The 144,179-nt window shown below is 37.4% G+C and overlaps 3 protein-coding genes and 1 pseudogene across 3 annotated transcripts; 1 reads left to right on the plus strand and 3 right to left on the minus strand.

Moving 5' to 3' along the window:
• Positions 1–2,082: 2,082 nt before the first annotated feature.
• On the minus strand, positions 2,083–3,515 carry LOC148844258 (E3 ubiquitin-protein ligase UPL5-like; annotated as a pseudogene).
• Positions 3,516–19,632: 16,117 nt separating this feature from the next.
• Positions 19,633–21,590, plus strand: LOC148844259 (uncharacterized). The gene is made up of 3 exons (XM_088956700.1): positions 19,633–19,804; positions 20,432–20,700; positions 20,853–21,590. Exons 1-3 carry the CDS (start codon positions 19,633–19,635, stop codon positions 21,588–21,590), a joined length of 1,179 nt encoding a protein of 392 aa, XP_088812826.1.
• A 23,415-nt stretch (positions 21,591–45,005) lies between these two features.
• EMB2444 (RNA-binding (RRM/RBD/RNP motifs) family protein) lies at positions 45,006–108,206 on the minus strand. The gene is made up of 12 exons (XM_088957809.1): positions 107,946–108,206; positions 107,801–107,821; positions 100,685–100,790; positions 100,393–100,541; positions 89,043–89,091; positions 66,816–66,904; positions 58,569–58,625; positions 50,137–50,199; positions 49,994–50,059; positions 46,340–46,426; positions 46,027–46,120; positions 45,006–45,846 (listed from the first exon to the last, which is right to left on the minus strand). The coding sequence occupies exons 4-12, from the start codon at positions 100,495–100,497 to the stop codon at positions 45,317–45,319; spliced, it is 1,140 nt and encodes a 379-aa protein (XP_088813935.1). The 5' UTR covers positions 100,498–100,541; positions 100,685–100,790; positions 107,801–107,821; positions 107,946–108,206; the 3' UTR covers positions 45,006–45,316.
• A 25,445-nt stretch (positions 108,207–133,651) lies between these two features.
• LOC148844261 (uncharacterized) lies at positions 133,652–135,442 on the minus strand. The gene is made up of 2 exons (XM_088956537.1): positions 134,873–135,442; positions 133,652–134,568 (listed from the first exon to the last, which is right to left on the minus strand). Exons 1-2 carry the CDS (start codon positions 135,437–135,439, stop codon positions 133,684–133,686), a joined length of 1,452 nt encoding a protein of 483 aa, XP_088812663.1. The 5' UTR covers positions 135,440–135,442; the 3' UTR covers positions 133,652–133,683.
• Between the last annotated feature and the right edge of the window lie 8,737 nt (positions 135,443–144,179).

Here is a 144,179-nt window from a genome sequence, read left to right on the forward strand (position 1 = left end):
CTATTTTAATAAAAAAAAGGACAAATGTATTGGTTGGTTTAGTATTTGGTTATGATAACAATGTAAATATCTAAGAGTTTTAATTTCAAAAGAAATAACATAATATATCAATTATTTTGCCATAAAATTTTCTTTTCAAGAGTTCAACCATTGTTTTGTTTTTTTTTTTTCATTATGTGGAGATATGCATATATTAAATATTTGAACTCCTGTCATTCAAATTGTTCAATGTGAGTTCAGTTTTAACAATTCTAAATGGGAAAAAATGTACCATATTCATAGCATTTCTCACAAAAAAACGAGTTTCCTAAAATTCAAAAAAATAGTATATTTTCACATTTAATTTCATAGATATAGTCTATGTGTGATTTCTATATAGTTCTTCAACTAGAAATTGTGATTTGCAAAATTTTGATATTTCATGTATGAATCTTTTTATTGGCCATATTGTAAAAATGACTTAATTTTATTTGTTTAATCAAGTACATTGTTAGGATTTAGTTCAGAAACTTTTTTTTGCATAACCTCTTTTCTATTTTTGGCAAAAATAATTGATTCACTATGAAAGAGTAATTATTATTGCTTATTCAAGTTTAGTAAATGATCAAATATACTAGATGTCTCCTATAAGCATCATCTTCTCATTTTTCCAAAGCACGACATAAAAATACATTTTCCAAGGTTATTGTAAAAATTTTTACAATTATCTCATGTTAGATTTGGTAAAGTGATACATACAATAGAAGATAGACAAATCAAATGCAACTCCAATTAATTCAGAAATGATAAACCTTGTAATTTTACTACATAACCTCAGTACTTAGAAAAAAAGAAGGGGATAAATTAACCTCGATAAACAAAAATATCATAATTATTAATTCCCCCAAGTTACAAAGTCCAATATAATTCATGATTAAATGAATTAAAAGGGAAAAAATATATTTAACTTAGAGTGGTTCTTTAGTTAGCTTCTAGTATGATGCACATGATGGTGATACAACTAATAATTCATGAAATCTATATTAGGTAATAAGTCATTATCACATATCTTTTTCAACTTGTCTTTATCTTTATAACCAAACTTTAAATGGCATTGGTTGGAACCTATATAAATAGATAATACATTATCAATATAAATAAAAACATTGGAAATGTTATTATCAATAGATAGACAACATAAAACCATTGTGCCACATCTTAGAGGTACCTTCATTGTCATGAAACATATTTCAAAGCATACAAAGCATCAGATGCTTAAGGCTAAGAACATATAAAGCATCAAACAAAATAAGATTTATCCTATAAGGATTTTTATAGGCCTCACTCTTAAAACTTTACAATGTAAATTATTTTCCATAAATAATTTGTGCTACCCTAGGTCCATGTCTTTAAAAGTCAAAGAAGACCTCTTTTGATCTTATAAAATGTTGGGATGACTGGAATCAACAAACTATGTCCTTGGTGTTAGTATTAGGCTTTCATTTTTTGCAAGAGCATTGATATTTGGTGTGTCTCGGATTAACACAATTGAAACATATCACTTTATTTTTTTTCCTTTATTAAACCATGTATTCTTTACAGAACATTTATCATTTTCTTTTAGAAATTGGGGATTGGTTTTGCCACCTAATTTTGTTGGTTTAGTAATTAAGGCTTAAGAGTTATTCTTTCTATTCCTTCTCTCAACCTTTACAACAAGTAACATAGGTAAATTCCACATAGTAATGGTTTGTTCAGATTGGTTAAGGGCTACAACTACTTTTTCTCAAGATTTGGGAAAACTACGCAAAATAGTGAACACTTGAACTTTATAAGGAATTGAAATTCATGCAACATCTAATTTTTAGGTATTATAGTCATTTTATTGATGCTTTCAATAATAGGGTTTCTTCTTTCAAAACAAAATCATAGAAATTTTCAAGGGTAAATTTCTTAAACTACCTTTATGGTTTATCTAATTTACTAATTCTACCCCTTATTGTCTCTGACAATTGACTAAATATACCCTTATCGGTTAAACATGAATGAAAAAGATAAAATACCTGTTATGCCCCTATGCAAAATTACATTTTTATCCCTATTTTAAATTAACTCAATCCGTCTCACACACTTGCCCCATGTATCGAAAGAGAAGAGAGGAGCTGCCATCTCCATCGCCATCGCCACCAACGGCGATCGCTGCAAATACCACCTTAACCTCATGACAGAGAAAAGTTTTTCTTCAGCGCGCGAGGATAAAGTTTAGAAATGCTGTTCAGTTCCTTCGGAATAGCAAGATAAGTTGACCACACAGGTCTACAGCTTTCGATTTTCCCTGTTCCATCAGAAACCAAAAACCCTCCCACTTTCTCGTGGCACTGATCAATTTTCCCAAGCAAATCAATGAAAGTAACATGCAATAATTCAATCTCGTCCAAACGCTTACGAATGGAATCCTCTTCACTGATCTGGTCCTCAATTGCTCTCCGCAAGGGTAGTAAGAAAGCACAAAATTCACAGACATTATTAACAGACATCCCGATGGACTGGGATGAGTTGATACTAGTCTACAAAGGGGTAGAAGTCTCGGATTACAGCCGATGCCTCCGTGTGATCAAAGTACTCGGACCCATGTACAACTCCAACATTTTCCAATAAAAAAAGCTAGAGTATTTCGACATGATACATATAGAGGATCATCATGGGCGGTATTTATTACTAAGCAATTTACAGAATTCCAACACTTTGGGAGCGCAGTGGGACTGTATAGATTTTGGTAAGAACTCAATATTGGGAGTAAGAAAGAGCCGAATAGACTCTTCCACGTATTCATTGTTTCCTTTGAGCGGCGAAAGGAAGAGCATGACAAGAGCTGTTGGGGCACCGGAAGACACAAGAACTCCTTCACGCGGGATTTAACGTTTCGAGAGGAACGGATTGAATCACCTTGACACAGGCGACAAATAGAAGAAACCAAATCGTTGATTACCTGCCAAGTTCGAGGATGCTCAGTGCTCCTCATACGCCCAACCAACTGAAGCCCGCGTCGTTCTGGATGGAAACACTCGGCCAGCGACTGTTCCCACTGGAGCTGCTACCCTCGGCAGATCAACCTTTGCTCGGTCGTTGGAATACCAGTTATTTTTCTAATTTGTTCATGGACAGATTCGACAGAGTCCTCTGAACTCACATGTATGACAGTCGTATTTCCCCCCGAAATCATCCTGACGAAAAATTGCAACCTCGAAGAAGAACCTTCCATTTCTCCCACACTCGAACTACTACTGCAAGGCTCCAACAGAGCATGGGAAACCCCATTTCCAGCATCACCGGAACCATCGTTCCCCTTGAGGCTATGACTTAATATGCTTTCATCCACTCCAGACGAATAAACGGTATCGATTTCATCTTTCTTCATCCTCGCCGATACTAAATCAGAGGTCGTCACAGGGCCTATAATCGTCTAGTTTCCTCTTGGAAGAAATCCGATCGAGGCGTTGATTGATGTAACCAATTAGAGTTTCTCTGGAATACATGGCAGTGGGAACCAGAAGCCGCCGTAGTTTTAAACCACGGAGAGGGAGATACCCATGCAGTTGTACTCTGAACCCTGCAGTCTGTATATGTGATGTATCCAGCCGACTATCCGGAATCCGGAGAATGGAAGAAGTCAGTGGCAAGTAATAGAGTCAGAGAACTTCAAGATATTGAAAGAAATCGAAAAATCGGGTTTTTATAATCGTAGAACATGATAGAGAAATGTGTTCATATTTCATTTCGCAACCTGCATTTCCCCATCGGCGGGGGATCTCACACGCTAACTTGTTGAAGAATACTGACCAAACGACTGTCCCTCCTGATAGTGTAGATGTGCATTTTTTCTTCATGTGGGAGAGTCAAGTCAAATGGGAGGCATTTACGACCTGCTAAGGGTAAAACGGGTATTCTGTAATAATAAACGAATCACGTGAAGTCATGTGTATACGTGTTTTAACGTAGAGTTAATAAGGAACATTTAATTCATTTTCAGTAAGGATAGAATTAATCAATTAACTGAACCATAAAGTAATTTAAAAAATTTATTTATTTTTCAATAAGTAGTTGAATTTAAGATTATATGACCTTTCCCTAGGTTTCAACGATAGCATCAAACAAGGTTTTATCATATTTATGTTCTTTAAATAACATTTCAATGTTTGTTTTCATAAATATTAAAATAGTAGAATGAACTAATTTATTATCATTTTCATACTTGTTTTATCTTCTAATTTCAGCAAGAGTAGAATTTTCTCTCGCAAATAATAGACACATGATAATTTATACGTAATCTAAATCATTCTATGCAAGTATCTGCCTAGTTCTTTTCTAGATTGGATAATTAGGCCAAATAATGGATTTAAACCTCCCTATGGTGATTTTCTATTACTATTAGAATATTCCCACTTTTGATAGTATTTTGTGCTTAAAGTATGGTTTTTAAAATCTACCCTATGATCGAATCAGTCAGGGGTCTAATTACTAGGTTGAACAGTTCGATTGTTCAAACTGAAAGCCTGGTCCGTTCTAACAAAAAATTCAAAAAAAAAATAAAAAGCGGTTAAAATCATTCGAACGATTAATCACCCGGTTCAACAGTTCATCGATCAAAATCAATGGTTTTAGAAAAAAATTTAGTTTTTGGATAAAACAAAACTCATCAAGTGACCGGTTCCCAGTTTTTCCGATCCGACCATCTAGTCCATTCCGGTTTTGAAAACCATGGCTTAAAGTGTAGTTTCAGATTCATCCCATTTCTCGTCCAATCATCAACTAACAACATGAAAACAAAATAAGAAAAAAGTGAATGAATTTGTGTCTTTAATGAGTGTGGCTTAAACAAATGATAACAAGGGGAGGCCTACTAAATCAGGTATGCTAAATTGAACCTTAGGACTCCAAATCCCCAATGTTCTGCGATCCAGAAAGGATGCCATAAATCGTTCAGCTGTATATTTGTTTTCAACAATCAAAATCGAGAATATAAGGTGTGGAAGGCTTTATATGAGCTATGCTACTTCTTAGATTTTCTTTGGTGGGTTGGATTCACAAAAGGGAAGAAATTTTGAAAAACAAATGTTGATTTGAACCAATATGTTACTGCCTCTTTCTAGATTTGTTAGGATTTGAACCAATAGTAGCAGGGCTTTCTCTTATTGTGGCTGACGTTAGCAAGCGTTAGTGGGTTGGGCCACCTAGCCCTACGTGGGTTGGGCCAAGCTAACCCATATCACTTGCCCCCCACTCCCGAGACCGAGGTGAGGCCTTGACTTTTGCCCGTAATGAGGGTAGTCATCAAAGTGAGGCTTTGGCTTCGGTCATTGGGAGTAGTGGTCATTATGCCTTCGGAATCATCAGCCGAGGGATGCCCTGCACTGGTGTTGTCTTCGTTGTTCACACCGTCACTCTTCGGTTCGGAAGCGTAAGCGATGTGGATGCCTCAGCCTGGCGGGGGTGTCTTGTATCCCATACGGGTAGGTCACGTTAGCGGGGCTACTGTGCAGGGGACAGTCGTCCCAAGAGTCTTGTGTTTGCTGGGTTGAACGGTCCATCCGGTGGTCCGTGGCGAGTGGGCCATTCAGTTTGCTCGACGGGTTACCGCGGGCGGTCTTTGCATTTCACCCAACATGGTTTTCGCCTTCCAAGGGCATGCGCTACAAGGTGCGATGAGACTGGTTCGCAGGAGCGAGGGACTCCCGCATCCATTGGATTTACATCGATCTGAACTATTGCTTTAGGCATCGTTTCGTCTTCCGAGGGTCTGCGCTAAGGGGCTCCCGCATCCATTTGGATCTGTGTTGATCTGAACTATTTCTTTGAGCATCATTTCATCTTCCAAGGGCCTGCACTAGGTGGTGCATCGCAGTTGGATGGTGGGAGCGGATTGATTTCAGCCGTCGGATTTAGATAAATCTAGGCCGTTCATTTTTCTTTAAATAGGGGCCTCGGCAGTGCTTTTCTTCTCCATTTGGACTTAGATTCCCTTGTTCTCGAGTGAACACAGCTTCCTAACTCCCAATTCTCCAGAACTTTTTTGCTTCATTCCTTCTTCGGGAGATTTCACCCTCTTTTAGGTAATCTTAACATGTTGTTCTCAAACTCTGGTCCCGAGTGCCATGAACTCCGGAAAATCTCGGGAGGGAGCTCTCTTGCAACCCCCTTTCCTTTGTCTTCTCTAGGTTCTTTAGCTGTAGTTCCCCATTGACCAGAAGTGGCCATTTTAAGAGAGAGGTTAACCTCGGGGGGTGCCGAGGGCAATCATCAGGGAAATGACTCTCCCCATGAAAGCATCACCTTGGCGTCGTCGAGGGAGCCTAAGGGTTCTCCAATCTCTAAGGGTGATGCCGTGGAACTCGTCGCCGAACCAGTAGGGGGGAGTGTTGCCCGAAGGGTGGCTGATGTTGGTATCCCATGTTCGGAGTTTGACAGCTCCTTGGACGTGTGCCAGGTCAAATCCCTGGCAAAGAGGTTCCATATACCCCGGTCTTATAGCCTGAGGGTCCATGATGTGGGCGATAGGCCATGGACTCCCAAGGAGGGGGAAATCTGTATCTACCAACATTTTTTAGAGTCTAGCCTTAGGTTTACCCTCCCAGCCTTAATCTCTGAACTGCTGAAGTGGTACAACATCACTATCAGCTAGCTCATACCTAATACCCTCAGGACCATCGTGGCGATGATGGTGTGGCCTCGATTTAGGGGCATGGAGTTGACGTTGAGACTATTCTAAGCCAATTTCATGCTGAGGAAGCATGCTTCCGAGGCCAACATGTACTACTTCCACTCGGGGAGAGGGAAGCCAGTGCACAACCCCTCTTCCATTCATAGGTGGAAGGAAAAGTTCTTCTACGTCTCCTGCCCTGAGGGCTGTCGCTTCAGGTCCGACGGGAGGGAGGCCCACGTCATCGTCAAAAGATGTACCCAACCGCTCCAAAACAAAGAGGTTGCAGCAATGGCTCATCTACTTGTGATGCGGACATTCTAGGTGAAGCCATTGGTGGAGGAGGAGGTCCCCTTAGTCTTCGCTGGGATTAGTCTTTTTATTTTTTATTTTCGCTAATCGGTTTTGTGGCAGGCCTATCTGCACTTTGTCAGTTTGGGAGACCGAACAAGGCTGGCCATGGGTCGCATCGATAGGGCCGAGAAGGAGAAGAAGGCCGCGGAGGAGAAGCTCCAGAAGGCAACTGCCTCCACCGAGGAGAAGCACTAGAAATTCTGCAAGGCTCTTCTGGACGAACAATCGCTTCGGGACCACCTCAAAGCTTAGCTAAAGGAGGCGCGACAAGGGCTCTTCAGAGCAAATGGAGTAGCTAGAGAGCATCATCACGGAAGCGGAGATACGAGCTGTTAAGGCTAAGGTGAAAGTAGGGCTTTGGTAGAGGAATCAAAGAAGGCAGCGGCCGAGGTAGTGGAGGCATACAAGAAGTCTTCCGACTACTTGGATGCATTGGCGGAGTATGATTCATCATCTTACCTTGACGGTATTGAAGATACCAAGAAGGCACTCCTACTGGTGCTACCGGATTTTGATGTCAAGAACTACAAGTGATCCCCGACACTCCTATCGAGGCTCCCCAAACCGAAGACGTTGTTCCCCCTCCTACCAATGATGAGGCGCAGGCATAGATTTCCCCCCTTCTTTTTTTTTGTTCTATTGTTGTAATACTTGCCATCTGTTTTGTTGTTGTTTTTTCTTTTTGAATACAATACAAAATTTTGTAAAGGCTGTACAAGATCAAAATTGAATAGTGAATGAAGCAAATGAAGCCATTTTTTGTGTATACTATGTTTTGTGTATGTTGTCTCTTTCCGTTTTTTTTTTTCTCTTTTTTTTTTTGTATGAGAGGTTTTTGCCCCTCTGAAAGGTTGAAACCATGATACATGAGGCACACACGATTCAGCCATAGCATTCATTTATTTACACGCTCATCTTAGCCTGTCAAGGTATTGCGAGCCAAGGCGGGGCTCGCCTGGCTTCCAAATTTTGTGGTATCCTAGGCGAGGCTGAAGAGACTTAGCACTTGGCTGATGTTTAGGGTCAAAGTATACCATCGAGGTACATGGGTGGATGAATAGCCATGGCAAAGTAGCACCATCGGGGTGCATCTCCCCTAACTCGTTCTTACCAACTATTTTCTAGAGGGAGTCCAAGGCATCCCATCGGCAAAGCCGAAGGCTTTGTCTCGTTATTTTCTTTGTGCTAAGTGCAGATAGCCGAGGAGGTCACCACGCTCCGAGGTGACAAGGTGATGAGGTGTAGTTAGTGGGTCTTCCACATTCTTTTCTTTTTCCTTTTGTTGATGTGCTAACTACTTTCCTTTGTTGTTTCATAGAAGTGCTAATGGACGTCAAGGAACGCTTGTTGGTGAAGGCCCGGGCAAAGCAAGCTGGGAAGAAGGCTGATGGACAGATGCCGAAGAGGCCCGGCGACGAAGCTACCCCCTTGCCACAGGGAAGGGGGGATTCACAAGTACCTACCAAGGGGAAGTAGATGGTGGTGTCACCGAAGAGGATGGTGGAGGTGCTAAAGATGCCCACCACCGGGGGAGAAGTGCTGAAGAAGCCCACCATAAGAGAAAAGGCACCAAAGAGGCCCATGGAGGGGCCCGAGGCGGGAAAGAAGAGGCCCGCTGCAGATGCGTCGAGGGAGGAGCCCCTGCGGAAGCTTGCCAACACAGATAGGCAGGCTGAGGAGGTGGTGCGGAGGTCCGCACCTGGGGAGTGCCCATCCGGGCATTCGTCTGCCCCTTCATCAGTACAAGGTGCCTCTGAGAGCACCATAGGGGACTCCATTTGTGATGAGGGGGTCAGCAAGGAGCCGGTCAGTGGATCCATCATGCCGAGGGATCTCTACCGCCTTCTGCAAAGCGACCCCAAGTCTATTTACGATGAGGGTCTGTACACTTGGCCAAGGAAAGACTTTCTTCAATATTTCATCATGTATATGTTTCTTTTTATTTTTTATTTTCGCTAATCGGTTTTGTGACAGGCCTGTCTGCACTTCGTCGGTTTGGGAGACTGAACAAGGCTGGCCATGGGTCGCACCGACAAGGCCGAGAAGGAGAAGAAGGCCACGGAGGAGAAGCTCCAGAAGGTAACCACCGCCACCGAGGAGAAGCACTAGAAGTTCTACAAGGCTCTTCTAGACGAACAATCGCTTTGGGACCGCCTCGAAGCTCATCTGAAGGAGGCGCGACAAGGGCTCTCCAAAGAGCAAGTGGAGCAGGTGCGGCTGGAGAACGTCATCATGGAAGTGGAGAGACGAGCTGCCGAGGCCTAAAAGAGAGCTACCAAGGTCGAGGTGAAAGCTTCTGAAGCCCAAAGAAGGCAGCGACCGAGGTAGTGGAGGCGCACAAGAAGTCTTTCGACTACTTGGATGCGTTGGTGGAGTATGCTTCATCATCTTACCTCAACGGTATTGAAGATACCAAGAAGGCACTCCTACTGGTGCTGTCGGATTTTGATGTCGAGGAACTGCAAGTGATCCCCGACGCTCCTACCAAGTCTCCCCAAACCAAAGATGCCATCCCCCTCCTTCCAATGACAAGGCGTAGGTGAAGATTTTCGCCCTACTTTTTTTTTGTTCTATTGTTGTAATACTTGCCATCTGTTTTGTTGTTGTTTTAATACAATACAAAATTTTGTAAAGGTTGTATTAGAATTGAATAGTGAATGAAGTGAGTGAAGCCATTTTTTTGTATACTGTGTTTTGTATATGTTGTCTCTTTCCTTTCTTTTTTTTTTATCTTTTTTTTTTCTTTTTTTTTGTGTGAGAGGTCCTTGCCCCTCCGAAAGGTTGAAACCATAATACACGAGGCACACACGATTCAGCCGTAGCATTCGTTTATATGCATGCTCATCTCAGCTTATCAGGGTATTGGGAGCCAAGGCGGAGTCATACACTCGAGGCAGGGCTCGCCTGGCTTTCAAATCCCGCGCTATCCCAGGTGAGGCCGAAGAGACCTGACAGTTGGCCGAGGTCTAGAATCGAAGTATACCACCAAGGTACTTGGGTGGATGAAGAGCCACGGCGGAGTACGCCATTGGAGTGCAACTCCCCTGACTCGTTCTTACCAAGGGCTCTATCTCGTTATTTTCTTTGTGCTAAGTGCAGATAGCTGAGGGGGTCACCACGCTCTGAGGAGACAAGATGATGAGGTGAAGTGAAGAGGAACTTTGCTTTATTCATTCATTACTTTCATAAAAAAATTACATTCATCTGTAGTACATCCAGAGGTTCTCTAAGTTCCACGTCCGAGGAACGACTCTTCCATCCAAGTTTTCCAACCGAAATGTGCTGGGGCCGAGAGCTTGCTTAATCTGGTAGGGGTCTTCCCTATTGGGGCCCAGCTTCCCTACTCCAAGTTCGGGAACCACGACCTTCATGAGAACAAGGTATCCCTCTCTGTAGTGCCTTTATTTCACTCTAGAGTTGTAGTAGCGGGTTACTCGCTACTGATAGGCAGTCATCCTAAATTGGTATACCATTGGGTCTGAAGCGTTGGTTGGCCAATCGCCGTTGGGATCATTGCTTCCGTGTCGTAGGTTAGACCGAAGGGGGTTTCTCCCATCGTTGTCTGAGGTGTGGTTCGGTACGTCCAAAGGATGTTGTGTAGTTCGTCTGCCCACATGCCCTTAGCTCTATCCAGCCTAGTCTTTAGCCCATCTAAGATGGTTCTATTCGTGACCTCGGCCAGGTCGTTCGTCTGGGGGTACCCTACCAAGGTGTATTGTTGCTTGATGCCGAGGGAAGTGCACCATTCTTGGAATTTAGCGTCATTGAACTGCTTTCCGTTGTCCGTGACCAGCATGTGGGGGAGGCCGAAGCGGCAAATGATGTTCTTCCAAAAGAAGTTCTGAATTGCCCGTGCAGTGATACTAGCTAGGGGTTCAACCTTCACTCATTTAGTAAAGTAATCCATAGCAACGACGAGGTACTTCTTGCCTCCCGTTGCCTGAGGGAAGGAGCCGAGGAGGTCCATCCCCCACTTGGCAAAGGGCTAGGGGTTGCTAAGGTCCGAGAGAGTGAGTGGTGACTAGTTGATGGTAGAGGTTGGCATGTCTTTGACACTGGTCAGATGTACCCTTGCCTTAATGTTTTCTGGGCTAGGGTCTGACCGCCGAGGTGATTGCCACAGATGCCTTCGTGAATTTCACAGAGCATGTACTCACCCTCATCCCTGCGGAGGCATTGGAGGAAAGGCATGGTGAAGAACCTCCTATACAACTTTACTTCTAGCAAGGTGTAGTGTGCTGCCTATCATCAGAATTTTCGGGCTTCATTCCTGTCATCGAGTAACCTCTCCGTCAGTAGGAAGTCAGTGATAGGATCCATCCAAAACAGTTTGGCCTTCATGGGTAGGATTTGGATGTCCTCTATGGAGGGCCGGAATACTCTTTCCATGTGCATAGTGCGACCGAGGACCACATCCGAGGTGTTTGCCAATTTGGAGAGGGTGTCAGCTTGGGAGTTCTCAGCTCATGGGACTTGTTGCACAGAGAAGCGTTGGAAGTGGCGACAAACTTTTGAACTTTGGCGAGGTTCTTAGCCATGCTTTGCTCTTTGAACCCATGCTCTCCGTTGATTTGATTCACCACCAACTGCGAGTCGCTGAGGACTTTGATGTTATAGGACTCAAGGTCTCGGGCAAGCTGCACCCTTGCCAAGAGGGCATCGTACTCGGCTTCATTGTTGAATGCAGGAAACAAAAATCTCAGTGCATACTCTATGACAACATTGTCGGGGGTGAGGAGAATGAGGCCCATGCCACTCCCCTTGGCATTGGACGAACCGTCGACAAAGAATCTCCACGCAGGGGGGACCCCCTTGGCCAGTCGTGCTTCTTCTGGTTCATCTTCGCGAGGCCGGCCGAGGGGCCCGCTGAAGGGGCTTTCTGCTACGAAGTCAACTAAGGCCTGTGCTTTGATCGCGTGCCTCAGCTAGTATTGTATGTCAAACATCGATAGTTCTATTTCCCACTTAACCAGGCGTCCTTAAATCTCTGGCTTGGTGAGGACGGCCCTAAGGGGTTGATTTATTAGGACCACTATGGAGTGGGCTTGGAAATACAGCCTGAGCTTTCTAGCCGAGGTGACGAGGGCTTAAGCTAGCTTTTCCACATTAGGGTACCGGGTCTCAGCATTGATGAGGACCTTGCCGACATAGTATATGGATCTCTGAACTCTGTCATCTTTCACCAAGACCGAGCTTACGGCCTCGTCTTTGGCTATAGGTACAAATACAGGGTTTCCCCTGATACTGACCGAGTGAGGAGTGGGAGTTAGGTGAGGAACTTAAGCTTGTCGAAGGCATGCTGGCACTCCTCCATCCACTAGAAATCTTTTAGCTTCTTGATCGTGCAAAAGAAGGGAAGGCGGCAGCTACCAACTTCGACATAAAATGGTTGAAGGCGGCTATTCTACCGGTGAGCCTCTGAGTCTCCTTTACTGACCAAGGGGGTGACATGTCTAGTATGGTCTGTACCTTGCTTGGGTTGGCTTCAATGCCCCTTTGAGTGATGGCAAAGCCTAAGAATTTCCCTGAGGTAACCCCGAAGGCACACTTGCTCGGGTTGAGCTCATGTTGAATTTACGTAGAGTATCAAAGGTCTTGGCCATGTCCGAGGTGTGCGTTTTGGCCTTCAGGCTCATCACCACCATGTTGTCCACGTAGGCTTCAACATTTCTCCCCATATGATTCTTGAAAATCTTGTTGAAAAGGCACTGGTAAGTGGCCCCTACATTCTTAAGGTCGAATGACATTACCTTGTAGCAATACATGTTGTGCTCGGTGATGAAAGATGTTTTCTCCTCGTCATTGCGGTGCATCTGGATCTGGCTTTACCCTGAGAAGGCATCTATGAAGCTAAGTAGTTCATACCCTACAGTGGCGTCGATGAGGTAGTTTATCCTCTGCAAAGGAAAACTGTCCTTCGGATAGGCTCGGTTAAGGTCTGTGAAGTCAATATAGATCCGCCATTTTCCATTAGTTTTCCTTACGAAAACCACATTAGACAGCTAGTTGGGGTAATGTACCTCACGGATGAAGCAGCGTCGAGTAGCTTATCAACCTCCTCTCCTATAGCCTTCTATCATTCCGGTGCAAAGTTCTTCTTTTGCTGAACTAGCTTAGAACTCATGTCCACGCTCAACCTTTGAGTAATGACCGAAGGGTCAATTTTAGGCATGTTAGTGGCAGACCAAGTAAAGACGTCAGCGTTACTTCTGAGGAAACTTACTAGTTCAAATAGGCACTCAGGGGGGAGGTTGGACCCAACGCGGACTGTACTTTATGGGGCTAACTCATCCAAGAGAACCGAGACAAGGTCCTCGGCTTGTTGGTTCTTCCTGGGGTTCGAGGCCTTCTAGTGATAAGGCCCCCTTATTCTTTCCTTTTAGCGTTGCCACGTAGCCTTGGCGGGAGATTTGTTGGTTCCCACGAACGACTCCAACATGGGAAACTTAAGGGCCAGGTGATAAGAGAAGATGGCTGCCCCTAGTGCATGAAAGGTTGGTCTTCCCATTATCGCGTTGTAGGGAGAGACGACCTTCACCACTAGGAATTCATGCATCCAAGTCACCTCGTGTGACACTGTCCTTACTGTGATGGGTAGGGTAATCTTTCCTTCTGGTCTGGTGATGCTGCCGGAGAAGCCGATAAGGGGAGCGTCAACTGGCTAGAGTCGCTCTGGCACGAGCGTCATTCTCTCATAGGTTTCGTAAAAAATGATGTCGGCTGACAAGCTGCTATCCACCAAGATCTTTTTTACCATAAACTTGGAGATGATGGCTGCGACCATGAGGACATTGTCGTAGGGGACAATAACCCCCTTTAAGTCCTCGTCGGTGAAGACGAGGGCATGTGGACAACTTGACCTCTGTAGAGCATCCGGGTACTACTACTTCTTCGGGGTAGGCTCCTGGATGTTGAGTTGCCTGGCGTAGGCTTTTCGAGCTGAAGCCGAGGCTCCACCTGATGCAATGCCCTTGACGATGATGTTGATGATGCCTGCCACTTGTTGGTTCTGCCACTGCTGTTGCTGGGATGACAAGGCGCCAGCCTCTCCTTCGATGAATTGCTTGAGGTGCCCTCGGTGAATGAGGGACTCTATTTCATTCTTTAGATTGTAGTAGTCCTCGGTGTCATACCCGGTGCCGCGGTGGTACTTGCAGTACTTCATAAGTTTTCCCCTCTTAAGGTTCCGCTTCAACTTCATTGGCCACTTCATGAACTTCTCTTCCCCTATCTACATCAATATCTAGGTGCGGGTGGAGTTGAGTGATGTGTAGTCCTTGTAAGCCAAAGCTAAAGATGGTAGCTTCTTGTTCTTCGGGGGGACCATCATGGCGCTCAGCTATCCTTTCTTGGTTGTCCATAGCCGAAGCTTTTTTGGCCGCAATGTATTTCTGGGCCTTTTTGATGAATTTGAGTTTAGTCTTCAGTGGGGTCTTGGCAACCGAGCACTTGAGAGCCGAGCAGGGGTGGAGTCCGTTGATGGCTGCGTGCATGGAGATTATAGGGTCGAGGTCTCGAACTTCGAGCTCTTCTTTGTTGAACCGGTCGATGTAAGACCATAGGATTTCACCCGTCTCTTGTTTGAGCGACATCAAAGAGACTACGCTTTTTTGGCATCGTCTACTGCTGATGAAGCAGGCGAGGAACAGGGTTGTAAATTTCTCCCATGAGATGATTGATCGAGGAGGAAGGCTGGAGAACCAACGATGAGTGGCCCCCTGAAGGTAGCTTGGAAGGTCCACGTCAAGGCGTCGAAATAGCCGTACAATATCATGAGCATTCTAAAACCCTCCATGTGGTCATCGGGGTCAGTGTTTCCATTATACGTCTCCAGTGTGGGAGCCTTGAAGTGTGGGGGGAGAGGCTCCGAGATGATTTCCTGGGTGAATGAGTCCATGCGACCGGCGGAGTTGCCATGACTGGTTGAGGCATCGGCTTGGCTCTCCTTAACCTGGCGGAGCTCGTCCTTGATAGCCCCAATCTCGGCTCTCAACTCGGCAAGCCCTGGGTTAGCACGGGCATGGGCCCTGTTCCTATCTTCTCGGATCCAATGGGTGTCAGCTCAAACTCACGAATACTTTAAGGTAGGGTCACGCGCTCCATTGTGAGCATGATGGTCATTTAGAACGTCCCTAAGGTCTGAGATAGGAGGTGGAGTGGGATGGCATTGGCTCTCGCCTCAGGAGCGAACTCCAGGGCGGCCGAACTGCTCTCCATCGTCCTGGGGGCCTCCCCCCAACGATGACGATGGTGCTGCTCCAAAGATTGATGATTATCTTCGGATTGAGCAGACACACTCTCCCTTCAGCTAGGAGGACGAACATTCCTTTGAGGTGAGTTCGGGAGGCGGTTATTGCCCAATTCTGATGGTTCACCAGTAGATTACCATGGCCGAGGTGTAGTACCTTGATGTTCTCGTGTCAGACTTGATCCTCTGACACCCTAGCGGGGCAATCGCCTTGAGAGGGACCTCTTGCTCGGGGGCAAATTTCTTCCATTCATTGGGTGAGGCGGTCCAAACGATCGAGGACGGCCTGAAACTATTCGTAGGTAACCAGGTTCGGATTGTTCTTGGCTCTCCCCACCATGATTTCCGAGCTTAAAGAGGGTTTGGATCTAGAGTGTTATTATCGTTTATCGCGGAGTGGGGGTCGTCTTAGCAACCACGTTCCCACAGATGGTGCCAATTGTTTTCGCGCAGTTTGGCTTTGGACAACAAGGTAAAATCACTCTTCAGGTTTCGAGCAATAGCCGAAGACCTCGGGACCTTGGAAGAGGTTGATTGAAGCCGAGAACAGCTAGCCAAGGTAAAGTACTCCTTCCGAGGACTACGGAAGCTGAGGACTGCTAGTCGAGGCGAGGTCCCTAGTGACCTGAGATACTGCAAGACAGGGAGGTCCTAGTGACCTAAGGCAGAGGCTCCAACGCTCAAGTAAGTATGAGGTGTGAAGCAGAGGAGAGTGCGAAAGTGCTCTAGGAGAGAGTCATCGAATGCACCAAATCTCCATGAATTAATGTTAGGTAGTCAATGTAGGTGCAGGAAGTAAATGAGTGAGTAATGTTGGAGTTACTCCGTTCCAACCCCTTTTAGGTGAAGACGAACGCCTCAGATGAGAGCCGTATGAGATTAGACTACAGTCCCTGGTGGTACACCAGATAGTTATGTGATTGGCTCCGTAAGAAGGCAACAGGGCTTCCTCCCACTATGACAGATGTTAGCAGGTGTTACTGGGTTGGACCTCCTAGCCCTACTTGGGCTAGGCCAAGCTAACCCACATCAATACTCATTCAGGAGTAGGGCTGTAATTGGGGTGGGTTTAGCAAAATCCAGAAAGACCTTGGATTCAAATTGGAATCCTAACGGACATTGATTGGGTTTGAATTTAATCTAACTGCTTTGATTTTTTTAAATAAAAAATAAAAAATTTAATTACTTTTCAGCATATAATAAATTAATGTAAATATGCATATTAAATTTATTACATTTATTAATTTATATATTATATAATATATAAAAATATTTTTATAATTTTAACTATAAGTATATAAAACTTATATATTAAAATCAATAAATATTATAATATAATTAAATTTTAATATTAATTGGATCAAATTGGACCACTAATTTTCAGATATCATTGATAAGCTTATTTAGGAGTCTAATGTTAGAGAGTCTCCCACCAACTTCGAGAGCAGTTGTTAAGCCATATCACTTGAACCTAGTATGCCCATTGGACCAATGGACAAGTGTCAAACAAGGTAGAATTTCAACATGGCTAATGGTTGCTTAACAGCGTCTACGACAAATTTCATAAAGATAAATATATGCATTCAATATAAGGGAACCAATTTACTAATTAGGGAAGAATAAGAAAATCCAATATAAGGGAAAAATACAAAATTGGCTTCTTTACTTTTCCACTAAATGCAATGGAATTGTGTGAATATCTGGGTGTACTAATATCAGAAAAGAGACTGTTTTACATACTTACCCCTATGAATTCATGAGATTTTTCTGGGTAGATGAAGAGAGAAAAAAAAGAAAGGTAAAAATGGAATTAAAATATTCCAGCATTGGCCCACCAAGTAAAGAGAATCAACAGCAGTGTTGTGAAAGAGAGGTTGGGTTTTATGTAAGAATAAAAAGCATGGGCATTTTTATCAAATTGTGAGGTCATTTTTGGATGACATGATTATATAACACATCCCAGCTGATACAGATTTGAGCCACTAAGAACAATCTTTAAAAATTAAAATTAAGAATCTTCAGATCTAAAAGTATAAGAGTAGGGGGAGAAAATGCTGTTAATTTAGCATTTTGAGTAAGAGTTTTTTTCGTGAAGTTGGCTTTTTTGGGCTTGGGCTTGTTGCTTATTCCAGTCCGTGGGGTGAGTTGAGTCTCAATTGGGGCCTGGTTCGGTTGTAGGTTCTGTGGCGTTGTTGTGATTCAATCAGCTACTGATCTGTGTTTATGTGGCGTTTCCCGTTTTCTCTTGGGTCCCTTGGATTATTCTTCGTATATATGTTCTTTTTCTTTTCTTTCATCTTTTAAAACATTTTATTTTTATTACTAAAAACAATAGGGGTTTTTTACCGTTCTGTCCACCTCTGAAATTAATCTTAACTCCATCGTACAGTTGGGAATAGCTGCCAGTTTGGAACTGATGCTAATTGACAGACGGGTATGGGGCATTTTGGTCAATAAAATTAAATCTATGGCCAACAGAACTCGATTGGGAATCAGCTGGAATGGATTTTCATTCCCAAGGGAGGAAATGGGAATGACCCATTCCGATTCTAAACCCCATTGTTACGAATCAAACGGATCTTTAATTTTTAACTTTCAATTATATTTGGATTGAAAGACCTCACTGCCGATATGAATTCTTAGGATCCGAACATGGAGTTAATTGAACAGCTGGTTTATTTTTTTAATAAATAAAAATAATTTATTAAAGAGAAAAAGAGAACCATTACAACATAGTCCAAGAGGGAGGGGCCTGGGAACCTGGACCAGAAGCTACATAACGCAACTCAAAACAATGACTAAAATCAACAAATCAACGTGAGACGATCTTATTAGAAGTTTAGAACAACCCATAAATAAAGACGACGTTGAAAAAACTGAGCAACGATAACAATTCTGTTTTCCTGAGCAATCTATCTCCCAAATGCAAAACCCCCGCATCTAGGCAGGCCAAACTCAGGAGAAACAGCCTCTGTTCAAGTGTGAAGCTATCTCGACACCCGACCTTTCCCTCCCCAACCTCTGCCTCTACTTGTCTTTGCATTTCTCAAATCCGCCCTCATTGAGACGTCTATGTAAAAATCTACCAATCTCAGCTTTCTGCTGCCGGGGTCCGTCGAACTTGAGCTCATCGTCCACTTCTTCTCTTCAAGTGAAAATTTGTTCTCCAACTCCTCGTCTCGAAGACTGTTTTCTTTCTCCCTCTCCCTCCCTTTTCCTACCTTTTCCTCACCTCTCACAAAAGAAAAGGCCGCATCATTTTGCTACTTGAACCTCTCGATCTACCAGTCTCTCCACAAAATTCAAGTCTTCCGAGCATCCGCCTGGAGCTTGCTCCTGATCCTGCTCTCTATGACTGGATAGTTGTTTCTGTATTGCAAAAACTCGTCCTTTCAGAGTGAGATCCATGTATACTTTTATTTGGATTCACTTTTATCATGTTAAAGTGGAATATCTTTATTATTTAACCGGTGGCTGAACCTGTTCTCACCCAGGGTAAACTATTCGTTGCATCTTTTCTAAGAAGCAAATATAATTTTACTCCTAATATTTATCTTTTACCCCATTTCATGAATAATATATATAAATTTAATAATATAAATTTTAATAAATATCAGTAAGATTTAATTTGGATATTTGTATACCTTGTATTTGTGTTTATTGTAAATTTTTTATTTTATCTTAAAGAAAGAATAGTATTATCAATATTAATCAATATTCGCTTTTGATATATGATTATGATTTTTTCGGAGAAGTCTTTTTTTTTCAAGGTGACTAATAAGAAGTCCATTTTCTTTTTATTTTTCTGTTTTTCTTGTTAAAGTAAAATACCATGTTTAAAGGAGACAAGTTAAGTCTCCTATCCACGGTGGATAACAAATCCACATCACCCATGTTTTTGCACAGACTATCCTAGCTGTAGGTGGATAACAAACTGAACTTCTCACCAGACTATCCTCGCTGTAGGTGTAACCATTTTCAAAACCTAGCAAGCAGCGAATTTATCCCTTACCCCACTCAGAACTCAGAAGCATCACAATGTCTTTTCCTTCTCATGCAACATTGAAGTATGAGGTTTCACATGCCACCAGACTTTCAGACTTGTATATATATCTGCTAGACCTCTCTGTGGAGGCAACCCCATCTCTAATTTATTCTCTTTCTGTTCTCTTTCTCCTCTTCTTTGTAGCTAGCCAGCCTCCTTTTGTTTCACCCATTTCAATGGAAACATGACTGATCTGATTTGGGTTTCGATAGATCAGAAGACAACCTCAATTCTTCATTTCTTTTCTTTCTGCTTTCTTCACTTAATTTCTTTTGCTATTGAAGAAACCTCGATCGTTTTAAAGTAGACATGAGTGTATCAGTGAATGGCCAGTCACAAGTCCCACCAGGTTTCCGATTTCATCCAACAGAAGAGGAACTCTTGCACTACTACCTATGGAAGAAAGTGACCCATGAGAAGATAGATTTCAATGTAATTCGAGAGGTGGACCTCAATAAGCTGGAGCCATGGGATATACAAGGTCGTGCTTCTTCTTCCACAACCATCTTTATTTCTTTTCATCATTAATTTCTATTGCAAGAAATATATTTCCCCGTTTCATACCATGAAACAGATTTCTTTTTTTTTAAAGAAAAAAGAGGTTTTATTAAATATCATAACAAAGGGGGCATAAGACCTGACCCTTAGAATTATATAAGGAGCAACAGCCCTATAAACCAGGGAGAAAAGAAATAAATCAAAATCGCGAATAACATTCGGGGATGATAACATTTGTTTATTCTTGATGATCTTATTCGAACTTCTGATTGGGATGAAATCTAGACTTCCTTAGACTTAGAATTCACTTTCACTCTTTCCATGCATAAAAGAATGCTCAATCCGAGAGTGAAGAAAGACTGAACCTTAACCATCACTGGTTTTAGGTTTCTGTAACATGAAATATTCTAGTCTGGTAGTCTCCTGTGGTGCAGTATTTTAATTAAAAGTATGCAAGATTTTTAGACATGTTTCTGCTAGAATTGTTTTCATTTATCCGTATTCATACATTCCAGTTTCGAGACCGATGTCTGGACCTTAACCATCACTGGGTGTGGGCGTTTTAAGTGATCGTTGGTGATGAACTGATTCTGACTTTGTGATTGTATAGAAAAGTGTAAAATCGGATCCAGCCCTCAAGATGATTGGTACTTCTTCAGTCACAACCACAAAAAGTACCCAACAGGAATGAGAACCAACCGTGCCACCAGGACCGGGTTCTGGAAGGTCACCGGCCGTGATAAGGTCATTTATAGCAACTCCACGCGAATTGGTATGAGGAAAACACTGGTGTTTTATAAAGGTCGAGCCCCAAATGGGCAGAAGTCTCATTGGATAATGTATGAATACAGACTCCATGACCACTCCATTGATACCAACGTAAGCCATCCTCTCTCTCTCTCTCTCTCTCTCTCTCTCTCTCTCTCTCTCTCTCTCTCTCTCTTTCTCTCTCTCTCTCTCTATCTATCTATCTATCTCTCTCCATCTTCGCTTCCTATTCTTGTTTTTGACTATTAGTTCACAAATACTAGGCATCCAGTCCAGCGGGAGAGACTATACAGGAAGAGGGGTGGGTGGTTTGCCGTGTTTTCAAGCAGAAAAGCCCTCGAAGAAATCTGGGTAGCAGAAACAATCCATCAGTAAACGTACACACGAGCACTTGCACGTCGAATTCGAATATGAAAGGAAGATCCATGGAGCAGATGATGACTAAGATTAACCAACAAGAAAGCCAGACAGACGAAAATGTCAATGACAATGCCACCACCAACAGAGACATGAGACTTCTCAGGCCGATTGAGATGGCTATCAACAATGGGTTCCCAGAAGAACTGAGTCTGACACAACAGCTTCAGGCACCAGAGTCCCAAGTTCTTCCATCACTAGAAGAAGAAAAAACAGAGTTCGATTTGATTCAGCTGGGTGGTAGCCCCCAAGCTTCTTACCAACCCATCCGTCTAGAAACCCTACATCTGCTCAATGACACTGACCCATCTGTCACCAACCAAGATAGCAACAATGTAAACATGGTTTGCCGTATTACTGAACCAGGGCTCAGCAAATGGGCTGCAATGGACCAACTGATCGCGTCCCATCTTAATGGTCCCGCAGAAACATGCAAGCAGCTAGCTTGCTTCAGCATGGCCTTCTGTTCAGCTCCTGATTATAATCTTCAACTACCGCAACTACATGACTTGAATGGATCAACACAACATACTCATACCTCAAAGGACCCTAACAGTGACATTGATCTATGGAGCTTCACTTGATCTGGTGGATCCACCTTGCAGTGTTGAACCCTTTTCAACAGCTGAAATAGATGACAAGACAAGTCGTACATCAACATATAAGATGAGTCATAATAATCTTCAACCTACAACGGTGAAGATCTATTTCTTCCATGTTATCATCTATTTATTATCTTTAATAACTTAATCATCATGTATCCATCCATTTTATCTTTTGTCATTGAGGAATATCATAAGTTTATCCTGGTTAGTGTGAAAATATCTTCCTACCAGTAATTCGAATAATATTCTAACCATGGCTAGCTGGAAAATCAGGATTTTTTTACTCAAATGGGTTCATTATAAAAAACTGACTTAATTCATATAGGAAAATAATATGTAAACATGATAAAATATTAAGGAACAGATAACAAAATTAATGGGAAAAATAACATGTAACCTTTTAATCTTTTACAAAATTCCAAGATTCTAATTAACATCTTGAAACAACTCATCTCGTTAATAAATCAAGAATAACATGTTATGGTCAAATTGATTTTTGACCCTCCTGGTATATGTTTGGCATCGGTGCTGCATATATATATATATAGCACCGGTTGTATCTTGTGGTGTCTTTTTTTATTGTTTGGAAATGTTGCTTGTAGGTATGACGTTTTCTGGGGCAACAACAATACCTTCTATTTGGTACCCGTGCTTCATATCTGTTTTCAGCACTTGTACCCACTATTATAGGAAGTCCACATCACTGTCACATCATACTCTCATTGGCAAGGAGTTTCAAATTGATAAAATGTTAAATTCGGCATTTTCCCATACTACACCTTCTCACTTTCCAAGACATGGTTTAGAGCACATTTTTTATGAAAAAACGGTTCCAAACATGTTACCATTTTCTGGAGCATAGATTTTTCCAACGTACTGCTGATGTATCACCATTTTCTGGAGCAACAGCATCAATGTCAAACACCGCCCTGATTAAGCACAAGCTTTTACTAGCTTGGTCGGCATTTTATATTTTTTCTGACTTGGCGAATCACCCAAGTGTAGATCTGGTTATCGAACTATATTTGGCCCCAATACAAAGGGTTATCAAATATCTTTTGCTGTGGGTTCTAGGGTATTTTGGTTGTGAGCCCACATATATTTTCTTCCCTACAACAAAAGAAAAAAAACAAAAAACAAAAAACAACTTTTGTCTCTATCAAAATCAGAAGATCAGGCTGGAATTTATATACGAAAATGTAAAAGTGGGAAAATCTTATGGAAAATATCAACATTGATGGAAAAATAGTATCTAACTATCCATTTTTTCCAAAATACAAAGATTTCAATAACATCTTGTAATTACATCATTAACAAGTCAAGAATAATATGACTGGAAGAAGCCCCTTGTATATTCTCTTTTGTGGGCTGCCTTTTGATGACGGGTTTAGGAAGTGGTGTTTGGTCTATCATAAACTTCTCAGAGTCATTTTGGTTTCAACGAATAGGTGCCTGGAATCTGAATCGTAATGGCTCATTTCAATTTCTATTGTTTGTTTAGCCGAAAATGAGACTCTAATTTCCATTCTTGGGGGAATCGGGGGAATGGCCATTCCAGCCCCCCCCCCCCCCAAGAAAATGGGATTCCAATTCCAGAGTTTGTCAAGAAGTAAAAAAAACTCATGACAAAAAGCCCCACAAACCCTAATATTAATAAAATAATAATAACAAACAATGATATTAATTATTAAATACAACAATAATAATAAAGTATAAATAAGATATTAATACAATATAATTAAAGTAATAATAAAAGACTAGCATATTATTTACTAAATAATAATAATCATAATTAAGTACAAATAAAATATTAGTATAATATAATTAAAGTAATAACAAAATACTAACATATTCATTATTCAATAATAATAAATTAATTTCAAAATAATAAAAAATAATAAAAACTAATTAACTAATAAGAAACTAAAAATAAAATATAATAAAATAATAAATTATACATAATACATAATAATAATATTATTACTATTTGTGTAATAATATATTAATAAAATATTCATAAATCAATAATAAATATTAATATATTAATTATTAAATATTATAAAATAATAATTATGTATTAAAAAAATATTAATAAAGTATTAAGAAAATAAGAAATAGAGTAATACAAAATTGAAAATTTTTAATTGATTCCCATTACAAATCTCAATAAACCAAACAACAACAACCAGAATTTGATTCTTGGTTGAAATCAAACAGACACGAAGAATAAGTGATTTCAATTCCAATTACAGGGGATTTTGGTTCGGATTCTAATTCCAATCCTGTCCGTAAACCAACAGGACCCTAAGTGTAGGTAGCCAAAGCACTCTTGGCTAACAAAGCCGAGTTCAAGAAAACATGAAAGAAAGAGTAAAATGATCACTAGTTACAAAATTCAATGTGATTTGGCACTTTGTAGCTAGCTACTTCTTAGAATATTCTTACAAAATTTACGAGGCAAATTAAATCACATGATAAAAATATCCTCAAATCCCCGAGAGGGTTGGTTTGCCACTGTTCTCTCTGAAACTCATCCTTGTAAAACAAGGAACATCTCATCATATTTCTTTTCTATTCAGAAAGCATATGAATGCCAAAAAATTTAATTTGGGGCTACTGGGTCCTTGCGACAAGTTAACTTGTGTCCAAATTATGCGCTAAGAGGTTACATCTTTCTCCAAACTTTAGCACCAGATATGGTTTTCAGCCATGGATGGGTAGAATTAATTGATCTTAAATTTGTTTGGAAAATAAGGAAAATGAACCAAATTTAGAACAAAATCTTTGATGTGGGGCAAAAAGAAGGCTTGGGGAGACTAATACGAGGGTGTTTGGTTTTGTGGGTGTTTATTGAAAAAATGCAGTTACATCAGCGCTCAAATAAGCATTGGTGTTTATTGCATATAAAAACTGAAACGCTATGATTTATGTGCATGGAGCACTTAGGGAACCTCAAATTCTTGTTTTCCCAACTCGGCATTTCTTGAAATGAAGTACTTATGTCAAATACTTTTATTAGGTGTTAATCTGAAGTGGAAAGTAAAAAACATTTAAAAAATAATGCCCAACCAAAAAACAAAAGCGAAAAACGTTTAAAGAAAAATTGTACAAATAAACGTTTAAAGCAATAAATGACCCATCTATAAACGGCCACTAAACCAAACATATACTATCAGGGTGTTTGGTACCGTTTACATTTATTCAATAAACGTTTATTGATGGTGCCACATTGGCGCCATCTCATCATTTTCTCTCTTTTGATCTTTTGCATACATAAAAAATGTAAAAAGTGAACTTTATTTTATGTGCATGTCAGTCGTTTGTAGAAGTTATTCTTTTAAGCTTTCACAAACGCCCAGGTGTTTATTCACAGTTACGCTGAAGTGGTGCTTAGTGGCGCCTAGTTGTCATAAACAGTTGCAATTATTGCATTTCTCGGTTTTACCAGTAAATAAAGTACAAATGTTTATTCAATAAACATAAACGGAACCAAACACATACTATTATCTCTCTCGCCCTTTTCATCCTTAGTTTTCTTTTTTGTTTATCTCTTCTACATCTCACCTAATTATCAAAGCATATAACTATAACCACCCAACTAATTGTTAGAGTCCCAATTCAAATGAACTGTGAAACAACAGTGTGATGTAATATGTAAATAGAATTACAGAAAGATTTTTCACTTGCACAACCATACAATTATATAAAATTTAGATTTATTGAATGGAAGAGATCAAAGTAGTGTAGTGCCATTTGTCTGAATCTGAATCCACATGCAATATATATACTATATGTTTTCAATTCATTTTATAAATTTAAGTTGAAGCCAACATGAAACTATGGGATAAAGATTCTATTAAGGCTACATTTGGAAACAATGCAAATGGAGTGTAAATCCCAGTTCAGGGTAAATTTGCAATCTGTTTCATTTTTGCCTGTGTTTGACAGTATTACATTTATGCATTGACAAATGGTAGACCAATGCAGTAAATTTACATTCAAATATGGGCTTTTGATAAAAAAAAAAAAAGGCATATGCTTTATTGGAATTCATGTTAAAATCCATTACAACTAAAAATCTGTTTGGAAAGAAGATAAATTTATCAATGCAAAATTAACCCAATTTTACAATTTATCTAAACCGTTTTACACTCTATATATTTGCATTTACACTTATTTGCATCGTTTCCAAACACAACCTACAACTATTGTGGAATGAGAAAAAAATAAATAAAGCATGTATTAATTAGAGGCTTTCTCTCCTTAATAATTATTAAAAAATGATAAATGATCAATCTAGCTCTGTGAAACCTTTTAGAAGCTTCTGAATTATTTCACTACTATATCGATGAACACATGTAGATTGTGTCGGCTACAACGAGCAAGCTGATGTTATGCCAAAGGAATATTTTCCAAAGAATCTAACTTTGGCATGACACAAGAAATGATATTTTATTTTTTTCCCTACCATTCAATATCCCATTCTGTCAGTCATCAAAATAGAATCATTGACCAATAATTGAAAGAAATGAGTCCATTTATTCAAAACAGAAAATGACTTCTCACTCGACATACATTAAGCTTCACGCTAGGCTTTTGTTACAAACAAGAAGATTACAATAAATTTGTTTGGCCCACAATGATACAATTTGTTGGAATGATATAATGATCGGAGTTAGTAAAACATACAAAGGATATCGGATATGTAGCCCACCAGCAATGAGAGGAATAGGGAGTTACGAATCTCTCTAACCCGATGGAGTTACGAATGGGTAATGAAGTCTTCGCCCTGTTTTGGCCCTAATTATATATATTAATTAAATATTATTCATATTAAATATATATTATTTAATTATATATATATTAAAATATAAAGTATTATTCATATTAAAAATTTTCCTTTATTTTAAATAAATTTATTTTTCAAAATGTACTATTAATTAAAAAATTTTGGGGATTCAGGTCCCCATCGGGAACCTGTCTCCATATTTGAGAATCGAGGATGGAGAACAATTTTTATCCTTGGCAAGGATTGGGGTCGAGAACTGGGAATATGACCCCCACCCCCATGCCGTTGCCATTCCTAGCCGGGAAAGGTAATCACAATAGTGAAAATCTGATTAAAAGTGATACATCTAGGGAGAATAATGATCTAAATCAAGATTGAGTGATATGGAAAAGATATAATATCGGAAAAACACCTGACCAATCAACTGGAATCATGTATTATTTATCAAAATTCATAGGTGGGTTTTGATTGATTAAAACTCTTTCCATACCATATTTTTTCCAATTTTCCCTTTATTTTATTCTTACATTTATGCTTGTTTGTAAGGCTTTCTACTCCTTGTATAGTTTGTATAATTTGAAGGCCAGAGGTCTCATTCCCCCCTTTGTGTATATATATATATATATATATATATATATATATATATAAACGAGAGAGAGAAAGAGAAAGAGAAAGAGAGAGAGAAATAGACCTTTGCACATTGTATCTCTATCTCATTTCATTATTTATATAATAGGGTTGTAGGTGGAGAGAAGCACCAAACCATTTGTGCATGGCATCTTGGAGGGCTGTCAAAATGATTAAATTCTGCAAATCTTCTTAAATTTATTTCAATCAAAGTAGTGTTTGTTCTTCATGAGAAGACTCTTGATGTTAGATAAAGGGGTGAGGTTTATTCTTCAGGCCGGTGCTGTTGAGGATGCAGAATTTCTCTGGTAGGGAAAGGTACATGTTCGTTAGGGTTAGGAGGTGAGATCGGAAATGCATGCTTCACCAGGGGAGTGGGCCTAAGTGTGGTCTACAAATCCGAACCAACATCCACGGGAAGTGGGCCTAACATTTCCACTCATTCGAATCTCGACATACCGTACGAACACGGTATGGAAACGATTGAAGGAGAAGGCCATTGGGCCTAAACAAGACAAGGCACAGAAAAATTAAAACCCTCTTGCACAACGTACTGTGTCTCTTATAAGAGAGCAGGTGTAAAAATTACGTACCTTCGAATATATATATATATAGAGAGAGAGAACGATGAAGAGTATAAGAAGCTTGGGTTGTTCTTCCTTCACAGAGTTGGAAATCTAGCGAGAATCTGGGGCATGAGGATTGGTATAGTTTGCATGCAGAAAGAACAAGCTGGAAGTTTTTTTATTGAGGATAAACCAAGGTTTTAAAAACGGCCAAACATCATTAAACGGAATGGATAGAACAGATCAACAGATTAATCATCCAGGTCAATGGATTGCTTATTAAATCAGCGGTTTTTTGCCAAGGACTAGGTTAAAGGGTGAAATGGAACCAGTTGCCTAGATGCTTCCTAAGCTGAATGGTTCGATCATCTAGGTAAATGATGATTCGAGAATATTGAGATGATCCAATTTTGGAAGATGATGAGCATTTAATTTGTTGGATTATACAAATAATCAAGTATGGAATTCACATTTATACCCCACTAAGTGTGTCCAATTGCACATCCCAAGTTCCCAACCGAGTATTGGGAATATCTCCCGATGGAAAATTCAGGAGATATTCCCAATGCATGCTAAGATGCTGAAGGAAGGGAAAATCCATCATATGGATGGCCGAATCATGTTAGGTGGTTAGGCGAAATTTCAAAAATTTCTTTTTACCCTTTTAGGAATCGTATTCTCAATTTTAGAAAAACTGCATTTTTCAAATATCGTTCTTGCATCAAACCGGACCATATCTGAAACCAAAAGAAAGGGAGAAGAATACCTAATATAGAATCCACAAGTGTATCTCTCAAAGTAGTAGTTCACACCAAAATAAGGTACCAAAATCAGCTTTCACTGAAGATGGTGTAGTTTGAATTGAAGTCAGATCAGCAACACAGTCTTTCAACAAAAACTATAACCCAATAGCTTGGGTCAAGCAAAGGTAGTGAGCACAAATTGAATCTGATACTTTCTTGCAAAAATCAGAAATCATAACTAATCTTTATCAATTCAAATATTGGAGATCGAACTAGGGTTTGGGGGCAAGAGCAGAAAGAGAGAACTAAGAGCAGATTGATCACTGGAGTGGTTCACCCTCTTCCTTTTATAAGCCTTAAAAATCAATACTCCTAATTGAATTAGAAGGGTCCTAATCTAAATCTTTATTTCGATCTGGACCTTTAAGTGGATAAGACTTATCCTCTTATCCTAACTACTGATCCAAACTCATATTTGCCCATGTCACATTATTGCTTCAGCGGTCATATGACTACTTGATTAATCTAATTAATCATGGGCTTTAGGTCCATTAAGTAAGTGGCTCATGACCCTAATTAGTTACTGGTCCATTTGGTTCTCTTTGTATGGCGTGGGACCCCAACAATGACCTCGCATAAGCCCATATGGGTTCGGCTTAGCTTTTGTGAAAAAACTTGGCCGAGTTCACTATCAAGTACAGTGAACCCCTGAATCCATCTGTATAGGCTCTTAGGGCCCAACATTTACATTAAATGATCATTGAGTTCAACCATCCTATAAAAGCCCAAGGACAATGGACTTAAGTGAGATATAGCCCATTAGGAAAATCAATCCTAAATGGTCTCTTACACTTAGCCTTTTAACCTATAATGATTAACTACTACCTGATAGAGAAGAACATCTCCTTTGACTACAAGGTAGAGTGTTGCATTCTCTGCTCAGATGGGTCCCGAGAATTAAAACATTTTGCAAATATTTTTCTTAAACATAATATATAGATATCATATAAATATATTTTGCAAAAAAAATCTCAAACAAGTTTAAAATCGATTACTAACAATTTTGGTTTCCATCAGAGAGAGTGTAGTCTCGATCATTCACTTTGTTTGACAAAGGGGTTGATCATGTTACTATGATCATCTACTAAAGTGAATTCTCAGGCTACCCCAACATATCCAGGTTTTAACCCCTAAAGGATTTCATTGATTGGCATATCAAAAATATCTCGATCTGACACCTAGTGCAGTACCATAATCAAGTCTAGGGTTATGTGTAACTTTTCAGTTTTGCCCATCAGTCTCCAAGGTCCAAGGTATAATTGGAAATTGGTTCACGTTCAGTGTTTCAAAAAAATATACACTACATGTGCTTTGTGTTTAACCATGACAGCTAAGACAAACAGCCCCAACTTTCTTGACAAAACACTAGTGTCAACCTTGTTAGGATAAACTTCTCTAAATCTATCCAACAGTTGAGAACATTCTAAAGTAACGCAAGTTTCATAAGTATCTAGTTTAAGGGTAATTACACAGAAACACACCAAATATAACATGAATCAATTATGTACTTTTATTCATTTACAATCGATTCATGTTATATAGGGCATAAATGTGAATGCACAAGTATAAGGATATTCTCGAAAATAAACTTAGGCTATGTTTAATTTAAAGGAAAATGTAAAAAAAGTAAAATAAAAAGTAAAAAGTCCTAATACAAGGTTTATAAACGTTTTCTTAAATATTTTTCGTTTCCTTTTCCTACTTTTTCCTTTGAAACCGAATACACCATTCAGTTTAATGGTCGACGATTTTTACTCCATCAAAAATGTTGTTCTGGGCAGGTTGTTTGCCCAACCAAAAGGCAGAGGCATGAAGGGGCCCAATGACCGGTCCTTTCTGCTGGGAGTTGACTTTTGGGTCGGGAACAGCTTTGTTCCGTCTTGCCTCTAAATTCCTTGTTCTCTTTTTTGTTTTCTCTTAATAAATTATTTATTTATTTATCGAAAAAAAAAAGATTCTTTGGATTTCGTAAGTTACTTGTTTTGATGTGTTTGTTTTATATCTAATGGGTTTTTATTGTTTGATTATGTTTGAAGTGTTCATATTGTGTTTTTAGTGTATTTCGTGGTTTATTTGTCTGTTTATCAAGATCTGAATTGGTGAGTATCTTAATATTGATAAGCGATATATATTATCCATCATTGTTTATCAATTTCATATCTGAACCCTATTCACATCAGATCTGAACATAATGAATAATTAAGACTTGATAGTTCAAATATTAATGTAATAAATTCAGATCAAGATTAATCCATTTGATCCCAATCCCAACTAAACCTCTGCATCAGCTTCATTCATTCACCTGCTGAGATGACAAACCATACTCCCAAGGGATTGATGAGAGTCTAAAGGGTAAACAATAGCCAGCTTCAAGTCTATCTTATGAAACCAATTATGTTTCTACTTGAATTCGCAATCTTAATTGCTTCTCCCATAAAGCTACAGCTGATATGCATGGTTTAGAATTTTTCTATTGAGAAATTCTACGCCTACTTGTAAAATGAGACAAAAAGATCTACATGCACGCTTTTAGAATATTTTGGTAATTGATGAAAAAGTCTACTCAGACCATGTTCTGATAATAATTGAAGAAACCATAAAATGGACATAGTCGTGAGTCTGCATCCCCTACACATGTGTTCATAATGCGTTTATTTGACATCGTTGCCGTTGTTTCAGAAAACGGTACCACATTAGTGTCATGTCAGAAAAAATGGTGTCTCAGGAAATGAGCATTTGTTTGAAATCGTTTTTTTATGAAAAATAGTTTTTCATGTAACGTCTTAGAAATCGGAAAGGCATAACTTGGTGCAATGTCGAATTTGGCATTTCCTGGATCTGCAACTGATTGCTGCCAATATGGACATTAGGTAGCAGTGACGTGGCACTGGATAATGGGTAGCAGTGCTGAAAATGTTTCCTAAATCATTGGAACCAAACAAAAAACATTATTGTTGCTCCAGGAAGCGTTCCTACCTGGCAGCAATGCTTTCAACCCAAACATCAGAAGCAGCGGTGCTGCATCTGCAGGATCAATGCCAAACATATACTATAACTACTGCTCCGATTTTCAGTTCAAAAGAGTATATGTCTCCTTGATTCATGCCCCATTTAGTTCGCAAGAATAGGGGTCTGAAATCAAAATCGGAATGGGCCATTCTAATTCCAATTGTTTGGTTGGACAGAATCAGAATCCCATTTTGGTTCCTAGTGGAGAAGCATTTCCCCATTTGAGGGAATGGCCATTCTCTCCCCCTCACTTGGGAATGAAATTAAAATCCTACAGATTTGGGTTAGATTTTGATATTGAATTCCGTTAATAAAATAAATTGAAAGTGATCAAAATATTAGTTGTTATTTAATAGAATAAACTAAAAAATAAATTTGTTTTGTATACTATAATGAACAAAATTGACTTCAGAACAACTTTTATGAGGCCTGAGGTTCTTTAGCAAAAATACAACATTGAAACCAAATTTTTATTAATAGATCCATATTAATTTTATGTAGATATAAACATAAATATATATAGAGTTCAAGGGTTCAGACAGAGAATGGCCATTCACCCAAATGGGAGAGTAATATCCCAACAAGAATGAAAATGGGATTCTAATTCTATTCAATCAAATAGTTCCGATTTTGATTCCTGACCCCTATACCCATGAGCCAAATGAGTACTAATTCTTATCAAATCGGATTGGATCATTTTGGACTGGGTTCGGGTATAGGTCCATAATGAATGCAATGAAAATGGACGACATTTACAGCCTTTGTTCCCTCATGCCCAATTTAATCCTGCAACCCTATTTAATATTAGGTCATAATTCAAATTAATCCAGTTTATAGAAGTTCTTGAAAAATACTTGTCACTTAACAATACATTGGGGGCCAATTATTTATCATGGTGTTTGGAAGTGTGGGTGCTTTTTGGGATTGATTTTCAAGAAAAAATGCTTGTGTTTTTAAGACTCGTTTTTCACAAAAAAAACATTTCTATCATATAGGCAGTGAGCAGCAGTATGCTGTTTGGTAAGGTAATTTTCATCACCATTTTTCATGTATGTGCTAACAGGTAAAAACCACATAAGATACACATCAGTCAAATTTGACGTTTCATGCATCGGTGGGGTCCCGATTTTCGAGACATACTCGATTTTTTAATAATCGACTGAACCAAACAATGAAATACATGAGCATTTGTTGAAACGCCTATATAAATTCAACATGACACCATTTTTTTAAAAACAGCCACAGTTCCAAACATCCCCTATATCATGATTCATCCTTTTGGACAGCCAGGTAAAAAAAGGAGGACCTTCTGGTGTATGGTCTTGTATGCTGTTGGGTCGTCCTCTTATTGGGCCATTGGGACTGAGACGCTATTCTTTCACTTTCCTTGACATTGTTGAAGCAATTTTTTTTCACTTACCTCCCCTCTTATGATACTCTCGCTTCAAATGACTTAATGACACATCATGCCTATGAAGAAACTTCGGAACATTTACTTTTCAATTGCTTTCTTAGTAGAAGAATCTAGTTTGTGGCCCCCAGGATTGACACCCATCAGTAGGAAATGTTGTACGTAATTTTTTTTTTTTGGAGTACTATAGATAATTTTTTTTTTTTTTTAACATGTGAGGTCTAGTAAGGAGAAATTATTGGTCCAAGAAAATATCTTGGGTGGGGTACAGTGTGAAGTTAGGAATGTAGTTGGTAAAGGACCAAAGGTTGAATGGGGAATGGGCCTCTAATGTATTGGTATAAAAAGATGCATTGAATTGAATATGACATTTGTTTGTAATCATGAGTGTTTGGGTCCAAACTTTTGTACTCTCAATTAATGTATTTTATGATTTATTTTAATGTAAGTTCCATTCCAAGACCAATTTCACTAAGGTCAATTAAGACTGATTCTCTAAATCAGTTCAGATAGCATCAGCCTGGATGGAGGTCAGTCTGAATAATTTGGAATCAGGCCCTACTATATGAAAGATTAGATAAGATTAATTCAACACTGATTGAGTTTTGAGTAAAATATACACATTTTCTCACCCATTATTCCCAATGCACAGTTGGATGTGGAGTGAGTTTGGTGCAAGGAGTATTTTGGGAGGAACCTATCCGGATTCTTTGAGACTGCCCGTCGGAAAATCTCCATTGTTTCCTGCTCAATTGTAGAATATGCATCCTGATTGCCATTATGTTTACTGCAATTGAAGTTGATGCTCACCTTTCAGTTTGATCGGTAAGGTCGGTATTCTAAGGGGCTTGGTTTGGTTCCTGTTGTTATTTCTTCGCTGTCTGTTAGTGGGTTGTTTGTTTTGCAGGGCCTGGTCTCATTTATTTTGTGGACTAGGTCTATGCCCTTTTACGTTTGCTGCATGAAGTTACATGAATTTGGGTATTGCCTTTGCTTAGAGGTTACAGTCTGTTTGCCTCTTCTTATAGCAAGTTAGCAACGGGTTTCTCTGCAAGGAAAAATTTTGCACATATAGTAGAAGGCTGAGCCTGATAGTATGAGAATCCCAGCGCATATTGGAAACATCTCCCCGCGAATAGGGGTGGCAAATGAGTGGCAAAGGTGTAATGTAGACTGCCAGGCTGGCATGTGGGCCTGGGTGGGCCGTGCCTGCATGGCCCAGAACCCCTCAAAAAGGAAGCCCATCACAAGTCCAACTGGGCCCATGCAGTGCCGATTCAAGCCGGGCCGTGTGCAGTATGTTCACTTTAGTAAAGTTAAAATAAACTAACGAAATAACAAAAGGGACAAGAAATTCAAAAAAAAAATCTTAAAATCTTATTCTATATGAATTTTGATATATATAATTGTTTGTATATGAAATAGTAAAATAAAATTGAATATATATCTAATAAAATTAGAATAAAATAGATTAATATAACACAGCCCACCCATTTTGCCCCCCTAGCCCACTAGCCCATTATAACTCACATTTAATTGCTACCTATTTGTGGGCCGGGCCGGCTTGGATTCGAGCTGAGTTTTGTATATGTATCAACAAAATACACCCAGGCCCGAGTCCAACCCTCATATAAAGCCTGAAGCATGGGTCTGAGCTCAAGCCCGGCCAAAAATTTGAAAACAGATTTTTTTTTCTTTTTTATTCAATAAAAAAGTGTTTTATTTATATTAAAAACCTTCAAAACTCAAAAACAATAAATGTTTCACTATTACTTGGAAAAAAGAAATGAAGAAGAAGAAGAAGAAAGAAAAATATTATATATATATTATTTAATATATAGTCGGGCTCGAGCTCAGGTTAGCGTTTTTTGAGAAAGCCTAAGCCCATAGGCCTAAAATTATAACTAAGCCCGATTTATAATGGGCCAGCCCAGCCCAGCCCAGCCCATCGGGCTACCCAGCTCAAACAGATCTAGTTGTTAGTGGGTCACAGAACCCACCCTGACCCTCCACTTTAACTCATTTACCCTTGACTAACATAGAAACTATTAAAAAATCATATATATATCACCATCATCACAGCCCTTGTAGTCATGCACTGATAGAATATCTCCAGATTAATAAAATCATACCCGAATAAACAGTTGCAAAGGCTGTAAAGATGGATTTGTGAGAATGAAATCCGTGCTCTTCTGTTTACTATTTCCCAAAAATCATTGAATTGGTCAGTGGCTTACTGATTAGGCAATCAAACCGTTTGACATGAAGAACGGTTTAAGGTCCAAATTTTTATGTTAATTATTTTGGTGTAAATCTATACTACTGATAAAAGAGCGAATAGCTCTCCATTCCGGACATTTTGGTGGACATGTACTACCCTTCTTTATCCAACCGTTTGGTTAGATATTGAAGGGCAAAATGGTAATTTTCTAATCTATACATTTTGCTAGGTCTGTTTTGTTGAGACGCTCTCCCAGAATGTTCTCCCTCTCTCTCGGAACCGAGAAAGAAGATTGCAACTTCTACTTATTCTGATTCTTTTGGTAAGTTTATCTCCCTCAAACCCTCAGTCTTTCATACTCTATCCTCCACGAAGACCATATCTCCCACGAACTATCCCATTTGAGGATGAACTCCCCCACAATCTCTCACGAATTGGGAGTGCAATTATCTCGAAATCTATATAAATGGGATTTATCCATGCCTTGGAGTACGCACAACTCCCATTTGTAAAAGAGCAACTCAACCAAAGAAGCAGGGGATTTTTGAGGGGTAATGTTCTACCGAATCCTGTTTCAAATGCTTCAAATTTTTTATTTTAACGGCAAAAATTCTTATGCTTAAATGATTATCAGGTACCTGTCAATTAGTTGGGACATGGTAGAACCGTTTCAATTTAAAAATATAATTTATAGGTGTGTGGCCAAAAAAAATGAGTGCAACATGATTAATTTTATATATTTTTCCCCCATCCATTGTTTATTTTTTTTCTTCTTAACGATGGGAAATTTTCTTATGCTTAAATGACTATCGGGTAGCTGGTAATTAGTTGGGTCATGGTAGATCTGGTTCTATTTTTAATAATATTATTTAGGTGAGTGGCCATAAAAAATGAGTGGAACATGTTAATTTTTAAATAATTGTTTTCTTTCTTTACGAGAAATGCCACGTGAATTTACAGCATTTAATTCATGTGAATACAGCATCTATCCCTATTATTATTTGTATTTATCTATTTTAATTCATGTAATCACAACATTTACATGTCGATAATGAAATTATCAGTGATGCAATTGAATCGTTTATTTTTCTATTTAATATAAGTTCATTATGGATGATAGAAATTGTCAGTGGTGTGATGCATTTGCATCACTTAATTTTCCTATTTAATGAAATTGGAGTTATTTTTCTATTTAAGAAAATTGAGAAATCAGGTTCCATTATCTATTTAATTTATTGTAATTTATTTTAGGTGTTATAGCATTTAGATAGATTTTTTTAAGCTTAAATCATATTTCATTTATTAAATTTGATTCAGCAAATTTATTAATTTTTTTTACTTAGTACACAGATGACAATATTTAACGAAATGAGTATTTCCTTCAAAAATTTACTTAACGAGTTGTACTCGAAATTGTGCATGTCAACTCCCATATTCTTGGTTGAATAAGTCAAGAAGGATTTCAAGGCCTCTGCTCCGATCACAATCGGAGCTGACAATTGGAAATTCTATGGAAAAGGAACAAAGTTGCAGATAGGAAGGCAGTGAATAAAATGGTAGAATACTTCAAAATGAAAATAGAGGACATGAATTATGAAGAGTTACACTTCTATTTGCATAAATGCTCACAATTGGAAATGTAAATTGATGAATTGAAAACGGAGCTACTAAAACTAAAAAATATCCTTAATGACACCGGAGTTGTGAGAAATGAATGTATTGATGATGAAGAACCAGAAGAAGACGAAGAATATATTGTAGGAGGAATTTAGTTTATCTTGTATTTAGTTTATGGATAATGTTAGAGTGGATCGTAGTAAGAGTGAATGTTTGCAATGTCATGTTTAAAGTTTCATTAAGAAGGTTGTTTATGTTCTAGGATAGTTTTTAATACATTTCCATGTACAAAGTTATTCTTGTTATAGCTATATGAAGTATAAATATTATATTTAGTTGTTCTTTTTCTTTCTCTAATGTTGTGTTATCTCAACACATTATGCGTGGGCATTGGGATCGACATGTACATCAAAAGCAATTTGGGATCCAATGGTTGATCTATGGATAGAAAGTTGAAAAGGTAGAAAAATAATTACTTATCAAAAGGGGCAAATTAATCTTGATAAGAAATGTGTTATCATGCTTATCAATATACATGTTGTCCCTATTTCTAATTCTTTTTTTTTTTTTTGTGAAAAACTAAGCTTTGATCGAATTGGTAAAAATTTAGTCGCCTGTAAGGTCAAGTAAAAACTAGGTTGATCCTCTTATTAAGGGCTTGGCCAGAGAATTGGTAAGAACGACAACTAAAGTGATGGAATTAAAACCCGTTACTTAGTCACTTATAATGGTAATCCGACCTAAACTGAAAAACCATTAGTATTGAGTTTAATGGGTAACAACAAGTTACAGTAATGTGATTGTTAACACTAACATTGAAAAATTTTCCATCACAACATAAACAGTGTTGTCCGTTATGATGAGAGGTTGAATTAAACTCTTAATGAAGTTCTGAAATGTGTCAAATAATGGAACACATAATGGAACTTCACATATGTGAACATAGAAGTGGTGTCGCTTCTCATGAGAGTTTGGGTTTGCTCTTGGGATTGTTCATGAAACCAAGAAAAAAGCACATGACCATAATAATGCTAAACAAAACTTGAAACTCTTGCAGAGACTCGACATTTTTGTGTATATGGGTATCTCCGGTCTGTTTTGAGAGTAATTGGTTTAAGGTTTACCACCAATAATTTTGACAAGGCTCTAAGATATCTATATTAACAAAAGGTTTAAGTTGATAAACAACTTTTATATACATATATGTGTCATAATAGTTTGGATTGAGAGAGAATTTTGTAATTGATCAATCAATGTGTGGGATTATTGGATTTTAATTTCATAAAAAATTAAATCCAATGGGTTTGATTGGTCAATTACATGGGAAATTGCACCTGCACACTTGTTTGGAAAAAATTAGCTTTTCTCTTACAAAACCTAGTTTTGAACTTGTCCCACATTAGAAAATTATAAGCTTTTCTTTCGGTATTTTAATAAGAGTTGATTTACACTCCTTAGAAATAGTAGAGGGCAGTATGGAGGTTTGATATGCACAACTTGCACGCGCATGCACGTGTGTATGCGGCCCAATGAAGCGCTTTAGAGGCGCACTTTGCACACACCCGCATGGCTCATGAAAGGAGGCTTTGGTTTTGGTGCAATGCTAACCGTTGATCACCGTTGATGAGATCAATGGTCACGATTCAATCGGATGTGGTCAAGAGGCACAATTCAAAGTTAACGGTCGTTAACTGTTAACTACCTTTTAAACAGTCACAATTTGTCATAATGTTTGAAATTGTGACTGTTCAAGGTGCGTTCTCTGAACCAGCACCTACATTTTCTTCATACCTCTTCATAAACTATTTAAGGAGCATGAATCAGACTTCTTAAACACAGATTTTTGAAATTCACTTTCTCTCTCTCTCTCTCTAAGTCTGATCTGCTACAGTCTCACAAAAAGTTTCTTTGGAGACTCTTCAACTTTGTTGATTGTAGATTCTCGCCCAAGGCTCTATTGTATCCTAGGAATGGATTTGCCTATAACCCAATAGCAAACTCAATAAAACAGAGTGATGGCAAATAACAATCTAAAGACAATATCTTCAAATGCACCTCAGAGCTTCTCCTCCAAAGTGTCAGTGACCCCATTTTCCCAACATCCACAATACTGCAAGACCAGCCAAGGGGCACACAATGGCAATCCGAAATGGGGCCAACCTTTCAACTTTCTACAATTGCAGCTTCGAAGGGTATGAAGATACCTTGTATAAGCAGGCATTCACCATGGCAATTTTATAGAGAATGTGACATATAAAAGATGGGGGTTTTTGGGAATACAACTATTATGTTCTAGAATTGTAATATATATGCTCTATGACCTATGAGAGGCCAAGGTAACACCATCATTGCTCAAGGTCAAATGGACCCAAACAAGAGGTAACACTATCAGTGCTCAAGGGGAAGAAGGGCATTTTGTAGAGTGTTAACAAAGTGTTTTGAATGATGCAATGAGGTTTGTGGGTTTGGTAGATAAACAAAGTTAGATGACACACGAAGGACATTTATATCCTCTTACATGTTAATTAACAACTAGTTAACAGCAGGTATTGTATTGGCATATTTTGAAAGTTCAGATACCAAATTGCCATATTTTAAAGTCTAGGGACTAAAGTAACACTAGGCCTAAAGTACATGGTACTACTAATCATGAATTTTCCCTAAATGAAATGAAAAAAATGACCAGGATGGCATAACACCAACTGAATCTGATAGAGCACAAGAAAAAAAATAATAATAGTTTACTTCTTGAAAGTAGAAAATTGAAAATTGTCACATTTCTGAATTTTGTTTTGCTTATGCGGAGAGTGGTTTATGGGGGAGGAGGGTTATTAATAGATAGGAGGGGGCTGTAATTCAGATTTATATTACAGCCCACTTATCTAAAAAATATAATGTCTATTTATATTGTTAAAAAATAGTATTCTATTATGAATCCATTAGGCTCACGAGTCACTTGAGCTGGATATTGTGAAGCTCAAGCTTGTCAACTCGAGTCGAGAGATTGACTAGAACTCGATTACTGAGTTCGAGTATTTGACAAGCCAAGTAGACTCAGCTCGTTTGCACCCAAGGTTCAATTGGCAGCCAAAAAATTAGGGCACATCACAATTTTGATAACGACAAATACCCTGAATGTATAAATGTAAATATCCCATGAAATATCATATTATTTCAAATATTCTAAGTTTAGACTCAGTTTGGAAGGAGTACAAATTGAAATATTTAGAATACAAATACAGGTTTAAAAATATAAAATATATATTTGTATTATATTTATACTTTTTCCAAACTTGGCATTAAATTCAGAATCAATTGAATACTCAAAAAGACCGTTCTGATTAAGGCAGATCACAATTTTGATAACAAATATCCCCAAGTAGGGTCATATCAACACATCTAAGGCTGTGATATTTACGGTTTTAGCCAAGGCTATGCCAACGGGCATGGCAGATATATATGCACAGTCGTGCCCATCGTTGGGGCGCACCAATAAATCAAACATAAAACTGAGTATTCATTTACACTGTATTTGGTTTGAAGGAAAAGTAAGGAACGAAAATGTAAGAAAATCTTTACAAATCTTGTATCAGTTTTCTAATATTTTCCTTAAAACCAAACATAACCTTATTGGCAGGCTCTTTTTATCAAAGATGGGATATGCTTTAATAAATTGCTTTTTGCTAAGTACTGCTAGCCTGCTAGGAGAGCACCTTTGATCATAACTACGTTGATCAGTTGTCGAGAAAATTCTGATAAAGAAAAATTATTTGAGATTTGTGTTAATTTTGAGGTAAATTTTCTATATGTGGTTGGGGTTTTTTCATGACTCATAATTCATATCTCATTTTCTTAGAAGCCAAGAACAAATAAGACTAAGGCCCTGTTTGGATAGACTATTTTTATAAAGTATTGTCATACTTTTTAAAGTATAAAAATACCTCAGCTCGCTAATGCTAGAATCGGACTACCATCACTGATCGCAGACCCTGAAACTATCGGAAATCGTCATTAAAAGTACAAATGGACATACTTTTACCAAACAGAAAAGGGGGCTTCTGTTTCGAAAGGCATACTTTTCAATTTTTTTTTTGTACAAATGATTTTCAAAGCAAAATTACCAAAATAAAAGTATTTTATATATTTTATATTTTGACATTTTTAAATCAAACAGTGCCAAAATTCTTGGAATGTATTGGGATTTAGGGTTTTAAAGATGTTACTCAATCTTGTATGCTTCATTATCATTCTCTTTAGTGGGTTTTTACTTTTTCACCAGTGATGGATAATCATGAAAATTTGCATGGTTTTCAAAACCAGACGGTCGGACCGGAAAAACTGGGAAACAATCAGGTGACTAGTTCCATTTTTCCCTAAAACCCATTTTTTTCCAAAAATCATTGTTTTTGGTCAGAAAACCGCTGACCTAGGCGGTTAATCATTCAAACTGTTCAAACGGTTTTGACCATTTTTAATTTTTTTTGTTAGATCAAACTAACCATTTGGCTCAAATAGTCAGACCGTTCGACTCAGAAATCAGACCCCTGACCGGTTCGTTCTTCGAATCGGTTTTAAAAACCTTGAAACTTGTGTGCTTTTCTTTTCTTCTCTTCTCTTTTTTCTCATATCTCTTTTTACTTCATTATTTTTTGTGCCATTTGAACATGTTGATTTTGGGTTTTGCATTAAAACTCTTTGTTATCCATTACTTTGAGAGGGCTATTTAGGCAAACACCCTTATTTTTAAGAGGCACAAACTCCATCGTTACTCAGTATTTTTGCACCTATTATGAATTATTTTCAGAACTGCATTGAAGAAATTGTAATCAGGATTATAATAACGCTTGGTCTCTCTCTCTCTCTTAATATATGTGCACAATTATATCATATATACATAACAATATTAATTATATACATATACTAAAAATATGTAATTATATTGTGCTATAACAGATTTTTATTTTAGTTTCAATTTTTATATTAAAAATTAAGATTTGAGGCTATAAAAAAGGCATTTTTGGCAAAAACAGGCACCTTTGGGAACATGTAGGTCTCAAAAAGTTAGTTAGGAAAATAAAAAGATCACCCTAATTGGATATTCAAGTGCAAAGGTATGGCCTTCGGAAACTTGCAATTATGTTTAAAATTAATTCAAAACACCAGCTTCTTTTCTAAAACCGAGACCAGTTCACTGGTTTTTAGGTTGAACCATCCATTGACCAGACTGGCTAGGGGCCTAGGTCACGGTTCAAGGTCTGACCAAACAATCTGGTCCAGTTTTCTAAACAATGGTAGGGACCCATGCAATGTACATTCTTTGTCAAGAGAAATTGAAATAGAAGAAGCCTTATAACATTCCTTGGACTTGGTCTATCCAAAGTCCAACCTAAGCATTATCCTGGGTCATGTCTAGCTGATCCCACTACAATCCAAGTTGTACCCTAGTGAGAATGGCCAATCTCCCATGTATCCATTGCACAAAAAACCTAGTAAGTAATTTTAGTAGGCTTTCTAGTCTCAAAGGTTATAAATTGTTATAGAAGAATCTTAAAACAGTTAAAATTAATTCCAAAATTAATAAGTTTTAGAATTGCACACTTAATCTATGAATTTTACCAATATGGATGAACTGGAGACAAAATTATACACACCAGGCTGGGCTACCTATCATGAGTAAACACGCAAGTGTTCACACTGGGCTCCATCTAGGCCCCATCTGTACTGAACACTGGAGTGATAGGTAGTCCCGCCTGTTGTGTACAATTTTGTCTCCAGCCAAACCTGGCTCAAATTTTACTGCCAACCTTCTACTATGGATAATTGCTCCTTTGAGCTTAATATTCTAAATATTCCTATCAAATCTATATAAAGAGCGAAGAAAAAACTCATTGGAATTTTTTGGCACTATCCCCATAATTCTTCTTTTTTTTTTATAGAAACTCTCTATTTAAATTAAATATGGATGGTGCCTGCCAAGGCAATCCAAGCTTACGTTGAAGTGGAATTGGTGAGGTTGTAAGAAATAGTTTTGGTACATTCTGTTTTGTTTTTCATAACTTCCATGGTAAATGGTACATCTATTCTTACCAACATTCTTGCTGTTCATGATGGCCTCAAGCTTTGATATGCCAATTGCCAAATACGGACGTTTAAGTGGAAAGTTTTGCTAGGCAAGACTTCACAATCTTGGCAAACTAATTACTTGTTATGTGAGGTTAAGAGGACAAGTGCAGGTACTAATCTTGCTTTTCACCACTCTTGGGTTGAAGGAAACTAGTGTCTTGATTTTCTAGAAAATAAAGGTATTGGTAGAGTACACATCTGCGCCCCACAGTACATCTCCACTATCTATTGGGAACATCTCCCGATGATGACATCATCGGTTTTGATACTACCATTGGGAGGTGTTCTCAATACATGGCAGGGATGTGCTGTGGGGCGCCCCACAGATCTGAACTTGTATTGGTAAAGAGATTTATTAAGTAGTCACTAATCACTAATTCACTACCATGGTCCATGGAGAGTATTTCTAGCCCATTCAAGCATCTGCTTCATGAAGATAATTTAAGACTTCCTTTTTACGATTAGGTCAATGGTTGTTCTTTTCACTCTTTGTTGCTTTTCTTGTTCTAATTCCAACCCTATTGGAGGACATGCAGTCATGCATCCAACCAAAGGCATTTTATACAATAAATTTAAGGTTTCGGGTTAGGATTTAAGGGTTTAGACTTTAGACTATAGGGTTTAAGGTTTGGAGTTAGGGTTTTTAGGATTTAAGAGTTTAGACTTTAGAGTTTAACTTTTAAGGTTTAGGGTTTAATTTCAGGGTTTAAATCTGAAAACAAGAGGTGGCAGGACACATGTCCTCCAATAGGGTAGGAGCCAAGTATTGCCAATGACAGGTAAAACTAAGTATTGCCCAAGTACCAGATATATTCTTAACGTGCAGCTGCAACTTTCTGTGAGATGGGTGTGAGGAGGAAATCCAAAATCCAGACTCTGCTTGAAATAAACTTAAGCAACACAAAAAAAAAAAAAAGAAAAAAGGTCCAGAGAATTTTGAGAAATCTAGATAGGAGAGGTCCAGAGAACCCTCTTCTACTGGTTGGCACGTTCTTTGAGATATTAAGAATCAACGGTATAAAATGATACTTGAGATCAAACTTCTCAATTCTTTGCTCAAGATCAACTTGTTTTTTATTTGATCAGTCTGAAGATTTCTTTGTTCTTCCCATCTGTCGTTTCCTGTGTTGGTTGAGTATATGTTCCATAACTTCTGAGTAGTGCTTCTATTCTGTTCACCATATTCAAGGGGAACCTGAATGCATTTTTTGTGTTTTTTATCATGTTCTTTAGAAAGTATCTTCCCTTGTTTTCCTTTCTCATTATTTGGCTGGGCTCTTTCATTTAATACATGTTCTGGATGCAGCTTTTCATTGAAGTAACAAATTTTGGCTTCTAAATCGACTAGAGAAGAACTCTGGGGAGAAATTGACAGAGGATGAGTAAGGTGAGATGGTATTAGTCAAAAGTTATTCAGGAAGGTGATTAACAATTCAACATTCAACCAAACTGCAAGGCAACCACAATGGCAAGATCAATTGACGCTCAAACTCCATTCATTCATTCGACTCCCAATAACCTAACTTGCATAACATCCAAATATCCACAAGGTCCGATGAATTATGAATTGGACCTGACCATCCATAGATATGATCGCACTTGGGAACGAACTCGGATGGAGGTACATTCACTCCAAAATCCGATCCAATTACAGCTCTTGCAATTGTTTACAGAATAGGTAAATATTACAAGAATCAGAGTTGTCACGACCACGCTTTCAAGGAAACGACCAACAAAGAATGAGCAAGAAATACCCCAAACCCGAGAGTTCAACTCATTAAATTTTTTGGTTTGATTAAAAAAATGACATTGTAAAAACAAACGAAATAAATGCTTTAAAAGATGTATACTTTCACTCCCATAAGCCGGATCTAGGCAACTGCCAAGTGCTTAATCCTGTGGCACTTGAACAGAAACCAAAATATCCTCACAAGCTCTGCTATATAGTTTATTTCACTTCCAAAAGAAAAAACGAATCATATCATCCCACATTCAATGAATTTGGGTCCAAATAAAATCAAAAATCAAAAGAGAAAGGTGACCTAATATCCACTCAATCAGAATCTCTTTCTGATATTGCATGCTTTATGAAACACAATGGCAAAACAACAAAGAAAATCATGTTTTTGAAACCAAAAATTAAAAAAAAAAAAAAAAAAAAAAAAAAACTAAGAACTTCCGATTCTCCTTTGAAAAATAAATAAATAAAAGCTACACAACCAAGAATATGTTCTGCGTACTTTCAAAGTTTTCCATTTTAAGAAATAGTGGTTCTTCAAACCATCTAGGGGCACAATTTCCTAGAAATCACAAAAAGAACAATTCATGTCGCAGAACACCCCCAGAGTAGTAGAATTCAAACAACTGGTTTTTTCACTTAGCGACTAAAGAACTTTACCGAATGGTTTTCATGTTTATATTACATTACAATCAGAAAAAAGTCAAAAATAAAACAACAGCAAGATCCTCTTCATTGTCAACATATACCCAGCAACAAAACTTTTGGGAGTTAACGATAGCTCATCAATGTTTTTCTCTCTCAACTCGCAGATGGAGGTGGAGCATTGGAAGGTGGAGGTGGTGGCATGGACATTTGAGGTGGAGGCATAGGTCTCCCAACCATTTGCTGCGGAGGTGGAGCTAGGCGCCAAACAGGTGGTGGTGCACTCACCCCCATGGGAGGTGGTGGTGGCCTTGAAAGTCCTGCTGCATGTGGTGGGGGAGGTGGTGGGATATTAGGTGGTGGTGGTCTGACAGGAGGTCTGAACTGCTGAAGTGGAGGTGGCATGACAGGTGGCCCTTGGCCCTGTTGCTGTGGCTGACCTGTCCAAGTTGGTGGGCCTGATAGCTGCATAGGAGGTGGAAAGGCCCCTCCTTGTGGAGGGGGAGGGCGAATTGCTGGAATTTGTGCCGGTGGAATAGGACCATTGGCAAAAGGGCGAGGAGGTACTGGAGTCCCCATTGTACCATTGGCCGGAGGACCAGAAGGGAGTGTGGGAGGTCCAGTTGCAAACATAGTATGGGGCCTATTCTTCTGTGCACTAGGATTGCTCGCGGCCAAAACTCTCTCTGCAGTTTATTAGCAAACATAAGCAGCATTATTTAAACAAAATATTTAAAACACAAATTGATATGGTAAATTTGATATGGAAAACCAATAAATGAATCATTTGCACCAGCTCATATGGTAAATTCAGCATGATGAGAGGCCTAACATTAAGGTCAAGGCAATAAACAGAAGATCCATACCTGCCGGAGTACCATGACGCTCCCCTTTGGTATCTTTCTTGTATGCATAAGACACTGTTATTTGGCGATTGCAAAGATACTGACCATTCATTGCCTGCAGAAACAGGAAAAACAAAATGAGAATACACTACTTCAGATGGTTTGCTGTTGAACAAGACAAGGACAACTAGGTTTCACTCAACCTAATCAAGAAGAAAGGCATAACTGTTGATGGGACAAGGGTTCAATTTTATGTTCATCCTGAGACATCATTTCTTTTCAAGTAAAGATCAAGAACCACCAAAGTAAAACTGCACAAACAAAATAGAATTACCTCAATAGCTGCATCAGAAGCCTCAAAGGAATCATAGCTAACAAAACCAAAACCACGAGAATTTCCGGTTTCAGGATCTCTCATTATCTGAAACAGGACAAAAGTCATACATCAGAACTCAATTAGATATTTAGATTGATGTATCACTGATCAATACACAATGGTTAATACGTAAGCAAAATTAATGAGAAAAACCAGGCATATTTAGATTGAAACACATAACTAGTAATGAAGTGCATTTTTGAATGAACCCTTGAAGGTATGGCAACATTCAAAATGAAATGCAACTAAGGGTGCATGAACAACGCTCAAAGTATCAATACTCTTGATAAGGAAAAATGTGTATCCAGAGTCCCTATCAATGTTTAATAAAGTTGAAATAACCCAATTCTTCAAAATTAGAGTATCAGTGGGTTCAAAATTAATATGTATCATATGAGAATTGGGATTTGCTCCTCAAAGATGCACCTCACACCAACCCCACAGGCACATCCCACCATGCATTGGGAACATCTCCCATGAATAATAACACAAGTATGGTAGATGCTCAACATACGGTTGGGGTGTGTTGTGAGGTTGGTGTGAGGAGCAGATCCGGACTCATCATATGATACCTTGAACCTTGTTCATGAAGCTTGGAGTAAAACAGCTGATAAAAAAAAAGCTTTGGAGTAAAACAGCTGATAAAAAAAAATATTTGGAGTAAAACAAAGTTGTAATCATACTTAAATGGTTCAGTGCTTTAATAAAGATAGCTTCAATACCAGGTTCATTGACCACAATTCTCAACTTCAGCAGAAACCTGGTTCACTACAAGTTTCTATAATTTGTGTGTTTTAAGTACCGACTTTTTCTTCATTAGTTCATTTATTAGGCAAAACATTTGATCGAGGGATTGCCAAACCATATTTTAAGAACTCCTTTAGAGATGCCCATATTCCAAATTACCAGATGGAAGCATATTCAATCTGGATTCGAAAGACCCCCCCTCCCACTATTCCCGTGTTTAGAAATCAAAACCAACCATTGAATAGTTCACAAGTGAAACATCTTCTAATAGAAACAGATCTAGGCTGAATGGTTGTAACACAGACTCCACTAAAAGAGAATTTTAGCAATTATTTCAAAGATTACCTGAGGTGATGGGACGGAAGTTTCTAGGATTGAAAGCCCCCACCATTTCAGGGATTTGGGCTATAAAAATTGCATTCAAACCCTTGCAAATTCCTCCAAAAAATAACTTAAAAACTTTTATCAATTCAATTGACACATTATTTTAAATATTCTTAGAAAACAAAGGAACAATCAAGGCAAGGCTTTGTCCATATCAGAGATTGCCTTAAGAAATTTTATGGGAAACAAGGTAACAACAGGATAGCATATTTTCATGATAATGGAACAACTGTCAGCTCACCCAAGTATGAAGATGCTGAAAGATTGCCAACTGGAGCCGATTTCTGGACAACATTGAACCTAGTAACTAATGAAGTTTAACTTGTCTCATTGTATTTTGTATTTTAAATGTTTCTAATAGTAGAATGAATATTCAAGTAAAATAAGAAAGGAGAGAGAGAGAGAGTACAACCTTAGCTGACAAAAAAGCACCTAGATGAATGAATGGACAAAAAGCTCCCCACCATCACAACTCCATCAAATGACTCCAAACTCTTTCACAGAACAATCACCAATAGGAAAAGTACAACAACCATAACCAACCCCTTTCCAGCCCAATTATTGCTAGGAAAATAATGAGCCCCATACTCCTCCAAAAGAAATCAACAGCAACAACAAAGAAGCCAAAAGAAAAGGCAAAGGATCATCAAGTGGAACACAAACCAACTCTTCATCTCACCTACTCTAATGGCACCACCCCATTAAACACCTTTAACTTCCTCTAAATTCTTACCTCCCAACTACTACTTAAGACTGTCTTCACCTCCACCATAGCACCTTATCAGTCTCATACCACCTGATTCAACACCTTCAACAGTTCAACTTCCTCTCGCCTCCCAACCAAGGTTGACAGTATCAATATGCCCCTCCAATAGCACCACCCCATTAAACAGCTTTAACTTCTCTCAAGTCTCACCTCCCAACCAAGGTTCACAGTATCAATATGCCCCTCCAATAGCACCACCCCATTAAACACCTTTAACTTCTCTCAAGTCTCACCTCCCAGCTACTACTTAAGACTGTCCTCGCCTCCTCCATAGAACCTTATCAGTCTCATACCACGATTCAACACCTTCAACCTCCTCTTTCTCACCTCCAACCAAGGTTCACAGTATCGATATGATATGCTGGAATGTGCGTAATGGAACTTTTAACCTTGTGCATCCCATTTTTTTAGTTTGTTTTTTTTTTTCTTTCAAAAATAGGTCAGGGGTAGGTCGTAGGCTGTCTATACCCTGAAATGGATCAAAAGGACAAAACACCTATGCTTCGCATATCAGTGACCTACCAAAATGATACGTATTGGCATTGCAAAACTTTGAACCTTTCTCCCAACTACTAGTTAAGGCTGTCATCTGATAACTGAAACTTCTCAGTATGAGAAAATTAAGATTTTCCATTCTCTCCTTCTCAAGCTTCCTAATTCCTAAACACCTCCTTCCCACAACCTCACCTAAAAAGAATACCTCTATTTCTTTTCCAGTTTCAGTTTTAGGTTAAATTTCTTCACCTGTTCCTGTAATCATATTTTCTGTTTGAGCTATCCATATGCCTCTGAAAAACATCATTCATCTTTCTATAAGCTAAGTTGAGCAGGGTATGAAATACAAATTACCAAATATCATTTCCCTAATTTAATAATGCATAAGTGTATGTTCTCTTGCTTAATTGCTTTTTTTGGGGTGATTAGCTTAATTGCTTTATGAAATCCAAGATGCTTCAGTATGCTTTATCATGTAAAAAATTCATTAATTAGCTATGCATTAGCACAAATCAAATTGACAGTGTTGAGTATGTTTTCATATGCCATGCTGCCTTGTAATTATTCTGCCATATACCAATGTTTTGTTGAAATGTTACTGTGTTTTATTTTCTGATACAATGCAACCTTCAAGCATATGTCAAATTTGCCAACATACTTAAAGAAAGTACAAAACACAAGCACCTAGGGTTGTTTTATCATCATGGAAAATAAGCACTTAGGTATGTTCACAACATGTAAATGAGAATTGTATACACAACAGGAAGTTACAGCCAGGAAATATGTCTGCTAAAACTGCAAATTAGGAAAGAATGAATCTGATAAAGCCAAGAGAGGAAAGGTACAAAATTAACAAGTTCTCAAATCTCAACATTCAAGTAAGAACTCAATGCCTAACAGAAAGTTACAGCCAGGAAATATCCCCAATTAAAACTGCAAATAAGGAAACAAAGAATGTGATAAGGCCAAGAGAGGAAAAGTGATAAAACTGCAAATTAGGAAAGAATGAATCTGATAAAGCCAAGAGAGGAAAGGTACAAAATTAACAAGTTCTCAAATCTCAACATTCAAGTAAGAACTCAATGCCTAACAGAAAGTTATAGCCAGGAAATATCCCCAACTAAAACTGCAAATAAGGAAACAAAGAATGTGATAAGGCCAAGAGAGGAAAGGCACAAAATTAACAAGTAATGCCTATGAAGAATTCACAGCAACGTAACCTTTGGATTTGTGACAATGACTCCAAAGGCACTGAAAGTGTCATACAAAAGCTTTTCATCCACATCCTGCAAAAGAATATCAGGGTCAAACTCAAGTATTAAAGCCAAGTCAGTTGCAGGTAAAAGGCCTGATAAAATCTTACAGGGTCAAGGTTTCCAACAAAAAGATTTGCTCCAACATCCAAGCTCTTCTTGTCTTGGGAAGCCTGCATGACATTGAAATTTGTCAAGTAATACAGTGAAGAAATTCTTGGGTGAGCTTGCATTAATTTATCTTTTTATAGATTGCTCGGCAGCAGAAATGTGGATTTTATTGAGTAAATAAGGTTGCAACAGTTCATAGACTGATAAAGCATTTCCCTTAATCCTAAACATAGGATAAGAGGGAAAAACAGGCAGTCCTGACATGTACATGGATTTGAGATTACATTACAATTGGACATGGTTGGACTCAAAGAAGTGCTCTAAACAGAGTAAGATATGCATCAATAAAAATCAAACTGATGTAAGGATGTAATGTAGTCTATGACTCTATGTAGATTGTAAAACAACAACTCTAATACCAATTGATGTAGAATCAAAAGCTTTGATACCAACTGATGTAAAACTACTATAACACAAGGGAGAGTGTACAGAAGTATTAATTAACTAGAACAAGGTATAAAGATGACTCTGGGATAATGGTATGGATCATTGAGAACTACAGATTCTCCACAAGACCGAAAATATAGAAAATTCATTGCCCTTTAAGCCTTTACCAAGAAAATCTTGTTGGTGGCCCCGCACCTTTTAGATTTGAAAACATGTGGCTAGAAGTTCCAAACTTTTTGCAAAGGGTAAAAGAATGGTGGTCAGAAGATGGGATTAGGGCTAGAAACAAAGTGGTGAGATTCTCTAAGAAACTGAAAAGACTGAAGGAAAAGATCAAGGAGTGGAACAAAGAGGAATTTGGAAAACTTGAGGTCATAAAGGAGGCCAGGAAAGAGTGTGGGGTGGAGGATAGAATAGGAAGATGAAACTTAAAGTGCAATTGGATGAGATTCTAAGAAAAGAAGAGATTTCCTGGAGGCAAAAATCTAGATGTAAATGGCATCTGGAAGGGGATGAAAATACTAGTTTTTTCCACTCTCTAGCAAATGGGAGAAGACGGAAAAACCAAATTTCCAATGTAGAGGTGGATGGAAGAGTGATAACTGCAAAAGAGGAAATTGAAAGATGCTTTGTGGATCACTTTAAGTCAATCCTAGCATCCTCTAATGAAAACATGGCAGAATTGGGAGATTTACAGTGGGACAGAATGCCAGAATCCGAAGTTAACCTCCTAGAAAGAGCCTTCACTGTTGAAGAGATACATGAAGCAATATTCTCGATGGATAGATCTAAAGCACCGGGGGCTAGATGGATTTTCAATGGCTTTCCATCAGGATTGTTGGGAAATTTTGAAAGATGAATTAATGGATGTATTTGTGGAGTTCTATCAAGAAGGAAAATTATCGCCTAGAGCAAATGCAACTTTTGTTGCTTTAGTGCCAAAAAAGGAGGCCAAAACCCCTAAGGATTACAAACCGATAAGTCTTGTGGGTAGCTTGTATAAAATCATTGCTAAAGTCCCGGGCTGGTAGGTTGAAGACTGCACTGCCCTATATTATCTCTCAGAACCAAGGAGCTTTTGTACAGGGGAGACAAATTGTGGATCAAATTTTAGTGGAAAATGAGTGTGTGGCAGCTAAGAGAAAACAAGGTGACAAAGGTTTGATTTGTAAATTGGACCTTGAAAAAGCTTATGATATGGTGGATTGGTCCTTCTTGTTGAATTTAATGGAAAAGATGGAGCTAGGTGAAAGATGGAGGATGTGGATTAAAGAATGTATTAGCTCAACACATTTTTCTATTCTGATGAATGGGGTGGCAAAGGATTTCTCCCAAGCTAAAAGAGGACTAAGACAGGGTGACCCCTTATCTCTATTCTTATTCACCTTTGTGGCTGAGGTTTTGAGTAGACAAATCACCAAAGCTTATCAAGAAAACCAGTTTAAAGGTTGGAGAATGGGTAGATCAGAAGTGGTGGTGTCTCATTTGCAATTTGCTGATGACATAATTATTTTCTGTGAAAGTTGTGATGAAGCCAGTTTAAGGAATCTGAAAAGATTGGTGGATGAATTTCAGCAGAACTCCAAATTGAAAGCCAATTGGAGAAAAACATGTGTAGTCGGAATCAACATTGAAGGGGGGGATATCCAAGCCATGACAAATCTGCTTGGTTGTGAAGTGAAAAATTGGCCTCTGGAATACTTGGGAATGCCCTGGGTGGGAATCCGAAAGCTAAAAGCTTCTGAAAACCGGTGGTAGAGAGGTTCATGAAGAAGTTGGCAATGTGGAAGAAATTATATTTCCTTGGGGGGAAGAATCACCTTGATAAAATCAACCCTTGCAAACCTTCCCACTCACTTCCTTTCCACCTTTAAGATCCCAGTGAAAATAGCTAGGAAATTGGAGAAGATTATGAGGGACTTTTTGTGGAAGCCAGGTGAAGAAAAGAAAGATCGTTTAGTGAAATGGGAGCAAGTTTGTTACCCTAAGAACCAAGGTGGATTAGGTATGGGGAACCTAATAAAGAGAAAGAAGGCCCTCCTAGGAAAATGGCTATGGAGATTCCCTTGTTTGGAAGAAAGGTTGTGGCACAGGGTCATTAAAAGCTTACATGGTGATGCAGATAATGGTTGGGATGCAAAATTAGCCCCCAATGCAGCTCCATCCTCTCCGTGGAAGGCAACCTTTGAGGTATATCCAACTTTTCTTCAATTTATCAGGTTTGATGTTGGTTGTGGTAACAAAGTTTTATTCTAGGAAGACCTTTGGGTTGGGGATGTGCCTCTTATGTTCAATTTCCCAGACCTCTACTCTTTATCAAACTATAAAAACAAGCCTGTTGCTAGGTTTGATGTGCTTTCAGAATCAGGGATCTCTTGGGATTTTGGCTTTAGAAGAGGGTTGAGGGAAAATGAGTGTGAGTCTCTAGTGCTGTTGATTTAAACACTTAAGAGGGTCTACTTGGGCCAATCTATAGCTGATTGTAGAGTGTGGTCCCCAACTTCTGATGGTTTATTTTCCTGTGCATCTTTCTTTGGTTTGCTCACTCATATTAACCCTATGGGGGTGAGAGAGAAATTTGGACTAAACTGATCCCTCCAAAAGTACAAGCTTTCTGTTGGGAAGTGTTCCTAGGGAAGGTAAACACTTGTGATGTGCTACAGAAAAGGAGGCCAAACAATTGCCTCTCTCCTCATGTGTGTGTCCTTTGTTTGGGATGTGGTGAAACTCTAACCCACTTACTATTATCCTGCTCTTTTGCTTCTGGTATTTGGAATGTTGTTTGTTCTCTCTTTGGATGCAGATGGACTCCCCCACAGGATGTGGTAAGTCTACTCAGCCCCTCTTTCCTGTGTCAACGGAAGAAAAGGGGAAAATGTAAATGAAAGGCAATGAGAGCAGCTACAGTATGGACTATTTGGGAGGAAAGAAACCTAAGAATCTTTTCAGGAAAAAGCAAAACAATGGAGGAAGTTATTGAAGCCATAAAAATTAGAACTGCGCATTGGGTGAAGACCATGGAGATATTTAGAAACTACTCCACGAATGAGATACTAAGGAATTGGGCTGAAATAGCACAAACAGATGTACCCAAAGTTCTTGTAAGCATGTAATGGAAGCCACCAGCACAGAACAAACTAAAACTGAATTTTTATGGGAGTTCTCTTGGCAACTCTGGAAGGGCAGGCATAGGAGGTGTGTTTAGAAATTATCTTGGTGTGGTGGTGGCATTCTACTCTGAACCAACAGGTTATAGTGACTCAATACATGCTGAATCTCTAGCCCTACTTCAAGGTCTAAAGATGGCTGAGCAGATAAGAACAACAGACTTAGAAATTGAAGGAGACTCTCTATTGGTCACCTCTTGGGCCAAAAACATCACATCAGCACCTTGGAAGCTCAAGTTTATTTTCAGAGAAATTGACAAACTTGCAAGGAAGTTCAACTCTCAGTTTGGTTGGATTAAAAGGGATGCAAATGGGATGGCGGATACCCTAGCAAAACAAGGGGCAAATAGATCTTCATTGTATTGGGCAGAATTGTAACTGATTGCTGGAGATTGCAATTTCCTATGCAATCTTTAGCTATTGTATCTTAATCTCTCTGTTATTAATGAAAGATTTTACTGATAAAAAAAAGGCATTTTTGGTACTTAGGGTTCTACATTGAGTTTTAGAATGAACTTAAATATGACAACGTTTGGCAGAAAATGATAAAAATTGCTGTGAAAGCAATTCACTGCAAGCCAATCCCACCTAAAATCAAGGCTTTTGTTGGGATTGGTTGCAGGTGGACCCCCAAAAGGAGCATGAGAGGCTTATTTGAAAATTCTTTTCCTCCCCTCCAAAAATAAATAAATAAATAGAGAAAAGCTCTTATGGAGAAGAACTAGGGCTGCCAGCCTGCCATCCTTTGATCACTTTGGGAGGAGAGAAATGCTAGAATTTTCAAGGAAACTTCACCTGAAGAGGCTTAATTGAGAATATTAAAATTAAGGACATCCAGTGTTAAAACACTACCTATATTTTACTTTTTCTTCGTAGATAATTTAATTTGAGAACAGAAATATATTGCCTCTTCCACTTCCTCATCTTTTATACCAACTATGTACTCTTGTCTCCATATGAAATCCTGGGCAATCTAGAAGTATTGCTGAATTCCAAGCTGTATTACATATGATTGCTTTATACTCGGATCCTGCAGTAGTAGAGCACTCCATTGATGCTGAATCCCAAGCTGTATTACAAGGGATACAGATTGCTAGAGACCTGATTGTTGACAGATTGCTCAATGAGGGGGATTTTTTTTGGGTAAGTATTCAATGAAGAGGATCTAAGTTCATAATTGGTTGACAGGGAGGCAGGCTGTTATGGGCCCGAGAATAGGATCTCGTCACGGGTCGGTCCACGGGGAAAACCTCCTGTTTTCCCTTGTTCTTCCCTGCTCTTGATGAACCTATCTTGGTGCCCTAATGGTGATTTGTCCAAGAGATCACCTAACTCTCCTTGCTCTCTTTCTTGACTGAAATTTTCGATGATTTTATTCAATATTCTCAGCTCCTTAAATAGGAGATTACAAGAGATAAGAGTCCTACTTTTAGGAAGACTCCTTGCTAATTAGGAAGACTCCCTACTAATCTATCCTACTGAACTGATAAGATAAGATAAGACAAGACTCTCTTAATCTATCCTACTGATAAAATAAGATAAGACTCCCTACTAATCCATACTACTGAACTGATAAGATAAGAACACTGAATAGATAAGACTCCTACTGATCCCTACTACTGAAAGCAGATAAGGTAAGAATACTAAATAGATATGATAGGATGAGAACACTAAATTGCTGCTGCTGAGAACACTAAATTATTGCTGCTGCTGCTGCACTAAACTACTGCTGCTGCTGCCGGCGTCCACATCATTACTCCCCTCCTAGACTACGAGCTTGTCCTCAATCTCGAATTCAGGATGGGTGTCTTGAAACATAGTCAAAGGAATCCTGGATAGGTGGAATGATTTTGCCCTCCTGCATCGGGTTCCAATGAAGAGGGTTCATCCTCAGACAGCTGCAGTGAGATACCAAGATTTGACCATGCGTAGCTGCATTCTTTGCCGCAGGCAACTGCAGCCTTAAGGTACTTCTGAGATGTCTTGAACTGTAGAGTACAAAGATTGTGAACGCCAGGCTGGTGCCACTGAACTGCATCATCTGGATCCTCTTCTATTGCCTGTTTTAGTGTGTACAGAGCTCGCTCTTCCACTTCCATCAAATCATTATGTCTAGTTTCAAACGTTGCTGCAATTTCATGCTGAGCCTTGTGAACCATGGCAAGTCCTGCCCATTCTATCCGAAGCTCATGTTGCAAAGTCCCCTTCTCTGAGTATTGAAGCCATTTCATTCACAACCTATGAAAGTTGTTCAGTGGGATCTTGAGACCTTTCTACATCCTTGATACGATGAAGCGCAACAGCATATCGAGTTGATATGCAATTAGGCTCCAGCTTTGCTGCCTTCTCCAAGCACTTTCCAACACTTCTATGATCACCAGTCAAATAGTATGCATTAGCAAGATTCACCCAGATATGTGCAGCCCTAGGATCTGATTTGACTGCAGCTAACAAACACTCTTTTGCAACATTTGCAGCCGCAACATGAGGCATACAAGCTCCTTCACCAGCAATGACGACCTTGGAGTAGTTGCTCTTATTCTTCTTTGAACTCTCGTCGATGGAATCACCGATGATGCCGGATTCCTGCTTAATCGGAACATTCTGGGTGTTGCTAACCTGCGCTAGGGCAACGACCTGCTGCTCGCCGGATGATTCTGCCATGTCTGGCTGGCGGCCGGTTGTGGTTGCAGCCCCTTCCGGGTTCCTTTCCTTGCTGGAAAAGTACAACTCCATCAAGCACCTTAATTCTCGGACGTCGTCCTTGATCTCACGCACCCCCTTTCTGTTTTCCACAAGTTTGTGTGCCAGATCATGAACCCTAGACGTCAATTGCTCAAAGTCACCCATGATACCTTGCTTTGATACCAAATTGTTATGGGCCCGAGAATAGGATCTCGGCACGGGTCGGTCCACGGGGAAAACCTCCTGTTTTCCCTTGTTCCTCCCTGCTCTTGATGAACCTATCTTGGTGCCCTAATGGTGATTTGTCCAAGAGATCACCTAACTCTTTCTTGACTGAAATTTTTGATGATTTTATTCAATATTCTCAGCTCCTTAAATAGGAGATTACAAGATATAAGAATCCTACTTTTAGGAAGACTCATTGCTAATTAGGAAGACTCCCTACTAATCTATCCTACTGAACTGATAAGATAAGATAAGATAAGATAAGACTCTTAATCTATCCGATTGATAAAATACGATAAGACTCCCTACTAATCCATACTACTGAACTGATAAGATAAGAACACTGAATAGATAAGACTCCTACTGATCCCTACTACTGAAAGCAGATAAGGTAAGAATACTGAATGGATAAGATAGGATGAGAACACTAAATTGCTGCTGCTGAGAACACTAAATTACTGCTTCTGCTGCACTAAATTACTGCTTCTGCTGCCGGCGTCCACATCACAGGCAATCTTGATATTTAAGTGGTTGACTACAAATGTGGTTGTAACTTGCAAGGATTCAGTGGGAACAGCAAATGGGATGGCAGTTCTGTTTGGGAAATCTTGATTGTATACATTTCTCTTATTGAATAATTAATAAAATCTTCTACTGCTTACCAAAATAAAATTATTGGCAGTTCTTTAATGGTTAAGAATTGGAAGGGATCAACACTTTAGCCAATTGGTAGTAGAGGGAGATTCAAGGATTGTTATTAGTTGGCTCAACAACAGAGTGACCTTGACAATATATATATATATATATATATATATATATATATATATATATATATATATATATATATAATGAGAAATCAAGCACCTTGCTAAAGAGTTGAAATCAACATTCAGCTGAATTCAAAGAAAAAAAAATAACTCTTTGGAAGATGGACTGGCAGAGCTCAACTGTTTTGGGGGATTAATTCTAGGAGGATGATTAGTATACCCTGATTTAAGTGGATTGTGGATTGGGTGGCATTGCTAGACTAAACTGACAGGTGCAAATCTAGATTTACTGTATACAACACAATTCTTTTCATAAATCCAACTATTAATGAAAATGAAAATGGCTAGAAGGGGAAGTATCAGTTTTCCATAGAAGCCTGAATAAGTTATCTGGATCAATTTCAGTCACTTGGGGATGTTAGATGAACTCTTTCATTGATGAATCCTTGGATGTTAAGAACCACTCAATTGGGTGGGTAGGGCTCTAGGGCATAAGAATCATTCCCCCTTCTTAACATAAGCTATAAAAACTCAAATAAACTCCATAGTCACCACATTTTTGCACTTGCAAGAAATATATAAAACACTATAGGGTCAGCTTAAGTCTTTAAACTAAGAAAACTTAAAACTACAATTCTGTCATAAATGACTTTGAAACTTCAACTCAAACCAACCATTACTAGACAGATGCTCTTCAGCCAAATCCAACAGACATGTAAATGTCCAAAAACATCCCTACTATATAGAAAACAAGAAATAACAAAATTTTGAAAAGTCCAATTTCTGATAACCTAGCTCTGGCATGAGGATGAAGACTTCTGGATCTGGAAAATTAAAATACATCAAAAAACCCTAAATTAATTACAGGTTGAACATTCAACTGATAAAATATTGGACTAAAAACAAGAAGGGTGTCGGACGCAATCAATGTACCAAGACTGAATCACCATGCTACCTTGTGTTTTAATGTCTTGATTTTAATGAGACATATATTCTCTATTAAAACTTGTATTGCTAAATTAAGAACAAAAATGAAAGGCACAAAATGTAAAAAAATAAAATAAAATAAAAGGAAAAAGAAAAAGAAAGAAAGAAAGAAAAGCATACAAAACAAAAAACAGAGGAAGGGATCATTCACACCTTATTTACACGTATTGGCTTCCCGTAGAGTTTAATCATGTTCAAAACCTTGATTGCCTGAATCACCCAAAGAGTAATTTGCTCAAAAAGAAGATGAATAATATGTATATAACAATTGAACATCACAGATACAATTATCATCTAAACATAGTTGTCAAGGCATCCCCTAGATTAAAGTTTCACTATTTTCTATAGGTAACTATAACCCTTATTAAGATATATCAAAAGAACAAGGGGTTAATTGCAAGCGGCACCATATAACGCTGAGCATTCCCCTAGTGATGCTGGCACCCACCTCCTCCCCTTGCATTTGGTTTCCTATCATCCCAATACATTTGTTCCCTATTCACCCCTTATCCCACCATGGCATCAGCCATCATGTTTGCTGATTGTAGGTCCATATGAAGCTTGCATTCGGTTTTGAAGATAGGGTTCTCAACTCTTTCAAGTGACGCCAATGTTGTCTAGGTCCTTGTTTATTGCATTGCGTCCATTTCAACACCACTTTTTCCACGAGTTTTCTTGCCAATATTAGGCCTTGTAGCGCTGACATCAACTCAACTTTGATGGAATTCCCTTACAATAGGGCCTGAAAATATAGCCAATATGTTCCCATGACCTCTAAATACTCCAATATTCAATGCTCCAAGGTTGTCCAAACTAAATCCATCAAAGCTTAATTTGACCTCTCCTTTAGGTGGTTCACTTCATCCTCTACACAAATCTTCAGTAGAAATGCATAGCCTTTTTTAAATGCTCTTCAAAATTCTGTTATTCCTTTCCTCCCATATTGTCCATAAGGTAGCAGAAGTGGGTAAAGGACAGAAGGAACCTAAAAAGAAGAAAGAAGTGCTAACCTCATGGCAATGAGCGGCATCAGAGGAGACTTCATTCAGGTAAGGAGATGGCGTAAAGAACTACAGCTGGAGAAGAAGAGGTTTCTCTTCGAGAAGAGACTAAGGTTAGAGGAAAAACGAATATGAAAATCAGAGAAGATAGGACAGCAATGGTTTTCTTGGATTTGGAGGAGATATGCTGGTTTAAAGGGTTTGTGGATGGATTAACCTACAGTGAAAATACCAGGGTGGAGAAATGAGTTGTCCAGGGAAAGAAAGAACTTTGTAGTAGAGAATAGAAGGAATAGGAATGGCTGGTTCATCACACTAACAGAGTTCTTCGGACAAGGTAAAAAACAGATGATCTGTGTACCAGAAGGTAAAGAGAGACGAGGTTGGAGGAAGTTGGCTTAAGTACTGGGAGAGGATTATCATCGAAGAGGAGAAGCTGAGAGTAGAGTAGAGGGCTGGTATGAAAGAAAAAGAAGACCCTTACACAGTTGAAGAGAGTTACGAAACAAGGTCGGAAGGAGAGGAAATAATTGATGAAAATAAGGAAACAAAAGTGGTGGCCTCTGCCATGGCCCAAAAATATTTAGGGAAGGGAAAACAACTGATTGGACTAGAAAAAAGGTTGTGACTGCAGAAACCAAAGTGAAAAGCTGGAAAGAAGTGTTAGAAGCTATAGTGGAAAAGGAGAGCAATCCTCGATATTGGAAAACTTCCATTGGATCTTTTGGTGGTGGAAACAAGTTTTGGTCGAACAACTATTGAAAGTTGGCCACCTATCTGTAATGAAAAGTTAATCCCAATGGGAACACAGGTGATTAAAATTGTTGGACTGCCATTCAACCTCTGGAAGGAGCAGCTCTTCCATAAAATCGCAGCAATGTGTGGAGGGGTTTTTGAAGCATACCGTCTGAGGGACCTTTGTGCTGCAAAGATGAAAGTGGTTGGGGCAAAGCAGGAGAACATCCCTCGAGCTTTATAAATCTTTTCCGATGACTGTTGAAGAACAATCTGGCTGGTTACAGAGTTGGAGACGAAGCTTTGGTTCCCACAGTGAAAGGAAGAAGACAATGATAATGTGGATGGTTGGGTGACGCGTGGCAGAAGCTAGGTGGATAGACCAAGAGGTCAGACTGGGGCAGAGGTAAAGGAAACTGAAGAGTTCAAAGACTTTGGCAGAACCAGGGGTTCAACTGGACAAGCTGGTTGGGATCGGGGGTAGCCAGGATAACTTAAAGAGTCACGGGATGATAGCTGTGGTCTATCATCGAACCATTCGACTCCCAGATTGCTTGCCAGGACCCCTGCGGAGGGAGCTACTAACAGGGGTGCTTTCCCCTTGGTTTCCAGGGTGCCAGATAGCCTGAAAGCTTCAAGTCAGAACCTCCTCTGGAATCATCGGGGTGGAGAGAAGTCGACAATGCCAGAAAAGCCAAATCCACAGTACCATAGAAAGCTCCATGAGGAGCCTGAAGATGAGGCAGACGAAGAGTCACTAACTAGGAGACTCTGACAACCTGGGCACTGAACTGTTATTTGGAGAGGGAAGGTACAGAAGCTGTAGATCTAAAAAAGTTAAGCATGGAAGACTCGATCGTAGATTGTTGAGGTTCTACTGAATTACAATTTACAACAAAGAGAGGAGGTAGAATCAGATCAAGTTCAGGAGCAAGTGATTGGTAATGGGGTCTTGGGCTTTCAAAACGACCTAAGCATAGGTTCAACTGAGGAACAAATCATTTCAGTGGGCTGGGAGTGCCTCACCCGTTTCAGGGAGTCTCTTTTTTTTTCTCTTACTTCTCCCCGTTCCCCTACCTGTGCTATTTCTCCTGTTCATTGTACTAACTCCCCGATACTTGGTTGTGCAGATCCAGTACTGGAAGCTACACCTGGTGCAGAAATGGGCCTGAGAATGCCAGAAGAATTAGCAAAAGAAAGGTGTGGGAAAGTAGGGGTAAAGGAGATACTGGACCTAGTCTTGAGGAATTTAGAGACTTTATTGGAGGCAAATAGGTCTAACAAGAATAAATTGGAAAAACAGGAAATAACAGAGAGCGTAGAGAGAGAGGGGGAAGTCGAAAAAGATAGTGGTAGAATAAGAGAACCCAATGGGCAGCAAAAGCAGAAGGGAGAGAGACCAAAAATGTCTGGAAGAGAGAATTCAAAACCCAAAGTCTACCTTAGAAAGGAAGTATAGATAAGAGAAGAAAGAGAAAAATGAGTGAAGTGAAGTTACTGTGCGGAGTGTCCTATGAAAAGCTAGAAAGCAGAAGGAACTAGGTGCCGGAAGAAGAAAGGGGCCTAAAATAAGTACAATGAAGATTGTGTGCTGGAATGTGAGAGGGTTAGGGAGTGCCAAAAAGAGGAGAATTATAAGAAATGTGCTAAGGAAAGAGAAGCCAGAGGTTGTAATGATTCAAGAAACAAAACTCTCAAATCTAGATAGAAGGTGGATAAGAAGCATTTGGAGCAGCAAGGGGTTGAGTTGGTCATTTACCCCTTCTTGTGGTGCCTCTGGGGGTATTCTTACAATTTGGAAGAATGAGGTGGAGTGTGTAGAAGAATTAATTGGGCAATACTCAGTGTCAATAAAAGCCAAGAGGGTCAATGATGAAAATGAATGGGTATTAACAAATGTGTATGGCCCTAACTCATAGAGAGAAAGGAACTTGTTTTGGGAAGAGCTTGCACCTGTTAGGGGTTTGTGGGAGGGACCTTGGTGTCTATGGGTGATTTCAACGTCATAAGATACACAAATGAAACAAATAACCCAAACCAGATAATAACAACAAGTATGAGGAAATTTAATGCCGTGGTAGAATCCCTACAGCTAAAAGAACCCCACCTCTTGTAAGCCTCCTTTACCTGGTCCAATTTTCAGAAAAACCCAGTGTGTTGTAAATTTGATAGATTCCTTTTTTCCGTTGAGTGGGAAGATCTTTGGGGAAACTTAATTTTGAAGGCACTCCCTAGGATAACCTTAGATCATTGTCCCTTGGTGTCTAGGGGTGATTTCAACGTCATAAGATACAAAAATGAAACAAATAACCCAAACCAGATAATAACCACAAGTATGAAGAAATTTAATGTCGTGGTAGAATCCCTATAGCTAAAAGAACCCCACCTCTTGCAAGCCTCCTTTACCTGGTCCAATTTTCAGGAAAACCAAGTGTGTTCTAAATTTGATAGATTCCTTTTTTCCGTTGAGTGGGAAGATCTTTGGGGAAACTCAATTTTGAAGGCAGTCCCTAGGATAGCCTTAGATCATTGTCCCTTTTGTCTTTATCAAGAACATCTCCTTGGTGGCCCCACACCTTTCAGGTTTGAAAACATGTGGCTAGAAATTCCAAAATTTGCTGAAAAAAAAGGAACTGGTGGATGGAAGATGGGATCACTAGCAACAATAAAGGAGTGAGATTCATGAAAAAATTGAAGAGGTTGAAAGAAAGGATAAAGGATTGGAATAAAGAGGAGTTTGGGAGAATTGAAGTAAAAAAGGACTTAACTGCTAAAAGGATTGAGGAGTTAGATCAAAAGGAAGCTCAAAGAGTGTGTAGCGAGGAGGAAAGGTCGGAGATGTAAATAGCTCTTAAAAGGTGATGGAAATACTAAATTCTAGTGTTGAGGTGGATGGTCAGGTGTTAATTTTTTCCACTCTAGATGAAAGGAGTTTGGAGGTAGAGGATCTGGATTGGAGTAGAGTTTAGGAAGGTGAAAAAACTCTCCAAGAAAAGCAATTCACTGTGGAAGAGATTCATGAGTCAATTTTCTCAATGGAGAGACTAACACCTGTGACTTGCTACAGAGCCCACAGGAGACCCTTGGACAACAGAGTATTGTCTCCCTCTCCGGATGGCTTGTTCTCTTGTGCCTCCTCCAATATCCTCACCCTTTCAGAGCCCACAGGAGAGAACTTCCCGGTGAAAGAAATTTGGTACAAGCCAATCCCTCCCAAAGTGCAAACTCTATGCTGGGAAGTGTTCCTTGGAAAGACTAACACCTGTGACTTGCTACAGAAAAGAAGGCCAACAAAGTGCCTTTCTCCTCATGTTTGTATCCTCTGTTTGGCTAGTGGTGAGACCCTTGCTCATTTACTGATTTCCTGCTCTTTTGTATCTTGTATTTGGAATTACTTTTCCTCACTTTTTGGATGAAGATGGAATCCTCCACAAGATGTGGTGAGACTTTTTAGACCTAATGTACTACGGCAACAGAAAAAAGGGCAAAATGATTATGGAGGGCAACAAGAGCAGCTGTAGTTTGGACCATATGGGAAGAAAGAAATCAAAGTATTTCCCCTGAGAAGAGCATATTTAAAGAGGAGGTAATTGAAACTATAAAAGTCAGATCTGTACACGGGGTAAAGACTAGGGGTGGCAATTAGGCAGGTTGGGTTGGGTTTGGTTTGTGTTGAGTTTCACCCCAACCCATCTAACCCGCTAACCCATTAATGACCCAGTTATATAAAATTAAATGGGTTGGGTTCAACCCAAACCCGCTTTAACCCAATCCAACCCGCCCAAACCCATTAATCTTATATTTATGGACTTAAAAAACAAACTCTCTCTTAACAAATAAGTTGGTTGTAGCTTGGTGGTTATTGTAGTTATTATTTACATAAGTGGTGAAGGTTCAAATCACATTACATGCATGTTGTTTTTACACAAGTGGCGAAGCCATTTGACTATGTTCGGATTCTGGGTTTGACCGAACCACTTAGGTTCAAACCTGTCAGACCAACTTAAACCACTTAGGTTCAAGGGTGGTTGAACCGTTTAGATCTGGATCAATCCGATCGAATCGGACCGGACCAGACCGGTTCAGTCAATGGTGGATTGACTTGGACTAAACCATATCATGTTTGTGCACAGGATCGAGACCAGACTGGCTGACCCGAACTAGGTCAATGCAGCTAAATCGGGTCGGGTCGTGTGGATATTGGTCGGATGGATGGTCCAGTTCGGGCAAAGCACGTGGAGGCCGAATAATCCCACCCCAAAACCGTTTCAGATTTGGGTCGACCCAGATCAACTTGTACCGGGTCGGGTTAGAGTGTGTGAATATTGATTGGACCGGACAGCCCAAATCGGATAGAGTAAGCGGCACCGAACCATTCCGCCCAAGGTCTATTTCGGATTTGGGTCAACCCAGATCAGTATATGCTGGATTGAGTCAGACCGAGTTGAACTGGTCCAGACTCAAGTCAAATTGATTTGGATTTATGTTGGGTGCAGTGTATTGATTCAAGACAAAACTAAATTTAATCAATTATTAATAGAAAATTAACGCATTAATTATAAATTATTTAATTCAAATGAAGAAAATGAAAAAACAGGCTAAGGAATTAATACTTATGTCTATAATGGTTAACCCAATGGTTATCCACAACCCAACCCAACCCATTTAAATGGGGGGGTTGGGTGGGTTCAGCGGGTGGGTTAAAAATTGCCACCCCTAGTAAAGACATTAGACATCTTCAAAGATGTTTCAACAAATGATATAATAAGAAAATGGAAGGAGGTGGTACAAATGGAAATGCATAAAGAAAGAACCAAGGTGGGTTGGAAACCGCTAGAGCCAAATAAATTGAAGTTGAACTTTGATGGCAGCTCCTTCGGAAACCCAAGGAGGGCTGGAATAGGGGGAGTTTTCAGAAATCATCTTGGAGAGATTGTGGCTTTATTCTCAGGACCAATTGGGTATAGAGACTCGGTTCAGGAAGAGACAATGGCACTCTTACAAGGTTTGAAATTAGCAGTGCATTTAGAAGCTAGAGAATTGGAAGTAGAAGGGGACTCACTGTTAGTCATTTCTTGGGCTAAGCAAGTGAGCTCAGCACATAGAAGTACAGATTTGCATTCAGGGAGATTGAACTATAGACCAAGGACAGCAAATGGACTAGCAGAAACTCTGGCAAAACAGGGAGTTGATAGGCCTTCTCTTTTTTTGGTTAAAACTGTAGCTGAACGTATTAAAATAGAGGATAGATGATCCTTGTATTCTGGCCTCTGGGGACTTTCTATACTCTATTACTCTGGAAAGTACTTGTAATCCATTTTTAAATTAATAAAATTATCTTTCATTGATCAAAAAAAAAAAAGAACAAAAGGAGCCTCTAAAGAGGGCTTCAAGAATCAAGATCATCAGATCCACCCCACCTAAACCCAAAAAGATCTAAGACCCACTCCCAAATACCAGCCACAAACCAAGGTTCAAAATATTGATACATGCCAATACGCCGATAGGGGCGTATGGCTTGTATCGAGGCTCACTTGTCCCTTTTTTTCTAGTTTTTTTTTTTTCAATCTGGTTCAGAGGGGACAGTTTAAGGCCCGTCTAACCCCTAAACCAGGGTCTGACCCAAAATACACACTATAGGGGCATATCACGAAGCCACCAATATGGCCCAATACGTATCAAAATTTTGAACCTTGCCACAAACTAACAGGAGACAAATAGATGGATTCTCCACTTGTAAGCACAAGGAGCAAACAGGGAGGGGGGTAAACACCAAAAGTGTCCTCTTTTTTGCAGCATCACACAAGTGTTTATCTTTTGGTGATACACCCCCCAATTAAAAGCCCTTGTTTTGGGGGGCACGGGTTTACTCCAAATCTCCTTCAATAGAAATGCCTGAGAAAAGGGAGTAGGAGGGGAAAGAGTATCAGAGAAAGAAGCACAAGTGAACAAACCAGAAGGGGTGGCTCTTTTCTTTTTTTTTTTTTTCTTTTCTATTTAGAAGAGATAAACAAAGGAAAGAATAAAAGCATAAAAAGGTTTCTTTTTTTTTATTGTCTATCTTACATTAAATAAAGAGAGAAGCTAAACTCATGTTCTTTTTTTCCTTCATTTTAAATATTTATCACATAAAACTATAGCCTTCTTTAGTTACTAATTTGATAAAAAATTGCTCTATTAAATACTAGTTATTTTTTAAAGGTAAGGTAGTCTTATTAGAAAAGAAAACAGATATGAAGAAAGGCAGGCTCAAACAACTGAGCCCACCCCAAACAAAGCAAACTACAACCAGTTAGACAAGTAACACAACAGTATACATAATGCATAAAATCAAAGATTATTCTTGAAAATGTTGAAATTAATATATTTGAAATAATATTGTCTTACACATAATGATTTGTCATGTTTTCAGAGCAAATTTAATGTTCTTTGAATTGCTAATTTTTTCAATTAATATGCACACTGAATGGTAAACTAAACTAGGCCACTAAACAAATTTTAGTTTTTTTATTTTATAAAATTCTTATTAACTACGAATTGCTTAGGTGGTTAGGTGCCCCACTTTTGCCCAGATTTGCCTAGATGCCTTGACAACTATGTTTCCAAATACACAATGTAATGCAGAACAAAGATAACAAAGCATGCAATTGAAAGAAATACTCACATAATCTGCATCCTCCTCACCACGGAACTCCACAAACCCATACCCCTGATGGAGATTTGTCACTCTATCTTTTGGGACATAGACATTAACTGAAACACAATACATAAGGAAATATTTCAACCTTGTAATAGACAGAAAACAAATACTCAAAAGTACCTTCAATAGTTGAACATGGAGACTAGATAGAAAAAGAAAATCTTTGTTCATTTTCTTACAGTTAGCCTATAGTATTTGAGAAAATAATTTTTCTTTTTGATCAGTAACAGATGAATATGCCTTTATTGAATGTGATATAAAGACCAGAAAAATAGAAGATGAATCAGCTTCTAGGCCAAGAGAAACCAGAAACTCCCAAAAAGCAAGTGTCCAATGCAAACAAGATTACAAAATCCTTTGGGCAAGCGTACATTTTAACTCATCCATATTAACCCCTTCTGTAGCCAAGAACTCAGATAGAGAATTTTCTGATCATCTTGACCCAACTGAATGAGGAGTTGAACCTGAATGTCAAGATCGGGCCTCTAATAGCATGGAGATGAATCCAAGGAATAAACAACCCTTTCCTCATCCATTCATTCATCGAGAATCTCTTTCAACTTCCAAATCTGGAAATTCCTTAGTAATGGCTAATATCAAGCCCTGAAGCAAGGAATACATGTCAACCTGTATTAATGTTGCCACCCAATTGAGCCTGAGCAAACAATCAAAGTTTCACATCTCTGGGTTCTAAATGCTCTACTCATCGCAAAACAATCAAGGTTCCCCAAACTACAGCCATCAAAGTTGGGCCTAATGTGGTTCACTTCTGGATCTGAACAAGAAGAGGAAACCAAAGTCCATAGGTTTTCCTTTTTTTTTTTTTTTTGATCAGCAAAGAACCATAGGTTTTCTAAACAACAAAGCCAAATTTCATTGGTGCTAAAGCACTTGAAATTTTCAAAGGCACCATGTCAATGTGCTGCCCTTACTGCAACAGTCTCCATTGTCAAAGACTCAAAGCTTTTGTATGAGGCTCATCTTTGACGATCTTTGTATTTTGTTTCTTCCCAAATCAACCAAAGAGTAACTACTCTCAGTTTAAGACCATAGGCAAGCCTAATGCCATACACCATCACAATATGTGCACAAAGCAGCCAACACAGACACTATAACTCTTCACATCAATCATTATAAGCCATGAAGGTTTATGAAGCAAACTTTATGAATGCCAGTCCATGCAAAGCAATTAACCGGTGTGTGCATAGAAACTATTTTCGCACAAAGCAATTCCTTATTAGCAATCCCGTGCGTAAGTCTGCACACAGGTGACATATAGCAAAGGCAACTTGTGTGCTTAAGAAATACATCAAGTGTGGTACTAAACCCCACGGCCCACATGTGTTGCTGGCTGTACTAACTTGGAGTAACTAATCAACAGACTCTTGACAGAGAATATTCTTGTATCAAGTGGTCCCCCACCTCCCATGAGATCCAAAAGGCAAGCACAATAAACTGCCTAAAAAAGTCCAGAACTTTCTCCGACCCAAGGTTTCCTAAAATGTTAAGAAGTTTCCAGATGTTACAACAAGACAAGCTCTGGCCTATAAATATCCTGCCTCATTAATAATCTGGAGAGAAACACACAACTGCTGTGACCCTGCGCCTGTTTCCCTAAGCTTTGATCTCCCTGTGTCCATATTCTCCATAGATTCTTCCAAGAAATACCTAATTTCAACACCTTAATGTTCCGAGTGTCAATACTATCTTTTTATATATTAGATGAAAAAAAATTCAATGCTACTTTCCACTGGGCATTGCAGGAAACCCTAACTACACTCTTCCCACCATTGCAGAACAAATTCTCCCATTATCACCTTCAGATTCCAGAACCCTACAGACCACACCCTAATCATTGACTTACACTCAGAGACCTCCACATGATATGTTGGGATTGGGCTTTCTCCCTATTTGGATGTAGCTGGAATCCTCCATCAGACTTGCAGGGCCTTTTTTCCCCTTCTTTTTTCAGGTGGCGGACAAAAAGGGGAAGGACTATGTGGAGAGGACTAAGGGCTGCAGCATGTTGGACATTTTGGGAAGAAAGAAACTCCAGGATATTCTCAGAAGCTGAGAGAGGAGCAGCAGATCTGAGGGCTTTCATACATATTAGGGTGGTACAGTGGCTGAAATCTTTGGAGCTATTCATAGATTACACTGTGGATGACATGTTGAGGAAGTGGGGTGAAATTGCAAATCGCACACAGACCAAGTCAGTAATGTGTGTGGCTTGGACCCCTCCACCTGGTGGATTCTTGAAATTAAACTTTGATGGGTGTAGTAGGGGAAATCCGGGACAATCGGATTTTGGGGGTGTTTTTAGGGATGAAAATGGGATCATTTCTGCCATTTTCTCAGGCCCAATTGGAGTGGGTGACTCCCTTAGAGCTGAGATCTTTGCAGTTATGGAAGGAGTCTGGAAAGCTAAGGAGTTGAACATCGGGAAACTCATAATTGAAGGGGATTCAGAGGTGGTGATAGGGTGGCTGAGTAAAGATCACAATGGCTTATGGAAGTACAACAATGAGAGGAGGAAATTCAAATGGCTGGTGCAGGAGATGGAAGTCAAGACATGTTGGGTTAAAAGATCGGCTAATTCCCTAGCTGACGGTTTAGCTAAACAAGGGGCAGAAAGGGATTCACTGTTTTGGGCTAAGCTGTAACTTTAGTGTTTTTTTCTTTTTTTCCTTTTCTTGAGGTTCTTTGTTGCTCTTGGAAGATAAGTGTGTTTGTCTTCCTCTTGTAAATCTTCTATTGATTATTTAATGAAAGTGTTATTGATCAAAAAAAAAAAAAAAAAAGATATGTGGTACAGCTCTTACATGAACTTTGCCTTTGAAGATCAAATTGCATTTCTTTCCAAAACAACCAAATAGTAACCATTCTCAAAGACCTCAACATGATCTTCCCTCATTTCCCAAGAAGACAAAGAATGAGAGCATGAAAAGTTTGTTAACGTCAGCGAGACACATCCACTTAACTCCAAAAAGAAAGAAGAAAAGTTTCCAAATAAAAAGGCAGGAAATTAGAAAATTTAGTGGTTTCACAAGCATTCTTACAAAAAAATACATCCATGGGAAGAAAGGGTAATAGTTGGTTTCCTGTTTTGAAGGGCCTATCAAGTATTAGTTTTTTTGTTTTTTCTTTTCCATTGATGCCTAACAATTAGTAATTAAAGAATGAAATACCATTCAACAGAGGCCCTTAATTTGAATGGAGTTCTCAATGACCCAATAGTTGAGATGGTCCCTTAATGTCCCTCTGAATATGGAGGCACGGATCAAACTCACATAATTGCAGGCTCTCTATGGTATGGTCAGTGGACCTCACATGCACCCTTCTCCATCTTGTACCCCTCTAATCCCCCCATAAAGTATATTATGTAATACCAAAAAATAGGGGTGCAACTTGGGCAGGCCCAACCCAGCCCACAATTTTACTCAAGATGGGCTTGGATTTAGAGCTGTAATGTGGCCAGGCCAGTGGTGGGCCAGCACAGCCCAACATGACAGGGGCCATGCCTAGCATGGCCCAACATGACAGGGCCGTGCCTAGCACGGCACAGCCACTGCAGTACAGTGTTGTATCATGTCGGACCTAGGATGCAGAGCGAATCAGATGTCCAAAGCACAGCTCAGTCAAAAACTACAGCCCGAAATGGCCCATAGGCAAGGCATGGCATGTGTGTGGCTCGCAAACGAATATAGCCATTGGAGGGGTCCATAGGCTATATTTGCTTTTTTGGGGGGGCTATTTTGACTAAAATACTCCCCAACAGCTATAAATCGCCACTAAGGGGGTATTTTTGTATTTTGGATCATGGGGAGGCCAAAAATTACTTAAATGCCCCCTAACAGTTATATAACAGCTAGTTTAGGGAGTATTTAAGCCAAATAACAATATAACCCCTAAAAATGACCAAAATATCCCTCCAGACAATCATAAACAGCTAGTTTGGGAAGGTATTTTGGTCAAATTAATCCCCCCAATTTCTATAAATACCCCTACCCTTCCTTATTCTCACCACAACAGCTCTCATATAGTCATACAGTCATACTCTCCTACATTACTTACTCTCATACTCTATTACTCTCTACTCTCTACAATGGCCGGCTCTTCCCAAAATCCTTTTCCTTTTGTTGATAAAGCCTAATCCAATAATATCAGGTCCTGCTCTAGTAACAGCTCTCATATAGATAGTCATACAGTCATACTCTCCTACATTACATACTCTCATACTCTATTACTCTCTACTCTCTACAATGGCCGGCTCTTCCCAAAATCCTTTTCCTTTTGTTGATGAAGCCTAATCCAATAATATCAGGTCCTGCTCTAGTAACAGTAATAAAAGGAGCGAAGTCTGGACTATGTTTGAGATTGTGGAAATCCCTAGAAAGGGAAAATGAGCAATTTGCAAAAAAATGCAAACATGATTTCAGGCTGCCACAACAGTGGTGGTACTAGCCATTTGTATATACACATGGTATCTCACCAGGGAAAAGGACAGTTCAGCAGCTTGAAAGCCCTAAATGAATGAATGATCAACTCCATGTCTCCATTGTATTATTTTTTTTAATGTTTTTTGTACACATTAAATTTGAAATGATCAACTCTATCATTCATGTTAGTTTTCTGCTTTCTAATTTTTCTTAGTTTAGGAAAAGTGGAAAACTGCACTGGAATCCTAGAAACCTAAAACTTGGATGGAACTAGAAGCTTGGAAAAGAAATAAAGTAGGCATGGCATGGGCCCAGCATGCCATGGCCAAGTTCCTCAGGCCTGGCCCAACACAGCTAGGAACCAAGGCACGGGCCATGTCAGGCCTGACCTAGGAGGGGGACGTGCTACCCAAGCACAGCACACTAAGGCCCAAGGCGCAATACGGATGGCATCCGGGCTGCCTACAATCCGTGTCATGCCAGCATGGCATGACCTACATTACAGTTGGATTTTCAATCCACAAGCTGGGCCCAAGCCCAAAAACTTGGGTTTTTTAATCTTTTGAGTTGGGCTCAGACCTAGCCCTTGGGTAGCTTGAATTTTAGGGTTGGATTGTCGGGCTTTACCTCGAGCTCGAGCTCGAGCTTTAGGCCCAAATGTTAGGGCTGGGCCTAGTGATGCAGCAAAAATATAAAACCAGTAGAAAACAGCAAAAGTGTTAAAATCTTGAGGTAAGACAGTGTAGTTGAAGCTTGAACGAAGAACACCCCACTTCTAGGGATGAAATCATCTATTCAGTGGATAGTATAAGTCTTTAGGGTTTCAAAACAATAAAAAGATCCTTCTACAAACATTATTTGAGGCTTATATAACTGCCTCCAAGAAAAGTGACGCCCTAACACACAGTTTGACAAAAATACCCCCAGTTAAGTGACTCACATAACAGTCACATGACTTAACTTAAAAATAAGGGTAAAATACAAAAAACATCCCCTGAACTTTCTGACAATCATAAAAACCTCCCCTATAGCTTCACTTCAGCAAAAACCTCCCCACTATTTTTAAAAATTTTGACAAAAACCTCCCTTCCGTCAATAATCATGACGGAAAACGTTAAACCAATGATCAAATCTTTCCAAATACCTATTTTACCCTTTTGCAAATTAATTTGCATAAGTTTTTATTAAAATAGGCCTGTCAACATATTGCCATATTTCCATTTCCCATCGACATGTGCCTATCGACATATTATCTAACATTAGGAGTCCCGACCTCTGCCTTGGAAATCCGGCGCTGAGGTCTCTCTTGATCTCTGTCACCATTTGCGACGCATTATCGGTGCTCAAGAGCTCAGGCGAGAACTATCTCAGCTTCAAACATACCCGCAGCAGCAAAAGTTGTAACTACATATTATACATTCCAAACACGAGAGAGAGAGAGAGAGGGAGGGAGAGAGATCACAGAGATATCATCCTTGAAGCAGATACAACAGTGGGGTTTTCACACTTTCACTTGAGGGTGGATGAAGTACAAGCTAACCTTCTTCGGTTTCTATGATTTCAAAAAGTATGATGTGAGATAGTTACATTCTCTGGTTTTTAGGAGCTGGAGCTTGCTCCTTATATTATTTCAGGATCTTATGTATCAGCCTTTAACTGCAAATCTATTTATTAGGGTTTCATGCAGAAGTAAAGGAGAAGAAAACCCATGTGGGTAGCATAACTTTAGATTCCTTCACCATCATAATTTGCTGGTGGGTAGTGTGATTGTTGGAAGCAGTTCGACGACTAGCTTTGGTTGACAGACAACAAATAAAGTTTTGGACTTTTATCTTCTAGGTTGGGTTTTCTTCATCATCAAAATCTCCCATTTTCATGTCCAACAACCAGAAAAAGTAAAAAAGAAAAAAGAAAAAAGAAAAAAAAACAAGAAAAAAGGATCAAAGAGGACTCTCCATCTTCTCAGTTAGGTATCTCCCGGTCAGTCTCAGTCCACGACAAAGGCGGAGAGACACTTGGTGCAATATATTCAATCAACAACATAATGAAGGGAAAGCTAAAGAGGGTCTGTTATTTATCACCTTTTTCCTTCTCAGTTTGCATTTTTCTCTACCAAATAATAAGGGTTTCTCCCAAGAAGCAGCCCTGGCAAATCGGTGGTGGGTCAGAAATGTGGGGTTGGGAGGGGTCGACTTCAACTCAGAAACACAAACGATGACCATGGTGGATTGGGGCGATTTGGTCCTAGGAGAGAGCAAGAGCTTATGGACCCCCGCTACTACCACTAGCAGTGTAGCAACAGTACTGCCAATCCTAACGCTTCCAACCAAAACGCTAAAGACAATGACAGCAGGGACAACGAACGAGATGCCAAAGACCAGAACGTAATTCGGTTCCTCCTCAACTCCATTCGGTCTCTTCTCACCCATCGCAGTGTTGTCCGTCGAAATCATCAGCACTGAAGTCCTAGCCGTCAAATACCACGGCCCAGCCTACTCTGCTGTGGACTTGATCTCCAGTTCCCTGTCTCAGCAGACATCCATGGCCATGGTGGACAACGACAGGAAAGGGAAAGATGACAACATGTCGATAGGCGTATTTTAATAAAAACAGATGCAGATTGATCTGTAAAAGGGTAAAATAGGTATTTAGAAAGATTTGATCATCAGTTTAACGTTTTCCATCATGATTATTGACGGTAGGGAGGTTTTTGTCATTTTTTTTAAAATAGGGAGGAGGTTTTTGCTAAAGTGAAACTAGGTCATTAACAAGCAACTATAAAGTCCATATAAGTTACATTACTCAAGAAAATAAGAAAGCATAACTAACATGACTCCCTAGGAACCCACTGCTAGCAGGGCTACATGTGGGACCCACATGCTCCTACATCAACCTCCCTGGGTTGGAAACTCGACTCTGGTGAGAAAACCTTCATGCACTCAACATATGTAGCTAGATCCAACTTCTGCAACTCTTCTTCTATGATCCAAGTATCCCAATAGCTAATTTCCCCAACCATTTCACTAAGAATTGTTGATAGGTATTTCCCCTTCTAGACCGAACCTCTTCACATCTAAAACATCTTGCATCACTTCCAATAGCTTCTTTGGGAGCGGCTGAAACATGGTTTCTGGTGGCTGCACTTTTCCATCAAATCCCTCAAACGGATACAAGTCAGCAGCATTAAAGATAGCATTGATTTGAAACGCTTCCAACAACTCAATAATGTATGCATTGGAACTGATTTTCTTCAAAACCTTACAAATCCCAAACTTTCTTCAATTCAACTTATAGTATGTTCCCATAGGGAACCTTTCCTTACTCAAATGGAGAAATACTTCATCACCATCACAAAATTCCTTGTGCCTCTATGTTGATTTGCTTCATTAACTTTTATTGCTGCCCGGACCTCCTCATGGATGTGCTTGATATGATCAAAATCCTCACCTTCTGCACTCACCCTTGTAGAGTTGTAAATTGGGTCGTGTCACCCACGGCTTAGCACGATTTCGCACCAGCACAGCATGATTTTGCACCAGCACGGCACGATCGTGTGGGTTGTGTTGGGCCAAGGGTTTCAAGTGCACGGGATGGCACAACACCATGCCGCCCGAAACCCACATGCCGGCACGGCCCGCCCAAGAAACTCGTCATTGGGGACCCTCCCCTCCGCAGCTAGTTTCAGCTTGTTGGGGGGTTTACAAAAATACCCCCCAACAACTATAAACAGCTATATAAGGGGGGGGGTTTATGTATTTTGGCTTTGGGGGGAGAAAAAATGGCAAACAGTGCCCCCAAAGTTATAACAGCTACTTTGGGGGGCATTTTGGGAAAAGTGATAAATGACTTTAAAATGACCAAAATACCCCTCCCAACAACTAAAAAACAGAGTTTTTTGGGTATTTTGAGAAATTAAATTATTTTTTAATTCCTAAAACTAGCCCAATTCCCCACCATTCTCACCACACCAATTCAGCAATTCTCTTATCATACTCTCGCAAGCCCTCATACTCCCAATATAATCTCTCTCTACTCTCCAATTCTCAAGTCTCAACTTTTTTCAAGTTTCAACAAGAAGACTTGCTCAAGTATCTCAAGTTAGTAATTTGGTAGGCTTGGAGGCTTCAACCGTTGAGATCAAGTCGAGATTCTGAACCGGCAATCCGAGTGAGTGCAATTAAATTAATTTTAATTTTTTTAGAATTAGAAAAATGGTTGGCTCCTCACGAAACCAATTCCCCAGCATGTTCAATGCCAACGATATTCAATCGCAACATGATAGAGTTAGCATTGATATGGACACTACTGAAATTGCCGAAGTTCCCACCCTAGTACTGCTACTGCTACTGGGTAGGAAAAAGAAGGGACTAAATTGACTAGCCCAGTTTGGAAACTATTTAATATAGAGGTTGAGGAGAGGGAAAAAAGGTCGTTTGCCAAAAATATAGGAGTTACTTTAGCTATTGTAGTAAGGGTGGTACTAGCCACTTGGGTAGACATCTGCTCACCCATGAGAAACAAAAAGAAGAAGAAGAAGAAGAAGAAGAAGAAGAAGGGGGGGAGGGGGAGGGGAGTTTGGTACTTTTTAACTATTCACAAAAAATAAAAGAGGCAAGAATTGGCAAAATATATAGTACATGTTGAACAACCATTTTTATTAGCTGACGATAGTAAGCTTGAAAAAATTTTACGTAATTTTGTAAATCCTCAATTTAAAAAAGTTTCCACAAATACTATTAGAGCAAATGCTTTGAAAATTTTTTATTCAAATCTTAATTCTATTTTAATTCTAGAGTTAAAATAGATTTCTATTTTATCAAATCTTAATTGTAGAATTACTTCAGATATTTGGACCCCTAAATTTAATATAAGTTATATTTGTGTTATCACTTATCAGTCAATTTATTAATGAAATCTGGCTTTTATAAAATTTTAAGTTTTATTAGGCTTGAATGGCCACATATTGGCCCAACTATAGTTGCAAGTATTTTTAAATACTTTACATGCTTATGGAATTGACAATAAACTTTTTTCTATTAGTTTTGATAATGCCAACAATAATGATTCAGTAATAAATATATTAATACCTTATTTTAAAGGTAAATTATTTCATATTAGATGTGCATGTCATGTCTTAACTTTATGTAATCCAGATGCTTTAAATATTATTTCTCATAATATTTCTAAAATTAGAAATTGTATTAAATGTTCTAGAGAAAGAAAAGAGAGTTTAAATATTTATTTCATAATTATGGTTTAAAATCTAAAACATTTTGTGTTAGATGCTCAACATAGATGGAATTCTACCTATTTTATGTTAGAAAGTTATATTCCCTATAAAATTTTTATAATTTAAAAATGCCACATGACATTATACTTGATGAAGATTGGGAATGGCCATTTGTATAAGAGCTTTTTTTACACAATTTTTATGATGCAACTAACGAATTTTCGAGCGTTTATTACCCAACTAGTTGTCTTTTAGTTAATCAACTATTCATGATTAGTGAATGTTCTACAAAATATAGAAAAACCCCATAATTTAAAAGTATTGTTGAAGTAGTGGAAAATAAATTTAAAAGATATTGGGAAAACATTTCTCCTCTTTATTGTTTAGCTACAATATTGGATCCAGGATTAGAAAAGATGATGAAAATATTTTACTTGAATCATATTGTGAAAATATGAATATTGAAATTGGAAATCAAAAAGAAAAAGTTAATAGTTTATTATTTGAAATATATAATTTATATGAATCTAACATGGTAGGGAATAAAAAATCTACAACTTGTGCAAGTGCAACTTCCACTTCCGAAACAACTAGTTCTAGTAGTGCAAAAGAAAGAGTTTGGTCTTTAATAAGTATGAAGCAGAAATTCGTTGCCACCTTACCAACAAGTTCATTTACTGAACTTAATTTTTATTTACAAGCAAATTTTTCTAGTTTAAGTGCTTCCTTCAACTCGGAAGAAATGAATAATTTTGATACTTTAGCCTGGTGGAGTGGACATGAAAAAAATCATTCAGTCCTTGTCACCATGGCACATGATCTAGGGTGTTGGATGACAAGAGAAGTTGCATGAATGATGAAAATCTGAAGATGTGCATCTGCTTCAAACATTCGCTAGATGTTGAGGATAGATTACAAGACAAAGGAGGGCATGACACTACACTTGATGATTCATCTGAAATAGATGATCCAGATGAAGATGGAGATAGAGGTGGAACTTAAAGAAAAATGAAGACAAGTTTTTTGTATACTCAATAATTTTGTACATTTTTTAAAATTATTGTAAATTTTGTTATTCAAGTTTATTTAAATTATTTGTTACTTTCTCAAAAATGTAATTATTTAATTTTCAATTTGTAATTGTATTATATTTTTTATATTTTATTCCATTTTTAAGTATTTTTTACCATTATATTGTTCAAGTTTCAAATTTCAATGAAATAAAATTCCTATTTTTCCAATTTGTTGTCAATTTGGCATTTTGTACTTTGTTAAGTATTTTTTTCATTTCTTTGTTAGAATTTTTATTTTTTTCAATATGTTCAATTGTTCCCAAAGGAAAGTTAAGTATTTTAGTTTGACTTAACAAAAAAATTTTCAAAAAAATCAAAATGTCGAAAAAAACAAAAAAAGAAAACAATCTGGCCCGGTTTGGCCCAGGCCCATAGCAAGGCCTACAACCCGCTTAGCCTAGGCCAGTGGCCTGGCACGGCATGGCACAGGCCCACACAGGCCGTGGGTCGTGCTGGGCCAACCCCCCAACCTATCCCGGGAGGGAAGCACGACCCAATTTACAACTCTACACCCTTGCTTCATTTAGTAAGGGAACAAGGCTTAAAATATCTTACGGCTTGTGCCCATAAGTTGCTTCAAAAGGTGTCATTTTGATAGATCTATTTACAGAATTGTTGTAGGTAAACTCAATTTGGGGTATAACAGTATCCATAGTCTTTATATGGTTGCCCACAAGACACGTCAACATGTTTCCAATACTTCTATTTACCACTTACGTTTGCCCATCTGTTTGTGGGTGACATGTGCTAGAGTAGGTTAGCTTTGTACCCAACTTTCTCCATAAAGTCTACCAAAAGTGCCCCATAAACTCCACATCCCTATCCAATACAATAGAAGAAAGAAGCATAGTTTTCAAGGCGCCAAGGCGATGCTAGGCGACAGAGGGGCTCCTTGTCGCCTAGTCACCTAGGCGATGGATTTTTTTAAGTAAAAACATGTATCCTAGGGTAGTTAAATATCCATAATTTTCATAAGAAAAGAATAAACTTCATGTTAAAGTATAGAAAATCAGCATATTTACAGAAGAAAAAGAAGAAAAGAAAATTCAATGTAGAAAACAGTGATGTGGGCCCTACAGCTGTGGTCCCACTCTGTCCGTAGGGTAGAATGTAGCTAGTCACAACTGTGGTCATTTTTTTGTTCTGTTATCTCTAGTTTCAGTTTTATATTGTTTGTTATTTATTAGCAGTTATGATGTAAACACCAAGGGCTGATATGTCCTTTCATGTAACTAGCATAACCTATATAATATTAACTTAAAGTGGCGGCGGAAGAATATTGACATTCTGTTCTTCTCCTAAAATTCAGTGCTCTATTGCTCTTCCACCACTCTTTCCTCTACATCTTCTTCACATTCTCTTCTCATCGAACCTGAAATCTCTTAGTGATCAAGACTGAATAGCAGTCTTGACAACCTACATGGTATCAGAGCCAAGTTATGGTTTTTCATGTGAGTCTAATACCAACCGACCACATGAGAATCTCCTAGGACTGAAAGCTGAAGAGGAGGAGTTCGCAGACTGATTCTTGGAGATCGCCAGAGGTACTAGCAGCTGTTGGAAACTTGCTAGGGTTGCAGAGTGTTGGTGGTCAGGAAGGATCAGAGAAGACTAGGGTTCAGGTAACCCTAGAAGGCAGCAAACTATTTTTCCTTGTAAGTTGTTACTTTTTAACAAAAGTTCTTTCAGAGAAGATAGGTTGGACCTATCTTGAGGGGAAGGCCAAACCATTCTAGCTCTCTCTCTTCGATTTCCTAGGGTTTTACAGCAAACCCTGAACCGAATTGTGTTCTCTCTACTCTAGGGTTTGAAAGTGATCTGCGGCAAGCCCTAGTGGCTGACTGAACCCTGTGATCTACCTAGAGCTACTCTTAAGTTGATTGGTAGGTCCGATCAGATTCTAGGGTTTCTTATTACTACAAGCTCATTTATACAGTTTGGACTGTGCGACTGAATTGCTTCCTTTCAGGACTGATTAAAACCCTAACTTTCCCTAGCATATCAGTTTTGTTTTAAAGTTGTTCTCAGAGTTCTAAGGGGGTTAGAGATCTACGGACAGCTACTGCTGTGTTGGCTAGTGGTTTCAGATCAGAATTATTTCGGTTTTGTGCACATATACTGACAATACAGATCAGGCCTATACTGTTTTGATTGTGATTGGTGACTCAAGTACTGTTTTTGAGACTTGACAGAAATGGAGTCTAAGATTCAGGCATAAGGCAGTTTTGGGAACATCAGTTATGGTGGTGTTTCTGAGATGGGTGGTCAGATTTTGACCGTAAAGTTTGATGGATCAAACTATTTGGAATGGGCCCAATCAGCCATGATGGCTATTGGTGGAAGAGGTAATTAAGGTACCTCTTGGGAGATATGAAAGAACCTTCCAAGAGAGACCCGACATATACCAAGTGGATGCAAGAAAACTACTTGGTTATGACATGGCTGTGTAATTCTATGCAGCCTCATATTAGCCGGAACTATTTGTGGGCAAAAACAGCCAAGCAGATATGGAATGTTATGAAAGAAACTTACTCCCAACCCCTTAATGTTGCCAGAGCATATGAATTGAAATGTGAAGTGAACACCCTTAAACAAGGAGAGAAACCAGTATCAGTCTACTTCTCTACCTTGAAGTCCCTGTGGCATGAGATTGATCACTTAGAGACTCTTGAGTGAGAGAGTCCCAAAGATGCTCAGATCCATAGAAAGCACATTGAGACAAACAGAGTGTGTGAGTTCCTGGCGGGACTGAACCCAGAATATGATATTGTGAGGCAGCAGATTTTGACTAGAGACAGTGTGACTCTCTCTCAGGCCTACTCATTTGTACACAGTGAAGAAACCAGAAGGAAGGTTATGATGCAACCCGTATCAGCCTTTGTAGCGGCTACACCCAAATTAGGGGGTGATTCAGAGAAGGACAGGAGGAAGGAAGACAAGAAGGATGTAGTATGTGAACATTGTAAGAAGCCCAAACATACAAAAGAGACATGTTGGAAACTACATCCTCACTTGGTTCCTGCGAAGTTAAGAAACAAGAAGGGCACTGCTCATGTAGCCATGAACACTGATTCAGCATCCTCATCTGGCACAAAAGGAACATCTTTGGAGACCTTAGCTGCAGTTCGGGCTGCCCTAATACAGCTAGAAAAGGAGGTTGGAAATTCAGCTCAGCCACCACAGCCTCCATCAGCCCCTGTCACATCTGCCTTCGCCCATTCAGGTACTCGAGCTTCAGCCTATCATGCCTCAGCTCCAGGTACTACTGAGCCATGTTGGGTAATAGACTCAGGTGCATCTGATCACATGACTAGCTTGCCTTCACTGTTTACTACTTACCATTTGTCTTCTGGTAGAAATAAGGTATCTATTGTTGATGGCTCCCTGGTTCCTATTTTTGGGAAGGGTGACATCAAGCTTTCAGATACTGTCCCTATCATCTGTTTTGCATGTGCCTAAGCTTGATACTAACCTTCTTTCAGTCAGTACTATTACCAAGCATATGAACTGCTCAATAACCTTCTTCCCTGACCGATGTGTTTTTCAGGACTTGGAGATACAAAAGGTGTTTGGGACTGGCCGTGAGACGAATGGGATCTATCTGCTCGGGGAGCGGTTCCGTCAGGGAGAGTCAGTAGAGAAGTTATCTTTTGTTTCTCAGAGTGTGAGTCCGGTTATGCTTTGGCATAACCGATTAGGTCATTTGTTTTTTCGATCTTTACAGAGTTTGTTTCCTACTTTATTTGAGTCTATTGAGTTGTCTCAACTACAGTGTGAAAGTTGTGAGTTTGCTAAGCATTGTAGAAAGCCCTATTTATTGAGTAACAAAAAGAGTGATAATTCTTTTGATGTTGTGCATACTGACGTTTGGGGGCCTTATCATATCCCTTCCATGGGTGGGTACAGATATTTTTTGTTATTTGTTGATGACCATACCCGTTTTTCTTGGGTTTATCTCATGCGTTCATGAGATGAGGTACCTTCCCTGACCCAAAATTTTCACCAAATGATTCTAACCCAATTTGATGTCAAGATCAAAGTTCTTCAATCTGATAACGCAAAGGAATACTTTGCCAAATCATTGACATCTTATCTTCTTCATCATGGGGTTATCCACTAGAGCTCTTGCCCTCATACACCTCAGCAGAATGGAGTTGCCAAGAGGAAGAATAGGCACATTTTGGAAGTGGCTAAAAGCCTCATGTTTACTTCCAATGTCCATATTCGCTTCTGGGGGGATGCTATCCTCACGGCGGTATACCTTATTAATCGGGCCCCTTCCAGGGTCCTTGATATGTGATCTCCTTTTTCACTCCTACACCCACGTAAGGACTTGTTTTCTATTCCCCTTAAGACATTCGGTTGCACTTGCTTTGTTCAGCTTCTCGAACCCTATCCCTCCAAGTTCGAACCCAAAGCCTCCAAATGCATCTTCCTTAGTTATGCACAAACTCAAAAGGGTTATTGATGTTATGAACCTGTCTCCGGGAGGAAGTTTGTCTCCATGGATGTCACTTTCTTTGAGGGGACACCCTATTATCCTCGGCTTGCCCCTCAGCGGGAGAGTAGTGAGAGTGGGGGTTTGAGTTCTTGTCTTCAAGGGGAGAGCAGTGAGGGTGGGGCAATTCCTTTACCTATTCCATTGGGTAAAGCTGAGGGAAAGCTAAGGGTGGTCAGAGGGATCAGAAGTTGAGGGAAAGCTGCAATGGTGAGGGTGGTCAGCGGGATCAGGAGTTGAGGGTTTATCACAGGTGGTGCAAGCAGGTTGATCCTGATCATCAACAGTCCAGACCAGCTCCAATCTCATCTGCAGCTCCAAGTCCAGATACTTAAGTCCCAGAGCCCACAGAGACTTCCCCTACAGATGATCTTGACCTTCCAATTGCAGTCCGTAAAGGGAAACGACATTGTACCACATCCACAGCCCACTACATTTCCCACTTTTTATCCTATGATCGTCTATCTCTTACCTACAGGTCCTACTTTAGGTCCATTTCCAATGTCCCTATTCCAAGAACAGTGCAAGAAGCCCTATCCGTCCCTGAACGGAAAGATGCAGTGCAAGTTGAGATGGATGCTCTGTTGAAGAACAACACCTAGGAGGTAGTTGATTTGCCAAAAGGAAAGAAACCAGTTGGATGCAAATGGGTATTTACGGTGAAGCATAATGCAGATGGATCTATTGAGAGGTACAAAGCCCGGCTAGTTGCAAGAGGGTTTACACAGACTTATGGCATAGATTACTTGGAGACATTTGCACCAATAGTCAAGATGACTACTATTCGAGTTCTCTTGTCTCTTGCAGCAAGTCGCACCTGGCCTTTATACCAAATGGACGTGAAAAATGCCTTTCTGAATGGAGATCTGCATGAAGAAGTTTACATGTGTTTGCCCCCTGGATTCTATGATGCAGAAGTAGGTAAGAAAGTCTGCCGGCTCAACAAGGCTTTGTATGGTTTGAAACAATCACCTAGGGCTTGGTTCGATAGATTCAGACTAGCATTTGTGAAGTTTGGATATGTACAGGCCCAGTCAAATCATACCCTATTCATCAAGAGGGTGGAGTCTTCTTTGACACTGTTGGCAGTATATGTTGATGATATTGTGGTCACAGGGAATGATAGCCATGAGATTGAGTCTCTTAAACAGCTTCTTCATCAAGAATTTGAGGTAAAGGACCTTGGTGTACTTCGGTATTTTTTGGGTATTGAGGTTGCTAGATCCAAACAGGGGATCTTTATATCTCAGAGGAAATATGTCCTAGACCTGTTGGCAGAAACTGGAAAGTTAGGTGCCAAGCCTGCAGATACACCAATTGAACAGAATCACATGATTAGTCCCGAGAGTGGGGAGCTTCTGGAAGACAAAGTTGTGTTCCAGCAGCTGATAGGAAAGCTCCTATATCTCTGCCTCACTCGGCCAGATATTACCTATGTTGTTAGTGTTGTCAGCCAGTACATGCATTCTCCTAGAACCACACATCTTGCGGCAGAAAGAATCTTAGCTTACTTGAAGAGATGCCCAGGTAGGGGCATACTTTTCAAGAACAACAATCACATGAAGGTGGAGGTTTATACTGATGCAGATTGGGTTGGGAGTGTTGATGACAGAAGGTCTACCTCAGGATATTGTGCCCTTGTGGGAGGAAACCTTGTCTCCTGGAGAAGTAAGAAACAAAGTGTTGTCTCCCAATCCAGTGCTGAAGCAGAATACAGGTCCATGGCCAATGGAGTGGCTGAAATCCTATGGCTAAGATCTCTACTTGAGGAGTTGGGTATTGAGTATGAGAAACCCCCGATGTTGTACTGTGATAATCAAGCCGCCATTAATATAGCACATAATCCCGTACAGCATGACAACCAAACACATTGAAGTTGACCGTCATTTTGTGCGAGAGAGGGTCTCATCTCAAGAAGTATGCCTCCCTTACATCACATCCAGTATGCAACTAGTAGACATTCTTACTAAAGCTATATCAAGAAAGAAGCTAGAGGCGGATCTATCCAAGTTGGGAATGATGAACATATACTCCCAACTTGAGGGGGAGTGTAGAGAACAGTGATGTGGGCCCCACAGTTGTGGTCCCACTCTGTCCGTAGGGTAGAATGTAGCTAGTCACAGCTGTGGTTATTTTTCTGTTCTGTTATCTCTAGTTTCAGTTTTATATTATTTGTTATTTATTAGCAGTTATGATGTAAACATCAAGGGTAGATATGTCCTTTCATGTAACTAGCATAACCTATATATATTAACTTAAAGTGGCGGCGGCAAAATATTGACATTCTGTTCTTCTCCTAAAATTTTGTGTTCTATTGCTCTTCCACCACTCTTTCCTCTACATCTTCTTCACATTCTCTTCTCATCGAACCTGAAATCTCTTAATGATCAAGACTGAATAGCAGTCTTGACAACCTACATTCAAAAAATATAGAGGTTGAACCCCTATTTCTGTTATAGGAAAAGAAGAAAAGATGAGGTGGAAGAAGAAGAAGAAATTAGTAATATAAACACACAAAATTAGTAAAGAAAAAGAAGAAAATGTGTTGATTGGACAACATTTTATGTTCTTCCTTACTTATTGGTTCAGGTTGTGAAGTCTTTGAGGGTTCAATATAGCATTTAGCAATATTTCAGTTTAAAAATGTCTATTTTATAATTATAACCTAAAAATTAAGAATATAAGTTTTTTATAACATGTTATAGAAAACTACTTGGCAATTAGGCGAGGCGAGCCTCCAAGGGCGCCTTGTTGACTAGGCGTCACCTTGACAACTAGAGAAGGAAGTCCATGTAATCACACCACCTTTTGAAGAACAATTCAGCTATGTGAGTAGCATCAATTGTCTTTGAGCAAGGTATGAAACGCACCATCTTGGAGAACCTATCCACCACCACCAAAATTGAATCATGGCCTCTTGTTGTCTTAGGGAGTCCAAGCACAAAATCCATGCTTAAGTGAACACATGGTGAATTTGGAACTAGCAAAGGTGTATACAGCCCGGTGTTTTGAATAGTTCCCTTTGCTAGTTGGCAAACCCTACACGTTTTCACCACCCATTTCACATCCTTGTGCATCTTAAGCCAAAAATAACAATCTACCACATGTAACCCCGCTAGCGATGGGTTCCTAGGGGGGTCAAGTTAGCTATTCAGCATTGCTTTCTTATTTTCTTGAGTTATGTAACTTAATGGTTCAAAATATCAATACGCCCATGCGTATCGACAGAGGCATATTGGTACTTTAAACATGCGTGTTTATATTTTTTTTTGTTTTTGTTCAAAACCTGGTTTTAGGGCCATATTTAAGTGTATTTTTATTAACAAAAGGGGTTCCCAAAACACCTATGTATAACGAGACCCCAATGATACGATACGATATGCCCGATATGAGGCGTATCGTATCGAGATTTTGATCCTTGGTAACTTGTGGACTTTATAGTTGCTTGTTAATGTCCTAGTCTATTATTTTTAAGTTGATTCGTGTGAGTCACTTAAGTGGGGGTATTTCTATCAAACTATGTTAGGGCATTACCTTGCTTGGAGGCAGCTATATCAGCCTCAAATCATGTTTGTAGAAGGATCTTTTTACTATTTTGAAACCCTAAAGACTTATACTCAAAGTTGTCAAGGCAACGCCCAGGTGGGCACCCTTGGAAGCTCACCTCGCCTGATCGCCAAGATGTTTTCTATAGCATGTTATAAAAAAACTTTTATATTCTTAATAGCTTTTAAAAATAGACACTTTTAAACTAAAATATTCATTTTGTATGTTTATATACTTGTTTCTTTTTATTATTTTCTTATTTGTTAGGGTTTAATCAACACAAACATTGCAAAATGCTGTATTGAACACTCAAAAACTTCAAAACTTGAACCAATAAGTAATGAAGAACTTAAAGTATTGTCCAATCAACACATTTTCTTCTTTTCTTTCTTTTTCTTCTCATGAATATGTTGGAATATGTTGATTTTCTATACTTTAAAACATGAAGTTTATACTTTTTTATGAAAATTATGGATATTTATTAAGGAAATATGATTGTGGAACCTAGAGAACTACCCTGGGATACAAGTTTTTACTTTAAAAAAAAAAATCCATCGCCTAGACGACAAGGCGCCTATCACCTAGCCTCACCTTGGCACCTTGAAAACTATGCTTATACTGTCCAATAAAGAGGTGATTTCAGCCCTAAAAGTCGGGTGTTCCTGATTTTAGCTTCACTACACTGTCTCACCTCAAGATTTTAATGCTTCTTGTTGTTGTTTTCAATTGGTTTTATACTTTTTGTTGCATTACCGGGGCTAAGCTAAATCACAGCCCAACCCACCCAGTTTGTACCCTTACCAAAAAAAGGAGTTTTGAATCAAACCAAATTGCTAAAAAGAGAATCATAAAACAAGGAAATCTTTGGATAATTCAAAACCCTAGTTTAAAAGCACTTGTCCCAACAGGTCAAGAGAATCCAAAACATCAAAGTAATCATGGTCCCTTACGTCTTTCCTGAAGTCAAGGTCCCAAGAAATACACAAGGAAGTAATACAACAATCAAAGTAATCATGGTCCCTCATCCCTAATTACCCTCCAATACCCAAAGGGCCTGAATTGCCCACACAACTAGCATCGAAATTCAATTTCTTCCACCCAACACTTGGTGGTGACCATTCCGCATAAACTCTCTAAAATGATGGTGTTTAGGATATATGAAAGTTTAAGAAGCCAATTTTGTGATGGTAATCCAACAAAAGTATATTTCTTTGCAAATGTATGAATATAAAAAATAAGTTATCATAAACTTCTAAAAAATACTAACCACTGATGCATATTATTACTTTTATCCCTCCCTTGAAGCTTGAGACTGGCATAGGGCCTGAATGATGACCTGAATAGGGGTAAAAATCTTCTCCAGGATGGGACCCAAAATGTTGGTTTTTTGGATATACTAAAGTTTAAGAAGCAAAATTTTGTGATGGTAAACTTACAAAAGTAGATTTTTGTGCATATGCATTTAATAAATGATTGCACAGTAAGGTTCTAGAAACTACAAATCATTGAATAAATATTGCTACTTTTATCCCTTAAAGCTTGGAACTGGTGTTGGGCCAGATTGACATCTTGGATAAAGCAAAAGTCTTGACCAGGATAGGGTCCAAAATGCTAGTACTTTGGATGTACAAAAAGCTTAAGAAGCCAAATTTTGTGATGGTAAACTTACAAAAGTATATTTCTATGCATTCTAATAATTGACTGCATATTAAGGGGAGGCATTAGCTGTGGTACAAGGACTACAGATTTCCAACCAACTTGGAGTGACTAATTTGATGGTTGAAGGAGACTCTAAGGTGATAATGGAATGGATGTCAGACCCAGAAACTGTTGTTTGGGGATAGAGACATCACTAAAAAGTCAAATGGCTTATGAGCACCATGTCAGTTAGCTTTCAATGGGTTAGTAGATCAGCAAATGCTTTGGCAGATTCTTTAGCTAAACAAGGGGCTTCAAGGGATTCTCTGTTTTTGCCTAATTTGTAACTGCAATCTTAGGGTGCTTCCTCTTAGGGTGCTTCATGCTTGTACTTTTTCTATCTTTATTTAATAAAATACCATTCATTCATCAAAAAATAATAATTGGCTGCATACTTACTACTTTTATCTCTTGAAGATTGAAACTAGGTTCCATCAGAGGTAGAGGCCTCCTTCAGACGGATTAACAGATCAGCAAATGAACTGGCTGATTCAATAGCCAAATAGGGGAATCTAGAGAAGAGTTGTTTTGAATCTAGGCTGATTCAATAGCCAAATAGCAAATGAACTGGCTGATTCAATAGCAAATGAGATGGGCCTCCCATCTCATCAGGGAGGCCCATCTCATCATATGGGCGACAGCTCATGGGAAGAATTCAAGATAAGCCAAAGAACTCAAAGAATCCAAGATAATTCAGGAATTCAAGATACATCAAGAATTCAAGAGTCCAAGATAATTCAAGAACCACCAAGAATTCAAGAATTCAAGATCATCCAAGAAGCCAAGAGTTCAAGATAACCCAAGATTCATACCAAGATTAGGATAACTCATGCATGGATAAGATCCAGGGAGATCAGACGGTGGAGATCAAGCCCAGAAGAGTTCGAACCTATCTACAAGATTGAGATGTTTAGATCAACTACAAATTTAATTTTCTTTCCTAGTTCTTTTACAATTTCCAAATGTATTATAAATACTGCTATTTTCCAGTTAATAACACATTACACTTCAGATTTCCTCTTCAATTCTCGCCACCTTTTCTCTCTCCTCAAGAGATTTTCTTTCTTTCTTGCTTCGCTAGAAACTTGGTTCGCCCGGTGCTTGCATAGCCAGCCCGGTTTATTGCTTCCACGCTGCGTCAGGTTGGCTTTGTGGGAGAACTGAAAGATGTATTTTCTTTTGTATATTAAAATTAATAAAAAGTCATTTCTGTTATTCATTCTAGAAAAAATAAATAAAAACTGCAATTCTATCAAATCATATATGATTTGTGTATATGAGAAATATGTGTAGCAACTTGGGCACATCTATTGGCTTGACTTGATTGATGGTGCTGCATTATCAATCTGTGCCAATATCCTTATACCATGCCAACCTAAAATAAAGTTAAATGAGCACATCAACACTAGGCCCGAGCCCAGTCAGAAAAATTAAAAAGTCTAAACTTTTGGGCCCAGCCCATATAAAATTCTGGACTGGATCGGTCCAGCCTCAGGTTGGGCCTGCCCAAGTTGCACCCCTAATGGTGCATTATCAGTCTGGGCCAATATCCTACCATGCCAACCTAAAATAAAGTTTAATGAGCGCATCAACACAATGGTATATTTCCATGTATTCATGATGTTACAATCTCTAAAACAAGTGAACCTTTTTTTCTGAAAAGCACAAAATAAGAGGACTTTAGGATAATGGAAAGCTGGAACCTACCAACAGGACCTGCTTGGACAAACAGCTCCCATAGCAACTCCTCGGTAACCTGTAAAAAGAGAAAACTTAGGACATGAGTCAAACTTTTTATTTGAAACAGTAACAATCAAGAAGATTTGTATTAACAATAGGCACAAAAAATACAACAGGTACAATGTAGAAGATGTAAATCAGTTGGAACACAAAAACCTGAAAGCTGTAAAAGCAACAAGACTAAATAAGCAATTGCTCGGTGTGGTGATAAATCCTGGCCTGACAAGTATGAGAACATGGATTCAAATCTGAGAAAGGTCATTTCATACACAAAATGCTGGATGTTAAGTCCATATCTAGGGATGCAACTTGGGTACCCAAGTTGAAGATTTTACAGTACATCAGGCTTATGGCTAGGTGATGCAGTGGGGCTGGAACAAACTATCACAAGACAGAAAGAGAGAGGAAGAGAAAGAGAGAGAGAGAGAGAGAGAGAGAGGAGAGGAGAGGAGAGGGGTGGAGAAAGAGAAAAGAGAGTCTCCAATCTGAAAGTGAATTGGAATAAGAGTTGTGTAGCGGGGGTGAATTTACGAGAAGATGAGGTGCATGGCTAAGGCTTTAGGCTGCGAGGTAAGTGGTTGGCCTCTAGTATATTTAGGTCTGCCCCTGGGGGAAATCCTAGAACAGAAAGCTTTTGGCACCCAGTTTTGGAAAGATTCACTAAGAAGCTAGCAAGGTGGAAGAGAAATTATATCTCACTAGGGGGTAGAATCACTTTAATCAAGTCCACCCTGGCCAACCTTCCGGTGTATTTTTTGTCTACCTTTAAGCTTCCTGTCAAGGTTGCCAATAAGCTAGAAAAACTCATGAGAGACTTTCTGTGGGAATCGGGTGACTCAAAAAAGGACCATTTAGTGAAGTGGGAAGTAGTTTCTAAGAAAAAGGAAGTCGGGGGTCTAGGCATTGATAATACTAGATTAAGAAATGTAGCTTTCTTAGGTAAGTGGTTGTGGAGATTTCCTTAGAGAAAGACAGTTTGTGGCACTTGGTGGTGGAAAGTATTCACGGGATGACAGCTAATGGATGGGATGTTGGCATCGACCCTAGGGCTTTTCATTTCTCCCCTTAGAAAGCAATTGCTAGAGTCTTGCCTTCCTTTCAGCCTTTCATCAGATTTGATGTATGCTCAGGTAAAAAAAATCTTGTTTTGGGAGGACCTTTTCCTTGGGAACACCCCCCTTAAGAATAGATTCCCAATAATGTATTCTCTTTCCCTAAATAAATTCAAAACCATCTCCTCACTTCATGTGTCTAAAGGGACTTGGGATTTGGGTTTGAGAAGATGATTGAGGTATTCAGAATTGGCTTTTGTAGATGAGTTGTTCAGTGTGTTGCGTTCAGTTTTCCTAGATCTTTCCTACCCAGATAGTAGAATTTGGAAAGAGTCTTCTTTAGGGACTTTCTCTTGTTCATCTTTTTTCAATGCCTTCTATTATGTCCATCTCTTTTCCTGCTAAAGAAGTTTAGTTTGGTATTCCCCTGTGCCACTAAAGGTTAGGGATTTTTGCTATGAAGTGGCTCTTCAAAAGATCAATACCATGGATGTATTTCAACAAAACAAGCCAGATTGGTGCCTTTCGCCACATGTCTATTGCCTTTGCTTAGGAAATGGTGAGACGGCAACTCATCTTTTGATTTCTTGTCCTTTTGCTTCTTATTTGTGGGATTGGTTCTCTTCTTTGTTTGGTTACAAATGGAATCCCCCCTTGGGTGTGCTGAACCTTTTTAACTCTATCTTCTTCCAAAAACCAAGGAAAAGAGGCAAGGTAATGTGGAGAATAACAAGAGCAGCCATCTTTTGGTCAATTTGGGAGGACAGAAACAATAAGATCTTCCTAAAGCAAGAAAAATCCAAGGAAGCACTTGTTGAGGTTATGACCATCAAGGTTATGCATTGGCTAAAAGTACAACATCTCTTCAAGGACTTCTCCTTAGCTGACTTAATTAGAAATTGGACTGCCATAACCATATCCTCTCCCTCCTCCCCTGCGGTACAAGAAAGTTGGGTACCACCGCCTCAATTCAAGGTGAAGTTAAACTTTGATGGAAGCTCCTTGGGTAATCCAGGTCAGTCGGGAGTTGGGGTGTGTTCAGAAATTAGGAAGGAAAAGTCTTGGCCCTTTACTCAGGCCCAATTGGGATGGGAGATTCCTTAAGGGCAAAAGTAATGGCCTTACTTCAAGGATTGGGACAAGCGAAACAATGGGGAATGCAGCAATTAGAAGTGGAAGGAGACTCCAAGCGAAATAATGTTTTGGGCTTGTTGTAAGATTTTGTCTTGATATTCCATCCATTTTGTGGGTGGTAAATCTGTAATTTTTTTAAATCATCAATGAAAGTTACCATTTCCTATCAAAAAAAGAGAAAAGAGAGAGAAAATCCAAGGAATTACTCCAAAGGGTCCTAGGATCACTCTAGGGTTTGTAGGAATTACTCCATACAGTAAACTTCCAAGAGAGCTCTAAAGAAATCTTCATTCATTCATTAGCTCCAAAAAGAAGAGAATACATCTATTTATAGAGTATCTTGTGTGCCCCGGAAAACTGTTCACCGTAATTACAAAAATGCCACTCCTTGTCACGCATCAAGAAATACAATAACTTTATATCTACTAATGCAAATAAATCGAAAATTGAAAGACAAGACCTACTAACTAGAGGAACAAGATGTTATAGCCCAGGCCCACATGGGACTAGTTAAAATGACAAAAATAACCATACTGTCCAAATATACAAAAATACAGAAAATTTCAAAAAAAAATCCAAATTTGATTCTTCAGCTCCTGCATTACTAGGCCATTAAAAATTTAACAAATCTAAACCCAAGCAACCCAGGTTGCAACCCATCCATATCCAGTCCACCCCTCCTAAAACCCCATATAACTGGACCAGCATTTTGTAATAACCATTGAGGACTACTTTTTTTTGTTGACTGTAAAATAAAAGTATAATTATATTAGGGATCAAGGAGTAAAAAATATAAAATTATATTTTTTGCAGAATCTCCCTCAACCAGGAATAATGAGGGCCTCCTAGAAGTGACCAACACAATATAGAGGGGGCAAACCTTCATGTGACTGATGAATCTAGGAAAGGTCCTAAACAATGAATAAGCTAAAGAAGCAAATTCTATATTGGAAAATAAGAATTCCTTTGTCAACATATAGAGGAAGATTTATATCAGTAACTATCAGCCAAAATTCTAAAATCTAAGTGTAAGTGAGGGTGAAAGATCTAGCTGATAAAAATTTAAACAATATAGAATGTTTAACCCACTAATTAGCAAACTCTTAGCATGGGCTGATGATAATCAATGAGGATTCATTACTTAATAATCACACTCATAGCCCATAGTTTCAACCTGTAAACAAAATCAAATTTCAGCAAATCTTTAATATTCTATTATCCTGACGAGTCTCAATATTGGGACATATGAGGTTTTAACTTAAACAACTTACACCCTTGTATCTTGTATTGGATCATAGTGGTCTTAGGATGGTTTCCGTTTGACTCCTTTATTAGTTGAAGAAGATTCTTTTTGGTAAGAAGATTTTAATAAATTCACTTCAAGAGGTTATTACTTAATGTCAATAACCTCATGCGATGTTAGCACCCTAGCTCTGGAAGGAGCCTGGGCATGCCTATGATTCTCTGAAGAAATCGAATGCAGATGCACTTATGTTGTAAGGGACTAAACTTCAACAGATTGATGGTCACATTGCCAGAACAACATGGGGAGATAGGCAGCTAGAGTACTACACTGGGCATTCAAGCCTGCAATTGAGATGGCAGGAGAAGCCCTTATCTTGTGGCACTAATCAAAGCTCACTATGTCCAATAGATGGGTGAATTCTCGTCAAAGAATTAAACTTTTATTAAGTTTCTGAAGTAGGGAAGATCATTCCTAGCCCCAACCATCCAGCCCATAAATCTTACTATACCCTGAAAAAACCACAGGTGTCCTGATTGGGCACATGTGGATGGCTTGGACCTAAATTTCAGTCCTGGGATGTAGGCCAGACCTAGACCTACAAGAAACCCCTTGTAGGTGCTAGGCCTAGCTTGACACCCCTAGTCTACAGTCTAAATGAGGATGGTACTTGTTGGAATAATGTTAGAATAACCTAGTTGCAGTTGTTAGGGCCTGTTTGTCCAAATTAAAGTGTTTTTTATTTCGTTTTTTATTTCTGTTATGTCTGTTATTGTACTCAGGGGCACAAGGGTCTTTTCCCTTGTTATTTTCTGTCGCCCTATATATATTAAATAAACACTGGCACCGCCAGTACTGTTACATTGCAAACCCTCTCTTTTCTCCTCTCTTCTCTTCTCTTCTCTCCTCTTCTCTCCTCTTTCACCTATCTCTGGCCGGCTACACTGTCAAGATGGTATCAGAGCAGGAATACTGATTAAAAGAGAGCAGACCGATCAACCCTACTGTCAAGAGAAGATCGATCAACCCAAAGAATAGGTCGAACAGACTAGCAGAAAGGAAATCTGATTCTGGACTACAGAATAGCTACGACTGGTACAGTTCTCCCTCTAATTTTCTCCTCTTTACTCTCCTTGATCATGGCCCGAGTGAAAACCCTATGAATCTGGGGCGGCTGAATGCTATCAAACATGTGTAACCCTAGTTGTCTTGGATCGTGTAATCCTGTTGATGTGTTAAGACACCTGTAGGTCAATGCTGACCTGTCTTCTCAATGGTTTGACTTGACCATAAGCAAGAAGGATCTCTCCTGCTGATTAGTGGCTGTTAGCCATTCTAGAATTCTGATAGGCAGGTCTGAAACTGACGAATATTACCTCAGTTTTGTCCAGAATTTGGTACGGTTTGTGCACAATCTGGTTGGTAAACCCTAGTGTGTGGGTGTGAACAGAGTGGAGCATTGCTTTGTGGAGTAAGGAGGGGTCCTAAATCCGGTGTGTGGGACTGAGTAACTGCTTGACCATGTTGATTGAGAATTCTGCTACTTCAGAAATCTCAGGGAGCCACAATGGAGTGAGTGGGGGAATGGATATGAGCTTTCCCATGGCTTTCATTCCCTTTGATGGTCTGAATTACCTTGAGTGGTCTAGGGGGATAAAACTCAACATCACTGCTAGGGGGCAAATAGGATACATCAATGGGAGAGTAAAGGAACCGAAGTATGGAAGTGCTGGGCATGATAGGTGGGACCAAGAGAACAGTATGGTGATGTCTTGGCTCTTGGTTTCAATGCTGCCACAAGTAAGGAAGACCTTTATGTGGGCTGAAACTGCTTGTGAGATATGGGAACAAGCGAAGTCCACTTATTCAGAACAAAGACACTATGCCAAGATATATCAACTACAAGCTGAATCTTCTACTTGCAAGCAGGGGGAGAGGAGTCATTCGATGTACTATTCTGATTTGACATCAATATGGAAAGAACTTGATCACCAGTAGAACGTGAATTGGAAGTGTGATGAAGATGCAAAAGCCTATAAGTCACTTGTATCACAGCAACACGTGTTTGCCTTTCTCCTAGGGCTGAATCAGTCATATGAGTTCATCAGGGTACAGATCTTGGGTAGTAAAGACTTGCCATCAGTTCAAGAGGTGTATGCCTTGGTGCAGTCAGAAGAAAGCAAAAGAAGTGTGATGAATGGTGTAGAAGGGGAGTCAGTTGCCCTAGCAGTCCGGGGAAATTCAGATACAAATGTCGGAGGTGGTTTTAAAAGGGGTGACACTCAGAAAAAAACAGAAGATAAAAGCAAGCTTTGGTGCACTCACTGCCAGAAGACACGACACACTAAAGATACATGCTGGGATCTCCATGGAAAACCTAAATGGGCACAAGATTTGGGTAAGAAGTCAACACCAGATCAGGGCAAGAAACCAGGCCAGCAGAATCAAAGAAGGTATAACTCAGCTAATCTGGCATCGACAGAGACTAGTCCTTCCGTAAATCAGGAGAGACATCTCGGTTCTGACCCTAAGGAAGATATTATCAATTCCTTCCGTGAACATTTGGAATTGTATGGTAGGACTCTCCGCCAGGTGGATTTTGGGCCTACTCCTACCTCATTTGCGTCTACATCAGGTAATGCCACAGCCTTCCATGTGTCATCTCATACTAATGTTTCACCTTGGATTATTGACTCCGGAGCCTCAAATCACATGACCGGTAAGTCAAATTTGTTACAGACATATAACCTTCTCTCTGGGAGAGATAAGGTAAGACTGGCTGATGGTTCTTTTTCTACCATAGCTGGCCGAGGCACCATATCTCTCCCACTTGGCCTTACTCTTCCAAATGTCCTGCATGTTCCGAAATTACCTATTAATTTGTTGTCCATTAGTAGTATTACTCACTCTTTGAACTGCTCAGTCACCTTTTTTCCGTCTTCATGTGTGTTTCAAGATTTGACCTCGGGCAAGACGATTGGTAGAGGAAGCATGGTGGATGGTCTCTACGTGTTGGAGAATAATGCTGGTCTAGTGGCGACTGAGTCCACAAGTTCGTCGAGTGAGAGTCAGGCCTATTTATGGCATAGTCGTTTAGGTCATCTTTCTTTTGAGTCGTTAAAAGTTATGTTCCCAAAGTTGTTTGAGTCCTTATCAGAGTCAGTTACAGTGTCAAACTTGTCAATTGAGTAAGCATCGTAGAAGCTCTTTACCTTTAAGAAATAAAAGATCTGAATTTCCCTTTCATATTGTTTATTCTGATGTTTGGGGCCCTGTTAATCTACCTACTGCGACTGGCTATAAGTATTTTGTTACGCTGATTGATGATTATTCTCGATACACTTGGGTTTATCCTATGCGGTCTCGAGATGAAGTGCCACAAATTGTGAAAGATTTCCAACGCATGGTGTTCACTCAGTTCCAAACGGAAATTCATATTTTCCAGTCGGACAATGCAAAGGAATATTTCCATAGTGATCTCACGAAGTTCTTTAATTCGAGTGGGTCACTTCAGCGAAGCTCTTGTGCCAGGACACCCCAGCAAAATGGTGTGGCTGAACGAAAAAATCGTCATCTACTCGAAGTTGCTCGTGGCTTGCTGATTCATATGAATGTGCCAAAACAGTTCTGGATGGATGCAGTATTGTGTGCGACATATATCATCGATCGCATGCCCTCTCGCCTACTAGAGTATAAGGCCCCACATCAGCTCCTGTTCCCAACAGCCCCGCTGTCCACCATTCCGATGCGTGTTTTTGGGTGTCGTTGTTTTGTCCACAACCTCTCACCTACTCGTGGTAAACTTGACCCTCGGGCTATTCCTTGTGTTTTTCTTGTTACCCCTCATCTCAAAAGGAGTATCATTGCTATGATCCCATTGCCCGCAAGTACTATGTTTCCATTGATGTCTCATTCTTTGAGAGTCAACCGTTCTTCTCGGTTTCTCCTCAAGGGGAGAGTAGGGTTGAGGAGAAACAGGCGACGACTCAGATTCAACTACCTCCTTTACCAGATCCTCCTCCATTCCGGATTTTCCATCGTCGTCATAAGAGCCAGTAGAGTTCAAAAGTCGTGGAGCCGGACACTATGCAACCAACATCATCGGATTCACTCGAGGCAGATCCGTCTCATCAGCCAGGTACACTTGCTCCCATTGCTCCTTTAAATGTTGATTCACATGTCCCCAATGATCTTAATATTCCTATTGCTAAGAGAAAGGGTGTTAGATCTTGTACCACTAATCATCTTATCTCTAACTTTGTGTCCTATGAGCATGTTTCACCCTCGTATCGTGCCTTCCTCTCCTCTGTGGATAGTTTTCCCATCCCTAAGACCGTGGCAGAAGCTTTGTCAAAACCTGAATGGACAGATGCAATGAAGGAAGAAATCGATGCCTTACATAAAAATGGTACGTGGGAGTTGGTAGATCTTCCTGAAGGGAAGGAACCAGTGGGGTGCAAGTGGGTGTTCACAGTGAAACACAAAGCTGATGGAACTGTTGAAAGGTACAAGGCTAGACTGGTAGCAAGAAGGCTTCACACAGGTATATGGAGTGGACTATGCAGAGACTTTTGCCCCTGTAGCAAAGATGAACTCCATCCGGATTCTCCTTTCCTTGGCAGCAAATCTTGATTGGGATCTTCACCAATTGGACATCAAGAATGCCTTCCTAAATGGTGACTTGGAAGAGGAAGTGTACATAACCCAACCCCCAGGGTTCTGTGCCAGAGGCAATGAACAAAAGGTGTGCAAGTTGAAAAAGTCCCTATATGGATTGAAACAATCGCCTTGGGCTTGGTTTAGTAAGTTCCATGCAGCAGTCCAACAAATGGGATTCAAACAATGCCAGTCAGATCATACCTTGTTTGTAAAAAGAGGTGAAGGTAAAATTGCAGCTCTTATTGTGTATGTGGATGACATAATGATCACAGGAGATTGGGAGGCTGAAATCTAGAGACTAAAAAAATTCTTAGCCACTAAATTTGAGGTGAAGGATCTAGGCCCCTTACGATACTTCCTTGGAATTGAAGTTCCCCGCTCTCACAAGGGCATCTTTATTTCCCAACGGAAGTATGTACTAGATCTACTAGAAGATACAGGCAAGTTGGGGGTAAAACCATCTGATTCACCTATTGAACCTAATCACCATCTGGGAGACAGTCAGGGAGAGTTTTTGAAAGATGTAAAGATGTTCCAGAGACTCGTGGGGAGACTTCTGTATTTGTCTATGACCAGGCCTGATATTGCCTATGCAGTGGGTGTCCTTAGTCAATTCATGCACAGCCCGATGATAACTCACTTTGAGGTTGTAGAGAGGATCTTGAGATATCTCAAGAAGTTTCCTGGAGCTGGTTTGTTGTTCCAGAAACACAGTCACTTAAAAGTGGAAGTATATACTGATGCAGATTGGGCAGGAGCAGTCAATGACCGGAAGTCCACCAGTGGTTATTGTGCCTTTGTAGGAGGAAACCTTGTCACATGGAGAAGCAAAAAATAAAGTGTGGTGGCTAGATCCAATGCTGAAGCAAAGTATAGAGCGATGGCTCATGGGGTTGCGGAAATCATGTGGATAAGAAATTTGTTAGGTGAACTGGGTTTTGCGGTAAACAATCCTACTTCACTCTACTGTGACAATAAAGCAGCCATCAATATTGCTGCTAATCCAGTTCTGCATGATAGGACGAAACACATTGAAGTGGACAAGCATTTTATCAGAGAGAAACTTGAAAGTGGAGAAGTGTGCACACCATATGTCAACTCGGAAGAGCAACTTGCAGATATCTTCACCAAAGGTCTTCATCATGTGTGGCACAAAGATTTGTGTGACAAGTTGGGCATGATTGACATCTATGCTCCAACTTGAGGGGGAGTGTTGGAATAATGTTAGAATAACTTAGTTGCAGTTGTTAGGGCCTATCTGTCCAAATTAAAGTGTTTTTTATTTCTGTTATGTCTGTTATTGTACTTAGGGGCACAAGGGTCTTTTCCCTTGTTATTTTCTGTCGCCCTATATATATTAAATAAACACTGGCGCCGCCAATACTATTGCATTGCAAACCCTCTCTTTTCTCCTCTCTTCTCCTCTCTTCTCTTCTCTTCTCTTCTCTTCTCTTCTCTCCTCTTTCACCTATCTCTGGCCGGCTACACTGTCAAGAGTACTAAAGCTACTAAGAGGTATTGGTAGAGATTCCAATATTATCAAATTTGCTTAGGAGAAGGAACGTGAAACTAGAATTGCAAGTGGAATGTGGGGATTTCTTGAGGTGATTATTTGGCTTGAATTGGTGGATGTATACTTGGACAAATAATCAACGAGACCCTATTCTAGGTTTTTTATTTTTTTTTCCTATTAGGAGGAGCATTTCCTAGCAACTTCTCGAGAATCTCTGCCAATGCCTACATTGGAATTACTGATGCATCTCAAATATGAAGAGAATATGGAAGAAATTTTCTCAAAGAAATTACCGTTTCTGATAAAAAAATGCTCAAAGAAATAGAAAAAAGAAGAAAGAAATTTGACGGAACTCCATTAATATGAGATGGCTTACAATATGAGGCAACAAGATTGGGGACTCACTCACCCAAGTGAGAACTTCCTCAACTCTCGAAGAAAACCTTTAGGGTTTTCAAAACAAAGGGAATAACATGATGCCTCTAGCTTGAGCTTACAAGGCTTTATATAGAGAACAAAAACTAACTATTGGAGCATTAAATGAAAAACTAGTTGTTGAAGTATTAAATGAAAAACTAGTTATTAGAGCATTTAATAAAACTAGCCATTATAAACCCACTAACCAAAGCGGCCATTGGAAGCCTATTAGTGAGTTCAAATGTAGGCCCACTTGTCTTCTCCTTCTAAAATTATATGATGCTTCTTAGGGCATGAACGTCTGCATCAATTACACTCCACTTGTTCTGGTAAGGCAACCTCAAGTTCATTGAGAAAAACATGTTCAATTAGAGAATGATTATTTTGAGGGCTTCAGAGACTTGCTTCTTGGTTGGTGGAGGGACTATGAAATGGTGAGATAGGGCTCGAATGTGAAAGCAAAGAAACTCCAAGTGATAGATTAAGAAGTGGAAAGGCAACCTTCAAAAGATGGAAAAACAAACAGAGGACCGTCTGAAAAGTCATCTCTAAAATTGATATAATGAGGGAATAGGACCTGACCTCAGAAAATAACAGAGCTAATATTTTCAACAAGTTTGGTTATGAGAAAGTGGAATAATGGAGGAAAAGGGAAAAAGTTAGGTAGCTGACAATAAGAGAGAAAACCAATTTTATAGAAGATGGCTAATGTGGGATAGATTTAACACAACACGAAAGGTTTCCATTATGAAATCATTGTAGAGAATTTTAAGACATGCAGAGTTTAGTTACAACTTACAAGTTATAATAAAAATCCATATAAAGAGGTAAGCAAAAGATTTGGACAGAGTTGCTTTTGAGAAGCATACCGAGGCTCAGAAAGGAGAGTTGGAGAAACCATTTGGAGAAGTATTCATCCATATTGATAGCGATATTTTTTAGAGTGACAGATAAATGGAAATTGGTACAGTTTAATTAGTGGTATTATCTCTTTTCTTTCTATTTTAGTGGGATCCTAGTTTCACTATCGGAAAAAGAACCAGAAGAAGACAAAAATTTGGAGAAGCTAAAATGAAATAAATGGTTATTTAATGCTCTATCCCTAGCTCAGTTGATTAAAAGTATCATATTGGAATAATAAGGGTACATGTTAAGTCCAGTTTGCCACCAAACACACACACACACAAAAGAAATTAGTAAAGATATACAGGGAGAGGCTGATCAAAAAGATGCTTATAGGGTGAAAGGAAAATAATAAAGTTAAGGGAGAATATGGTGAAGAAGGGCAGAAAGTAAAACCTGTGGATCAAGATTTCCAACATAAGCAGTTGCATCTTGATTCCTCTCAGCTGAGTGTTGGCCCAGTAGGTTTGCTCCAACACCAGGAGCAATCCGAGTCGTCATTGCCTGCAATCACTGAAATCTTTCCCTTTCTTGTAGTAAAATAACTGAAATTATGAAAATTTAGCAAACCCTTAGGAGCAAACATATACTATAGAAATCAACGACGAACTAGTTAAAATTAATACATGTAACGGGATTGGAATTGGAATCCCTTGAAATTGGAATCGGAATGGCTTATTCCCCCTACCTGTTTGGTTCAGACAGGAATAGGAATTGGAATTGGATTCCAATTTATGCTGTTTGGTTCATGAAGAGTCTGGAATCAGAATCAGCCATGATTTCCAATTTTGCCCCTAATAAAAATAAAAGTGCAGACAATGCATGAAAATACCAAAAAAAAATTTTGCAGAAATTGCAGAAATTTTGCAGAAAATACCAGAAAATGCAGAAATAACAAAATTGCAGAAGTTTTGCAAGAAAATGCAGAAATTACAAAAAACAAAATTGCAGAAAATTCAGAAAATGCATGAAATACCAGAAAACTTTGCAGAAATTGCAGAAAAATCAGAAATTTTCAGAAATTACAAAAATAAAATGCAGAAAATCTATACTACTTTAAAAGGTACGAATGGCCTCAAGAATATTTCTGGAATTTTCTAAGGACAATATTTACCCCTCTATATTTAAATTTAATGATAAAAAATGAGGGCAAATAGGGTAATTGGTTCTTCATATTAAATGAGTTGAAAAGAGGTAATTTAAAGATATTCAATGCATTCAATTCTCTCTCATTAAATCCAATATTTAAGTTATTAACTTGCATTCATGTTTATTGGATAATATATTTAAGTCATTTTTTATTTCTTCTCATCATTAAGTTCTATTAATTAAATCCATACTTAATAAATTAATAATTCCAATAACATAAAAGCTTATACCTTTAAAATCTACCTAGCAAAAATAGCGTTTTCATCTAAGTGGAGGTAAGAAATTAATTAAATCATTTTGGGTCAAATGGGTTAATCCATGCTGCAACGATTAAATAATAAAATTAAAAAATAGATAAAATTAAAAAAATGAGAACATTTTTAACATACATATTAAACAAAAATAAGTATGTTAAATAAGAAATGTTTTTATTAATGATGAAAATGGAATTTAAAATTTCAAACCAATTGAAAATAAAAATATTTTCTTATTCTCTCTCATTAAATCCTATATTTAAAATATATTTTTCTCATCATTAAATTCTTCGGATTAAATCCACAATATTAATTTTAATAGTATAAAAATAAATATTTTGAAAAGTAATTTGAAAACAAAACCATTTTCTTCCCTCACGGTGGTGAGCAAGCAATTTGACCATTTGGGGTCAAATGGATTAATAAATAATGTCATAATTAAATAATAAAAAATTAAAAATAAATAACTATGAATTGTAAGAAGTATTTTTATTAATGATGAAAATGGAAAGCCAATTTCAAAATCTACCTAGAAATTAAATGATGTCATAGTCAAATAAAAAAATTTTTAATAATAGAAAATACAAAGAATCACAAAAATAAAAATAAAAAAAGATAAGAGAAAATTTTGAGTACATATCTAATGTTATATATTTATAAAAAATAAAATATTGGGTAAATCTCTAATATTGTACATTCATTATACTGAACAAAAGTAAGTTTTTTACATAAGAAATAATTTTATCAATGATGGAAATGTAATACAAAATTTAATGTCAACCTAAAAATCAAACAATTTTTATTTTTAGATGGTGGGTTAGTGGTTTGAGTAAAATGATACCAAAGACAAACAAAAATTAAGTGTGATAAGTAAAAACATTTTATATAGTGTAAATGAAATATATAATTTAAAGGGAAAAATTATAGTCAAAGTCGGTTGTACATTTAAAATTAGGTTGCAAGTTGGTCTAGAAACCAACCAAACTCTGCTAACCGGCTCTACATTTCAAATTATAAAAATCCCCGCCATTTTATCAAAGGCTTATGTAACTGTTGCCAACATGGGACTCTTATTCCATATTGGACACAGCAGAAAACCTATATCAAAAATAGGTTTTCAGTTTCTCTCCCACTCCCTCTATCTCTCGATCTCCCTCCCTTCTCTCTCACTCTCATAGTCATCTCTCAATCTCCCACTCCCTCTGTCTCTCCCACTCTCTCTGCTATGGTCTGTAGCCAAATCAAAAACTCTCTCTCTCTCTCTCTCTCTCTCTCTCTCTCTATTGTTTTCCCTCAATCTTTTTCATTCTTCTCCTTCACTCTCCCTCTCGGTCAAAATCTCCTTCTCCCTCAATCTCTATTGTTCTCCAATTGGTGTAAATTTCATAGCCAAGAGTTTCTTGTGAATTTTATCAAATTTGTGTATTAATTTTTTAACCATACCAAGTTGGTCTCATGTTCTTTTATACGATCTTATTAATACCATATAAGTGTGTAAGAAAATAAGAAAATAAAAAAAATGAGAGAGGGAGAGGGAGAAAAACTGAGGGAGAACGATAGAAATTAAGGGAGGAGAGATTGACCAAGAAAGAGAATGAGAAAGACTGAGGGAGAACAATAGGTAGAGATAGAGAATGAGAGAAATTGATATAGAGAACATAAATGTAGAAACCAAAAACCATTTTTATTTATTTTCAAATCGCATAGTCGTTGAGCAGATAAAGATGGTTGTGAGTGAAAGAGTGTGAGGGAGATTGAAAGAGAGAGAGAAACTAAAAACCCTTTTTTATTTTCCAATCACCCCTAAAGGGCAATTTCAGTATAAGTTTTTTATTGTGTCCAATATCGATTAAGAGTCCCATGTTGGCAATAGCCACATAACCCTCTAGTGACATGGCGAGAATTTTTATAACTTGAAATGTAGAGTCGTTTGTTAGAGTTTTGTTGGTTTATGGACCAACTTGTAACCAAATTTTAAATGTACAGTCGGCTCCGACTATAATTTTCCCTAATTTAAAACTAATCCAAAAACAATGCTATTTCTTATCTAGATGGTGAGTCAATTATCCAACTTTTCAAAAAAATGCATGATGTCATAATTGAATAATAAATATTTAAGTTTATTTTTAATCATATTGTTACTTTTTTTAATTTTCAATTTCCATCTTAACTATGATATATCTAAAATTCAAGTAATTAATATGAAGAAAAATTTCTCACGTGCAATGCATGTGCTTAATTACTAGTACATGAAAATACCAGAAAATTGTAAAAACTGCAGAAGTATTGGCAAGTACACAATCAAGTACCCACTCCCTGCCAAGTACATGATCAAGTGACCCACTCCATGCCACTACATAGTATGGAAATATTCACTCTCTATATCTTCCCTACCAAACCTTCATGAAAATCAGATCTGGTTCAGCCAACCTCCATAAGTGGCCTAATTAATATGGAAATGGTCCACTCTATTTCTATTCACAACTGTTTTGTTTATAAATAAAGATGGAAATTCATGAAGCTTGGCTTCTTTACAGAATTTACTATCATAATTTCTTTGGTCTTGGGTTTGGAATAATGTTGTCAATGTTTGTGCTAAGTCCAACGCATAGAAGCAGCATTGAACAGTGATGTAGTTGAACAAAATAATTAAATGGATGGAGTACAAAGAAGAAAGCAGCATTGAACAGTAAATCAATGATGCAGAACTATTTATCCCTTGGTGGAAAAAATTGAGAGGACTTCACCCTATAAGAAATATATTTTTCAAAAATAACCTTTAGGTAATTTCCCTAGATTCTGTGATCAGTTCCATGATGCAATTAATTGATGATGACAAGAATTCTTGCTAGATCTTAATGGTATTTTGCAGCTAGTTCTGTATCATCTGTATGGATTCCCACTGAATATAACATGGTCCTATGCATTTGCAGGATATTGAATTATCAAAAGAGATAAATGAATCATTCAAGCAGTCATCCCAAGCTAGGACAAAACTCTCTTCAGGTGCCGAAATGAGTGTCCATGTCTTAACAACTGGGTAGGTCTTGCTTTCTCCAATTTAGTATTTGTAAACTTGGTATAACACATTAAAGAGTGCAAGTTAACACTGCTATGCAAGTTCAGTTTCCTAAAAATTTGTAATTTTGGTCTGGTAACTGTGTACAGGTATTGGCCAACATATCCACCAATGGATGTACAGCTTCCACATGAACTGAACGTACACCAGGTAGGTGAAAATGGTTTAGGAGTTCTTCTTTAGCAATTAAGCTACTTTGTGTTCAATCACCATCTCTTTTATCCTTCATCGTGAGACAGGACATTTTCAAGGAATTCTACTTGAGCAAACAAGGCACTTGATGTGGTATAATTCTTTGGCTCTAGGCAGCCTTTACTGGCCTAGGCTCCTTTGTACTGTTATTTGATTAATAAAATACCTTACCTTTTACGAAAAAAAAAAAAAAAAAAAATCTTTAGGTCATTGTGTATTGAAATCTGAATTCCCAAAAGGCAAAAAGGAGCTGGCAGTTTCACTAATTCAGGTTGGTCTTTTCTTAGATCATTCACTTTTTTTTAATATTTTAGTCAATAACTAGATTTTATTAAAGATCAAAAGCTTACAAAGCAAGAACTAAGTTGGTCTTTTCTTGGATCATTTACTTATTTAAATATTTTACTCAAGAACTAGATTTTATTGAAAGCTGAACATGATACTAGTGTGATCCAAAGCAGAAGCTATCTAAATGTCAATGCTTACAAAGCAAGGGAAAATGCCCAAACAAGAATACAGGAAAACAGTACTAAGCTTGTACCTAAGAGCTCCAATGGGGTGTCTTTCTCATAGCAACTGCTCATGCAAGGAAATGAGATACAGAGATAGCAGATCTTAGTTCCAATCAGTATGATTTACAATACCAATGAGATTTGGTAAATCTCCCATTTTTACTAGGAGGCAATATGAAATATCCCAACCATCTTTCTAATATTTCATTAGAATTGCAAAAAATATTTGAAAATATTTTCCTAAAAGAAAAATAGGGATTCTATAGTTGGATGATTGTCTTTCTGTCTTGAATGTAGTCCATTTACTCAAGGGCCATTTGATAACAGTCTGATGTGGACACTTTTATTGGGAAGACATATCACCGCTGGCAGCAGCAGTAAAGGGAGCAAGATTTGCTGATTCTCATCTTATCTAATTCAAGCTAGATACAGTTCTTATCTTATCAGTTCAGTAGGATAGATTAAGGTAGTCTTATCTTATCTTATCAGTTCAATAGGATAGATTAGTAGGGAGTCTTCCTAATTAGCAAGGAGTCTTCCTAATTAGCAAGGAGTCTTCCTAAAAGTAGGACTCTTATCTCTTGTAATCTCCTATTTAAGGAGCTGATATTATTCAATAAAGGCATCGAAAATTTCAGTCAAGAAAAGAGTGAAAAGAGTTGGTGATCTCTTAAACGAATCACCATTATGGCGCCAAAATAGGTTCCTCAAGAAAAAGGAGGAACAAGGGACTGTTTTCCCCGTGGACCGACCCGTGATGAGATCCTATTCTCAGACATAACACAGTCAACCTCAATTGAATGACTTACCTCTCTGTCTTTAGGATACCGTCTAGGAAAGCAAAGAAATTGAAAAAATTGATGAGAGATTTTCTTTGGGAACCAGGAGAAAGTAAAAAATACCACTTAATTAGTTGGGGGGTTGGGGGTAGAAAAAAAGAGAAAGGAGGATTAGGGCTTGGGAATGTGCTTAAAAATAACTCAACATTGTTAGGGAAGTGGTTATGGAGATGGCCTTTGGAGCGAGATAGACTCTGGCACCAAGTGGTGAAGAGTATTCATGGATGATCAGAGAGTGGTTGGGATACTGGCGCTAACCTAGCTACACCATGGAAAGCAATTCACAAAATTCTTCCGAGTTCCTTAGTTGTGTTAGGTATGATGCTTGTTTTGGTAATTCTATTCGGTTTTAGGAGGACATTTGGGCTGGAGATCTCCCTCTAAAAGACCTTTTCTCCATCCTTGTACTCTATTTCTTTGTATAAAAAAGAAGTGATCTCAAAATTCCTTACGTCAATTTTAAATTTGTCAGCGTTGTCTTGGGATTTTGGTTTCCATAGAGGGTTAAGGGGTGAGAAATTTGAGTGTTTGTCTACTCTTCTTTGTTTGGGTGTAGTTGGGATATGCCAGCAGAAGTAAACACAATCTTTAACCCTTTTGTTTTCTCTTAGCCCCATAAAAGAGGAAGGAAAATGTGGAGGTGCACGCAAGCAGCATTGTTATGGACAGTATGGGAAGAAAAGAATACTAGGACCTTCCAGTAAAAAAGAATGAGTAGTCAAGCCTTAAAGGACTGCATTATGCACAGGTCAATACATTGGTTAAAGACTCTAGAATTGTTTAACCATTTCTCTTTTACTGATTGTTGGAAGGATTGGATGTTGGTAGCAAGCTGTTCCTCCTCCAAGGTAAGGGTATTGACTAGCTAGGTCCCCCCTCCTCTTGGTTCTTTGAAGCTGAATTTTGACAGGAGTAGCCAGGGTAACCCGAGTCCCTCTGGGATGGGAGGTGTACTAAGGAATGAGGCTGGAGAGGTTGTCTTACTCTACTCTGGCCCTTTAGGTGTTGGGAACTCTATCCGTGCAGAGTTGTTAGCTGCAATACAAGGAATACTTCTTGCAAAAGATGTGGACATAGAGCAACTTCTGATTGAAGGGGATTCTAAGACAGTGGTGGATTGGTTAAATAATCCAAAGAATGTCACTTGGGGCTACAAAAATGAGTTAAAGAAATTCAAATGGCTGACAAGGAATATGTCTATAACAGTACAGTGGGTTGGGAGATCAGCTATTGTTCTGAGCATAACTCTAACTCTTGTTTAGCATCAACATTCGCGTAATCTCTGTTGTAGTTTATGTATTTGCTGTTTCGCACCTCTAAGGGGATTTTCATAATCTTTGAAATAATGGAAGATGATTTTATTTATCAAAAAGCAACAAAATATTCAGGGGTAAAGTAATCTACCCAATAATTAACAAACTGTCAATCTCCACCAATAACTATCAAACTATCAATCTCTTTCCAGTTGTACCAGCTTTTGATTTCTGACTTTTGTTTCACATGAAACTCTAAAAACTGTTCATCAATGGTAGAGCTTCTTCAACTTCGAACTAATAGCACTCCTTTTTCAGATAGAAAGTACAAATGGAGAAGATTTCAAATCCAACAACCAACAAATTAAATATAATACGTACGTTGATTCAATTTCAACCAAATATAATATTTATCATCATTGATTAAAATCAAATCTAAGGGCTTTTTCATCAACTTAGGATAAAAGACTAGCAGCAATGGAAATAAGAGATTCCTTTGCCAGAACGAAAACTGAAGAAAACACACCTCACCGTGGTATGGTCGGGTCTGCAATAGAAAGACGGGAGGAATGAAAATGAGTGTGAGATAGAGAAGGAGAGGAAGAAGAAGATGAAGAAGAAGAAGAAAATGAGAAGAGAGAGAGAAAAATCGACAGTTGACAGTGACTTACCTTGCCGTTGCCAGAGCTTCAGTCCAAATTCGTTCTTCAAACTTCAGCTGCAAGGAGAGAGTGACGAGAGATGAGGGAGAGGGTTAGAAAGTCGGAAATTTTGGAATCGGGCAGTGAGAAGGGTTTGAGGGCTCGTATGTCATTTTCATTTTGTTATTTTAAAATGCGAGAATGGGATTCCGATTCCTGCGACGTGAGTCGGGATTGGCCATTCCTCAAATAGAGATTGCTACTTCCGGAATGGGAATTGGATTCCGATTCCCCCAACCAAACATCTGGCGATTCCGGACCCTTATTCCTGCGAAGCAAACGGGGTTATAATCTAGCATAATTTATTGCAGAATTGAAATTAACAAGAAGGATTATACATAAATCATGGTTTTCAAAATCAGACCGGACCGGGCGGTCGAACCGGTAAAACCGGATTCTGTTTTACCCAGATCAGTTATTTTGTCAAAAACTGTTGGTTTGGTCAGTAAACCGTTGACCCAGGTGGTTGAACCATCCAATGATTTTGGCAATTTTTTTAAATTTTTTTATTTTTTTATTTTTTGCCTAAACAGGTCATTTGTTCGATTAGAATGGTCGGACCATTCAACCCAGGAACTAGATCCCCTAATCGATTCATTGTCTAGTTCGATTTTAAAAACCTTAACATAAACCTCATCCCAACGAAATTACCATAAAAAACATTAAGGCCCCATTTGGTTCACAAGAATAGGAGTCTAGATTAGAATTGGAATTGGATATTTGGATTCCAACTATTTGGTTGGGCAAAATTGAAATCCCATTCCCATTCATGTTGGAATGGCCATTCCCCGTACCCCTCCCTTGGGAATGAAATCTCATTCCTATTAGGGATGGCAATTTTGTGGGAATTTTTGGGTATTCGACCCATCCCATCCATAATAGGACCCATTTATCAAAACCCTATAGGGTTTGGGATGGGTTTGGGTTTTGACTTAAGGTATCCAATATCCGATACCTAGTTGTATTTGAACATGAGTACCCATTTCTGATACCCGATTATAAACCCATATAATATATAACATATTACAAAAAATTAATTAAGTAGAAGTCAAGAGGACCCCTATGTCCTATGACATTCCTATATTGGTTAATTTGCAAGTTTCGGGCATCTGGTTAGGTTCAAGTCCAATCCAAGCAATATTTTCAGGTAGTAAGCTTGTTTATTAAATTTTCAATTATTTTCTGATTTATTATTTTTACTTTTAACATCAACAAAAAGGTTAACCAAATATTAATTTTTCAAATATAAATTAAATTATCATTTAACAATTTATAAAAATATATACTTTTTACTCAAAATATATCAAATTTGTTAAAATTTCTAGGATGTATATTCTGTGAAAATTTATAGTTTTTAACTACTAAAATAATTATTTCATTATTAAAAATTGTATTTCTATAAATTTTTTGAAACTAAAATTCATTTTTTAATATAAATGTAAATTAGTGGATTTGATAGATTCAATTTAATACTATATTCTTGAATATTTTGTAAACAAAACTTTTTTATTTTTTTTGTAAATGATAAATATAATGTTGTTAAATATAAATTAATATATTAACTATTAATTATAAAAATATATAAAAATTGTAAGATATATACATGCACAAATTTATAAATTTTAAGTACTAAGACAATTATTCTATTGTTAATATTTTGTTTTTATAAATTTATTTGTTTTAAAATCATCTTTTGATCTAAATTTGGTTTTGATAGATTATTTATTTCATTTATTTATAAAATGCTATTTTTAAACATTATTTCTTTTATTTCTTAGTTGGAATTGTTAACCATAAATATGGATGTTTGTTTGGGAACATGAAAGTTGATAAAAATTATTTTATTTTATTAAATGACACAAAAGGCAATATGGCTTAGTGGCTTGAAGTAGTATTAAGAGTTTCACTGCAATCATTGAGTAATGTGAGTTCAAATAGCACTTTGGTTGGATGGGTTGGGAAGGGATGAATTTGGAAATTTGTAAGAAAAACATGGACGGATATGGGATCAAGGTACACAGGCGGGATTGAGAATGGGTAGGGTACCCTACCCATTGCCAATCCTAATTCCAATTCCTATTGTCATTCTCATTCCTGTCTGAACCAAATAGACTATGGGAATAGACCATTCCTATTCCAAATCCAACTACAAACCAAACGGACCCTAAACTTAAGTTGCTCACAAATTCATGCTAACCCAAAAACAAAATTGCAAATTTTTTTAGGGAAAAAACAACCCCAATTTTATACTTCAACCATTACAATACCTAATAACAACAAGGTAGTATAGCAAACTAAATGCAAGAACCAAAAATAGAAAACAAGGAACATGGATGAATCACAACACATCAATAAAAAGATAGCAATAGCAGAGAAGGGTAAGAAGAAGAGGAAGATAAGACACTCTAGAATGTACCTTTCCTACAAAAAAAAAGAAACTTCTCTGGTCCTACAACCAAAGACACTACAACTATGGATTTAAAAAGGGGATTGGGGGAAGGGATGGGAACTAAGAGCAAAGAGACAGTAGTAGTAGCCATTAAGTCTTGCTCTGGTCTTGAGAAAAGGTAATAGGAAGAAAACAAAGAAGAAAAAAAGAAAGAGGAAGATAAAGAATAGGAGCACGTACCACATATGTAGGGCTCTCTTCTACCATCGTCATTTATGCTTTTTTGAGTGCCCTCACGAGTTGCATGTGCACTCACAAGTCACAATGCTTCCACTACAAGAAAATGGCATAATAGCACATATTTGGGCGGTCCAACATTACGAGCCATGCGTCCCATAGAACGGTTACATGACAAAACAATCACATAGAATATTGATAGTTTGATACCCATCTTTTGCACAAATGATCTCTCGAGACTAGTGAGGCACCATGGGGTGATCATTTTCAGACCCGCCCATCCTGGTCCAAAAATTCTAGGTATATGGGATGTGATAGGTTTTGTGTTCAAACCAAGTACGTTCAAATTAATTTACACATGGATATATTTTATTTTCTGCTATTAATATAAGGGCATGTGCTATATATGTGTGCAATCAGTGGTAAAGATATAAGAATACTATACAATCATATTTATCTTTACATGAACCAAAACCAAGGCAAATATCCATTTTATAATAATATAAATATTGTGCATGTGTGTGTGTGTGTGTGTATATATATATATATATATATATGGTCCACATCATATGTGCCCTCCTCTTCCATTCCCCTTTTTCCCCATTTTTCCTTAAACTCTCTCCTTTATCCCTTACCCCTTCCCATCTCTCTCAATAACTCTCTCCCGTTCTTCCTTTCACCTTACCCAACCTTCTCGTTAGGCCACATTGCAAGGTAGGTCCCTCATTTAGATAGAAACAAAACATCCTATCTATCTATCTGTATATATATCTACATCTATATATAAACAAAGCACCAATGTATACAAACCATCCTATTATGGATAGAATAAATCAACACATATCTTGATAGGGAACTTCTCAAAATATTTTCCCTCCTCCCTCTTTTCTTTCCAACTTCTTGCATTTTTCCCTTGTACATCAATCAACCACCCCTGTTTTCGTTCATTTTATCTTATGTGCGATGGCTTTTTTACTTTGTTTTGGACATTGTTCAAAAGATCAAGATCATCTCCTTGGTCCAATTCATTTGCTTAAAGGAACCGATTGATTAGTGCATGTTTTATAGAGAATCTACTTGGTTTTTAACAACATTTTGGAGAGAGACCACACCATCATTGCCTCTCTTAATTGGTTGTTATCACATGTTTTTAACATCTTTTTTTAATATTTAAATGAATTATTGATAATTAATTAATAATTAAATGAAATTTCAATCAATTACTAACTATGAAACAATGCGTATCAATGCCAGTGGAGAGATCCTAGTATGTTATTATCATTGCTCCCTCAAGCAAATGACACAACCCATATTTGGGTCAAAAAGATGAACATATATGGGTTAATAGGTTGGGTTTTTGTCTTTTGGTAAGTGATTCTTACCTCTTAATTAACTTTTTTTTTTTTTCAAGTTAGCATTCTTGGCAATGGATTTCAACTTAGCATTGTATAAACAACTGATCAATCGGCACTATAGAGTTGGGATGAGAACTGTTCATGTGTCTCTCTTAATTGGTTGTTATCACATGTTTTTAACATCTTTTTTTAATATTTAAATGAATTATTGATAATTAATTAATAATTAAATGAAATTTCAATCAATTACTAACTATGAAACAATGCGTATCAATGCCAGTGGAGAGATCCTAGTATGTTATTATCATTGCTCCGTCGAGCAAATGACACAACCCATATTTGGGTCAATAAGATGAACATATATGGGTTAATAGGTTGGGTTTTTGTCTTTTGGTAAGTGATTCTTACCTCTTAATTAACTTTTTTTTTTTCAAGTTAGCATTCTTGGCAATGGATTTCAACTTAGCATTGTATAAACAACTGATCAATCGACACTATAGAGTTGGGATGAGAACTGTTCATGTGTCTACTCCATGGCCAATACAATTATTGTTTGATAATAATTCATATCTAAAATATTTGTTCAATTCAATAATTATTGTTTATTAATAATAATTGATAGTTTATTGATATTTTAAACTTTCATTAGTTAAACAATAATGTTTCAATAATTAAATAACAATTTATTTTATATTTTAAAACAATAATTCAACAACAAATTTAATAATTTATTAGAATGGTTTTTGGTAATTACAAATTTCTTTTTTGGTAATTTAAAATGGTTTTTTGTAATTTCAAATTAGAAAATATTAATATTTCTTAAATTAGAAAATTATTAAATTAGAAATATTAATAATTACTAATATTATTATAATTGGAAAATTTTAATCATTGATATTATTATATGAAAATATTAATCAATCTTCATAATTCTTAGAAAATTCTTACCTTAAAATTTTAGTAACTTTCAGAAAATTATTTTCCATAATTAATTATTAAGTTGAAAATATTGATCATTTTGATTTTCCCATGCATAGCACGAGGCCCGCTAGTATTATAATATGAGGTATATAATACATATTATATATAATATGTTACCTTGTATAATACACAAAATAAATTTTATACATTTTATATGGCATATAACATAAAATATTATATATGTAATATTTGTGATGTTTAATTACTTAATATGCCTTATGATTTTACTAAACTACTTAAATATATCTTGTAGTTTCCAAAACTACATAACCTAAGCCCTCATAAGTGAATTGTTTTTTAGCCATTTACATAAACTAAGCCCTATTCTTTATTTTTTTTTCTTTCTCCTACTTAGTGAATGCCTTGTCACTTTTCTATGTAACAACTTTCATTTTCCCTATTACAAGAAACTCTTCAACTCCAGGCACAAAAGCAAAAGTAGTCATTTCTATTTATAGGAGTTGTTTCTTCTTTCATTAGCTGATCACAAGTGAATGACATTGCCTAGACCATGTGACTATCTTGTAGTAAATTGATTTTATAATAAGAGTGTGGTTTAAGTTTCCATTAACCAAAAGGATTTATAAAATTTTTTAAAATATTTTGTTTTGTTTTTTAGTTAATTTAGTTCTTAATGAATGTTAAATTGGTGGTTAGTGGCTTACGAATCCAAAATAGTCCCCAATTCAACGTCAAAATTGGATGGTAAATTGTGATAGAAAAGCTCTACATGTCTTTCCCTTACTCATAGTCCCAACATGGATGGAATCCTTTGAGAAAGTTTCTTGGAATATAAAATTCCATCATAGCCAATAACCCACAAAAAAAATCAAATACTCAATGAAGTCATCAATGTAATAGGTTTCCAAGTTGTTCATGAACATAAAGTCAAATCTAAGAAAAATAAACTTTGGTTGTGTTTGGTATCATTGTTGTTTCTTCATGAAAAGTTTGTGGTGGATTAATAGAAATTGGGGACAATATATGAGTTATCATGCCACAGTTAATAACATTTTGAGTTGATCAATATAAATTGTTGTTAATCGCTCAATCTTGCTCCCCACCGAAAAATAACATTTTCCTTTTTACAAATTTTGAGCGTCTCTTTCAATAATACTAATCACTTAAACACCTGTTATGTTCTCCTTGCACTTTACTATCTCAAATAATGAATAAAGGCACTTATCATTGATATAGGCACCCTTAAGGCGAGTTATGGAAGGAAGGGGAAAGGGTCGAGAGGACCAAGCCTCATTCTTAGGTATAATGAAAAAAGGTGCAAAAACGTGTGGAATTTGACTTATCTTATAAAACTGTTGGATTGACTTTTGATTTTTTTTTTAGATGAAATCCATTAGACCTCTAGCTTAACTTCTAAAACCGCCTTGTTAGCTTATGCTTCATTCCATATTCTAGGCCTAGCACTAATAGGAAGAGGATTGTGAACAAGGGTGTATTTGAGTCGAGTCAAGCTGAGCATTAGGCTACTCAAGTTTTAGTTCAACTCAAAAACAAAAATTTTGAAACTTGACTTGAACTCAAATGAGTTTCATGTTTTTGGCTCAAATTCGACTTGAATCGATACTCACGTACTATTTAAGCTTAGTTTGACTCAATGGGTAACAAATAAATTACTTTTAAAAATTATAAATACGTTAATATTAAGCATATTAAAATATTTAAAGTAAAAATATTAAAAATTTATTGATAAATTAATATTATAAATTATATAAATAAAACATGTTATGAAAATAAATTATAAATTGATTTATTTATATTATATAAGTTAATCTAAAAATAATGTTTATTTATATTATAAATACAAAAATAGTATTTTATTATGATCACAATTGGGCTCACAAGCCACTTGAGTTAGGTATTTTAAAGCTCAAACTAAGCTTAACCAAATACTTAACTTGAACTCAATTACTTTGAATCGAGCTCAAGTATTTAGTGAGTAGCTCGCAAGTAGGTTTGATTCATTTACACCCCTAATTAGGAATGAGAAATTCTGCCCTGTCTCGATAATTATCCCTTCCTTACATAGTTAGGTATTGCAAAGCTCAAACTAAGCTTAACCAAATACTTAACTTGAACTCAATTACTTTGAACCGAGCTCAAGTATTTAGCGAATAGCTCGCGAGTAGGCTTGACTCATTTACACCCCTAATTAGGAATGGAAAATTCTGCCCTGTCTCAATAATTATCCCTTCCTTACATAGTTTGTATCTACCTTATTACTTAAATAATGGTTAGGTGAAGGTTAAATGTAACTATTGTGATAGGAAATTTGTTATGAACATAAAAAACGAAACAATCTTACTACGACATCATATGAATATATGTAAAAGGAACCCTTATAACATAGACACAAAACAAGTAGAATTGAATTTGCACCCAAGTTTAAACAAAGAAGATGGTAAAAATATGAATTCCCTTAGCCTTAGTTGTTGGAAGTTTGACCAAGAGTCTATTAGGAGGAGGTTAACTCTATGATCATTGTTGATCAGTTTCCTATTCAAGTTTGTGGGTGTTAAGGGCTTTAAGAAGTTTATGACACTTTCTTGCCCAATGTTTATTATTCTATCTAGTGGATTGTAACTCGGGCTTGCTATCAATTGTACTAGGCTGAAAAGTTGAAATTGAAGAATTTCTTAAAAACTTCATGTTAAAGAGTTTGTCTTACAACCAATACATGGTCTTCTTTGCAAAGGATTAATTACATGTATTTAACAACCTACTTTATTGATAGTGACTAAAAATTGAACAAAAAAGTTTTAATTTTTGTCTAACTTCTAATAATAAAGGAGAGGCAATTGTTAAGACAATAGAAAAGTGCTTTCTTGAATAGGGAATTGATAAAATTTTCTTCACTATAATTGATAATGCTAGTTCAAATGAATTGGGATATGCTCCTCACACCGACCTCACATGCATATCTCACCATGCATTGGGAACATCTCCCAGGAATAATAACGTATAAGTACATAAGATGTTTTTAATGCATGGTGAGATGTGCTTGTGAGGTCATTGTGAGGTGCCCTATGTGAAGAGCAAATCTATTCTCAGATCAAATGATGTGAGTGTATTTTTAAGAAAGAAAATTGCTAATTATAGAACTAGTATTTTAGATAGAAAATTGCTTTACATGTGATGTAGTGGACATATAAATTTGATTTTGAATGATAGTTTGAAAGAGATGGGTGAATCTATTAATTGTAATTGGGGGTAGTAAGTTTTTTGGAGCAGTCTCTAGTAAGGTTGCAAAAATTTAAGGAGCTTGTTGAGATTAAAAAAAATCATAGTAAGAGATTCTTGTGTTTAGATGTTTGCAATAAATGGAATTCAACTTATTTAATGTTGGAGGTAGATAAAAAATTTGAAAGAACCTTTGAGAGGTTAAAAGATCATGATCCTTATTTTATAAATAAACTTGAGATGCGATCTTGCGCTACAAGTTTCAAGTTCCTTATATGTCACATCTAACAACTTTTTTCAATAAATTTATTTAGATGATTGCTTTTTACAAGAATGAGGACATATGAGGATAGGGAATTGTTAGAAATGGTAAAAATGATGAAATGGAAGTATGACAAGTATTGGAACAACATTGACAGGATGAATAAGTTGATTTATATTGCAGTTATTCTAGACCCTCGTTAGAAATTAGAGTATGTGGAATTTGCACTTACTGATATATATGAAGGTGCGAAGGGTGAAGAACTTGTGAAAAAACTTAAGAAAATTGTGTATGATTTGTACAATGAAAACAAGGATATGATTCCATCTGAAAATGAGTAGATATTGGTTAGAAAACCGCTGAATTGGCTGATTAACCGTTCGAACTGGTAACTAGACCCCAAAAACCTAAATTTCAACTTTAAATGAGATAGAGGGTGAGAAACCAACACAACTAAAGAAGATATTGTTAATGTCTTGATTTAAGAAGTATATGCCAAAAATGGAGGGTTTGAAAGTAATTTGGAGTTGGATTGGCACCTAAATGAAGATACTAAATATTCAAATTATGACTTTGGTATCCTAGGATGATATTAAGTTAATTGCCCTGGATAACAAAACCACTTGTATGTGCTAAAAATTGGATCCAATTATCACAACATGCCATTAATGTATAGAAGATCTAAAAGAGCTTGACAAACTTGAAAATGGTAACATTTTTTTTTTTAATTTGAGTTTCATATTATTTGCCATTTTTTCTCATGATAATTATTTAACCTTTGTAATTTGTAAGTGTTTTTCTAATTTTCTTCCTTAATTTTCAAATTTATCAAATGTTGTAGTTACATTAGATCCAATAGTGATTGGTATGTGATTATCATTATTTATGCTTGTACTTGATAGGCTTTTTAAATTTCATACTTGTATTGTATAATATATTACACTTGTATTATAATTTTTAAGCTTCTTATATCTCTCTTATAGGTCACTAGGTTGAACCTGGAGAACATGAAAAACATCGAGAATATGCTCCAAGACTTGTTATTGCAAGATTCTTCTTACTATGCTTTTGTTGGGTTTATGATGTTTGGTCATTGGTTTTATATTTGGACCTTTGATGTATGTTTTTGATGGATGATTGGATGATTTAATATATATATTTCATATTTAGACTATTCATGTTTAGGGTGTATTTTATGCCTTTTAGTTTTAGATGCCAATATAGTTTACTAATATTTTATTCTTTTCTCCCTATTTTATTCTTTTTTCTCTAGATTATTTTTACTAATATTGTCATACAGATTTTCTATTGATATTTCTTAAGGAGTGATTTTCTATCACTTTTGAAGTTTATACATAAGGTATGCCACATTGTCTAGTTAAATTAGATTGTACTCTAGCTTGGTGAATTTATGAACCCCTCAACCTTAGCTATCAATTAATAAATGGATTTATGAACCACTCAACCTTAATCTCAAAATAGCCTTAGCCTAAGGATTCTAGGGTGTGGGTGTGGCCTAAAGGAGAGTTTTGATTGTTTTTAGTTCTAATGATTGAGTATTTTTAGATTGGACTATTTTGTTTCAACAAAAATCTTCATTTTATATTCCATGTGATTAAGATACATTTTCCTACATGTTTCAGGATTGAGTAATTTTCTTTCAGACCACTACCTAGTGGTTGAGTTCCAATGTAAGTGTTCTATTTGTGGTTAAGTTTAGACCATGATCTTTTAGTTTTTATATGATTCAACAATACTAGAAAACTATTACATAGCCCCTATGTTCCTACTACTTGATGTACTTATTGTATTTTCCCCAAAACAAAAACTAAATAAATAAATTAAAAGATGCATTGGCTAGTAATCCAAATCAAGTAGCAAATGAACAATCTCATTTACATATAAATGAACAAGACACCAAGGTGCTAATCGAACTATAAAAAAAAAATAATGGCAGTAATCAAGTCATTTGATGTTGTATCCTAAAACAATTTATCTTTCAAATGTAGGGTATATTTGATTAGAAGTCAAGTGGCCAAGATCTACAACCATCCACATAATCATTACTTTAAGTAGTACAACCTCCAATACCAATTTGACAATTCTAGTCTAAATAGGGCCTTATCTTCTATTAAAGTTTATTACATGTTTATGTTTTAGAAATTAATAAATAGTTAATTGCAAACAAAAATGCATGATAATCATGATTCTAATAATATAAGTATCAAAACCTAATAAACTTATATGAGAAGTTGTATCAAATAAAGGATTGATTTAAAGTAATGTAATACATTAACAAAATTCAAATAATAACTTTGAGAATATAGAAAAGTAACTCCACAAACTTGGGATCAAATGGTTTAAACTTTATAAACTTGTGAATGTGAGAAAGGCTTGTATGAATTATAATATATAATAGAGAATTGAAAGTGCATTCTTATTTTTTCATACCAATGGTCCTTTTTTGCATCAATATTGAGGTATGGCAGATTAAGATTCTAAATTCAATCTTATCACCATACATCAAATTAATAAGGTTCTAGAATTAAGGAAAACACCTAAGAATCCCTACTTCATTTTCTCATACCCTTGTTTATAAGTAGGAAAGTCATTATATGGATATTCCCATGTCGAACCCAAAAGTTTTCTTTGACATTCTTATCAGAAAGATCAAAGTTGAACATATTGTGATGGAGCTATTTACAAATGTAACTTCTAAAATTGTAGAGAATTTCTAGTGCTTTGCATGAGTGAGAACTAAAAAAAATGAACAAAACCAATGAGAGAACACCAGTAACTAGATTAGAAAAAAATAGTGTAGATATGAGACTAGTAGGCATACGTTCCTCAGATCTGGTACCAAAATATTATAGATCAGGCCGTTCTGTGGTGAAAGAGTCATCATACCTGCATCATCATTGAGAGGGAATACCGGTGCTATTTGACCATTTCAGCGGCTAAGAAGAGGTGCGAGCAAGGAGTCTTACACCAATAGAGAAGATGGAGTTTTACATTGATTTAGTAACTTTCTACCAAATCTCGGTGTAAAACTTGCTTAGACTAGAGTTTTATGCTCATTTGTGATGTAAAACAACACCTCAAACAAACACTAACAAAACCCGACCATGGTGTAAAGTTTACCCTGGTTCTCATTTACACCTCAAACAAGTGTAGCCTTAGCATTTTACAAAACTTTGAATTGTGATTGGTAATGAGATGTTAATTGATTATAGTATACAATCCCTAACATGAGTCTAGGCTCCCCTAACACACTTCGAACTACTACTCATTTGGTTGTGTATCATTTGCTACCTAATCAACACAAATGAATGCACCAATGTTCTATATGTTGACATGTGGGCTCCATAAACACTAGCATGTTCACTCATGATTAATTTCATAACAAGTGATACACAATTAAGCAAGCGACATGTTTGGACTGATAGCCATCACCTTCTATTAATACTGATTCATGTCAATAATAATTTATCTTTCAATTAAGTGTCTTCCAAATCATGGGTAAATTTATAATACCAAAAAGCTATGATATGGGAAGAGCTTACCACTTTCATGATATCTATTGATTCCTACCAAAAAATGGTTAACTGATAATATAAAAATACAAGTGGGGGAATGAATCAAAATTCATGGGGATAGTAAATCATAGGTGGAATTATTGATAAATAAAACCTAAAAACTTAATGAAAATCCTTGAGAATGGAACTTTAAATTTTTGTAATTTTTTAGGTCATCATGTCTTTATGGTATCATAGTTGAACCCCTGCTTACCACAATATTTTAATGATTACCTTAATATAAAAATGGTGGGGAAAAAGTGCACTACAAGACAAAAGTTTGATAGTTCTTTCATGGATCCTATTTCATCTGTAATAGGACAAGGAAAACCTGTAATTGCATAAACTCTTTTTTTCTTGAGATTATAATTCTTGATTTAATTAAGAAAAATGCAATATAATTAGCAACCAATAGTTGTCTCATTTGACCATGTATTAAATAATAGACCCACATGGTTGTCTGTATCATATTTGAGAGATTCACTTGTGAAAGTTGACCAAGTATAATGCAAGTTAGTACCATATCATATATATATATATATATATATATATATATATATATATATATATATATATATTATATCTTAGAATAATAAAATAAATAAATAAATTTTTGAAATCGAGCTCAAATTGTTAACATTTTATTCAAATTTAACTTGCCACTATTATAGTGGGTGTTTGGCACCAAAGTGTTTTACAAGCATTGCGTTTTTGCTGATGTGTGCCACATTAGCAATTAATGGAATCAACAAGAAAATCACATTGGGCAATCGTATTTTTCAAAAAAAAAGTTTTTTCAATGGTTAGCTTTGGGATGTGAGAAAGGAGGTGTTTCTTGAATCACCTTGGTGATCTTGAATCACTAAAGTGATGTGGCACATCAAACACTATTGGAATACTGACATTTAGAGGCTGTTGGGTAGAGGCAGTCAAAGAAAACTACCTCTATAGCATATTAAAAGAGGAAACAATTATTTGATTATTATGGAGGTATTTTTTTTTATATCTCTGTTGCCATTTTTAGTTTCATCCATATTAATGGACAAAAATTAGAGTTGTTGTTCAGTTTCACGCCCAAGATACATCGTGCGCGAATGGACATAGAAGTATGCACTCGCTTATCAAACCTCTGCAAACCACCAAGAATGATGCTAAAAAAATTGATAGTCAACAAAGAGAGAGAGAGAGAGAGTTGTGTGAATTGATTTGTGTTTCTGGGTTGACCAACACTCCTTTTATAGAGTGTTCACAGCCACCTGAATGGACATAGAAGTGTCCTTTTAGAGAGATATCTCTTCAGAATAGTGCACATGTTTGAAGAAACATAAAACAGAAAAAGAAAACGTTTAAAAATAAACTTTGAAGTTCAAAATTCGAACTGTTTAAACCGACCAAAACCAAAGTGATTTGGTGTAGCGTGCACATACCCATACTGAAGGGATAGGAAATCCATCACATGGACACCCAAGATTGTGGAATAAAGGGGGCGAATTTCAAAATTTTTTTCTTTCCCTTCAATTAGGAATCGAATTCCCTATTTAGAAAATCATATTTTCAATGATCATTCTTGAACCATAAACTGAACCAGATCTGAACCAAAAGGAGGAGAGACCAAAATCTACTCCCACTAAAGATGGCACAGTGCAAGGTGGAGCAGAATCAACAGTGTCTTTCCTAAGAACTTGATTTTTCTCAAGAATCACCTGGACGGCTTGTAAATACAACTCCTACCAATCTTTTCTCCAAAGGATTAGAATCAAGATCCAATCTTGATTTCTCCTAAGCATTGGAGATCGAACTGCTATAGGCGGCAGTTGCAAGAAGGAGGCGGCTAGAGAGTATTTGCAGGGTGCAGAATTTTCTCTTCTGTGATCTCAGTTCTGAAGATAAGACTGTTGCTGGTGATTGTGTTGGATGTCTGTAGGCTGCCACCCCCTCTTCCTTTTATAGACTTAAAGGGATCAGCTCCTAATCCCATTAGGAGTTGCTAACCCAAATCATATTTGGATTAGAAGTCCCTTTAAGATAATGGATAATTCTTATCTTATCTGTGGATTAGATCAACCAACTCCTAATCTAATTAGGAAGTTTCCAATTCTAAATCTCATTTAGATCTTGGACTCTCTGAGTGGATAGGGTGTGGACCCAATCCTATCAGTTGATCTTATCTCAGAATTCGCCCCTTAAAGATTAATCAAATTAGCCCAGTTCGAAATGGTCTTAAGGCCCATTTAGGGTTATGTATTCATTAAGCCTTCCAAACTGCTACCCAGTTGGGCTTCCTTGTATGGCATGGGACCCAAACATTGATCTACACATCAGCCACATGGGTTCAGCCCAGCCTTTGTTACAAGGCCTGACAAGAGAGGACCTCTCCCTCGGCTGCAAGGAATAGTGTTGCACTCTCTCAAGTATGGATCCCGGGAATTAAAACCTTTTGCAAATCATTTTGAAACCATAATATATATACTTTTATATCTCATATAAAATATATTTTGCAAAACAAATTTCAATGATTGAAATCGACTGCCGACAGTCTTGGTTTCCATTAGTGAGAGTGCATCCCCAATCATTACCTTTGTCCGACAAAGGGGCTGATCCTGTCACTATGATCACCCACTCAGATGAATTCTCAAACTGTCCCAACATACCCAGGTTTTGACCCCCGCTAAGGATCTCATTGATTAGTACATCAAAAATAGCCTAATCTGACACGTAGTGCAGTATCATAATCGAGTCTAGGGGTCAGGTGTAACTTTCCAGTTTTGCCCATCAATCTCCAAGGTTCAGGGCAATACTGGAAATCTGGTTCAGTTCAAAGATTCAATTAATCCCACACTATATGTGCCTAGGGTCTCACCCTGGTAGCTGAGACAAGCCACCCCAACCGATTTGGTGGCACTACAGTGTCAACCTTGTCAGGATAGGTCTCCCCAGACCGACCCATTGGCTGTGAACATTCTAAACTAACACGAGTCTTATTAAGTGTCCAGTTTAAGGGTATTACACAGAAACATACAAAGGGAACATGAATCAAATATGCACTTTTATTCATTTACAATAAACTCATAAAGTATATCATTTTGATTGAAGCTAAGGGCATTCTAACACATACATGTATTCATGGTTTTCAAAATCGGACTAGATCGGATGGTCGGACCGTAAAAATCGGGAACCGATCAGGTGACCCGTTCCATTCTTCCCCAAAATTGGGATTTCTCAATAAACCATTGATTTTGGTCAGCAAACCGCTAACCTGTCAGGTGACCGGTTCCATTCTCCCCCAAAACTAGGATTTCTCAAAAAACCGTTGATTTTGGTAAGCAAACTGTAGACCCGGGTGGTTAACCGTTAGAACGGTTTTGACCATTTTTTATTTTTTTATTTTTGTTAGAACAGGCATGTCATTTAGTTTGAACTATCGGACCATTCGACTTGGTAACCGGACCCCTGACCGGTTCGGTCTCCAGGTTGGTTTTAAAAACGATGCCTATATTTGTACCCATGCCCTAACCCGGCTTGACTTGATGCACACGTGAGAAAAACACCCCCAACCCCCTCACATGCATGTGAATATCTATAGTTCTTTTCTCCTGTGGGTCCCTACCTTTAGAGGGAGAAAGTTTATAGATATATTCAACCTTAACTCCCTTCCTAAACAATTTGGGACAAGAAATATTTCCTTGCATTCAAAAGAAGGAAGAGAAAAAGACAAAACCCAAAGAAAACAAGGGAGGGATGAGAGATTCTTGAAATTTTGAATCTCCCTCCAACATTTACATACCAGAACCTTAATCACCAACCACGTGGTATGAATGCAAGTAAGTAGACTATAATGTCATGCAACGTCATGTAGAGAAGTGCTATCAATGTGATAAGAACATAAACAAATGTAAAAAAAATAAGTCCCTCGAATTGAGTGACTATTTGACCATATTTAAGTGGTTGAGGTACAAGAAGCATAGGTGGGTGGTTGTACCAAAGTTGGACAAAGATGATTGAGAAGTGTTCTTTTCTGCAATTCTAGAGAAACCATTAAGGTCATTCCGATAATCTCGCATTGGGGTTGTAAAACTTATTTAGGCATTCATTTTTTTTTGTTCCTCAAGGAAAAAAAAGACACTTTTATTAAACAACAATAGCTCTATTTGTAGATTGAGCAATGAAGAACTTTACTTAATTTCATTCCCAACCAAAATTAGATACTTGTGTGCTTTGTTTTTGGATTTTAATGACTAATTAGTAGCTTTGCTTAGTTTCATCTTTAACCAAAATTAGGCATCCCTCAGTTTTATTTCTAGATTGACTGATGGGTGGCTTTGCTTAATATCATCTCCAATCACAATTAGAATCTCGTCAGCTCTGTTTTTAGATCAAGTAACGAGTAGCTTTGCTTAATTTTATCCCCAACCAAACCTGCCCTGACCCCACCTACCACGCTGAGTTTCATCACCTCACTAAAAAACACAGGTTTTTGCCGGTGGTCCCAAACTATCGGAAAAAACTACATGCCGATAATCTATCGACGGTCTTTCTTTCCCGGTATAGTCACCGTCAAGGAAACTCATGACCACCGACAAAACTGTACAAAACTATCAGCCTAGGTGGCATCAATTTGGACTATTAAATTAAGTATTGCCGGCATTTTGTCAGAATTGCTGGCTTATCCTATACTATACCGGCAGCCATAAACCGCCAGTAAAGTAAAAAAAATAAATTTATAATTTTCAAATATATTATAAATACCGGCATTACAAACCGCAGGTACAAGTAAAAGCAGACCACTGGTATGATTTTCAATGTACATGTGTGCCGGCGGTGTAAACCACTGGCATAGACACCATGGACAGCCAGTGTAGGTTTTGGTAAAAAAGTCCTACTCTTTTAGGTGGTGGTCGAAATTGCCAGCTTTAGTTTTGTCAAAAATTGAACTGCTCCTTTAGGTGGAGGTTTGAACCGCCGGCCTAAATTTTGCAAAAATTGTCTTGCTCGTTTTATTGGCGTCTTGAACTGCTAGCTTAGATCTTATTTAAGTCGCCATTTAGGCCTTATGTATAGTTACGCCGGTGATTAGGTGACCATCGGCTTTGATCACTATTTTTTTTATGATATGTTATTTTCTACACCCATCATGGTGGTGCTTTTAGAAAGCCACTACTTAAGCTTGTGGAGCTACAATATATCTCGACCAAGCAAGGAAAGGCATCCGAGTAGAAAACTTGGACTTCTCATGTGCCTATCTCAAGATGAATTAAGCTCTGAATGGGTATTCTGCAATTTCAGTCCCACTATTCAACTCAAAACACCACCATAAGTATTGTTACAAACTCAGTGGAGACCCTTCCTTTTCACTCTATTTGGTTCCTCTGGCTAGCTCACTAGAATCATTTTAATGTTGCCAATCAGCTTTTGCATCTGTTCCCTGGAATGCAAGGGTGATGGATACACACAAGCACAGTCCAACTGTCCATTGCGAATTGTATCAAATATAACAATGGAGGGACCAACACTATGAATTGAAGAGCAACCTATGTAATCTTCCAGTCCAACCTCTTGGCACTAATCATTTAAATCATCAACAAAAGGGTTCTAAAAAATAGAGATGAAGCAAATTCTCAACAACGAGGATGGGGTAAAGCCAGGGTTGTTGGTTGCCTTGCACATGAGGTAGTTATGGTCACCCATGTCTGAGAAATGCTTGTTGCAATCGATAGAATTACTCAAGCTCATATAGCATCTCTTTGCCAATTCCAATAGATCTTCTCCTCCCTTTATGTCATGTGTGTTTAGGATGGCAAAGTGATAAAATCCTGAAACAGAGTAACACAAGTTTGGTCAGTTCATTATGTATAGAATATAAGCACTTCATGAATGAATATTTAAACACACCATCTGAAGGGCTAGTTTTCTTCTGATCGACCATTCATGCACCAAAAAATGCAGAAAGGATTATAAAGCCAATTCTTTACGAATTACAGGTAATTTGGATCCTGACAAACATACAATTATATCATATTCTAAGGAGAAAACTTTGGCTATCCATTTTCCACTAGGAGAGTCCCGTGGATAGCACAAGTTGTTGATTATTCCACAGGGAGAGTCCTATGGACAACACATGAGCAACTTTTTAATTTTCATCACTGGGTGCCTTGTTTCATTGGGGCTCACAAGGGAGTCATAGCAATGGAGAATTTAGATCTCCTATGACCCATAAGAATCCTACCCATATGACACTACAATTGTACATTGGGAACATCTCCTCATGAATGATAACATGCAAATATGAGAGGTACTCTCAATGTATAGCTATAGTGAGGCATATAGGTGCAACAATGTGTTCCAAACACAGCAGATGTGTTCTCAATTAGGATTTAGGAGGTGCATCAATTTTAAGACTACACAATAGACTTTGCTATTTGTTCCTACAATCAGACATTATTTTTACAAATCAATATGCATATTCATATTTCTATTCTTAACCTCATATAGGGATGCAAATAGATGTGATTGGATTTGAATCAGTGTATATCTGAATCAAATTTGACAGAAAATGTATATGATCTAAATTTTAATCTATCAATTTCTTTAACCCTTGATTTCGACAATTAGATTCAAATCATTTTATAAGATATTGATGAGGATCCGAACCAATTCCCTCTGCACTCGGAACCTTATATTATAACTGATAAGCCTATATTTGTACATATTTTCATACCTCTAACTTGATTATTTTGGTAATAATGTTTTTGGAATTAGCATGGTATTGCACTAATTATAATGAAATTGTCTTGCAAGATGATTTGAAGCTTAATTATGCAATTTTAAGGAGGAGTTTGATTTAATTGATCAAGGTAATCATAGTGGAAGGACCATGTAGCAATGATGCTCCATAATGTAGCCATGAAGGAGAGAATCCATTGATATCGGATTTGATATGTATGCACAAAAATCGGGAAATTCATCTACTTTACCTGTGATTATTTCTATTTACTTGATAGGTCTTGAAGAAGAAAAACTGATAAGGATGCTTAGGGAACACAAAAGGGTGATTGGATGGAGAATTGGTGACATTCAAGGAATAAATCCAACAATTTGCATGCATAAAATTATGATGGAAGAAGGATTCAAGCCTATGGTGCAGCCCCAAATGAGGTTAAATCCTAATATGAAAAAGGTAGTAAAGAAATAGGTGATAAAATGGTTTGATTTAGATATTATCTTTCCTATATCTGATTCTTCTTGGGTAAATCTTGCACAACTTTTGCTCAAAAAGGGTGGGACCACTGTAGTCAAAAATAAAAATAATGAATTAATCCCTACAAGGACAATAATAGGTTGGAGGGTATGTATCCACTATAGGAAATTGAATGATGCTACTAGAAACGATAATTTCCCCTTCCCTTTATTGATCAAACGATTGAAAAACTTACTGGTAAGGAATTTTATTGTTTTCTTGCTGGTTATTCTGGTTATCACCAAATTACATTGCTCTTGAAGATCAAGAGAAAACTACCTTTACATGCCTTTATAGAATATTTGCTTTTAGGAGAATGTCTTTTGGTTTGTGCAATGCCCTTGTTATTTTTCAAAGATGCATGGTGTCTCTATTTTCAGATTTCATTGATGATTTTATGAATGACTTCTCTGTTTTTGGATCTCCATTCGATTCATGCTTACATAATTTGCCTTTGGTGCTTAAAAGATGTGATGAATCTAACATTGTTTTTAATTGAGAAAAGTTTCATTTTATGGTTAATGAAAGAATTGTTTTAGGCCATAAAGTATCTTCTAAAGGTATTGAAGTGGATAGAGCTAAAATTGAGTTAATTGAAAAACTTTCCCCTCCAAAATCGTCGAAAGAAGTTAGAGGTTTTTTGAAACATGCAGGTTTTTATAAAAGGTTCATTAAAAACTTTTCTAAAATTGCTAGGTCTCTAACTAATTTTTTAGTGAAGGACAATCGTTTGTGATTGATAGTGCTTGTTTGCATGCATTTAATTGTTTAAAAGAGAAATTGATCCAAGCTCCCATAGTTTCAGCCCCCATTTGGATTTTTTCTTTTGAGATCATGTGTAATGCATGTGAAGATACTTTAGGTGCAGTTTTAGGATAAATAATAGATAGAAAATTTCATACCATTTATTATGCAAGTAGAACAATGAATGAGGCACAAAGAAATTATATAACAACTGAAAAAAGAAAACTACTTGCTATAATATTTGTTATTAAAAATTTTAGGCCTTATTTGATCTTATCTAAAGTGATTGTTTATACTAACCATTCTGCATTAAAGTATTTATTTGCTAAAAAAGATGCAAAACATAGGTTGATAAGATGGATTTTATTGTTGCAAGAATTTGACCTAGAAATCAAAGACAAGAAAGGCATCGAAAATATGGTAACTGATCACTTGTGTAGATTGGACGAGGAGTATGTGGAGAGCATGGATGAACACCCTTTGCATGATGAATTTTCTGATGAGAAATTATGTTTTGTGCATGATAATGATAAACCATGGTATGTTGATTTTGCTAATTTTTTTATAGGTGACGAGTTGCCTCCTAACATTTCTTTTCATCAAAAGAAGAAATTTTTATCTGATGTAAGTCACTATTTTTGGGAGGAACTGTATCTATACAAGATTTGTGCAGATGGCATGGTGAGAAGATGCAAACCAAAGGAAGATGTGCAGAATATACTTAGCTTTTGTCATGACAAAGAAGCAGGTGGACACCATGGACCATCGATGACGGTGGCAAAGGTTTTACAAAGTGGATTTTATTGGCCTACATTATTCAAGTATGCTTACGCCTATGAAAGTTCTTGTGATCGATGCCAACAGACAGGTAATATATCAAGGAAAAATAAGATGCCCCTAAACAATATTCTTATTTGTGATATTTTTTATGTTTAGGGCATTGATTTTATAGGTCATTTTTCAAAATCCTTCAAAAATGAGTATATACTTGTTGCTGTTGATTATGTAAGTAAATTGGTGGAAGCAATTGCATGTCTCATTAATGATGCTAAGGTTGTAATCAAATTATTGAAAAAAATATTTTTACTAGATTTGGTACATCGAAGGCTATCATTAGTGATGGAGGTAAACACTTTTGTAATAAATAATTTGATAATTTATTAATTAAATATGGTGTTAACCATAAGCTTATTACCTTTTATCATCCCCAAACTAGTGGACAAGTAGAAATTTCAAATAGGGAATTAAAAGGTATTTTGGAAAAGACTGTGAACTTATCTAGGAAGGATTAGTCAATGAAATTGGATGATGCACTTTGAGCCCATGGAATAGATTTCAAAACACCCATTGGAATATCTCCTTATAGGTTGGTGTTTGGTAAGGCTTGTCACTTCCCTATTGAATTAGAGCATAAAACATATTGGGCAATGAAACTACTTAATTTTGATTTGCAAATTGTAGGTGAACAAAGAAAGATGTAATTGAATGAACTTGAAAAATTGTGGCACCAAGCATATGAGAATTCTAGAATTTATAAAAAAAGAGCCAAGGCATGGCATGATGCACACATTAAAAAGAAAGAATTCATAGTTGAAGACAAAGTTATTCTTTATAATTCTAGATTGAAGCTTTTTCTCGGCAAACTAAAGTCAAGATAGAGTGGTCTGTACATAGTAAATAGAGTTTTTCCTAATGGTGCAATTAAAGTATTTAATGAAACTAAGTGGACTTTCAAAGTCAATGTGCAAAGACTGAAGCCTTACATTGATGGTGGATATAATCATTTCTTTAAATCCACTATTCACTTGAAGGATCTATGAAAATGGAAATAAAGTCAAACTAACGACTATAACTTAGAATTATATTTTTCATTTATGCATTTTAGGATTTCTATTTGTTTCATGTTTCTTTATTTCCTTTTAAGTTTTGTTTTAATTTTTGCTTTCTCTTATTATTGATGTTTCTTTATTCTCTTTTGATTGATGTAAGGTAGGTTGCAATTTTGGAGTCTATGGATAGGAAATTTTAGCATGTATAACTTCCAACTCGAAAGGAAGTTTCTTTCCCTTCTTTTTGCTCTTTAATTTACTTAACATTGAGGACAATGTTAAATTTAAGTATGGGGGGAGGAGATTGCAATTTTTGTGAACCCAAGAGCATGAGCATGGTATGATTGCATTATTATTTTTTTTTTTGAAATATGCTTTAGCTTAAGTTTGTGATTGCTGGATTTTTCTTGATGAGTAAAAGTCTATGATAAATTCTTGATTGAAATCAAATATGTCCTACAAAAGGAAAAATGCTAATCCTGAGGATTGATTGATTCTTGTGTTAACTATATTGTATAATGAAAGTTGAAATTCTTGAGCACATTATGTCATGATCATGTGAATTGTGTGCAACTTGGTGAATGCTTATGTGAGATATATGGAATAATATGATCATTATGTGATATTCTAGAACTTGTTTGATTAGCTTTGAGGCGAAATCCTAGACAACATATTACTTTGGAGATGATTTAGGCCATATTTGGATCGTTTAAGCTTTTTCAAGTCAACCTTGATATATTTCAATCCTTAATTACCCTTTTGAGCCTTTTCAAAAGAATGACATATGCAAAGCATATGATTAGCCACCATTCAAATTCTTTTATTTAATACTCATTGTACTTAACCCGAAAAACCATGATCTACCCTTTAATAGAGCTTAAATTTACACAATGATGTTGATGAATGAAAGAAGGGAAGATGAAAGAAAAAGAAAAAAAAAAGTGTTGATAAAGAAAGAAAAGAGGCTTCAGAAATATATCATGAGCTTAAAATTATGTGTTGAAAAGTTTATTTACTACCCAAGAAGATCAAAAGAAATAAGTTTGAGGGTTGTAATACATGTGAAAAATAAAGAATATGGGGATATCTAGAAAGTACATTTATATGTGCATATCTTTTTATGCTCTTTTGCTTTGTAATTCCTTATCCTTTCTTTATTAGCCCCTACATAGGACTCACGTTACAAGCTTAATAAAGACCTATTGAAATAAAATTTTATGATTGTCTACATTAGTGGAGAAGAACTATAAAGAACAAGCCTATGGAATATCCAAAATTTTCAAAGATCTATTGATTTGCATAATTTAAAATAAGAATCATGCATGTCATTTGAAAATTGACAAAACATACACACACACGCACACACTTCAATTTTCATGATGAGATTTTGTTAGCATAAAATTCATGATAAATCTTGGATAGTATTTTGAATGCTTCCTAAGTTATACACCTTATATAACCTTTGAGGCATATACTTTAGAAAATCAAGATAAGCAAAACATGATCAATTCATGAGCTTAAATATGATTTTATTCATATTTTTATCGGAGACGATCAAAAGCTAAGTTTGGGGGTATTTGATAAGTTTATATTTGTACATATTTTCATACCTCTAATTTGATGATTTTGGTAATAGTGTTTTTGGAATTAGTATGGTATTGCACTAATTATGATGAAATTATCTTGCAAGATGATTTAGAGTTTAATTGTGCAATTTTAAGGAGGAATTTGATTTAATTAATCAAGATAATCATAGAGGAAGGACCATACAGCAATGATGCTCCATGATGTAGCCATGAAGGAGAGAATCCATTGAAATCGGATTTGATATGTATGCACAAAAATCGGGAAATTTCCTATTTTGATATAATTCTCGTATTTTGGGCATAATTTTCTGCCTACAATTCAGATTGAAGTGATTTAAACGGATAATTAAAGCTAAGAGATAGGGCTACAACTCTTGTGTTTATCACTCAACCTAATTCCACCGCCAACTAAGTGAAATTGGAGCTACAAGTTTGAGGTCTAACAGTTGACAGTGCAAAAGAGATATGATTTCAACTGAGATAAAGGTTAAGAGACCTAATTTTTATTGAATTTGGAGTCTTCATTGAGAAGCAATTGAGGGGATGCTGCACTATAAAAAGGACCGCAGATTTAAGGCAAGGGGGCACATCTTTAGAGAGAATTCAATAAAGAAGAGAAGAGGAAGCAATCTTAGCACATCAGAAGAGAAGATGGAGCAATTTCAGCATGTCAGAGAAGGAGATGAAGAATCCGAATTCAAGAGGGAGAAAGGCTTTGTTTCTGCACTTGTCTTCTACCTTCAAAGGCTAAAGTTTTTTTGTTATTCTATTCATTATTTGATGTGTTTTTGTTGTGTTTCTCCTTTAATTTTCTTAAATATGTTGAATTTAATGATGTCTAGCTAAATTCTCTTAACTAGGGTTTACATGGATTTTGATCTTAAGATTATATAGTTATTTGTTTAATTCAATTTAAGACCTTTATTATTTGCTTGAGGAATTTTTATTGCTATGGTTAATGTTTTAAAAGAACTGGCCAATCTTTTAATGATTTGATGATTCATGCATGACTAACCAAATTATTATTATGAATTAGATCCCTAGGCAATAAAAATTGTGTGATAGACTATGATATCGAAAAATGATTAGCTCATGTGTGGGAATCAAGGAAGCTTAGTGAGTCAAATTCCCTTCTACGATTAGAGGTTTCCAAAGAAACTAATGCTTATTTTTCTTTTTGATAACCACTTAGAAATTTGAGGGTAGAATTGGATTAATAAATGATTAATATGATTTGAGAAAACTTGTTAATTAATTTAGGGAAATCCACTATCACATGCAAATAACTTTAATATACCTTAGGGTAATTTTGGTATTGAGTTGGATTAAATAGGCAATTATATAACCTTGATTTAATGAAATCTAAAACCTAACTGCGTTCATTCATCAATTCAGTTTTTATTAAGTTATTAGATTTGCATTAATTATTTACTGGCCCCACACTGAGGGCCGGTTGGTTATGGAGAATCTCCTGAGGCTAAAATACATGGACTGTAGTTAGAAAATGAATGCACTACAAAGAAATTTTGGTGGAAAGGAACTCTCATTTCATTATAGGATGGCTAAGTAAGCAGAATCCGCATAGACACATATTAAGCGAAATCACAGCGGTAGCAATGGGGAAAAGGAAAATATACATATAGACTCCAAGATCAAAAACAATATTGTTGATAGGATGGCAAATGGAGAGGTAAAAGAAGCCAAATGTTTTGCAATCAGAACCCTCAAACTGTGGTGCTAAATAGAAGTCCCTTTAAAGTCAATGCCTTGGTTTGGGGTTTGGGGATAGATAGAAGTCCCTCTGAAAAGAACCTAATCAGGCAAGGAATCCTGATACAAGATATGATGTGTGTGTTGTTTGGTTAAGAAGAAGTCATGTCCAACTTCAAATCCTTCAAACCAGCAACCAGGCTTTGGCAATCTGATTCATCCGACACCCTCGTGAAGCCACAAATCTTTCCTTATTGCAATTGCTTCTGCCTGTACAGAAGAAGCATTAATTAACAAAAAAAATTAGATGACACCCGAAGGGCATTTGTGATATTAAATTAGCACGTTTTAAAAATTTGATACTGGATTGACGCATTTTAAAGTTGGGGGATGAAAGTAAGACTGAACCCAAATTACAGGGTACTAATAATCTGCAATTTTCCCTTTTTTTCTTACTGAACATTTGAAGAGATTAAGAAATAATTTTTGTAAAAGAGAGTGTTGACTGTTGATACAATTAGCTAGTTTCATTCAACAAGCAATCAAATAACTAAGGTACATAGCAGACAAGCGCAAGTTTCAGAACTACTCCTTTCCCGGACGAAGCATCAGACTCTGTTGCCATGGTTTCCACCTCTGCGGGATCTCCACATTCCCCAACTTTTCATCCATGTAAATATCAATCGAATGCCGTGACTGAGGATAAGCAAGGTCATCAGGGCCAGCCAAGTGATAACTGCTACTTTCAGTTGACGATCCAGGTCATGTATACCAGTTGGTGTCAAGGCAATTATGGAAAACAAGTACGTCAATACCATAGCCGTGATGGCAATCCACATTGTTGCAATCATCACCCACATGTAAATCCTATTCTTCAACGGCAACCCACTAATGATCAGTAGGATTACGCTTAGAGAGGCAATGAAACCCGTGGTATTGCAGCGGTAGAGTCGCCGGAATTCTTTCCGAGGATTAGGACCATAGGCCAATATGGACTTCCCAGCATTGTATTGATAATCTGGTTGAGGTGGTGGTGCAATAATTCCAGCTGAAGCATCAAATTTCTGGCTATTGTCTTGCCAAACACCACCAGGAGGGTTTACTCCGACTTGAAAAGCGATGGTTGCAATCAATATTGCCACCACGATCAGTGCCTGCTCCACCTCCTTAACTCTCTCTTTTTGCTTTCCGTAATGGGTGGTAGTAGTTCCCTTTTTCGAGGCAGCTGGTTGGCCATGTGCAGGAGCTTGTCGATCATGTTCATCAGCCTGAAGAAAATGGAGGTGATGATTAGCCCATATAATATCATTGCCATTTCGTGCTGCCGGCGGGATTTCCCTAGCTCTTAAAGCTCCGGAACCTCGAAGAAACTCCTCTATCTCCATGTCTCTCATGTCTCTTGGACTTCTTGTCAGAACATCCAACGCCGTGACGGAGTTGACATTCAAAACGTTTACTTTAATTGCGGTTTCGCTAAGCAGATATCTAATGGTCTGCACAGTAAGTGTTCGACATTTCATCAAACATTATTAGCTTAATGTGAGTCTACGACTAGCAAGTATTACAACTTGATATATTTTAGTTTCAAAATCAAACAAATTGGGCATGTGCAACCCAGAAGGTCATAACCCGCTCTTGTTTTTCAAATCTGTTAGTGGAATCCACTTAATTAATGAATACTGGTTTCAAGCAATATGCCAATTGATATTGCTCTTGAAAGAAAATTAAACGAATGTCGTGTATATCTAACCAAAATCAAAAGCGATCGAAGTTAGGTAAGAAGCATGAAAAACTTACATCAATCTGCCGATCAGCTACTGCAAGATGCAGGATTGTGTTGCCATCATCATCTTTGGAGTTCACAAATTCGTGATCACCAGTTGAATTCACCAGCAGCTTAAGCGCCTCTAAGCGGTCATGTTTCACGCAGAGGTGCAGAATAGTCTGCCGACAATCCACAAGGGCTCGGGTCGCTTGGGGTCTTAGCCGAAGTAGCTCTTTTACCACCTCCACTTGGCCTTGGACTGCTGCTAGATGGAGAGGGGTATTGCCATCCCGATCTTGAGCAAGACAAACATCTGGGTTGATGAAGAGCAGCTCTCTTACCAGGTGAAGATGCCCATTTGCGGAGGCCAAGTGAAGGGGTGTTTGTCGCCGTCGTATGTCAGGTTGGGTAGCGAGATCAGGCTTGCAGCGGAGAAGCTCTCTAGCAAAATCGAGGTGGCCGAGCACAGATGCTATGTGCAGAGCAGTCTCGGCGGCACAAACCACGCTGGCTCTATGAAGAATGAGCTCGTCCTGCCGGAGCAATTCGTGCATGGAATTTATACTCCCTTCTAAGGCTGCTTCCCGAAGCCTCTGCATTCTCTTGATGTCAATGAGCTCTATCTCAGCACTCCTGAATTCCATCGTTCTGACTGATTAACTGATCAAAACACTCACTATAACAGGTGGAGTTGTAATAATAATCTACTGCCTGCTTTGCATTAAATACTAGTCTTGTGGGAAAGACCGAGTCAAGTCTTTCTGCGTATTCTAAAAGAATTAGAGAAAAGTCTTGGAACTATTTTCTCTAAAATCCCCACTCTCGAGGAAAAGGGGAGAGGGGGCCCGGGGGGAGGGTTTGAAGAAAAATTGGGTGATTCGGGAACAATGGTTTCTTTGCCCCTTCTGTCTATATGGTTGAAGTGGCTTGCTTATGTTACTGCCCTGTTGAAATCTTTTACACAAACAAAAACAACTCATTCAGCACGAAATGACTCCTCTTTATCAAAAATGGGGATGTGCTCTAATCAACCCCAAAAGTTATTGTAGTTAGTAGTTTCTAAGGCACACACCATGTCTTCTCCTCACACAGTGCGCTTCACACCGACATATCACCGTGCATTGGGAATATCTCCCATGTGAGGTCGGTGTGAGACGCGTTGTGTGAGAAGGAGATCCCAATTCTTTCTAAGGGGTGTCAGTCAATGCAAATGATTTTGTTTTTAGGGACCATTTCTTCTTATTGACTTTCTACGAAATTAATTTCAAGGTAAATGCAAGTTTTGAAATGTAGTTCCATTAATTGTCTATTGTTCTACAGGACAAGCTGACGTGGCATATTCTCATAGGTACACTACCACCTAGTAATTAAATCTTGAATTTATCAATATCGTTGATTGTGAATCTTCGAGGAAGAAAAAAAATTCTGTAGAAATTGTCTTTCAGTACAAGTGTTTTCTTCTTATTAGATAAGTGTTTTCTTCTTATTATTAGTTGTCTTTCAATAACAAAGCCTACTAACATGTATCACAATGGAAAATTCTCACTCTCAAATCATTTTTTTTTTTAAAAGGGAAATGTAAACTTAAACAGTAACTTCAGGTCAAAACCCCTCTCAGTCAGACACGTGGCCTTCTCAAATGTCTTCTCATTCGAAGACGTGGCCATACAAAATTGCAATAAGCCACAGCCCCTCCCCACACTTAGCAACTCATGTATCTGAATTTAGGCCACTAAACGAAAATGTAGGAAGCGGAGACATTATTGGGTTAGTAGGAAGAGGAGACGTAAGGAATGCAAAACCCCATTTAGACTGCATCCATCCACCACCCACTGTTTTCAAATTCTGCACCTCTGTTTTCAAACACCAGTAAAAGAAAAGTTTCAGCAAAACGGGAGATTGATTGTGCAGATCTAAAACGAGAGAAGAGTTCAATACAGGAGTTGCTTCAAATTGCATTTCTCAGAAACTTCGAATTCAGAGAAAGTGATTCAATCCGGTTAGTGTTCTAAAACTGATTTACAGAAACCTCAATTTTTGTATTTTTTTTTAAATGTTTGTTTGTATTTATTCTTTGTTTAGTTTCCGGTTAAATGTTTATTAGACGCGTATTGTTGCTCAAGAGCATTCACAGACGACTGTTATCACCACGGATTTTGTTTTTATTTTTTTCTTATTTCATTCATATTTTCTTTTGTTTTTTCAAATATTTAATAAATTTGTTTGTTGAAAAGGGTGATAAACAACCCTTATTTGACCTCTCGAAGATGGTGATGGAATCTGGATCATGTCGGGTCGGGTACACCCGGATTAAATTGGTTTATATTGCTCCAGTTTTTTATTTGGTTTATATTGCCTTTGGTTCAGTTTATATTATTTTTGGTTTGGCTTAAATTGATTCAAATTCCCAAGCCACCCAAAAATATTAATGTTTTGCTGAGCAAACTGACTAACAATATGAACTAACAATAATTACTTATAATTAATTAAAGCGATAATTAATGTTTGCTGAACCAAATATTATTAAAAACAATTGAAAATACCAAAATATAAATGTTTTTACCAACATTAATTAATAGCGATAATTAATTTCTAATTAATCACTGATAATAATGATACTTACTAATTCGGACTAATAATTAATAACGATTTTAACAATGATAATTATTAATTCGGATATAATCATTTAATATTTATATTAATTCATAATAATAATGAATAATATTATTATAATCCATAATTTTTTATTTAGGTGAAAGTTAAATTAAAAAATTCAATTATTCAACATTGTTACCTAAATTAATTATAAAATCAATTATTATTTCAGGCCAAAGCTCCCTATAGTAAGACATGTGATTCATTTATATTCAGATACCTGTCATTCCAAAGATTTAAACAAAATGGACACCTCAAATTTTGACTAGTGGTAGTTCAAAAACAGAGCCCACTAGATATGTGCCAAATTTTAATTAGTGGTAGTTTAAGAAAAGAGCCCACTAACATGGAGAGTGGAGCTTACCACCATGGAGAGTTGTGAGAAGTGGGAAACTCCCACTTTGAATCATTTCCTAAAAAAATGAAACTCTGTTATTAATTAATGTTAACTATTAAACTAATTAATTAATTCCAGCTATTAACTACTTCTAATTAATTAATTACAACTATTAGTTTCTAATAACAATTATTGTTAATTACTATTAACTACCTCTAATTAATTAATTCCAACTATTATTTACTAATAATAATTACTCAATGATAATAATTAATTACTGAAAAGTATTTCTTATAATAATTTCTGATAATTTATTACTCACAATATTGCTCATTATTAAATCACAATGATGATTAATAAATAATTTTATAATGGTAATCTGTAATTCGGAAATAATCATTTTATATTTATATTAACTAATTAATTCTTTTGAAAAAAATTTTAATGCTAATTATTTATATCATAATTATTATCAGAAATTATAATTCATACATTTATATGAAATAATTAATTATATTATTATAAATAATTATAATTAATAATATTATATTAGTTAATACAATTATATTATTATAATTACTAGTAATTATAATTAATACTATTATTCTCTAATAAATACTTCATTTAGTGAAAGTTAAATTATAAAACTTTCTATTATTCAATATTGTTAAACTTAAAGAATTATAAAAGCAAACATTATTTATGAATTAACTAAAAATTGTATTTATAACAAATTAATTACTTAATAAAAATAAAAGTAAAATAATAATAATAGTAGTAATAATAATAATAATACTTTAGTATTACTGATTTCAAAATCAATACACACATAATAAGAATATATTATTAGTTAATAATAATAATATGCTTATTATTATTACTGATTTCATAATTATTAGTATATTATTAATCTATTAATAATACAAATTATTATTAAAAAATGTTAATAGAAAAATTTAATTACTTAATTTTTTTTGCTAAAATTACCCATTTTAACTCAAATAGATAATTAATTAATAATTTTAATTTATTTTAATTATTATTTATTGAATAATTTTAAATACTCTTTGATTAACGACCTTATTTTTGAATAATTGGTTTTTTTATGTTGAATAATTTTTTTTGCAAATATCAAAATAGTATTTCATTTGCAATGCTAATTCTTATAATTCAAATAATATTTCATTTGCAATCATAATTCCTATAATTCAAACAAAGCATTATGTTATGTACATGTTTCCCTACCTTTTTCCTAAAGATAAATTCTAACCAGTCTATGTGCACTGTTGGGAGCTTAAACTTAAAATCCGTAACCACGATCGACCAAAAGAAGTGTTGCCACCTAACTTGGATGTGACTTCCATACTTTGGATGGTCCCATTATTCTCCTTTTTTTCATGTTTCCTCTGTTGGATGGGCTTTGGAGTCCTTATCAAATTATCAGTTGATTGTAGCCATACATGATGATTTGGTTGTAGTTATATATTTTTCATCTCTTACTTCAGAGGATGAATGCATTTGCAAATATTGTTTAGCATGGATTGTTTTTCTTAGCAACTCTTTGAATGATTTTCTTCCTTCTTTGCCTCTTTGAATGGATATCATTTAAATGATTTTTATACATTCATATGTCCCTCAATATTATTAAAAACATCCATCTAATTTTACTATTTTATAAATAGATTAATGATTTCAAAGTTATTGATACTTTTTTGGGGGTGGGTTGCTCAACCAGATATTGATTTTTTATTGTTAAATAGTAAATTTCAAATTAAATGATACTGTAGTTGCCCCTTACTTAGTATTGGGTCATTGCCTAGATAAAACATGGTAAGTCTCTTAAATCAAATAAATAGACTACCCTAAGTGTCTATTATAAATAATTAAAAAATGAAATAATTCAAATTAAATCAAATAATTACTTGCTGAAAATTACTGAATTAAGTAAATAATAATAACATTCAATTATTTATAGAAATAAATAATAATAATAATAATAATAATAATAATAATAATAATAATAATAATAATAATAATCATCATCATCATCATCATCATCATCATCATCATCATCATCATCATCATCAAGTAAATAATAAAAAACGAAATAACAATCATCAATTATCATTAGTGTTTATTCAAAGCATGCCCCATAATAATTACCAAATACAATAATTAAACCTTAAATAAGAATCAATATTTATTAACAGTCACTAAAATTGTTAAGCCAAATCATTAATGTTTATTCTTAAATCCAAAATATGAATTAACAAATCTATTATATAATAATTATAGTTGGTTGGAAAAACTTTTTTAAGTAAACATTTAAATATTACAAATTTAGTTAATATTATTACTATAAAACATAAAATTTAAATTAAATACTAATAATAATAATAATAATAATAATGGTTAAATTAAATTTATAAATGGTTCAAGTTAAATTTAGTGACTCGTATAATTTTACAGGTTTGACATATAAGGGTCAATTTATATGAACCCGTAGGCTATATGTCTTAAAAAATGGTAATTTATAAACAATAATAAAAATTATTAATGCCTATTCATATATATAATAACTACCCCGGCGTCATTCACTAGTTTGAAAGAGAAAAGTAAGCTATTGGGCCTAAGAATTTTGACACTGGCCTGAACCATTATTCTCCCTATTTTAAATCTGCGCCTTACAAAGCATACCCCATTGGCACCCCACAACACATGCCAACCGTGTATCGAGAGATGTTATCAATGCATGCTAAGATGTATATGTGGGGCGTGTTGTGTGGGGTGTAGGGTAATTTTTTTAAATTGACTATCGCTACTTACTGTTTCTACAATTGTCTAGTTATACCCTTATCGTTAACTTCTCGTCAAAGACTGTTTAAATGTAAATTCACGTGTACGCTACGCATTCTTGTCCATCAAACCAAACCGGTGCTTGGACAGGTAATCCGAAAGCATCAGATTTGTAATGTAAGAGGAGGGGGAGGGTGGCAGAGTTCTCCGCCCGCCTGCGCATACTCCGTCGTTCGGTAGTTGCAGCTGCCTTTATGATGTTCCTTTACGGGTGCATCAAGGGGGAAGAAGAGAAGGGTTACGGTTGCGGCTGCCTTTTTTGTTCCTCTCAAGTCTTTCCCGTTCGGTAGAGATTAGACACAAGGAGAAAACCAAAGAGAGTTGGACATCTCCAAAAAAAAGTGGTGAGATTTCAGACAAAGGTTCAAAGGGTCTGGGTTTTATAGGGAGACCGAGATTCCTCTGAAACCCACCACACAAACATTTAAGACCCTCTACATTCTCGTCCATCGAACCAAACTGACCTCTACCCAGTTCCTTTCCGAGCGTGTAATGAGCTTTAATATCTTCGAAAGGCTTTCCCAAGATCGTATCTTGCTTTTGAACAAGGTAATGTGGAGAAGGCTTTACTGACGCGGCGGCCGGCAGCTGAGGCTGGCGCCTTTCGGGTAATTGGTGGGTCTGATGGGCAGGAATTTTGGGTTGTGCATGAACAACAGGCTCTCGTCTTCTTTATTGATGCCTAACAACATTCGCTCCTAATCTATGCCCGTTAACATCTGGCTTCGGCACCTAACAACATTTTCTCATGAACGACATGCCCTTTACATTCTCGTCCATCCAACCAAACCGGCGCTTGGACATGCAATCTGAAAGGATCAGATTTCTAAAGTAGAGAAAAGGAGGGGGAGGGTGGTAGAGATCTCTGCCCGTCTGCGCACGCTCCGCCGTTCGGTAGTTGCAGCGACCGTTGTCGTTGGTGATGGCGATGGCCGCGTCGATGGATGGCACTCCCTCCCTCTTCCGACGCGGCCATCCATTAGTCGAAATGGTCGCAAGTCATTTCCAACATTCCCCTTTCCCCTTCATCTCGCCGACGACCATTTCCAAATTACTCATATCCCCTGTTCCCTGGTTACACGAAGGCAATACTATTATCACCGCATCTTCTCATATTTGTTTTCTTAGTTTTTGGTTTCATTTTTAGTCAATTTTCTATGAAGTAATGAATGTCTGGGTGTTCATCGGAGTCGGCAATAGAGCCTCTACCGAATTTGGCTTCTTTGTAGTCTTCGGATCCCACCTAGACAAGCTGTGGTTTTCCTCTGTTCTTTGGTTAGGATTTTCAACCTGATTTATTGCCCATAATAATACTCTTCTTTTGATGTTTCATGGGATCGTCAACTTATTTTTTATATTTGATCGTTTGCCTCATTTCATGGCTACCGTTAATGAACTTTTCAGAGATGCTACTAAGTGCCTGTAATTGAACCAAAAGGGGTTCTCGATTACATGGTAAAATTGATAATTCAGCAGAAATAAGAGAAGAAACGAAAAAATCAACAAAGAGAATTATAGACCTTTAAGCGGTTGAATTTGGGTTGCTGAACGTGTTTAGAAGTAATGGAGAGTGAAGCTGAAAATTTGAAGAAGAATAAATGGTAAAATAATCTTTTTTTGTTTGTTAATGGACACTAATGGTAAGGGAAGCATTAGTCAATTGTCAGAAACATGGATAGCATTAGTCAATTTTCAAACAATAAAGGTACACCTAGTCAATTAGCTAAATCATAAAGGTAGTTTAAGAAATTTACCCTTCTGTGTATAAGCTTGAAAATGGTAGGCAAGCCCATTCTTGTATGAATGAAGATTCTTCTTGCTTTTTAGTATTTCTTTTGGTTTTGGATCAATTTATATCTATAGAAATGAAACACTTGATTTAGCTAGATTGGAAAATAATTGATTGTGCTGGTTGTTTCTAATTTAACTCATAAAAATTTGTTAGTGATTTAATTACATATATTAGTATATATTAAAACAAAGCATGCCATGTCACACGGCATCTTTCTTCCCTTACCCAATTGGAGTTTGGATCTCCTACCCACACCTATCAACGCCTCACTATAGCTATACAGGAGATCTGAATTCACCAAGAGTTTGGATCTCCTACCCACAAGAACCCTACCTAATGTACAAATGAAGTGTCATTTTGGTAGGTGTAGGTAAGAGATCTGAATCAACTCAATTGAGGCTTCTCCTTGCTCTTCAAAGCTTACCCCTCCTAGGACCTCTTTCCCTTTTTCACCCTTAATATTTTGGTTTATACTGATTCATGTTCCTAAAATTGATAAGAATAATAATTTACTCAAAAATCTCCTAGACTTCTTAGAAAACCTTCCTTCCCCACCTTATCTCCTTGGCTTCATCTATTCTTATTGTTTGTTATTGGTGTTCGTTTGATATATATGCACCCATTCCACAAGGGTGGTAGCTCTGATTTCTATTTGGTAAGGCCCAAGGGTTAAAGTTTCTTATTGGACCACTTGTATATAGATACAAATAAGGAAATGCTTGGAAAATGCATGAATATGGATGAAAAAAAAATGAAAATGTTTGGATATATTGAAAAATACATATAAATTTCATAAATATATTAATAACATTATGTTTAAGGTCAAAATATCCATAATTGGTGTATGAATACATAGGAAAAGAATAAATAGCCATGTTGACTGGACTCCAATGATTTCTGATATTTCTTTACTCTTTCTTTCTCTTAAATTTGACATGGGTACTATTCTTTCTGTTCAAAGATAGGGAAGAGATAGAATGAAAAAAAAAAGTGATCTAGATCAAGTGTATACCTATTAGAGGTGTAAACGGATTGAATTTGAATCGGATCAGGCAATATCTGAATTCCAATCCGAGTAGAAAATCCGATATGATATATGGCAGATATTGAAAATTTATCCGAATTCGAATCCGGTTAAATATTCAAATTTGATTAATTAATTACTTTAGATAATTAATAAATATTTTATTGATAATAAGGTATATAAATATATATAAATTATATAAAATATTTTATATATTATGTAAGAATTAAATAATCGATTGAATTCTGATATTTATCGAATCGAATCAGGTCATATCCAAATTCAAATCCGATTAACTATTTGATATGAATAGGATATCTAAATTCAACTGGTTAGATATTCAAATTATCCAAATTCAATTTGAATATCTAATTTAAAATCCAATTTTCAAATACTGTTTACACTCCCAATACCTGTAGAAATCAACAAAAAGCGGACTTACTGCTCCCTATGTTCTCTACTTCACGCTTTGCCACCCTCATCTTCACCTTCTCCCCGAAACAGAAGTTTGTTTCAACTCAACATCATTCATTCTTCTTCATGGGGAAATGAGAATAATGGGTCAGATTGAGTAGCCATACAACTAAAATGTCACACACGTTAATAAAAAAATGCTCCCTTTCAATTACATTGCACTTTCCAAGCACTTGGATTGGATTAGTGGTGAAGCTTATG

This window comes from Nelumbo lutea, chromosome 8, assembly GCF_056320005.1.
Source record: "Nelumbo lutea isolate HS-2025 chromosome 8, American lotus-T2T, whole genome shotgun sequence".
NCBI lineage: Eukaryota > Viridiplantae > Streptophyta > Magnoliopsida > Proteales > Nelumbonaceae > Nelumbo > Nelumbo lutea.

Excerpts from the sequence above, each read along its gene's own strand:
- LOC148844261 (XM_088956537.1), bottom strand. The coding sequence starts at position 135,439 with ATGCAGAGGCTTCGGGAAGCAGCCTTAGAAGGGAGTATAAATTCCATG. Across the intron at positions 134,569-134,872 it reads TAGCTGATCGGCAGATTGAT|ACCATTAGATATCTGCTTAG; the intron begins GTAAGTTTTTCA and ends CTTACTGTGCAG.
- EMB2444 (XM_088957809.1), bottom strand. The coding sequence starts at position 100,497 with ATGACGACTCGGATTGCTCCTGGTGTTGGAGCAAACCTACTGGGCCAA. Across the intron at positions 46,121-46,339 it reads CTTCTGATGCAGCTATTGAG|GCAATGAATGGTCAGTATCT; the intron begins GTAATTCTATTT and ends CTGTTTCTGCAG. Across the intron at positions 45,847-46,026 it reads GCGTCATGGTACTCCGGCAG|AGAGAGTTTTGGCCGCGAGC; the intron begins GTATGGATCTTC and ends AATAAACTGCAG.
- LOC148844259 (XM_088956700.1), top strand. The coding sequence starts at position 19,633 with ATGAGTGTATCAGTGAATGGCCAGTCACAAGTCCCACCAGGTTTCCGA. Across the intron at positions 19,805-20,431 it reads GGAGCCATGGGATATACAAG|AAAAGTGTAAAATCGGATCC; the intron begins GTCGTGCTTCTT and ends GTGATTGTATAG. Across the intron at positions 20,701-20,852 it reads ACCACTCCATTGATACCAAC|GCATCCAGTCCAGCGGGAGA; the intron begins GTAAGCCATCCT and ends CACAAATACTAG.